Source organism: Notamacropus eugenii, chromosome 1 (assembly GCF_028372415.1).
Source record: "Notamacropus eugenii isolate mMacEug1 chromosome 1, mMacEug1.pri_v2, whole genome shotgun sequence".
NCBI classification, from domain to species: Eukaryota; Metazoa; Chordata; class Mammalia; order Diprotodontia; family Macropodidae; genus Notamacropus; species Notamacropus eugenii.
The window spans coordinates 188,209,086-188,353,264 of NC_092872.1; the positions used below are offsets into that span (position 1 = coordinate 188,209,086).

Consider the following 144,179-nt stretch of genomic DNA (forward strand, 5'->3'; position numbering starts at 1 on the left):
GTGACCAGGTCATTCCACTGCTCAAAACTTTCAATGGTTTGTCAGTGCCTACTCGCCTTAGCGATGCCATTCAAAGTCTTCAAAGTCCACACTTCTTAACCAGGTTTTCAAAGCCTTCAACAATATCTCTCTAACCCACCTCTTCAGCCTTATCCGATGAAAGCAGAAACAGTGTGGTGAAACTGAAATGGCAATGGATTGGGAGTTAAAAGACTTGTGGTCAGTCGATAAGCGCGCTTACTAAGCACCAACTATGTGCCAGGTACTTTGATAAGCATTAGCAATACCAAGAATGACAGAAAATAGTTTTTGCTTCATGAAACTCAAGAGTACAGTGGGGGAGACAACATGTATAGAACTGTATACAGATGAGCTATATACAGGATTAATAGGAGATAATTTACAGAAGAAAGGGTCCAGCATTAAGGGGGATTGGGAAAGGCTTCCTGTAGAAGGTGAGACTTTTAGTTGGTATTTGAAGGAAGTCAGGAGGTAGAAATGAGAACAATATTCCAGGCATGGGAGATACCCAGAGAAAATTTCCAGAGCTGAGAGAGATGGAGTGTCTTATTCATGGGACCACAAGGAGCATAGGGTCACTAGATAGAAAAGTATGTGTCATTGAGTAGGAGTAAGAAGCCTGGAAAGAGAAAGATGGGGGACAGGTTAAAAGAGGACTTGAATGCCAGGCAGAGGACTTCATATTTGATTCTAGAGGTGATAGGGATCTATTAGAGTTTATTGACTGGGGGAGGGGGTTAACCTGGTCAGATATGAACTTTAAGAAGATCCCTTCGACAGATGAGTGGTGGATAGACTGGAGTGGGGAGGGATTGTGTTAGGGAGACCAACCAACAGGTTAGTGCAATAGCTCAGGTGAGAAGCAATGACAATAGGCATCATAGTGGTGGCCATGTTAGAGGAGAGATGTTACAGAGGTGAAATAAACAGGTATTAGCAACAAAGATGAGAAAAAGTGAGGGGTCAAGGATGATACCCAGGTTGCAAACCAGGTAGCTGGTAGTATCATGGTACCCAGGACAGTAATAGGGTGGTTAGGAATACGGGATGGTTTATGAGGAAGCATAATGAATTCCATTTTGGACATGTTGAATTTAAGATGTCCACAGAACATCCATTTTGAGATGTTCAATAGACATTTGGAGATTCAAGACTGAGAGTCAGCAGAGAACTCAGGACTAGATATGTAGATTTGAGAATAACTGACATAGAGGCGATAAAGGATCACCAAGGAAAATAATATAGAAGAAGAAAAAGAAGGTGACCTGCATGTAGATTCAGCAAAGAAGACTCAGAAGGAGCAGTTAGATAGGCAAAGAACTAGGAGACAGTAATGTCAAGAAGACCTAGAGAGTATAAGAAAAGAAGGGTGATTATTAGTACCAAAGACTACAGAGAGGTCAAGAAGGATGAGGATTGAGAAAAGGCCACTGGATGTGGCATTTAAAGGATCTTTAGTAAGTCTGGCTGAATGATGAGGCAGAAGAGTTACGAAGAGTTACAAAGAGACTAAGAAAGGAAGAGGAGACACCTGTTGTCGATGGCCTTCTCAAAAAATTCCAACCCTTTCTGGGTCCATTACAGCCTGTGAAACCTTTAGAAAAGTCATTTAACTTTGCTAGCCAGGGGTAGACCACTTGTCATCCCCAAATACATCGTCATCCTCAAAGGCCACTCTACCTTTGCTCATACTGCTCCTTGTTCCTGGAATGCCCATCATTCCAATTCAAGAACCTTCTCAATGGGGCTCCATCTCATGGAGTATGTTGTGGGGGGGAGGGGGAGGCTTAGCCAGACCAGAGTGGGCTGAGGAAGTGTCATCAGCCATTAGTTACCATAAACATATTCCTCATCACATTTCTACTGGTGGTATCTTTCATCTGTGGAATCTCAGAGCCTTGGACAAGTGGTAATTAATTTTCACAAGTCCTGGTTCATGGGGAGGATCTGAAAATGATTCCCAGGGGCCAGAAGTGAATTCTCCTTTGACCTGATCCTCGCCCCCTCTTCCATGATAATAGCTCCCTGGTTCCTTGCCCTTGTTTTCTTCTCCTGTAAGCTAGGGGGGACAGATGGGTAGTCACCTTCTAAGAATTCTTTATCTGACTTTTTCTTCCAGATAGCTAGGAATTCTGCTTCTCCTCCTTCTCAGCAACCCCCCCCCCCCCCCCCCATGATCATCATGTGTTGTGAAGAATGACTAACCCTCATCGGGAGCAGGGTGGGAGCACTTCCTGTCTCCTCACGCAGACTGGGGCCAAACACCTAGTTAGTTGACTCAGCAGGAACCACACAGCTCCCAAAATACAGCTCTCCTGGCCAGCCCTGCATTCCCTTCTCCTATTCTCACAACTTCTCCCAGAGGATTCCTTAGGAGCCCAGCAGGGCAGCCCTCCCCCATCCTCCAACTCAATAACCCCAGATTGGTCACCTCCCTGCCCCTAGAAGGGTTACTCAACCTGTGGTTTATGGATGTTGCTCAGGTTTGAGGGTGACTGGGGGAAGGGTCAGAAGTAGGTTTTGAATGATCCCTAGGTTTTCAGCTACCCACTGCCAGGTTTAAGTGGGAGGAGGGGCACTTGGGGGAAGGCATCATCCTCTGCTGGTGAAATCTGCCAGGAAGAGAGAGAGAGAGAGAGAATGCTGCTCAGGAAATCCACCTCTGCTTCCTCTCTCAGGCCCCAGCTGTTGGGGCATTCTTAGCCCCCTCCCCTGACCTCCCACTTCCTTTTTCCTGGGAAGGAACTTTCTTTCTCAGAATGATTTTTGGAGGGGTTGCCCTTGTAGGTGACCAGACTCCAAGGGAACAAGATAGTGTCCAGGTGTTCTTGGACATTCATACTTTGAGCAGGAAGGAAGGGGAACTGTCTCTGCCCCTCTCATTCTCATATGCCTTTCTATTATTCCTCCTTTTCCTCTCTCCTTACCCCCCTCCTTCCCTCATGTCCCTTCTTTCTTCTCCTTCTTCACTTCTTCGACCTCCTTCCTCCCATAGACCTTCTCATGTCCTTAGTCCTTCCCCTCTTTTTCTCTTCCCAGAGCCTCCACTTCCCACTAGTGGGTAGATGAAATTCCAACCAGTCTCCTTGACTCTTTGCACTGAAGTAAGTAAGGATTGGTTCCAGGAAGCAAGGATGACCTGAGATTCTCTGTGATTTCCTGTCAACAGGCTATCCCTCAGTGTCCTGGATGAGTGACATGCCATGCCCTGTGACTAGGATGATTTGGGACTTCCTGGGCAGTACCCACAACAATGGGGGTGGTGAGGCTTTAGTAGGAGCAATAATTCATATTTTGGCCAGGATGATTTTGATCACTTGGCCAAGGCCTGGGCTCCTCCCAGAGCCAGGAGCCCTAGTGGAACTGCCCCAGCTGCATTCCAAGTGGCAGCCTTTGTGCAATGGGTTTCCAGGGTGAGAGAGGGTTGGGTCCCAAAAGGGGAGGCTCCAATAGGCCCCCTGGGAGTCCTGTTCTTCCTGGCAGGATAGGCAGCAGCAGCAAGCTAAGCTGCCCTGGTCATTTTGTTCCTGGCTTCCCCAGGGATCTAGGTGGCAGCCCCCTGAAACCCTTCCTCAGCCCCTGGAGGGGGGACTTGTTGGACTTGTTACAAGTCCAACCTTTGAGAATCTGACTGGAACATAGCTGAGGGAGGGGAGAAGCAAGGTTGGAGGGATAACATGGAAATAAAATTGTTCCTCAACAATCCCCCCACTTCCCCACCCGTCCCCCATTCCGCCCCAACTCCACCTACACACTCTGTACTTGGTTACTTTCAAAAAACATTTGCCAAGGCCAAGGGCCTGCCATGGTGAAACTGTGTTAGGTGCAGGTAATACAGAGGGCCTAAGACTGAGTTCTTGCCCTCAGGTAACTTAAATTGAGTAGGGGAGCTAAGACACCAACAGGCCTGTCCAAGACAAAACGTGATAAATGCTGAAGGAGGGGCATAGTAAGGCTCAATGGTTGTACCTGGAAAGGGGAGGTCACTTCCCCTTCCTCAGAGAAGGTTTTATGGAAGAGGCAGCATTTGAGTAGGATTTTGAAGATAGGATACTGGGAAGATTTCAATAGAAGGGGGAGAGAGGTGGGGGTGTGGAGATAGTACAGGATTTCTTAGACATCATAAATTGTTCCATGAAATGTCATACTCCAAATCCACCTCTTTCCAGCTGTATGATTTTGATTGTCACTTTTCTTTGAGTCTCAGTTTCCCCATCTGTAAAAGGTTTCTTCCTTTGTAAAAAAAGGCTTAACACTTGTGCTGCTTGCCTCTCAGAATTGTGAACAAAGAGCTTGATACACTGAAGTCCCATATAAATATGAACTATTATTGCGGTTTGGGATTGGACTTTTGATTTTCTAATAATATATAAATATCATGTTTATATATTTATAATAATATATAATAAAAGGAACTCTGGATGATGAAGCTCCCTTTGTCAACACAGAGCCATACCTGCACTGCAACTTAGTGTTGTCTGTAAAACTGAGAGGGGAAAGGACATATCCAGGGTGACACAGCCAAACTGGGTCAGAGGTGAAACTTGAATCCAGGTCTTCTAAACTCCGAGAGGCTGGCTCTCTATCTATTATGCCAAGCTGCTCCTTTGGCAGGCAGTCTTTTAAAATATGCATTGCTATATGGTATTTATATTTTATTCTGAACTTAAACACCAAATAAAACTAGCTTTTCCACACACATTTTAGAACAGAAGGAGAGGATTGCACATGAAGCTTTTCTTTGTAATAAATTCATCTTGTAACTTTCAAAGCTGTCCTACTTGTCTGATCCTTTATGTCCTTCCTTCTCTTTTGCTTTCCTCTGCTCTCCCCCCTTACCAAAACAAGTTTCTTGGACAAGTCCCCCCTCTATTTGTAACTGATTCTTTTCCTCTGTAAAATGAAGGTTCTAAAACCCCACTCCCTCAGCTCTGGGCACTGCCCAGAACTTGGATGCTATCTAAGATCTCTTCAGTTTTAACATTCTAATATTGTGATGTCAGGTAACTTGTGTAAGTCACAGCTTGGCTATAATCCTTTGGACAGACAACTGGAGGTGGTCTTGTTTTGTCTGTGATATGCTCTCCAAGGGATATCATTGATACAAGGTGGAAATAATTTGGAAAAGCCCCTCTTCCTAGAAGCACTGTTTCCAAAGGTAAACACCACTCTCCAGGGTTGTCTTGATGTAAAAGCAGGGTTCTTTACCTGTGCAGCATTTTTGCTTAGGACTTCCCCATCTGGCTACCTCCTTTCCAGAATTTTTAGCTAGCCCATATTTTTATGGAATGGGAGTGTGTGTGTGTGTGTGTGTGTGTGTGTGTGTGTGTGTGTGTGTGTGTGTGTGTGTGTAGGGGGCAGTGTCGATTAAGGGCACTGAATACCTAAAGAGGGAAAAAAGGGAAATTGAGAAGGGAAGGTATGTAGTACTCAGTACTCCAAGCTCTTGGATGACTTCACAGTTTGGCCAAGGGCCTGCTCCCTCTTCTAGTTTTTCTTAGCAGCTGATTTCCAGCGTACTGCTTCTTCCCTTTATGCTGACCTTTGGCCATCTAAACCAGGCTACTTACTGACTTATCCCATTCCACCCCTTTCTATCCCCTAACAATGTCTGTCTGGTTGCCATGGGCACAACTTCTGATGACCTTGGCCTCCCATGGGTTCCTTGCTGAATAAGGATACTATCATTAGGAAACCTTTGCTTGTAATAGTCTCACACCCACATCATTGTATATATTAGGGAGAACAGAGACAAAGAGTTAGGGAAGAGCAATCCGAGAAGGCTGTATTCAGCAGGTGATGCCTTCAAAGAAGAAGATTTCAACAGGCTGAAATAAGGATGAGGCATGGTCTGCTTATGTTCATACAGGATGAAATCCAGGAACAGTTAGTGGTTCAGTGTGGCTGGAACATAGAGTACATAAGTGTATGGAGGGGAGTGATGTAAAGTATGGCTGGGATCAGATTTTGGAGTCTTTTATATGTTAAGATAAGGAGTTTGGTGACCAGCCATGACTCTAGGAGGCTGAAATCAACTGTAACAGAGAGGTGAGGGAGCCAAGGTACAGAATGAGATGTATAGTGTTGACTATGGTCACTGTGGGAGTTTGTTTGATTTGGCTATGCATATTTTTGTAAGATTTTTTTTTCCGTTGGAGAAAAGGGTAGGGAAGTGAGAGGAGGAGAATTTTTTTGTTGTTAATTGAAACAAATACTTGAAAAGCAGATGTCTGTTGACTTATAAAATAGTCTATAAGGATTTTAAATTTTATTGGCAATAAGGGACAAAAGAAAGTTTTGTTTTGTTTTGTTTTGTTAGGGAGAGTGAAATATGTACATCTTTACCTTTGGAAGATTAGTTTAGCAGCTGTGTGAAGAGTGACTAGGCAGAAGGAAAAGACTGGAAGCAGTGAGATCAAGTAGGGGCAGTTAAAACAGTCCCCATGATGTGCGCCATGATGTGGGAGGTAGTCCAGTGAGTACAGAGGAGAATGTGAGACACATTATGGAGGTAGAATCAGCAGAACTTGGCAACTGATTGAATATAGTGATGGGTGAACGAGGACATAGCTCAGAATTGTCCCAATAGTATATTTCTGTTGTATGGATGCAGTGAAATATATAAGAATACAAACTATGTAATTATGGAACATTATGGAACATGGAATAGTGGAGTGATTATATCCAGGTGAATGGTGAATTAAAAATTATTAAACACTATGTACCAAACACTGTGTTACATGTAGGGGATACAAAAACAAAAATTCAGAAGGTCCCTATCCTCCAAAAGCTTATATTCTAATGAGAGGAGACTACATATATAGAGGAACATTGGTCAAGAAGGTATATTTTGGTTTGGAAAGTAACCGGTTGTTGAATCCATCCATGGCATAGACTGATGTAGTTTTTTTTAGGATCCAAAATGGCAGTATTGATTATGATTATGGAGCTGATGTCTGGAGCTACATAGAGGTGGGGAGGGGAAGGATAGCTAGTGAGAAGTTGGTCAGAAGGCAGGAAAAGAGTTTGAGAGGAAGAGTTGAGACCTGCAAGGACTTAGGTCTTTGGTCGTGTGACCAATCATTAGCTGCAATAAATAGTTAGGAATAAACCACCAAAGGTTTTCTGGACATGAATTTTCATGGAAGGTAGGTAGCAGGTTTTAAAGAGTAGATATGGCAAAGAGGTGAAGGGAAACTGAGACCCCCAAAGGCCCATTCTTTATGTTGTGCTAGCAAAGTCACTGAACTAAGAGGTCATTTGAGGTTTAATCATGAGGAGTCCACTGATTAACTAGTCTTGGACACAGTTCCCTCTGGACACTTCTATGTTCCCATCCTTTTTTGACATTCAAGTATTTAAAGTATCAGAGGGATGCAATCCCAGCTTATAACAATAGCTCACTTTTATATGGCACTCTATAAATCACTTTCCTTACAAAATTCTAATTACCCTTATTTCAGAGATGAAGAACTTAGGGCCCAAAGGAGTCATGTCATTTAGTCAAGCTCCCACTGGCTAGTGCCACACACACACACACAAAATCTGAGACATAAATACAATGTTTCTGAATTGTTGTATTCTACTACGTAATCTGTTGGAAGCTGGTGGTATAAAAGGTATAGTCGTTTGCCTCACTGAAGGATTCAGAGCTACCTACTCCCTGAAATGTTCCAGGATACAAGGAGCAGAAATCTCTGACTTCCTCCTAACCGGTCCAGTGTCTGACGAAGTTTCAGTCTGTGTCTCCCACCCACACCTCCCAATGGCTCATTATGCCAGCTTTCTCACACTTGTGTCAACACTTCCCATGGAAGGGTCCCACCATCTGAATCACTGAGAACACTTCCTGTTGCTTCTTGGAGCTTTCCCTAGGGAGATCACCCTGCAGAAAGTTCCTTCTGCATTCTCTGGGTTTAGGCATAAAGGCAAAAATGTACATGTCTCTTTGGAGGCATAAGAACTGCTTCCTCATTTTCTCTACCCCTTCATCTTTCTCCCTTGACCCCAACATATTCCAAAGTGGGGAAGAACATGGACAAATGAGGATATATATTCCCACAGATAGTGGGTAGGGAAGCTAGGAATCAGATTGAGATGCCAACTGCCAGATTATCTCCATTTTATAGATGAGGGAGCTAGGGTTCAGAGCATTCTCTTTTTATCAAATCTGATGGCACTATGAATGTTAAATCTCTTCATTTCACAGATGAGGAAACTGAAGCCAAAAGAACTTAAGTGACTTGTTCAAGGTCATACAGATAATAGCTGATTCAAATGATGGCTCCCAGTCCAATGCTTTTTCCATTACATTATTCCACCTGTGGTCCAGAGGGAGGAAGTAGGACCAAGAGGGGAAAGTCATAGGAAGATGGATTTTGATTCAATATATTTCCCAACAATTAGAGCTTTTGAAAATAGACTGTATTGCTTCAAAAGGCACTAATCTCTCCATTGTTAAAGTCAAGTAGAGGCCGAAGGATCACTTGTCAGAGACTAGAAAGTATTCCTGTTTAAGTGGAGGTTAGAATAAGTGATTCCTGAAGTCGCTTCAAACTCTGCTACTTGCTAATTACATCTATGAGCTTTTCGGACATCCTCCCCACCAACCGTCTTAGGTGGGGGCCAGCCAGATGACTTTCATATATTCCCCAGCTCCAGGAGGTAGTCTTGCAGTGTAGTCTCCAGCAAAAGGGGAGGGGACAGCAAGTGAGTGACAAGAGAATACATGAAAAAAGATGGAAACACCCAAGATATTACAAGAAAAGCTCTTAATAAAATCTCAGAACTGTGACAGATAAACCAACAAAGAGGAACCTAAAAACAGAAGGAAGAATGCCTAAGACTGCAATTAAAATCCGGACCTATTTTAGGAGTTTCATTTTAGTATAAAGGAAAGTGAACTAATGACCCATGATGAAAAACAGAATCCTCTGGAGAGCACAGAACAACAAAAAAAATCTAGAATAGTTCAAAATAGAACTGAAATTCATGAAAGAAGAAATTAGGAATGACTAAAGGCCAGAAGCTAGAGCTCTCAACTACAAAATTTGGAACTCAACTTTAGAACTTTTACCTTCAGACCAAGATGAAGCATCAGAGTAGGGCCTTAGAGGAGGCAGAAAAGTTTGAGAAATACTACCTTACTTCTCTATCTAATGAAATCATTGGTCCAGTTCCTATCTCTTGTCAGTAACTTTTTATCCTGAGAATTGTACCATGGTTTCTGTGGAAATGAAGAGGAAAATCAAGAAATTTTATCAATGGTGCTAAAATCTTTACAAAAGATAATGGATTCCCTCCTTGTAATTATTCTCCTAGAATTTAAAGGGTCCCCTAGCTAGAATTGAAACCTCTCGGGAGCAGGAACTGATATTCCAAGTGCCATAACATTATGTTTTGTATAAATAATATTTCCGTGGCCCAAAGGAGCTTTCCTGATGGGGTTATGATACAACAAAGGTTATGTAAGCATTTGGGACTATTTTTCACAACAAAATCATCATTATAATAATGATGATTCTTTTACACTACAAAGAAGTTCTCTCAACTCATATAATACTACTGCCCTAGTTCAGGTCATCGTTAGCCGCACCAAAATTAATCTCCTAATTAATCTCCCTAACAATATTTTCCTCCTTCTAATACATCATTCACAAAGAGAGTGTTCCAAAAGTCTTAGTGCAGTTTCAGGCTATTTGGGATATCCTGTATTTGCCAGGGTCAGTTCAGCAATAGCACCAATTTCACATGGTTCTTGTGAGGATACAATGGGAAGATATATGTAAAACACTTTACAAATCTTAAAGTACTATGTAAGTGCTTCCTGTCATTGCTACTATTATGAGGGTGCAGATCTGGCTGTGCCATGCATTTCTTGGGCCAAACATCTTTAGGGAATCCCAGTTGCCTCTAGGAGAAAACACAAACCCGTTAGGCTGGCATTTAAGGAAACCCTTCCCCAGCCTGATTCAATTTACATTTTCAACTTGTTTTTCTCATTATTCACTCCCCTTCATGGACTCTCTGTCTTCCATTGGGTTCTGCCATCTGCAGCCTCCCTTAAGGGATCAAAGAGCTTTTATTAAGCATTTACGATATACTTGGCACTGCTAGGTGCAGGAAATCCAGTGACAAAAGTCAAACCATGCCTGCCTTCCAGGAGCTTACAGGAAGGGCCAAGGAATAGAGGGAGAGGTAACACAGCATGATGAACATTTATAGAAATATATACATAACAAGCAGAAAATGAATACAAAATAATTTGGGGAAAGGAGTGAATTAGCAGTTATGGTGACCAGGAAAGACTTCATGGAGAAAGTGGCATTTTGGAAAGCAAGCATTCCAAGAAGTGGAGGTGAGGAGGGAATGCATTCCAAAGGGCAAAGGCAGAGAGAGAGGTAAATAGTCCTGAGTATGTGCCTGTATGTAGAACATTGAATAGGTCATTGTGTCTGGATTATAATGTGAAAAGAGTATTGTAAAATGTAAAAAGACTTGGAAAAGTGGGAAGGGGCTAGGTTGTGAAGAAATTTAAATATCAAATAGTGGAGTTTATATTTGATCTGAGAGGCAATAAGGGGCCACAGGAGTTTTTGAACAGGTAAATAACATGGTCAGATCCAGGCTTTAGGAAAATTACTTTAGGTAGCTATTCGGAGAGGTGGCTCAGTGGATAGAATGCTGGACCTGGAGTCATGAAGATCTGAGTTCAGATTTGACCTCAGGTACTCACTATTGTGTGACCTTGGGCAAGTCATGTAACCTCTGTTTGCCTTAATCTCCTGGAGAAGGAAATAGCAAACTACTCTAGTACTTTTGCTAAGAAAACCACATATGGGGGTCACCATGACTCCAAGACAACTGAATGACTGAACAACAACAAGCTATATGGAAGATTGGCTAAAGTGGAGACAGGCTTGAGACTGAGCTAGCATGGTGGTTGTGTGAGAGGAGAGGAGGGGAAGGAATAAAAGGTAGAGATTTTGTAAAAATGGGTAAGATTTGGTAATTGGCTGTATATGGAGAGTGAGTGAAAATAAGGGGTAGATGATGCTGAAGAGATAAATCTGGGTGACTGGAGGGGTGATAGTACCCTCAACAGTAACAGAAGTTTGCAAAAGGGGTAGGAAGAGAATGAAGGGGAGTTAAGGGAAGAAAGAAAATAAATTCTGTTTTAGACTGTCATTCCATATCTAAAGTGCTCTCTCTCTTTTCATTCCCATCCTTCAGAATACTTATTCAAGGTTCAATTTATATTTTTAATTTAAAAAATTTATTTTTGTGTTTATTATCTCTCCCTCTCACTGCCCCCTCAATAGAACAATTAAAAAAAAATTCACCATAAATATGCACAACCTAGCAAAATAGATTCCCACATTGGCCATGTCCAAATATGTATGTCTCATTGACTGGAGGTGGGTAGTGTGAGTCATTTTTGGTCTTCTGGACTCATCATTTATCATTGCATTAATCATAGTTCTAAAGTCTTTCAAAGTTGTTTTTCTCTATATTGCTAATGCGTAAGTTGTTCTTTTAGTGCTACTCATTTCACTCTGAATCAGATCACAGAGGTCTTCCCAGTTTCATCTGAAAAGTTCATTCTGTCATTTTTAATGGCATGATAATCTTCCATTGAAAACATTTACCACAATTTGTTTAGCCATTCTCTAATAGGTGGGTATCCCCTTAGTTTCTAGGTTTTTACTACTATGAAAAGGGCTTCTACAAATGTTTTTGTACATAAAAGTCCTTTTCTTCTTTCTTTGATCTCTTTGGAGTGCAGCCCTAGTAATGGTATAGCTAGACCAAAGAGTATTCACAGGTTAATAACTTTTTAAAGCATAATTCCAAATTGCTTTTCAGAATGACTGGACTAATTCACCGCTCCATTAACAATGCATTAGTATATTTGTTTTCCCACAGTCCCTTCAATATTTCCCTCTTTTGCCATCTTTGGTAACCTGATGGTTGTGAGGTTGAATCTCAGAGCTGTTTTAATTTCTTTAATTGTTAGTGATTTGGTGCCTTTTTTCACATGGTTATTGATAACTTAGATTTCTTCTTTTGAAAACTGCTTATTCATATCCATTGACCATTTATCTTGTGGAGAATGGCTCTTAGTCTTATACATTTGAATTCATTCACCTTTATAAGAAAAAACTTTGTAAAAGTTTTTTCCCCAGTTTCCTGCATTCTTTCTAATGCTAAATGCATTAGCTTTATTTGTGCGAAAGTTTTCCTACTTCATATAATCAAAGTTGTGTATCTTATTTTCAGCTATCCTCCATTGCTTGTTCAGCGGACTAAGTGGACCAGTATTTACTAAGCACCTCCCTTGTGCCAGGCAATGTGTTAAGTAAGCACTTCTAAAGATCTAAAGAAAGGTACAACACAGTCTTTGCCTGGAGGAGCTGTCAGTATAAGGGGAGATGACATGCAGATGACGATATTCAAACGAAATGCAGAGAGGATAAACTGGAGATCCCTTTAAGGGGAAAGCGCTAGCATGAGGAAGAATGGGAAAGGCCTCTTGCAGAAGGTGGAAGTTCAGCTGGGCCCTACAGGAAGTCAGGGAAGTCAGGAGACTGAGATAAGGAGGGAGAGAATAACAGACATGAGGAACAGCTGAAGCAGACTAGGAGCTTGAAAAAGGGAAAAGGTGAGGTTAGGATTTTTAAAAATCATAATTTATTGTTTTTCAGTCAACACAAATCTGCCTTTCTCACCCCCCACCCCCACTGAATACCATCCCAATACAGGTGAGTTGCTAGATGTTCCTCATATATGACATTTCATCTCTCAAGCCTGTACCTTTGCATGAATTCCCCCATCCCTTCTCATCTCCACTTAAAATACATTCCCTTCTCTTGAAATTGAAAATAAAAGATACAAACATGTACAGACAAAACAAAACAAATTTCCACCATGGCCATCTCTGAAAAAAATACATGCCTCATTCTGTGCTCTGAGGCCTTATAGGTAACATTTGTCATTATTAGTCTCTGTAATTGTGGTTGGTCATAACACTGATTAGAGTTCCCAATTCTTCCCAAGTTGTGTGTTCTCATCATGTTGTCATCACTGTATAGATTGTTCTCTTGGCTCTACTTCATACAAGCCTTTCTAGGCTTCTCTGAAACCATTCCCTTTATCATTTCTTACAGCAAAGTAGTATTCTATTACACTTCTATACCACAACTTGCTCAGTCTTTCCCCAATTGATGGACATCCTTTCAGATTCCCATTCTTTGCTACCTCAAAAAGAGCTGTAAATACTTTTGAACATCCTTAGAGATGGTTTTTGTTGAAAATTAATCCCTTCCTTAATCTACCCTCCTTCTCTTTCACTTCTATTTCCCTGTTGTGTGAAGTATTTCTGTACCCAACTCCGTGTGTGTGTGTGTTAATGCTAATAATAACAAGGCAATACTATTGTACTATAAGAAATGATGAAGGATATAGTTTCAGAGAAACCTAAAAAGACTTGTATGAAGTGATGCAGAATGAAGTGAATTGTAAAGACAAATAACTTTGAAAAATAATCCCAGACCTGGGATTTTATTGGTATGGGGAATGCTTGGTGAAGAAACATTATCTACCCATTTAGAGTCTTCAGGATGGCTAGGTAGTGTAGTGGATAGTGCTGGGCCTGGAGTCAGAAAGACTCATCTTCCTGAGTTCTAATCTAGCCTCAGACATTTACAAGCTGTGTGATCCTGGGCAAATCACTTAACTCTATTTGCCTCAGTTTCCTTATCTGTAAAATGTGCTGGAGAAGGAAATGGCAAACCATTCCAGTATCTTTGCCAAGAATACTCCAAATGGGGTCATGAAGACTTGAGCGTGACTGAAATGATTGGTCAACCACAACAACAATTTATAGTCTGAGAGAGTGGCCTAGAGCAGAGGTGTCAAACAATGGCTAAAGGCAGCACAAATCATGTTAAAGTGCAATTGGGGAATGTTCAACAAAATAAAAATATAGTAGAACATATATCATGGGATAAAAAATAATAAAATTAAATATAAATATAATAGAATGATATCATGTTAATAAGTGTTTTTCTAAGTCAACATGGCTAGAGGAATCCTTATGTTCTTTTTTTTTAAAATAGCCTCTGTTTCTATTTAAGTTTGACCTCCCTGGTCTAGAGAGGTCACATAACCAATACATGCCAGAGGGAGGATTTCAGCTCAGGCCTTCTTGACCCCAAGGTCAAATATCTGTTTGCAGTACCAGTCTGCCTCCTAATAATAATTTGCTTTACCTAGTACTTTGCATTTGATTCTCAGGTAAATACTGGACTCATTCCATTACAGCCAACTCCAACGCAATTGACCTCCTAGCAGTTCTTCAAACATGCTCGTCTCTGTATAAGATCTGTGCCTTTGTGTAAGAGTTCGCCCATCCATATCCCTTCTCATCTTCATTGGAATACATTCCCTTCCCTTCTCTACCCCTCAGAAGTCCTGGCTTCCTTCAAAGCACATAGGAGTAGAGGAGAAGGGGCTTTCTTGAGCATGGTCCCCTCAGTTATTAGCACCCTTTCCCTCTTGAATATTCTTTTGTATACACTTGGTATTTAGTTACTTTTGTAACTCTGGTATCTCTATCCCACACTCCAATGTAAATTCCTCAAGGGTAAGCCCTATTTGTTTTTATGGTCTTTGGATAAGCACTGGCTAGCACTGTACGCAGTGGGTACTTCATGGATGTTTGTTGAATTGATACAGATAGAAAACGGTATTACAAAGTGATTTGTTGCTCAAGGTCACATAGCTAGTAGTTGGCCAGTCTGGGACTTTGTCTACCTTTGGACCCCAAGTCTAATACTGTTTTCACTATGCCATGTTGCCTTGTTTTAACTTCGGCCCAGAGTAGGAAGAAGCTTAGTAAATACTTGAATCAGTGTGGAAAGAATAAACTCTCCGGTCCCTGCAGGCTGGCAATGTCATCTCTGTATGCTTATTATAACAAAATTTCAAAATATATAACAAAGTCAATTATTACTCAATGTAAGGTCTGCATCTATATTTACTACATGATTTAAGTGGCTGGGTCTGCACTGAGCAGAAAGGAAAAATTCCCCACCTGTAGAGAATATAAAATTATCATAGATCTTTGAAACAGAAGGAACATTACATGGCTTAACCCATGGGAAGCCCCTGCCTACACTGGCTGTGCCCCCACCTTCAGGTTTGATATTATCACAGTGAGCACTTAATTAAATGTTTGTTGAGTGAATGAATGAATCCTCAATTAGATTTTTAACTAAAACAAAAGAATGTCAGTCCAATTTGGTTTTAGTTTTCTCATTTCAGTAAATGGACTCAAATGTCATTCCAAGATCACTAGCTGGGCATAGAGATGGTGTCTAGCAGTGTAAATTAGACTCTAATGACCAGGGATAGGTAACTAACTCCAGGGAAGTGTCAATTGCCAAGTAAATAACATCTTTCTCATTCCCTTTCATATGTCTCTTCCCTATAATGTTAGCACTATTTATAGTGGCTACACTGGGAATTTGGGTCCCCAAGCAAAGATTTTTAAGAAAGAGTTCCTGTACCCTTTGTTATTCACAAACTGAAATAACATATAATGGAAGAGCTCTAAATTTGGCATCAGAAGACCAGAATTTAAATTCCATCTACTCTTTACTTATTTGGGACAAGTCATTTAACCTTGCTCTTCTCATCTGTAAAATTACCCTTTAAATTACCCTCTTCACCCATAAATTTATCTCTGAGGTCCTTTGTAGCTTTAAAAAACTTCTTTGATCCAATGTTAACCTATGTGGTCTGTGTTACTGTCAAGGTTCCTCCACACAGTGTTAGATTCACAATAAGCCCTAAATAAATACTGACTGATTGATCAATACCAGGACCACTGAGATGATGTCTACTACCCAGGGGATGAGGAGAAAAAAGAGGCAGCTAGAGGTTTGCTTTGGCTGTAGCTCATTCTCCATCTTTACTTCTTCAGAAAGCAGGATGCCACAGAAAGATGGTAGCTCTGCTGAGGATCAGACAGACAACTCCAAGAAAATCTTTGCCATATTCATGAAAATAAACAGAAAGCATCAGTGTACACCAGGGCCAGCTCTACCCTAATATGGAATTATAGATTTTGAGCTAGAAGGGACCCTCTACCTTAGTCTAATCTCCTTGTTTTACAGATGAAGAAACTGAGGCCCAGGGGTTGTGGTTTGTCCAAAGTCACACAAATATAGTAAGTGGTGGAGCAGGGATCCGTAGGTTCATGAACAGGGGACAATGGAAGCCATGACATAGTAGAAAGACCACTAAATTGGGAGTCAGAAAACGTGGGTTCAGGGTTCTTTCCACTGTGACATATACTCACTGGGAGCTTTAATGCTAATAAGGGAGAGCCTGACAAATTATTTTTCTTCCTTCTAGGAATATTTCTGTCACAAAAAGTAGGATCAATCAAGGTTCTCCCTAGATTTGGTCAAGAAATCCTAAGACATTCTTTCTTATTCAGTTCTCTTTTGTCAGTATTACTTATCACTTAGCAAATGTTTCTGTCCTTAAAATACTAACTCATGAAGGATAGACCTAATTAATTAGACTGCAGTTTATCCTACATGAGTTATATATTATTATATATAATAACATTTATAGGTAATACATACTACTTATAGAAGATAATCAGAAGATACTCTAGTACTGTCAGCCATATTTATAAATCATCCCTTAAAGTGGGTTATTTCTTGGGGATATTTCCACAGATGAATAACTTCATAATATAGAAAAATGAGTATGCTCTGGATTTTTAGCTCTGGCTCTGCTGATAACGTGCTGGATGAACCTAGGCAAGCTGGTTCCTCTTCAATGGCCTCAGGTTTCTCATCTGATGTGAAATGAAAAGGTTGGAAAAGATGATCATTAAGTTCCTTCCAGCTCTAAAAGTCTGTGCTTTCATGATTCATCCATTTTTTTTGGTGAAATCTTATTAACTTAAGTCTCACAGGATGTTATTTTCTGAACTTGTCCGTAAATTCTGGAGCTATGCTTTATCTGGGTCATCTACATCACTGAGTTCTGTGATCTGGCTCTATTTAAACTGATGACATAGAGTTGGATAAGTATGACTTTGAGCAAGTCACCTTCCTTCTCTGGGTCTCAATTCCCTTATCTGTACAAGGAGGAGGTTGAATTAGGTGGTCACTAAGGTTCCTTCTATCTCCAACATTTTACAAGTCTGAAAATTTGAGACTAGGAAGGGCTAAAACCACAGGACTATAGACTGAGATTGAGAAGGGACATTGGAAGTTCAACTTCTTCATTGTCCAGATGAGAAAACTGAGGCTTAGAGACCTTAAATGACTTGCCTAAGATCACATCAGGAGTGAATGCCTTGGCTAGAATTTGAACCCAGGGACTCTGATGCCTGCACTTTGGTTGGGGGTCATGACTGATCTTCCCACTACACCAATAGCAATTGTTAATTTCCCCTCTGGTTATATTTTTGATTCTCCATTCAAGTTATGCATCACTGACCTCTTCGAGGAAGACATGAGAATCACTTGTCCAAGGATATATGGGCAGGCACCCAAGTTCTCTGACTTCAAATTTAATGGTCTTTCTACTATGTCCTGGTCTCCATTGTCCTCTGTTTATGAGAATCATTTTTATGCTAACCTGAAGAAAGGGTAGAGTGTACATAAGGAATAGCTGGCTATATCTGGCATTTTATTGGCAGTTTCTATTTATACCCAACTGACTATTCAATGTGGAGACTAATCTATAGTATTTCAAATTTGCTATTAATGTAGCATGCATCACTACCATATTATGGAGTCAGCTAACCAGTGGCACAGTGGATAGAGTGCTAGACTTGGAGTGAGGAAGATCTGAATTCAAATCCTCTCTCAGATGTTCACTAGCCATATGACTAGAAATGTGCTGGGAAATATTATAACAGCCAGCTCTCTGGAAAAATTTAATGACCCAAACTACAAATCAGCTGTTGCCAGTTTCTGAGGTGTAAATGATTATTGTGAAAATTTAAAAATCAGTCTCTTGAGGTGGCTTGAGATGATTCCAGTACACCCTGTGTTTGGTCCTGGGTAAGTCATCTGCCCTATTGGCTTCAGTTCCCTCATCTTGTAATATGGAGACAACCTCATGGGGTTGTTGTGAGAATCAAATCAGATAATACATGTAAAGTACTTTGCAAACCTTAAAAGAGGTACATAAAAGTCAACTCTTATCATTACAATATTTGTATTGTAGCTTCATAGATTACAAAAGTCTTGGTCTACATGAGTTTAGAGATTAAGTCTTCTAGGATAACTTAATCCAGTTCCTTCATTTCACACTTGAGCACACTGAAGCCCAGAGAGGATAAGCGACTCAACCAAAGTGCAGCTACTTAAAGAAAGAAACAAAGGGTTTTGACAGCCAGCCTTCAGTAAACATTTGCTAAGTGCCTACTATTGTTCAAGGCTCTGAACTAGGGCATACAAAAATGAACGGGAACCAGATACCCATTCTCAAGGCACTGAAAATTTCATAGGGAAGCTATGAAAGTATTTGTATACAAATACTTATAGTAGGGTCCTAGAGCCAGCTTTCTCACCAATTAATTATGTGACCTTGAGCAAGTACCTTCTCCATTCTGAACCTCAGTTTACTTCTCATTAAATGGTGGGGGAGGAGGAGTCAGAATAGACATTCTCTCCATTTGGGGTGTGTTGTTCTGCTTCTTTGATTCTTTATAGTTCATTAGCCCTTCAGTTAGTACCTCTGCTTCAAGGACCCATAATAAGTGCTTGCTGACCTCCCTGTAGTGGTAAGGAAGAGCCACTCTGGTCCAGTGGTTGAAAGGCTGTTCTTGATTATTTATAGATTTTAATTATTTAATACTCCATCCTCCTCCCAAAAACCCACCACATAGTTATCAATCTACATTTATATATTCCTATTTTGAGCTGAACTAGATGGCTTTTTGGGTTTTCTTCTTTCTGTTTAGGTTCTAAAGGTTGTTGTCAGCAATATACTCTTTTTGAGTGATTCTCCAAGTATATTTCCCCATCATTGATCTTCAGGGATTAGTGTTGTTTAGTTTCATTTTTCCCATTAGGTCTTTTCAATGAGATTTATTGCTTTTAAAACATCCAGTTTGTTATTTAAAGTTTGAGTAAATTCTCTTTTTAACCTAGTATAATTTCTTAGTAGATATGGATTGTGATTTTACACATAACAGATGTTTATTAAACACTTTCATTTATTGACACCCCCTCCCAAGAATATAAGCTCCTTGAAGGCAGGGCTGATTTACTTCTTCTCTTTGTACCCCTCTCTCCCATTGCTTACTACACTGCCTTGTGCATAGAAAGGACCTTACAACTATTTGTTGAATTGGCAAATTGGATCTTCCTCTTGCCCTCCAGTTTCTCATCTTGTTGAGATGACTGCTGGATGTCTATCAGATATCCTCTGGCATTTCAAACTCTACATGACAAATATGGAATTTATTATCTACCTCTTTAAAATTATCCCTCCTTCAAACTTCCCCATTTCTGTTGAAGGTACTACCATCTTCTCAGTCAACCAGATTCGCAACCTCAACCTCAGTGTCATCCTGAATTGTTCCCTCTCTCTCATCCCACCACATCCAATCAGTCACCAAGCCATCTGGATTCTCCCTCCACAACCTCTCTTGCCAATCATACTTCTCCCCTCCACTCACTCAACAGCTAACCTAGTTCAAGCTCTATCATTTTACCTATTGGATTAGCTCCTACTTGTTTCCCCCCATAACTTCCTTCATTCTACATTCAGCTGCCAAAATGATCTTGCTCAAAAATGAGTACTGTGCCAAGAAATACTTCGTGTCCTCCAAAAGGTCATAGTGTGGTAGGTGTTAATGCTAAGATGATGCCAATTGAGAATTCGGTTGTACTCCCCTAGAATCAGTGCTCAGGAGATGTTTAGGGGAGGTCGAAGTTTGGATCCTGCTTTGGTGGCACTGATTTTGTTCCAACTTCAGCTGTATCCCCAGTTGGTGAAACTGCTCCTCATCTGTTTCTTTTCCTCTTTCTTTCTCCTGCTTCTGCTTTCTCCTTCTGTCTCTACACTCTTCCTTTTTATTTTCTCTTCCTCTTACCTTTCCTTCCTTTACTGTTTCTTCCTTCTACTTTCCCTTCCTTACAAAGGCTAAACTATTACTCTCCCTCCCTTTTCCTTTCCCTCTACTCTCTTCCGTTCCATTTCTGGATTCTGTTACAATCAATGGGCTCTAGTGATCTATGACCTTCACCCAATAATAAAGTCTTATAGGGCAAATGGGACATCAACAACTAGAGCTGTGGCAGACTTAATGGAGGTCAGGTTTAGGCTGCCCTGCAGAATGACTGAAAATGATTTATCAGAGGGGACACATGTATCTCCTGTCATCTTGTTGGAGAAAGCTGCCAGTTAGTTTTCTGACTTTCCTTCTTTGAGTATGTGTGGTGATCAAATAGGTCTAGTTCTATTATTATATATTATATATACATTTTTATATATATTATTATTATATAATGAGGCTTTCTATGACTGACTACCCCCTCCCTTACTAACAAAATATATTTGCAAAGTAACTGTCTTGTGTCTGCCTTTGCCAACCCATAATTGGTTATCTCTATGTGGACAAGAGGTTGGCTTAATTACTTCCAGCTATTCATCACCAACAGCTGTAAAAGGAATATTCACCCAGAGATGGTGACTGGGTGATTGCACTAGGTAAAGAAAATGGAGATCTGATGGACAAATAGGAAAGGCCAAAGCCTCTGACTTTGTGTGATTGTTTACTGGGGCAAATGTCTACAAGATCTTCCTAACAGTTTAACACAAAAAGAAGCATCAGAAGTCCAATGAGACAAATAACAATACTAAATGATTTTGCTTAGCCTTTAAAATTGGTAAATTACGTTATGTACATTATATACTTTGAGCCTCACAACAACCCTGTAAGGTAGATACTACAGACATTCTCATCCTTCTTTCACAATTGAAGGAGGAAGTTAAATTACTTGTCCAAAGTCATATAACCAACTGACATTGGGGCAGGGATTTAAACCCCAAACTGAATTCAAATCCAATCCTCTCTCCACAAATGTCACTTCATGAGAGCATTCCTAACTAAGCTTCTCTACCCTCTCTAGCGGTCTCTTGAATGTTTGGGACTTGAAAAAAACATAAAACTTCAAGTTAGAAAGTTTTCCTTTATACTGAGATGAAAACTGCTTTCCTATAACTACAACCCATTGATCACAGTCCTGTCCTTTGACAGAATACAATAATAACAGGTTATTATTACCCCCATTTTACAGATGAGGAAACTAAGGAACAGAGAAAATGATGTGTCTGAGGTCACATACAGCTATGAAATAGAAAAGCCAAGATGTGAACCCGGGCTTGTTTCCCTCTCCCATAGCTGCCTCATACAGGAGTCCACTATCAGGAGATTGCTGTGCTCAGTAAAACAAGTAGAATTCTGCTAGTAGTCTGGAGGGAGCCGGTAACCCGTGTGGCTTCAGGGTTCGGGGGTGGGGCCTACTGAAAGCAAAACAAAGGTCCATGAAAAACCTGGTCTCCGGGCCTTCTTGGAACAATTCCACCACCTGCTGGTCAGAACGTTGCTCCTGCAGGCCACCCTCTGCCTAAGGACAGAAGAGAGGGAAAAAAATAATTATTTGCAATCATTTATGGCTTTGAGGTTTACCAAGAGCTTTTATTACAAGGTAGGCTATACAAGTACTCTTATTTCCAGATAATATGGGTCTAGCGGCAAACACCAGGTTTTTAGTCTTATTAGCTGTGACCTTGGGCAAAATCACCTCACTTCAAAAACTGAACTTCAATTTCCTTCTCTGCAAAACAATAATAAAAATTCTTGTACTGCCTGACCCTCAGGGTTGTTGTTAAAGCATTATGTTAATGCAAGCTATCATTATTACTATTATCAAATTCTTGCCTTAAATTCTGGAAGTCCACAGACAATAAACTGATTGAAAAAAATGGACTGAACAAAATATTTTAAAAGAAAATATTGTTTCCTTCATATTGAGGAACTGTTTATAGAATAAATTGAATAAATTCAATGACTCAGTCCATCCCAAATGTGGTAAAACCCAATTTGGATGACTCATTATTACACGGCTTTGGATATAGTTTGGATTAAATTATATTACCTGAAACAAAACTCTCAGGGACGGAAGGGAGCTCAGAGGCCATCCAGTCTATGTTCCTTTTCCATGCAGGAAGTCCCCTCTCCACATCCTCAACAAGCATGCTTAAACTTTACTTGAACATCTCCAAGAATAGGGGCTCACTACCTGTTGAAGAATACTGTTCCATCACACACACACACACACACACATATATGTATACACACATATACATACATACATATATATATTTAAAATTGATGCTTTTTGTCTTTTGGAGGGAAAATTCCTTGTATAAAGCAAAGGAAAACAATTAAGTTCAAACATTCAACAGTTATGTCATCTGACAACATATACAACTGTTCTGCTAGCCCCCTAAACTTTGCCTTGAGAAGGGAGATAGATTTAATTACCTCTTTTCCAGACTTGTCCTCAGTTTTTCAGTTACCCAGAATTTTCCTTGCTTTCAGTGATATTTTAACATACATTGTTGCAATAATAACAATACTTGCTAGTACCTTAAGGTTATATGATACTTTAGGTATTCTGTTGTATTTCACACAATATATGTTTTAAGGCACTTTAAAGTTTGCAAAGCACTTTACATAGGTTATCCCATAACAACCCTGGGAGGTAGGTATGGTTATCCATTCTATAGTGAAGGAAATATCCTGAGAGGTTACATGGGACTCTTGCACAGAGTCACACAGTTACTACACTTCTGAGTTTAGGGCTGCACTGAGGTCTTCCTGACTCCAAGGTCAGGACTCTAGACACTGCCCAACTTAGTGTCGTGGTGTATTTTGTTCTCTTGTTTTTAAAAACTCATCACAATCTTCACTGGTTCGTACAAACTTTCCCATATTTCTCTGAATTACTTTTATAATTTCTTACTGTAAAATAATATGCAATTACATCTATATGCCTGTAGTTTTTTCAGGTACTCTTTAATCAAGGAGTACTCACTGTTTCTAGTTCTTTGCTACCACAAAGAGTACTATCTTTATGAATATTTTGGTATATAGGGTATTACAAAATTTTTAGTGCAGTGGAATCCTGCGTAAAGGACCTTGGTTTTTGCCTTTGGTTTTCTTGGGATATGGTTCAATAGGAGTTGCTATCCAAAAGTGTCCCATAGACTTGCAGTTTTAACCAACAGTCCATGAGTATGCCTCTCTTCCCACAGCCCCTCTATCAGCAATTGTTCTAACTTTTCAGCATCCTTTCCAAGTTGCAAGCTGTAGGTAAGGTATAACCTTAGAGCAGTTCTAATCTGCATTTCTCTTACTATGGAACATGTTTTCATACAGTCACAGTTTTGCCTTCAATCTTTCTGAGAATCAGGGTCTTTTCCAGTGAATCCCATCTTCTTATAATGTGACCAAAGTATTTAAGTTTCAGGTTCAGAATTTGACCTTTCAATGAATAGCCCGGATTAATTTAAGTATTGACTGATTTGACCTCTTTGCTGTTCAAGGGACTCTCAAAAGTATTCTCTAATACAATTCAAAAGCACTGATTCTGTTCAGCTTTCCTTATAGCCCAACTCTCACAGATACACGTTGCTACTGGATTTTAGTTTTTTGATGTTTAGCTTCAAGTCAGCTTTTACATGCTCCTCTTTCACCCTTTCACTCTTTTATCAAGAGATTTCTTAACTCCTCTTCACTTTCTGCCATCAAAGTGGTATTGTCTGCATACCTGAGATTGTTGATATTTCTCCTGGCAACCTTAATTCCATCTTTTGATTCATCTGGCCTGATATTTCACGCGATATACTCTGGATATAAGTTAAATAAATAAGGTGACACTATACAGCCTTGTTATCCTCGTTTTCCCATCTTAAACCAATCAGTTATTCCATGTTTGATTCTAACTATACCAGTTCTTTAGGACACAAGGAAGATGATCTGATACCCCCACCTCTTTGAGGACTGGTCATCAATTCTCCCTTGGAGGTGGATAGAATTTCTCATCATAAGTCCTTCCTAGTTGTCTTAGATCATTGTATTGCTTAGAATAGTGAAGTCATTCATCATATAATTGTTGATTATATCATATAATATTGTTGTCACTCTGTGCAATGCTCTCCTGGTTCTGCTCACTTCACTTTGCATTAGTTCATGTCTTTCCAGCTTTTTCCTGAAAGTATCCTGCTCATAATTTCTTATAGCACGACAGTATTCCATTGCAATCAGACTACAGCTTGTTCAGCCACTCCCCAACTGATGAGCATCCCCTAAATTTCTAAATCTTTGCCACCACAAAAAGACCTGCTATAAATATTTTTGTATATGTATGTCCTTCTCCTTTTTGAAATCTCATTGAAACACAGACCTAGTAATGATATTGCTGAATCAAAGAGTATACACAGTTTTATAGTTATTTGGGCATAGTTCCAAATTGTTATCCAGAATTGCTGTCTCCAGAATGGTTGGATCAGTTCACAACTCTACCAACAGTGCATTAGGGTTTCCCACATCTCATACAATTTGTTGTCTTTTCTGTCATCTTATTGGCTAAGAATTTTCCTCCTAGTCAAGTTGTCTCTCATTATCTGCTATTAAAAATGAGATGTCCTTTTATATTCAGGTTCCACCTATATGTGATACATGGGGCATGATAATGCTCCAGACAATTTCTGCCAGATTGCTTTTTTCTTTCCCCAGAAGATAAGAAAGAACTTTTCAGAGAATGCCCTTCAATTAATTATTTGTTTTGGGGGGCTTATCAAACACTGGGTTATTTTCAGTTGCTTTTGTTTCTTATTAATAAATCTGTATCACTGATCTACTTTTCTATTTTTTAACTACTCTATTCTATTTTTTAAAAGAATTATAATTATTGGAAAATTATTCCTTAAATTGATTTAAAGTCTACTTAAAGTTCCATGCTTTGTTCCTAGTTCTGTCCTCTAGGACCAAGTAGATACACCTAGTCCTTCTTCCATATGACAACTCTTCAAATATTTGAGGGCGGATAAACATCTCTCCCTGGGCCTCACTGTTTTTGTATCTTTTCCTCAACATGACCTCCAATCCCTCCATTCCCAAGTCTTCCTTTTCACCTATTCCCTTACCCTCCCCTCCAAATATCTCTCCTTTATCCTCTCCTCCCTCCCTATTCCCTTAGAATTTTCTTTTTAAATTTAAAAGATTTTTATATTTTTCTAGATGTATATGCATTTTCCCCTTTTAAACCCATTCCCAATGAAAGTAGGTAGAAAAGTTCATAAATGCAGAACAGCCAAACAATGTTGGAGGATAACACACAGTGAACTGGGGTATCTGGCTTGAGGTGTGTGTGTGTGGGCATATTGTTAAAATGGTGTAATTTTGTCAATAAGCAAATTTGAAATTCACCTTATGTTCAGATTATTCCCTAATATTTCACTCATGCTGGAACAAATTTGCAGTTTCAAATCAAGTGTTATAGCAGTTTCAAACTGTTTTCCAGAAAGGTTGGACCAGCTCACAGGCAGATCAACAGCGCATTAATGGACCTGTTCTCTCACAGTCCCCTCAGCAGTCATTACACTTTTTTGTCAACCTTGTTCTTCTGATGGGTGTGAGGTGGGACCTGAGAGTTGTTTTACTTTTTTGTATTACTCTAAATGCTGATTTTATAGCATTTTAATAATGATTTATATTTTTCATATATCTATTGATAGTTTGCATTTCTTCCTCTTAAAATAGTCTATTCATAGCCTTTGACTATATATCAGTTGGGAAATGACTCATTATTATAAATTTGAATCTGTTTTCTATGTATGTTAGAAATGAAACTTTTATCAGAGGAACTGGATGCAAATTATTTTCCCATTTACTTGCCTCCCTTTTAATTTTAACTGCATTAGTTTTGTTCATGCAAAACCTCTTTAATTTTAGGTAATGAAAATAGTACATTTTACTTTCTGTGTCCTCTGTCTCTTGTTTAGTCATAAACTCTTCCCCATGCATATATCTGAAAGATAATTTCTTCCTTGCTTCTCCAATCTGTTTATGATGTCACCATTTATGTCTAAGTCTTGCTGTATATAGGGTAGGAAATGCTTGTCTGCACCTAGCTTCTGCCAGACTCTTTTTTCTTTAGTTGTCTCACCAGTTTTTGTCCAATAGTGAGTTCTTGCCCCAACAGCTGGGATCTGTAGAATGATCACACACTAAACTACTATGTTCCTTTACTTTTTTATATTGCAGACCTAATCCACTGACCAACCTGTTTCTGACAATACCTACAACACAATTCTGATGATTTCTGCTTTACGGTACGGTTTGAGATCTTACTGCTCGGTCTCCTTATTTCCCCCTTTTCATTATTTCCTTTGAGATTCTTGATCTTTTGTTCCTCCAGATGAATTTTGTTTTTTTATAGCCCTATAAAGAATTCTTTGGGTAATTTTATTAGTATGGCACTGAATAAGTAAACTAATTTAGGTATTATTGTCATTTTTATTACATTGGCTTGGCCTGCCTATGAGCATTGACTATTTCTCTTTTTCTTAATATTTTAATATATCTAGATTCATCCTCACTTGTGCAGTGTCTAATAATTTTGTTTATATGGTTCCTGTATAAACTTAACAATTTTTTATACTTTTTGTTTTTTTGGGGGGGAGGAGAGGCAATCAGGGTTAAGTGATTTGCCCAAGGTCACACAACTAGTGTCAAGTATCTGTGGTAGGATTTGAATGTAGGTCTTCCTGACTCCAGGGCCAGTGCTCAACGCACTGCCCCACCTAGCTGTCCCTTATATAAATTGATATATACATACATGCATATATATACACACATACATACATGTATACATATGTACATAAACACATACTTTCCCTAAGAGATTCTATTCCTAATGTTTTTGTTTGTGCATATCTCTTTTTTTCCTAACTCCTCTATTTTATGTCTACCTGCTACCTTGCCCTCCTGTAACTTAGCCTACCCCCATTCAAGCAATCCGTCCCTTATCCTTCCATTCCCTTAAATCTAAACATCCTTCCATATGCCCCCTTTAACCTTTTCCCTCACCCTCCCCTCTAAATATCCCTCCTTTATCCTCTCCCCCTCCTTATCCCCTTAGAATTTTATTTCTTTTTAAATTTAGACTTTTATACTCTTCTAGAAGTATACATATATTTTCCCCTCTTAAACACATTTCTGATGAAAACAGGTTTTCAGGACTAACAGACCTCCCCCCCCCCATCTATTTCCTCTGTATTGGTTCTTCCTCTTGCACCTCATTTATATAATTACTGTTTAGCTGTTCCTGAACAGTTTTATTTTTAAGTCATATCATACTCTGGTCTACCTAGTTACTAATAACAATCTTAGACATAGATTTCACATTTTCCATACTTAAAAGGTATTCTATCCTTATTTAGTCCCTTTTACTTGATCATTGGTATCTACCTTATATTTCTCTTGTATGCCAAATCTTTTATTGAGTTCAGGTTTTTTTTTTTTAATAGTTGATCAAATGTTCATTTTTTTCATTTAAAATTATGCTTAGCTTTGCTGGACATGATATTTTCAGCTGGAGACCCACTTCTTTTGCTCTTCGATATGTAGTGTTCTAATGCCTGTGATCACAAGACCAGTACTAGGTCTTGTGTGATTCTAATTGTGGTACCATCATATGTAAATTATTTTTTTCTTGTTGTTCATAATATTTTGTCCTTGATCTGGGGGTTTGGGAATTTATCATATTCCTGTGAGTTTTCCTTATAAGATCTCTTTCAGGTGGTGATCAGTGGATTTTTTCTATTTCTACTTTCCCCTCTTGTTCTAATGCTTCTGGGCAATTTTCTTTAATTATTTCTTGTATTATTGTATCAAGATTCTTTTTTTGATCAGAACTTTCAGGTAGTCCAATTATTTTTATTTTCTCTTCTTGACTGTTTTTTAGATCCATTTTTTAATGGGATGTTTCCAGGAAAAGGTGAAAGGAGACAGGACAAGCAGGAGGAAAGATAGGATAGAGGGAAATACACAGTAATCATAACTGTGAATGTGAATAGGATGAAATCTCTCATCAAAAAAATGGACAGCAGAGGGGATCAAAAACCATAGTCGTATAGTATGTTGTTTACAAGAAATACACTTGAAACAGAGAGGTATGCACAGAGTAAAGGTAAGGGACTGGAGCAGAATCTGTTATGCTTCAGCTAAAGTTAAAAAAGAAAAAAGCAAGGTTAGCAATCCTGATCTCAGACAAAGCAAAAGAAAAAATAGACCTAAATAAAAGAGATAAAGAAAGAAATTACATCTTGCTAAAAGGTATGATAGATAATGAAATAATAATACCAATACTAACCATATGTGCACCAAGTGATATAGCAACCAAATTCTTAAAGGATTAATTGTGAGTTACAGGTTCATGACCAAACAAAAGACAGAGATCATTATGATCTGTAAAATGAATAATTTTGATTATATTAAATTTAAAGTTTTTGTACAAACAAAACCAATGCAACCAAGAATAAAAGGAAAGCAGAAAGCTGGGAAACAATCTTTATAGCAAGTATCTCTGATAAAGGCCTCACTTCTCAAGTACATAGAGAGCTGAGTCAAATTTATAAGGATACAAGCCATTCCCCAGTTGATAAATGGTCAAAGGAAACAGGCAATTTCCAGAGGAAGAAATTAAAGCTATCTATAGTCATATGAAAAAATGCTGTAAATCACTTTTGATTGGAGAAATGCAAATAAAAACAACTCTTAGGTACCACCTCACACCTATCACGTTGGCTAATATGAAAGAAAGGGAAAATGTTGGAGAGTATGTGGGAAAATTGAGACATTAATGCATTGTTGGTGGAATTGTGAACTGATCCAATCATTCTGGAGAGCAATTTGGAACTATTCCCAAAGGGAAACCAAACTTTCATCCAGTAATACCACTCTTAGATCTGTATTCCAAAGAGATCATAAAAAGTGGAAAAGGCCCTACATGTGCAAAAATATTTATAGTAGCCCTTTTTGTGGTGGCAAAATATTGAAAATTGAGGGAATGCCCATTAATTGGGGAAGGGTTGAACAAGCTGTAGTATATGAATGTTGTGCAGTAAGAAATGAACAGGCAGATTTCAGAAAAACCTGGAAAGACTTGTACAAACTGATGCAAAGTGAAATGAGCCGAACCATGAAAACACTGTACACACTATCAGCAACATTGTGTGATGATCGACTATGAATGACTGTTCTTCTCACCCACACAATGATCCAAGACAAGTACAAAGGACTCACAAAGGAAAATGCTATCCACATCCACATAAAGAACTGATGGACTCTGAATGCAGATCAAAGCATACTTTTTTCACTTTATTTTTCTTTCTGTTTTTTCCCTTTTGATTTGTTTCTTCTTTCACAACTCTGACTAATATGGAAATATGTTTTATGTGACAGTACATGCATAACCTACATCAAATTGCCTACAATTTTTGGAAGAGGGGAGGGGAGGAAAGAAGAGGGGGGAGAAAAAAACTTCTTACTCAAAATCTTGTAAAAATGAATGCTAAAAATTGTCTTGACATGTAATTGGGGAAAATATTATTAAAAATAAAAAATTAAAATGAATGTTAAAAATTATTTTACATGTAATCAGAAAAAATAAAATACTATATAAAAGAATAAAAGGTTATAAGAGCAAGGGGACAACATACCAAACTTTTTTGGGAATCAGCCAAAGAAGTACTTCAGGAAAATGTATCTCTCTAAACACTTACATCATTAAAAGAGAGAAAGAGCAGATCAACAAATTGGTCATGCAACAACAACAAAAACCCTAGAGAACCAACAAGGTTTGAACTCCCAATTAAACAGCAAAACAAAAATCCTAAAAATCTAAGAAGAAATTAATAAAATTGACAATTTAAGAAAATCAATAAGTAAAACTGAATTTAAGGTTTTTGTTTAAAAAAGCATTAGTTTATTTGCTTTTTTCAAAGAAAAAAATGAAATCAAAATATCACAAATGAAAAAAGTGAATGCAAAACCAACAGATATAATTGGGTAAAATAAAACAAATTTCAAGAGCTGTTTTGCTCTTAATAGTAAAATTTGACAATTAAAATGAAAATGGACAAATATTTGCAAAAATATAAAATGCCCAGATTAGCAGAACAGGAAGCAGGGGAACTAGCCCAGTCTTAGAAAAATTAATTGAACAAGCTATAAATGAATTCCCAAATTAAAAAAAAAAAAGGACCAGAGGGATTTACAAGTGAATTCCCTCATTTAAAGAATAATTAATTCCAATGTTTCATGAACCGTTTGAAAAAAATAGAAAAATAAAGGGTCCTACCATATTCCTTCTAAAATACAAATACGGGCTTGATAACTAAATCAGGAAAAGTCAAAATGGGGGCGAGGGGAAATAACATATTAGAAAGGAGACTACACCAACATCACAGTAGCTGGATTTATGCCATGAATACAGATATGTTTCAATATTAGGAAAACTATAAACATAATTGCTCATATTAATAGCAAGAACAACAAAAATCATGCTATTATATCAATCGATCAATATTACAGGATACAGGTCCAAAGAAAGAGCTTTGCCCCTCACCTCAAAAGAATTTGGGTCCCATTTGGTTGCTATACCATTTGGTGCATATATGTTTAGTACTGGTATTATTACTTGATTATCTATCATAGCTTTTAGCAAGATGTAGTTTCTTTCTTTATCTCTTTTATTTAGGTTTATTTTTTCTTTTGCTGTGTCTGAGATCAGGATTGCTAACCCTGCTTTTTTTTGAACTTCAGCTGGAGCATAATAGAATTCTGCTCCAGTCCCTTACCTTTACTCTGTGTGTATCTCTCTGTTTCAAGTGTGTTTCTTGTAAACAACATATTTGTTGGACTATGGTTTTTGATCCCCTCTGCTGTCTATTTTTTTTAATGAGAGATTTCATCCCATTCACATTCAGTTATGATTACTGTGTATTTCCCTCCATCCTATCTTTCCTCCTGTTTGTCCTTTCTCCTTTCACCTTTTCCTTCCTCTTCTGTCAATTCCCCCCTACCCCCCACCCAAACCCACTACCTTAACTTTTCTCCCTTCCTACTTTATTGTGTACATTATTCCCTCTTTGAGCCAATAACGGTGAGTGTAAAGTTCAAGTGATGATCATTTGTCCACCTTCCCATCTTTCCTTCCATTGTAACACATCTTTCATTCCTCTTTGTGTGAAATAACTTACCTCATTCTACCTCTTTCTTCCTTCTGCACCCAGTGTACTCGTCTTTCTCATCCTTTTTAAAAAATTAATTTATTTTTAGTTTTCAACATTCACTTCCACAAGATTTTGAGTTCCAAATTTTCTTCTCATCTCTCCCCTCCACTCACCCCAAGACAGTATACACCCTGAATACCCTTTCCCCTAACCTGCCCTCCCTTCTATCATACCCCTCCCTTTTCTTATTCCCTTCCCCTCTATTTTCTTATAGGGCAAGATACATTTCTATACCCCATTGCCTGTATGTCTTATTTCTCAGTTGCATGTAAAAAAAATTTTTAATATTCATTTTTAAAGCGGAGTTCCAACTTTTCTCCCTTACTCTCTCCCTACCCATCCTCACTGAGAAGGCAAACAATTTGATATAGGTTATGCATATGTAATCATACAAAACACTTCCATAACAGTCATGTTGTGAAAGACGAATTATATTTCTCTCTATCCTATCCTGGCCCCCATTTATTCTATTCTCTTTTGACCTGTCCCTCCTAAAAAGTGTTTACTTCTAATTACCCCCTTCTCCTATTTGCCCTTCCTTCTATCACCCCCACCCCCTGCTTATTTCCTTGCCCCCTATTTTCTTTTCTTTTTCTTTTTTTTTAACACTTTTTTTATTTTGTAATGTTTAACAATCACTGCCATACAATTGCGATTTTATCCCTCCCCACCTACTCCCCACTACCCCCTCCCTCCCCACGACTGCATACAATTCTGTATAGATTCTACATATACTTTCCTATTGAGTATATTTTCACTATAGTCATGCTATGTAGTCAGACTAAGATAAATGAAAGAAATCGTATAACAAATCAGAACATGATACACAAACACATACACATACACAAACATGATCTGCTACAATATGTGAGTGACTTCCATATTTCTCTCTCTGAGTGTGGCAGGCATTTTGCCTTGAGATCCTCCATTGGGATTTTTTTTTTTTTTTGGTAAGAAGTTCTTGTGTTATTACAAAAATCTAAGTCTACCAGAAAAAACTCTCACACACTGTGGTTGTTGCTGTGCATAAAGTTCTCCTGGTTCTGCTCCTTTCACTCAGCATCAGGTCATACCCCCTATTTTCCTGTAGTGTAAAATAGATTTTCATACCAAATTGAATGTGCATGTTATTCCCTCCTTAAGCCAAATCTGACGAAAGTAAGGTTCACTCTCTCTTACCTCCCCCATCTTCTCCTCCATTGAAAAAGCTTTTTCTTGCCTCTTTTATGTGAGATAATTTACCTCATTCTCCTTCTCCCTTTCTCCTTCTCCCAATATATTCCTCTTACCCCTTAATTTTATTTTTTAGATACTATCCCTTCATATTCAACTCACCCTGTGCCGTGTGTGTGTGTGTGTACATACATAATCCCTCCAACTACTCTAATGCTGAGAAAAGTTTCAAGAGTTATAAATATTATCTTTTCATGTAGGAATGTAAACAGTTCAACTTTAGTAAATCCCTTATGATTTCTCTTTCTTCTTTACCTTTTCATGCTTCTCTTGATTCTTGTGTTTGAAAGTCAAATTTTCTATTCAGCTCTGGCCTTTTCATCAAGGATGCTTGAAAGTCCTCTATTTTATTGAATGACCATTTCCCCCACTGAAGTATTATACTCAGTTTTGCTGGGTAGGTTATTTTTGGTTTTAATCCTACCTCTTTTGATCTCTGGAATATCATATTCCAAGCTCTCTGATCCATTAATGTAGAAGGTGCTAGATCTTTTGTTATCTTGATTATGTTTCCACAATACTTGAATTGTTTCCTTCTGGCTTTCTGCAATATTTTCTCCTTGATTCGGGAGTTCTGGGATTTGGCTACAATATTCCCAGGAGTTTTCCTTTTGGGATCTTTTAGGAGGTGACTGGTGGATTCTTTCAATATCCATTTTACCCTCTGGTTCTAGAATATCAGGGCAATTTTCCTTGATAATTTCTTGAAAGATGATGTCTAGGCTTTTTTTTGATCATGGCTTTCAGGTAGTCTGATAATTTTAAATGGTCTCTCCTGTATCTATTTTCCAAGTCACTTGTTTTTCCAATGAGATATTTTACATTGTCTGCTATTTTTTCATTCCTTTGGTTTTGTTTTATAATTTCTTGATTTTTCATACAGTCATTAGCTTCCATCTGCTCCATTCTAATCTTTAAGGAATTATTTTCTTCAGTGAACTTTTGGATCTCCTTTTTCTCTGGCCAATTCTGCTTTTTAGGGCATTCTTCTCCTCATTGGCTTTTTGGATCTCTTTTGCCATTTGGATTAGTCTATTTTTTAAGGTATTATTTTCTTCAGCATTTTTTTGGTCTACTTTAGCAAGTAGTTGACTCATTTTTCATGATTTTCTTGCATCACTCTCATTTCTCTTCCCAATTTTTGCTCTACTTCTCTTACTTAATTTTCAAAATCCTTTTTGAGCTCTTCCATGGCCTGAGACCAATTTATGTTTCTTGGAGGCTTTGGATGAAGGAGCTTTGACTTTGTTGTCTTCTTCTGTTTGTGTATTTTGGTCTTCCTTTTTGCCAAAGTAAGATTCCATAGTCTGATTCTTTTTCTGGCTTTTGCTCATTTCCCCAGCCATTTATTTGACTTTTGAGCTCTGTCAAGGTAGTTCTCTGCTTCCAGTGGGGGTAGAAAGGTGTACTGGGCTGCTTGATCTCCCCACAATCTGTGGGCCTAGAGCTCCAGAAATAGGAGTTATTGAGGCAGCTGTATGGGCTCTTCTACCTGCTTTGACACCCTGGGGCTGGAACTGGACCACTCTAGTCTCTCACATAGGTCTGACAGGTTTTTTCCACTAACCTTCCAATTTGTCCTCAGTTTTTTTGGGATTGTGAAGTCTGGAAATTGCCACAGGTGCCAGTGATTTATTCTCTCTCCCCCCCCCCCCCCCCCCCAGGCCTGCTCAGATCCCATCTGTGCAGTGTGGCTGAACTGTGCTCTGTTCCCAGCCTGGTATGATAAACACTTCCTGACAACCTTCCAGGTTGTCTTGGGCTGGAATCTTGCTTCACTCCATCATTCTGTGGGTTCTGCAGCTCCAGAATTCATTTAGTCATTTCTTACAGGTATTTGACTTGGTTTGAGGGGAGAGCTACAGCAAGTCCCTGCTTTTACTCTGCCATCTTGGCTCTGCCCCCTCTCATCCCTTATTTTTTATGTCATTCCCTCAAATTCAACTTTTACTCATACCTTCTATGTGTATTTCTTCTAGCTATATTATTAGTGGTACAATTTTTAAGAATTACAAATATCATCTTCCTATGTAGGGATGTTAACAATTCAGCTCCAGTGGATCCCTTATATTTTCTTTTTCCCTTTTTGGCTTTTTTTTGGGTCTTGATATTGGAGATCCAATTCTTTGTTTCTCCTTATGAAAGCTTGAAATTCTTTTATTTCATTGAATGACCATTTTTTTTTCACTTGAAATATGCTTAATTTTACCAGGTAGGCTGTAGTCCTAGCTCCTTTGCCTTCTAGTATATCATGTTCCATGACCTCTGATCTTTTAATGTTGCAGCTGCTAAGTCCTGTGTAATCCTGATTATGGCTCCCTGATATTTGAATTGTTTTTTCCTAGCCACTTACAGTATTTTTGCCTTGACATGATCTGTAATTTGGCCATAATATTCCTTGGAGTTTTTATTTTGGGATCTCTTTTCCAGGTGATTGGTGGATTCCTTCAATGTTTATTTTGCCATCTGGTTCCAGGATATCTGGGCAGTTTTCTTCAATAATTTTTTGAAGGCTGCTGCTTAGGTCCTCATTTTGATTGTGACTTTCAGGTAATCCAATTATTCTGAAATTCTCTGTCCTGGATCTAGTTTCCAGATCAGTTGTTTTTCCAGTGAGGTATTTTATATTATCTTTTTATTTTTTTTCTTTTGAATTTGTTTGATCCTTGATATCTCAGAATCATTACCTTCAACTTGCCCAATTCTAACTTTTAAGGAGTTGTTTTTCCCAGTTAGCTTTTGTACTTCCTTTTCCATTTGACCATTTGTACTTCTTAGGGTGTTGTTTTCTTCAGTGGATTTTTGTATCTCCTTTTCCATTTGGCCAATTTTAGTTTTTAAGCAGCTGTTTTCTTTTTCAAGCTGTTGACTGTTTGTTCTTTTTTTCATAATTCTCTGGCATACTTCTCATTTCTTTTCCCAGTTTTTCTTACACCTCTCTCATATGATTTTTAAGCTCTTTCTTGAGCTTTTCTGTGAATTCTTTTTGGGCTTGAGACTTCTCGTTCTCCTTTGGGGTTTTGCCTACAAGTGTGTTGACATTGTTGTCCTCTTCTGAGTATGTGCCTTGGTCTTCCCTGTCACCATAGTAGCTATGGTCAGATTCCTTTTTGTTGTTTTTTGCTCTTTTTGGGGGGACAGGGAGAGAGGCTTTTTCCTTCTGATCTCTGCTCCCAGGGTGGAAGAGGTACTGTTTCAGGCTTCTTATGCCAGTGGTTGCAGACCCTGGCTGTTTACCTGGTGCTACACTGAAGTTGCCCTGAGGTCCAATAGGGACCCTCATGTCTGGTGTTCAAGAAGTGGGATAAGGGGGTGCCTGGTGCTGCTGGAGGCCAGTTCAGCTGGTGCTGAGCTAGGGTTGTAGTGGTAGTGTCTGGCCTGTGCTGAGGCCAGTAGGGTTTTTCTGCATTTCCTTGGGGCTACAATGAAGCACTTGGTGGTCTGGCCTCTGGAGCTTGCATGTTTGCCTGAAGGCTGGTGGGGGCCTGGTGCTGACTGCTGCCTGTTTGCTTAGGCACTGGTAGGGTTGATGTCTGTTTGCCTGGGGCTGTGCTGAAGCATGTGAAGGTCTAGCCACTGGAAGATCTTTGCCTGGGGCTACACTGATATATCAGGCAGTTCTTCAAGCTGGAGTCTGCTGGTTCCCCTAGCTATGCTAAGGTCCATGGGATCCTGGGTGTTGGCATTTGCCTATCCCACCACATTGGGGTCCAGGATTTCCTGCTGATTTGCTGAAGTGGAACTTTCTGCTGGCTTGCTGGAGCACTTCCTGTCTTGGACTGAACTCTCCTTTTACCTGAGACGGTCCTCTCTTGCCTATCTTCCAATTTTCTTGGCCTAAAGGATTGTGTTTCACTCTTACCTTTTTGCTGGTTCTGCTATTCTAGGATTTGTTTGGGAGCTCTATTTTATGGTTTTTTGGAAGTGAATATGTGAGAGTTGCAGTGATTTACTACTTACTCTGCCATCTTGGCTCTCAGAAGTCATTCTCAACATTCATTTTTTAAAGAAAATTTTGAGTTGTAAATTTTCTCCTTCCCTCCCACATCTCTCTCCTCCCTAAGACAGTAAGCAATTTGATACAGGTTGTATATGTGCAATCATGTAAAATATATTTCCATATTAGTCATGTTGTATAAGAAACAGAACAAAAAGGGAAAAAAAAACCTACCACAAAATAAAGTAAAAATAGTATGTTTCAATCTGCATTCAGATTTCATCAGTTCTTTCTCTGGATGTGGCTAGCATTTTCCATTGTGAGTCTTTTGGAATTGTCTCAGCTCATTGTATTGCTGAGAAGAGCAAAGTAATTCACAGTTAATCACCATACTGCTAACTATTCATTGCTGTTAATTATGTGCAATGTTCTCCTGCTTCTGCTCACTCCATTTTGCATCAGTTCATGTTAAGTTCAGGTTTTTCTGAGAGTATCCTGTCTTTTCTGATCTACTTCTTTTTAAAATTATGTATTTTTAGTTTTCAACATTCACTTTTTATAAGATTTTGAGTTCTAAATTCTCTCCTCCTCCCTTCCTTTCCCTCTCCCCTCCCCAAGGTGGTATGCAATCTCACATAGATGTACAATCATATTAAACATATTTCCACATTAGTCATGTTGTAAAGAAGAGTCAGAACTCAAGGGAAAAGCCATGAGAAAGAAAAAAAAGAGAAAATATGCTTCAATCTGTATTCAGACTCCATAGTTCTTTTTCTGGATGTGGATAGCATTTTTCATCATGAGTCTTTTGGAACTGTCTTTGTTGCATTGCTGAGAAGAGCTAAGTCTATCAAAATTGGTTATTGAACAATGTTGCTGTTATTGTGTACAATGTTCTCCTGGTTTTGCTCACTTCACTTTGCATTGATTCATGTAAGTCTTTCCAGATTTTTCTGAAATTTGCCTGCTCATCATTTCTTATAGAACAATAGTATTCCATTACATTCATATACCACAACTTGTTCAGTACTTCCCAGTTGATGAACATTCCCTCAATTTCCAATATTTTGCCACCACAAAAAGGGCTACTATAAATATTTTTGCTCATGTAGGGTCTTCTCCACTTTTTATGATCTCTTTGGGATACAGACCTAAGAGTGGTATTGCTGGATGAAAGGGTATATACAGTTTGGTTTCCCTTTGAGCATAGTTCCAAATTCGGACAGTTCACAACTCTACCAACATTGCATTAGGTTTCCAATTTTCCCACATCCCCTCCAACATTTATCATTTTCTTTTCTTTTTTTTGTCATATTAATCTATAGGTGAGAAGTGGTACCTCAGAGCTGTTTAATATGCATTTCTCTAATCAACAGTGACTTACAGCACCAAATAATTTTTAATCTTTGTTTCAAAAGCCCTTTATTGGACATAATTTTTATTGCATTGTGATTGGTAAAAGATATATTTAATATTTCTACTTTCCTATATTTATTTGTGAGATCTGTATGCCTTAATAAATTATCACTCATACACAACTGAGAAATATATGCACACATGTGTTTACAGACACATATTCTAAAATTATACAGTCCATTTCTTTTTTGCTTATTATTTGGTTAGATTTATCTAGCTCTAAGAGGGCTAAATTGAGGTCCCCTGCTATTAAGAGTTTCTTTCTCCCTGTAACTCATTTAACTTTTCCTTTAAGAATTTAATTTCTTATGACATTTGGAACATATATATTTAAGATTGATTTTAACTCAGTTTATGTTATGTTTCAGCAAAATGTTTACTTTTGCTGTTGCTTTATCTGAGACCATAATTGCTACCTGTGAATTTTTTACTTCCACTAAAGTGTAACAGATTTTGTTTCAGCCACTTATTTTAACTGTGTGCATCTTTCTGTTTCAAGTGTTTCCTGTAAATATACTATTGTTAGATTCTGCTTTTTAATCCATTCTGGTAAACTATTTCATGGATGAATTCATCCTATTCAAATTCACACTTATGACTATTAATTGTGTATTTCCTTCTGTCATATTCTTTTCTTTTACTTCTCTTTATTGCTCATCCTAAGAGTTTGTTTTAAGACTAATCTCTCACTTAATACTCTCTTCCTCTTATTCTTATTTCCCTCTCATTGAATGAAATGTATTTCTGTACCTGTCTGTGTTTATTCTTCTCTTCTTTTTGACAAGTTCACATGAGTAAGGTTCAAATGTCAGCTGATCCCCCTGCCCTTTCTTCCTCATCGGTATAGTCTCTTGCTTGAGTACTCTAATTATGTGACATCATTTCCCTATTCTTCCTCTCCCCAAATGTATTTCTCTACTCCTCCATTTCCATTCTTCTTTTAAAATTATCAAAATATAACAGAACCACTCCCAGGTCCTCTGTCTAATTAGATTCCCTCTGTGACTCTGGGAGAAGATAAAGTTCTGAGGGGATACGTGTATCTCCTCATATTAAAAAGGAAATAGCTTATCCTTTTTTTTAGTCATTTGTGATTGCTTGCTCCCGTTTACCTTTTTATGCTTCTCTTCATGCCTGTGTTTGAATTTTAAACTTTCTATTCAGCTCTGGTCTTTTTATTAGGAATGCTTGTAAGTCCTTGACTTTAATAAGATCCATTTTCACCTCAATAAAATTATATTCAGTTTTTCTGGATAGCTTATTCTTGGTTGTCAGCTTAGATCTTCTGCATTCTGGTATGTTATTCTATGCTCTCTGACCCTTCCAGATGGCTGCTAAATCTTTTGTGTTCCTACTGCTTCTTTATACTTGAATTCTTCCTTTCTGGCTTCTTGTAGTATTTTCGCTTTGACCTGGAAGTTCTGGATGTTGGCTATACTATTCCTCAGGATTTTCATTTTGGGATTTCTTTCTGGAGGAGATTGATGAATTCTACATCTTTGCTCTCTAGTTCTAAGAGATCTGAACATTTTTGGTATTTGTTGAAATATAATGTGTAGCTCATTTTCTTTTCTTTCCTTTTTTAAAAAGTCATTATCTTTCGGGTAGTTCAGTGATTCTTAAATGAACTCTCTCCAATCTGTTTTTCAGGTCAGTTGTTTTTGCTATGAGATAGCTTACATTTCCTTTGTTTTTTTAAATTTTAACATTTCTTGTTTTATATAGTAATTAGTATATAGTAATTACATAGTAATTTGGTCAATACTAATTTTGGGGTAATTTATTTTCTCTCTTGGTTAAAGTTTTATAGTTCTTATTCCAAGCTGTTAATTCTCTTTCCAAATCTTTCTTCTACAGCTCTTATTTTGTTTCCCCTTTCTTCCCTCCAGAACTCTCATTTTTTTTAAAGATAATGTTTGTGTGCTTTTTTAAAAAAAACAACAAAACTTTTGTTTCATCTCTTCCAGGAATTCTGACTGGACTTGTGTCCAAGCTGTGCTTTTCTTTGAGGTTCTGCCTGTAGATATTGTCAAGTCATGCTTTTCTTTTGGATTTCTGCCTTGGGCATCCCTGTCATGGCAATAGCTCTTTAGTGGGATTCTTTTTTGGTTTGCTCACTTGTCCAGCATACTTCTTGATTCTGTGTGACTTTATGTTAGGGCAGGACTCTGTACATTTATGGGGCAAATGTCTGGGTGAACTTTCATCCTCTTGGATTTGTTTCTTTCTTGGGATACTGAGTGTTATGTTATTCCAGGATCTCAAGGACAGTTCAGATGGGGGATTTATAAACTTTCAGTGTCCCCAAAGTGATGACATCTGAGACAAAGTCTGGTCATTACACTTCTAGTCTGAACTCAACAACTTTCTGACCCAGAATTGAGTTTGAACAACTTCTGTGGGCCTATGCCTAGTTGGAAGTTCCATAAGACTGCTACTGGATTCAGCCACTATGAGCCTTCTGGGATTCACTGTAAGTTTAGAGCACAGGAACTTCAGGTTTCTGACATTTCTTTCCTAGTTATTCTATTGCAGCACTCAGATTAGGCTAGAAACTGGAACTGAGACCTCAGTTTGCTCCTACGGTCAGAGCTACTCAGCTGCTGTTTGCTTATGAACTTGTTTCTTTCTCAGCACATAGTCTAGGGCAGGGATGGGGAATCTGCAGCCTTGAGGTCACCTGGTCTTCTAGGTCCTCAAGTGTGGCCCTTTGACTGAAACAAAACTTCACAGAACAAATCCTTTTATTAAGGGGATTTGGATTCAAAGGACAGCACTTGAGAATCTAGAGGGCCATATGTGGCCTCAAGGCCGCAGGTTCCCTATCCCTGGTCTAGGGTCTGTAACAGTTTCCTATGCTAGAATATCACCTCTGGGAAAAGGTGCCTTCCTCAGTCTATCCTTGAATCTTTGACCAAACCAGGGTAATGACTGATAGAGTTGCAAGCTGGTACCTGTTTCCATACCCTGCATGAAACTGCTATCAGTCTGGGACCTCATCTTGCTTAGAGTTCTGACTAAGTCAGCCAAAAAGAAATTACTTAAGCATCCACTATGTGATAAGCTCTGTGTATGTATATGTGTGTGTAAGACAACCTGATAACAACCATGTACTAACAAGGTATATACAAAATAAATTGGATGTAATCAAGAGAGGTAAGGCACCAGAATATCTTCCTTAGAATTAAAAGAAATTACTTACGCACCTACTATGTGACAAGGTGGGTATGTGTGTGAGAGACAACATGAAAACAACCATATACTAAGAAGGCATATACAGAATAAATTGGACATAACCCACAGAGGTGAGGCACCAGAATTAAGGGAGATTTTTGTAGGACTTGCACGCCACATTTGAATTCAGATTTTCCTGACTGGAGGCTGAGCACTCTATCCACTGAGCCATCTAGCAGCTATGTGTGTAGGTGACTTTTTGATTTACATGTTCAGTCTTTCTCCAAGCACCAGTCCCTCCTATCCCTTTATCCTAACTCGACATTTCCCACTAGATGTCTCATAGGCATTTCAAATGAAATATGTCCAAAACAGAATGCATTATCTTTTCCCCAAAACCTGCTCTTCTTCCTAACAACCTATTTCTGTCAAGGTTACCACTATCCTTCCATCAGGTTTGCCTCAAAGTTGTCCTTGACACTTTACTCTCCCCTTCAGTGTACATATTCAATCAGACGCAAAGTGTTGGCAGTTCTCACTCTGCAATCTCTCTCACATTTGTCCCCTTCTCTCTACTTAAATGGCAACAACCCTAGTTCAGTCCCTTATCACTTCTTGCCCGGATGATTGCAAAAGCAGTTTATTCAGTTGTTTGACTTCAAGTCTCTCCTCTTTCTATTCCACAATGTGTCGCTGTGTCACTCCCATGCTCAAAAAGCTCCAGTGGCTCTTTATTCCAGGTAGGATAAAATATAACATCCTCTGGCATTTAAAGCTCTTCACAGTCTGGCTCCAACCATGTAGCAATGTGCTTAATAAATACTTGCTGATTAATTCTGTAATGTCATATAGGTAAAAGAAAACCAGGGTGTTTTAAGCTATAGATGAAAGAGTACTTTGGACATTCTCAAAGAAACAGCTTTTAAAAATGAGTGCTTAACTTCATTCCTTTCTTTATAAGAGGAATGGGTGACTATGGGTATGGAACACTGCATACATTATCAGATTTTTTCAGTGTGTTGGTTGATTTTTCTGGACTAGTTATTGGTATCCTCTTTTTTATTCTTTGTTAGAGAGAATGGATGGGGGTGGGAAAACATAAAAACAGCAACAAACATTTTTGAAAGTCTAAGCTTATATATTTATGGAAAAAATTTGTGTAGTATGCACTTTAAGCACAGCTTTTCAATTTGTGATTGCTTCAATGATAAGGGAAACAATGACGAAAAATGAAAAACTAATGTCAAAAGCTTTGGGAGACAAAATGTTAAATAGTTCAAAGAAAAATTATCTGTAGGTATGTCAGTGACCATAACAGCAAAACGGAAGCAGTCTAGGGCAAGGATTCTGGCTTACTGGGTAACCTAGGGCAAACTGCCTAATTTATCTAAGCCTCAGCTTACTCAACCTTTCAAATGACAATAAAAATACATTTTTGTCTATTTTATGGAATTGTTGAGAAGATCAAATGAAGGAATGTAATTTGATTCGGAAGCATTTATAAAGGCTCTATGTGCCAGGCACAGTATGGGAGGCTGGAGAGACAAAGACAGAAACAAAACAGCCCCTGACCTTAAGAAACTTACATGGTACAGGGAGGCTACATGTACATAGATAAGTAAATAATGAGTATATATACAGTAAATATGAACTAATTTGGGGGGATGAGGAGGTGGTAGAAATACTAACAAATGGAGGATCAGTAAAGGCCTTTTGTAGGAGGGAGGACAGGCAGAGGCTTGAAAGGAGATAAAGATTCCAAGAAGCAGAGGTGAGAAGGAAGTGAATTCTAGTCAGGAGACTCACAGCATCTCCACAGGCATGTAGGTGGGAGATGGAACAGCCAGCACTGGGAATGGCAAATGGGCTCATTTGGTTGGAGAGTAGAGTATATGAAGGGCAGTAAAGTGAAATCAGCTCAGAAAGAGAAGTTGGAGCCAGATCATGAAAGGTTTTCAGTGCCAGATAGGAGTTTATATTTTATTCTCCAGTCAATTGGGAGTCCCTGAAGATTCTTGAGGAGAGTCGGTCAGACTTGTGCTTTAGGAATATTAACTTGGAAACTACATAGAGCATGAAAAAAGGCATAAATGAAAAGAATGAAAAAAAAAAGAGTACTTATCATGTGCCAAGCATTAGGGGAACAAAGACAAAAGTGAAGACAATTCCTACCTTCAAGGAGCTCACATTCTAATTGAGGACTGGTGGTCAGAGATATTTTGCATAGGAACATTACAGGGATTGTGAACAGTTATAAATAGATTAGCCTAACCTTTATAAAACAATGGCAACATTGCTTTGATTATGGTTCTAAAACTGGACAACAGAATTGGAGGGAAAGGTGGCTAAGAAGGAGCTGGTCAGAGGATAAAATAAAGTACGGCCAGAGATATCCTGATATAGTGGGCCACATGTGAGGTACTCAGGATGGTGGGAGCACTAGTGCTAACAGGGTCAAGTCTTCCCTGTCACAGGAGTAAACCAACTGGGTCTCAAAGTGGCTGGATAGATAGGAGAAAACTTGAGACTGGGAGACCAGTCAGGAGACCATTTTAATATTCAGGGAAGAGGAAATGAGGGTGAAACACAAAACACTCACAAGCATGCACTGACAGAATTCAATAATTCAGCTTATAGCTATTATTATGCTCTCTTGAGAGATCAAATCAGTTGGGATTCCATAATGTAAATTCATAATGGACCCAATGAGCATGGTTGTATGCTAGCAGTATTAGGCAGCTCTGTTCTGGGGCAAAATGGACAAAGGATATGAACAGGCAGTTTTCAGAGGAAGAAATTAAAGCTATTTATAGTCATATGAAAAAATGCTCTAAGTCACTATTGATTAGAGAGATGAAAATCAAAACAATATCACACCTACCAGGTTGGCTAATATGATAAATCAGGAAGATGGCAAATGTTAGAGAAGATGTGGGAGAGTTGAAACACTAATTCATTGTTGGTGGAGCTGTAAGCTAATCCAACCATTCTGGAGAGTAATTTGGAACTATGCCCAAAGGGCTACAAAAATGTGCATACTCTTTGACCCAGCAATATCACTTCTAGGGCTGTATTACAAAGAGATAATGAAAATGGGAAAGTGTCCCATGTGTACAAAAATATTTATAGCAGCTCTCTTTGTTGTGGCCAAGAACTTGAAATCAAGGGAATGCCCATCACCTGGGAAATGGCTGAACAAGTTGAGGTATATGAATGCAATGGAAATACTATTGTGCTATAAAAAAATGACAAACAGTTGAACTTCAGAAAAACCTGGAAAGACTTATATGAACCGTTGCTGAGTGAAATGAACAGAACCAGGAGAACATTATACATAGTAACAGAAACAGCATGCGACGACCGTTTCTGATAGACTTCGCCCTTCACAGCAATGCAAGGACCTAGAACATTCCCAAAGGTCTCTTGATGCAAAATGCCATCTATATCCAGAGAAAGAACTATGGAATCAGAATGCAGAATGAAGTAGACTATTTTCTCTTGTGTTTTGTTTTGTTTGGTTTTTCTCACGGTTTCTCCCGCTTGTTTAATTCTTCTATGCAACATGACTAATGTGAAAATGTGTTTAATAAGAATGTATATGTAGAACCCATATAAGATTGCATGCCATCTTGGGGAGGGAGAGGAAGAAAACTGAAAACTTATGGAAGTGATTGTTAAACTGAAAACAAATTAATTTAAAAAAAAGAAAAAATAGTATGCATTGAAAACCCCTCAAATTGGTTCCCCTGCCTTTGACTTGTACATGCTAGTGCACATCTAAGTCAAACTTCTAATTTTGTAGTCAAGCAACCAGGAAGAGAAATCAGACCCAGAGCTTTTAATTCCCTAAACCAATCAGTACCTTTTGAGGAAAAACTAGCATAATTTGAATGGAGTGTTGTAAGATTTTGCTTCCACCAACACATATAAGTTCATGGTCTTCCCTGAAGGTTGCTCCTTGGATATACTGGTTCCCTCAAATGCTAGTACTCTCTCCTATTATACTTGCCACTCTCTGAGGTACAATATTTCCTTTGTGGGGAATATTCATACATACATATATACACGTATATATGTAAATATATGTAAGTTTACACAACACACATACACACATATGAAAATAAAAATATACATGTGTATGTATTTTTTTCTCGTCCTTATAAAGCTCAGAAATTAAATGGGAAGGCAGTACACAAGGTAATTAATATTTATTCTTTTAATCATTTTTCAATCATCCTGACAAGTACCACCAGAGCCTTCAAAGGCCTTTGCTGGGGGCTACTTCACTGCCACCTCAATTCATGCTCCACTAGAATGACTCCACTCTAATGCCTGCTCTCTTGATTGGTGAGGAGTTCCAATTGTGCTGCTCAATGCCCTCAGAGCTTAACACTCACTGGACAGCTCCTCCTCCCCTTGTAAGGCCTTGCCTGTGTTTTCTTTCTCTTCCCTGCTCCCCTTAATGTTGTGATTTTCCCATCAGAATGTGAGTGCCTTAAAAGCAGGGACAGGCTTCTTTTTCTCCCTTGTATTTGTATAACCAGTATTTAGCATGTTGCCTGGTACATAATAAGCTTAATAAGTGCCTTATCTATCTGCTATGAGATTTACAAAGACAAATAAGATGCAGTTTGTGCCATCCAGGAACTTACTCCATCAAGCAAGCTAAGATAAGTGAGGCAGCATGGTGTAAAAAGAGCAGTGAGGGTGGGCAAAGCTAGCTTTTACTAGCTATGTAATCTTAAATAAATCACTTCACTTCTCTGGGTGTCATTTTTCTTACCCATCAAATCAGGATAAACCAAGTTTGTAAGCATATAATGAGATAGGAGGCAGTTAGGTGGCCCAGTGGAAATGATGGGGAACAAGTTCTGGGAACCCCCAGAGTTACATCTTCCCCACTCAATCCGGTGTTGGCCTGAGGTCACAAGCCTTTCATGATCTGCTTGTCCAAGCCTCTGGCTGCTCCCCAGCCTTGACCTCTGGATTACCCCGGCCTACTTTCTACTCTAGACCTCCTCACTGCCTCCAGCTGTTTCCCACCCTTGATCACAATCAAACTCTCTTGGTTCTGACCTCCAGTCACCCCAATCCCACCAAGATCCTCCTCCAGACCCTCCCTAATCCCCTCCTCCCATCACCCCAGACTACTAGACCACCCCCAGACTTCTCCCACAGTCTTTCCGTATATAAGATCCTTCTTGTCTCCATGAAGGTGCTCAGATTCTCTCTGGCCCCTTGTCTATACAAGCTTCACAAATGGTGAGGCTTCTTAAGAGTCAACCCAGCAGGGCGGATCTTTAAAATAAATTGTTTCTTCAGAATAAGAGCCTGAGTCCAACTCATTCTGGCAGGACCCTGGGTGCACTTATCTTGGGGTCCCAAACACCCTAAACCTCAACATAGGGTTCCCTGACCTCAACAGAAACAGGAAGACCCAAGGTCAAGTGTGGCCTCGGACCCTGGGCAAGTCACATAACCTCTTTCTGCCTTCAGTCCGGTCTCTTTGCCATGGGCAGGATGGTCCAGCAGTCACAGGAGCGGGGCATGGCTGAACAAGGGAACAAGGAGATCTCACAGGTAGAGGGGTTTCTGCAAGAAGGGATGACCGGGATGGGGTCCCTGGCAGCTGCACACAGCAGGGGTTTCACAGATGCTTCTCCTTCAGAGGCGTTCCCACGAGGCCCGTAAAGAGGACAACGGGTGGGTGAGATGTCAATTTCTCACCCCCCCCACCCCTCCTCCGCGTCAGCCGCACGCGACGATCTCTGGGAAACCAAGGCCGCGCACGTGCTCCCAGGCAAAATTCTCCCCCAAAGTGGCGGAAGCGGAACGTCCGTTAGGCGGCATAAATGCGGGCTGGCAGTCTGTCCGGCGCGCCAGGGAATGAGGCCCGCGGCGCCCAAGCCTTGGCATCTCCAAAAGTAAACAGCGACGCGCCACCGCGCCGAAGTTCCACCTTGGCGTCTCTTCTTAACCGCCCCCCTCAAACCACGTGGTACAGAGCCTGGCTCATCTTCGCGGTCCCCTCCCCTCGCGGTTTGAAGACGCTTGCCTTTAGCGCCGAACCTTTCCCCTCTCGTGGTCGCTACCACTGGCTTCCGCCCTAGAGGGGGGACACGGACCAGCCCAAGCATGTCCGGGAGGAAAGTCGAGAGCCTATTCTCGAAGCCAGGGAGGCTGCGTCCAAGACACAAATACGACTTTGCCACGCAGAGTCCGACCGGAGCTGGTCACGAGTGGGGAAAGGCAGCGAAGTGTCCCGGAGCACCCGCTCCTCCCTGCTCGTGCGGCGACGATGGTTTGATCCAGACGGGGACACCGCCTCCTCAGAGGCCGCCATTTTGTTTGGCCGGGGAAAGGATCGGGGTCGTGGGGGAGGGGTCGTAGACTCAGCTCACCTGACTGGCGGAGGAGCAGCTGCGGGTCCCGGGAGGGTCTTTCTCCCGGGCCGGGGGCGAGGAATCATGTATATAAAACAGGTGAGTCCGGTGCCGCGCCGTCTCAGAGGATTTAAGACAGCCTCCGTTTCCCGCCTCCCCTACCCCCCCCGCCCCCCCCCCCCCCCCCCCCAGCGCTTCGGAGCCCGCTCCCATCCCCCGCGCGGCCGCGGTGGGAGGAGAGGGGAGGCGTCGTTCCCTCTGCCTCCCGCACCTTCGGCCCTGGTCCTTCCCCAAGGTCCTAGGCCGCCCTAAGGGTCCCGGCGGCGGGAGGGGGAGGGGAGAGGGCCGCGGAGGCGGGCGGGGGGCGGGGGGTGGAGCGGGCCCTTGCTCCTCGGCAGACAGACCTGCCCCCGGGGGCGCGGAGGGGCGCGCGTGGGGGGCGTCTGCCCTGCAGGCCGCACTTGACTTTGCCTGTTCCTAACCGTAATAACGAGAGGCGCGGTGCTGCGCGGCCTCCTCCCATCCTCCTCTCCCCCTCCCCTGTGGTGGCTCTAAATGGAGGCTGGTGAAGGTTGTCCGAGCTGCGCCCCAGGCCTGCCCCGTGCTTGGTACGGCCCTGGGTGGAAAACCCAAGTGTCCCCCGCCCCCCTTTATTCGGGTATTCTTTAGGCCTGTAATTCTCTTCTAACTCATCCCTTCCTCCTGGCCTTTCTGGCGCCCAAGCCCCAAACAATCCCCCTTGATTCTGGTGCCTCACCTCTGTGGGTTTTGTCCAGTTCATTCTGTATGTGCCTTGTTAGTAGGTGGTTTTCACGTAGTCTCTCTCACACACACACCTTGTCACATAGTAGGTGCTTAAATAAATCCTTTTTGAAATACTCTCAATCACTATTGATTAGAGAGATGCAAATCAGAACCACTTGGAAGTACCACATCACACCTATCAGACTGGCTAACGTGACAGAACAGGAAGATGACAAATGCTGGAGAAGATGTGGGAGAGTTGGAACACTAATTCATTGTTGGTGGAGCTGTGAGCTGATCCAACCATTCTGGAGAGCAATGTGGAGCTATGCCCACAGAGCTACAAAAATGTGCATATCCTTTGACGCAGCAATATCGCCTCTAGGGCTATGTCCCAAAGAGATCATAAAAATGGGAACAGGTCCCACATGTACAAAAATATTTATAGCAGCTCTTTTTGTGGTGGCCAAGAACTGAAAATTGAGGGGATGCTTATCAATTGGGGAATGGCTGAATAAGTAGTTGTGGTAGGGATGTAATGGAATACTATTGTGCTGTAAGACATGATGAGCAGGTAGACTTCAGAGAGGCCTGGAAGGACCTATATGAACTGATGCTGAGTGAAAAGAGCAGAACCAGGAGAACTTTGTACACAGTATGAGGAATTTTTCTGGTAGATTTAGTCCTTCACAGGACAAGGACCTAAAATATTATCAATGGGCTCTTGAGGCAAAATGCCTTCCACATCCAGAGAAAGAACTATGGAATTGGATTGCAGAATGAAGCAGACCATTTCCTCTTGTATTATGTTTTGTTTTGGTGGTTTCTCACATTCATTTTAATTCTATGCAGTATGACTAAGATGGAAATGTATTTAATAGGAATGTATGCATAGAACCTATATAAGGTTGCATGCTGACTCAGGGATGGAGGGGAAAAAAATCTAAGATATATGAAAGTGATTGTAGAAAACTGAAAACAAATTAATGAAAATAAAATAAAGTTAGAAGCAACTTCATTAAAACAAAGGAAATCCTTTTTGGCTGACATAGCCAGAGCTCTACTTAAGGAAGATATTCTGGATAGAGAAAAACACTCTGACCTACCTATTCTTCAGTAGGGAGGAGAGATAATGAAACGTGAATTGCTGTGTTATGTGTTCCTTTTTAAAAACTTTGTTTTTTATATATTTTAATATTTGTATTATGTATTTAATATTTTATATTATTTAACTTTTTTAATGGACCAAAATCCTTCTCTCACCTTCCCCATTGTAAAAGAAAGAAAAATGAGACCTTTGATGGAAAAAAAATTCCCAAAATGACTGTCCAGAAAATGCTTCATTCTTTATTCTAAGTTTATCATCTTTCTATCAGATAGCATTTTTCATTATGAATATTCTGGAATCATGTTTGGTCCTTGCATTAATCAGAATCCTTAAGACTTTCAAAATTGTCTTTACAGTGTTACTGTATGTTTTTTTCTGGCTCTGTTGATTTCACTCTTGATCAGCATCAGTTCATACATGTCTTTACAGCTTACTCTGAAAATGTCTTTGGTCACTTTTTACATCACTGTTGTAGATGTTCCACAGAACCTCATCCTGTGCTTCCTCTTCTCTCCCTATGTACTTCACTGGGTGATCTCATCAGCTCCCATGGATTTAGTTATCTTTGTTGATAAGTCTCAAATCTACCTCTTCTGCCCTTACCTCTCTGCTGAAATCTGGAACTAGTTGTCCAGTAGGTATCTTAAACTCAGTATATTTAAAACTGAACTCATTCTGTTTCCCCCTAAACCACACATTTTCATGTTACTATCTAGGGTACCTGTCTAGAGAGGGTGCCATCCTCTTAGGCCCCTCCACCCCTACCCCATGCTCACAACCTGGGTGTCTTCCTCCACTTTTCACCTCATGTAGCCAATCTGTTGCCAAGGCCTGTCAGTGCCACCTTTGCAACATATCATTAATATATCTCCTCATACTGCCACTACCCTGGTGCAAGTCCTCATTACCTCATGCTTGGACAATTGAAATAGCTTGCTGGTGGGTTTATCGCCAAGACCTGTCAATTTCACCTTTACAGCATATCTCAGATATATCCTCCTCTTTCCTCTGATACTACCATCACCACTACCACTACAGGCCCTCATAGCCTGGAGCTTGGGCTATTGCAGTAGCCTGTTGGTGGGTCTGCCAGCCTCAAGTCTCTTCCCACTTCAATCTGTCCTCCATTTGGAAGCCAGTGATTTTCCTAAAACAAAATTCCTACCAGCTTCCCCAATCAGTAAACTTCAGTGGCTCCCTGTCACCTCCAAGATCAAATACAAAATCCTCTAATTTGTTAAGAGCCTATAATAACCTAGCAAGTACATTCCATATACCCACTCTCCCTTTCCAGTCTTCTTATACTTTACTCCCAGCTATGAACTTTTTGATTCAGTGACACTGGTCCCACAAACAAGACACTCCCATCTCTCTGCTCTAGGCAACTTTTTCTGGCTGTCCCCCATTCCTGGAACACTCTCCCTTCTCATCCATCTCTGCCTACTAGTTTCCTTCAGGTCCCAAACATCTTCTGTAGGAAACCTTTCCCAACCTCTTAGTGCTAGTGTTTTCCTTTTAATTATTTCCCATTTATCCTTCACATAGTTGTTTGTACTTATTTGTTTTCCTGTTACCTCCCTCTTTAGATTGTGAGCTCCAGGGCAGGGACTGTCTTTTTTGTTGCCTGGTTTAGCACAGTGCCTGGCACTTAGTAGGTACTTAATGTTTATTGACCAACTGTTTTATGCCTTCCTTAAAGATCTTTGGGGTCAGATTTCTTAATTTCAAAGTCTTGTTAGGTTTTTAAAGTTAAGTTGTTTTAATTTTATAGTCTGATAAACCAAGATGGGAAGGTAAACACTATCATTTCTCAGCTAGTGTGGCAGCATCTGGGAATCCAGATGTAAAAATGCAGAATTGTCTTTGACTCTAGCGCAGGAGGTGCTGCCTTGTTTGTAGTGAGACTATTTCAGTCTACTCTGTATATTTTTCCTTGAATGACAATTTTATTCTATTGCCCCTAGAGAGTATATAATAGGCTTAAAATTATCTTGGAAAAATTTTAAAAGGTGTTTCCTGGATGCTATTCTAATGTACATAAATTACTTTGAAACATTAATATTTTAAAATTTCTTATTAGAAATTAGTAATTAGAAAATTAAAAAATTAGAAAAAATAGTCTTAAAAATTCACTGTGGTGAATTTCTGTAATGGGACTTAAGCTATACAATTTGTCCATTATCTCCAGAGAGTCTGTATGCTTCTAAATGTGATCCCATACTCCACTAAAGACCTGCACTGAAACTTCATAATGGCATGATGTAGAGCCCGAGTTTTCAGAGACCCACGTTGTGCCAGTGAAACAAAAGCTTTGATAGCTTTTTGCCAAACTGATAAGATTTTCTGAATACAGCTCTACCATGCACCATGATCTAGCAAATTTTGGAGAGGCTCATCATTTTCAGGGCACTATGTTATTTATCTTCTTGTGATGACAATTTGCTTAGTAACAGAGAGGCGAGACCTTATGAATCAAGTCCCCAAGCTTATTGAATCATAGATTGCTGAGGAATTTAAAAGTATAGCCAATGAAGTATGTGACTGAACTTCAGTACAAAAATGAGAATGAAAATATAATGCAGTGAAAATAAGTACCAGATTGTCTTGTAAAATACACAGTATTTAAAATATGTTGGTAGTTCTTGATACTAGATGTATCTAGTAGGGGATGAAAGGTAATAATAAATAAAACAAAATTTATATCCTTATCTAAGAGATTTTTTTTATTCTCTAAACACTAGCTTGACTGGCCCCTCAATTAGGTACATTCAGTTACTGTCAGTGGCTACTAAGATGATTTTTAGGAGAGTTGAGGAAAGTGTAACAGTTTATAAATCTAATTGTATGGTCAGGGAATTTAATGAGTTTCTATGAATTGGGGAAGTAAGTTAGTATTCTTCACATAATAGGCTAGGACAGAGATTCTTACCTGAGGTCCTTTTACCTGAGGACATGAACTTTTTAAAAGTATATTTTGATAAGAGTATTTAAGCATAATTGATTTCCTTTATAAGCCTATGTGTTTTAATTTTATGCATTCAAAAACATTTTGAGAAGGAAATCCTGAAGAAGGTAAAAACCCTTGCACTAAGGCAAAGGGCAGCTTCTCTGTAGTTTTTCCTTTGGCTTTAAAAGGATCACACAGCCAGAGATGCACCAGTAGTAACTATATTCTCTAGTCCAGAGGTGTCAAAAATAAGGTTTGTACCACCCCTCCACCCCCAATCCCAACATTCCAGAGTGTGGCCTGAACTAGATTAAAATATAATTGGGAGCTGTTTAACAAAATAAATAAAAACACTGCACGTTGGAAAACATTACATTTTAAAACTAAGTGAACATGTAGAGTCTAAGGATCTTATATATAGCTTGATTAGCCCCTGTTTTTACCTGAGTTTGATATCACTGCTGTAGCAAACTCAGAAAAATATAAAATGGTGCTTTTTCTTGCCTTACAAAATAGATCATCCTAATTGAAAATTGGGTTTATAAATAGAGAAAAGATTGATTATTTTTGTTGGTTCTTTTCAGGATACCAATAAAATATAGAAACTTAGATTTTATACTTTTCTAGGCCTACCTAAATGATTTTTTTTGGCCTAGAGCTATGACTTCATCAGTGTAGGGGACTTTCACTTTAACTTTTAGTCTTACAGAATTGCCTGAAGGCACCAAGAGGGTGTGACTGACTGGAGGATGTCTTGTCCTAGATGGGACTTGAACTCTGAAACCTCTTTGATTTATTCTGTTCATTATACCTTGCTGCCTCTCTCATTCATTACAAGTAAGCACTTTAAAAATGTAGGAATCTCCCTGTTGGAGGTTCAATTCAGTCTGTTTTATTGAATTTGGGGATTGTTTTTAGACAGATGATTATTGCACTGTTGGATTACTGTACAGTGGGTAAGTCTGTGCAGTGTGATTTACCTTACTTGAATTGCTTTAGACAGCATTTTATTTGTGATCTTAAAAAGTTTAGTAAGTACTTTTAAACCACTACTTTCTAATATAGATAGTTGAACATTGAAAGTTCTTTTCTGCTCAACCTCCCCACCCCCCCACTACCAAAGCAAAGTGTTAGTAAGACAGGCAACAATAGAATGTTTTCTTCATAAGCCCTGTGAACTCAAAATACACATGTATGAAAAATGAATGTGCAGAAGGAGTATGCATAGAAGAGCGTCCACATTCCATTTTATTTGGTTGAAAACTGGGAAATAAGGAAAAGAAAATGTTAAAATCTTGACAGTGGGTAATGGTTCTTAAAATTCAAATGGATGTTTATAATACATTTTAAATATAATTTTTTTATCAGGTTATTATCCAGGGTTTTCGAAGTTATAGAGATCAGACAATTGTAGATCCATTCAGTTCAAAACACAATGTAATAGGTAAGTGCCTGTTGTCTGACTGAAGCATGTGTATATTTTATAATCTACAATTTAGTTCTTTTTCACCTTGTATTTAGATAAGAAATTAGAAAGAAAGGAAATAGAAAAATTTTATAAAAATCTCAAAAATGACAGTATTGAAATTAGTTTTAAAAAAAACTAAACCTCAACCAGAATTGCTTAGGACATTGAAAGTCTATCACTTGAGGCTGGGACATCAGATTCCTTTTGGGGGGAAAACAACTATATCCGTATTTACTGAGTCCATTCAAAATGCTTCTGAATTCTTTACACATTTTAACTATGACTACCCATTTTGTACACCTGAAACACTTTGGATAAAGGACTTCATAATCTCAGATTAATCATGCCATTTAGCTAACTTTGAGTAAGCCTTTGATCCATTTAAAATAACCTTTAACTGAAATGTGTGTTAAGATTAAATGTGACCTTGGTCAATTTATTATATTCTACTTTTAATATAACTTAGTCACTGTGGGTTAATTAAATCATTCAACATACATAAATTGGCTTATCCTCACATTTTTTCTTTTAGTGTACAATTTTTAATGTTAATGGCCATTTCCAGTTGCACAATATAGCCAAGAAAAAATGACTCATTCTGTTTCTGGTGCCTCTGAATTTTTAAAAGACAGATTTAACTCTGTATTGTTCTTGTTAAAAAAAAGGACATTCATATTGATGAATAAGTAGCAAATGCTAAATTTTAAGAAAAGGACACACATAAGATACATATTTTTTCTTTTTTCCACATGAATTCGTATACCCCAATGTAGAACTGCTTGCAGTCTTCTCAGAAACAAGAAGAAAACAGTTTAATTTGTTTTAAACTATTTTTTAATGCATCAAGTAGTTTGTATGCGTTTATTACTTTGTTTTTATTTTGCACATAGGTGTTTTTAGAAATAGGGAAATCTAGTCAAGAACTAACATATACTTTATAATATAGTCATACATTCTTTATATTTATAACTTCCATGTTATATATGATTGTAATGATTGAATCTTGGTTGTTTTAAGAATATAATTTGGCAAGTGTCCTTTTAAGTATAAAAATATATTGTGAGTATTCGTTTATGTTGCTAAATTACATTTGGATGTCCAACAAAATAATCAATCTTTTGCCAACTAATAAAACATCTTGTTACTACTTGAATCAAACTAATTAGTCTCACATAATAAACTTTTTATGCAATAATGCTTGTAGGTGAAGTTTTTAAAATGCTGTTCATTTGTAAATATTGAATGCATTATAGTTTTGACTGTAGTTACCATGTAATTTATTTTAAAAACATTTATTCTTTAAGGTTCACACAGTGGTTTAAAGTTATAGATACTTACTTTTGCTTTATTCTGTCATAATTTGGCCAGAATTTTGAAACATTAACCAGATTTGTTTGTAGCTTCATATTATTGTGTTTAAATGCAAGTCAGTTTTGAGATGTGTATTTTGACTTTGTTAAATCAGTGTTGATTGGTTCTCAAAAGGTAGGATTATCAGTAATGCTTTGTAATTATGCCTTTTGTGGTTATGCTCAGCCTTTTAATTAGTACTCAATTAAAATTTAGATCATTTATAACTTCACAAGTTATGAAAATTGAGAAATTAGGTGGCATATGTGTATTAAAAGATCTGAAATTTTATGAACCAATTCATTATGAATGCCAGCTCATAATTTTAAGTTTTTGCTTAGATTATTGAGCCAAGAGCAAAGACTAACATTGAAGCACATTTATTTTTTAAACTCAGATTGAAGGTCATAAAATGTTATTTGCTCATGGCAGGTGACATAGGCAAATCTTTTTGTCTTATTTGTTGTTTTCATTTTATTTATTTACATGTGCACTTTTTTTTGACTATTAAAATTTGTTTTGAATAGAAGATTAGAAAACTTATGTAAAAATCTTTAAATATTTTTACCATAGAGTTATATTTGCTTTGGACTTACTCATATGTTTAAAATTTTTACTTTTCAAAATTATAGTGGGCAGAAATGGATCCGGGAAAAGTAATTTTTTCTATGGTAGGTATCAGTCTTTTTTTTTTTTTTGTATAGATGTCTTTCAGACAATGTAATGCAATTCATTTACTATTATTTTTAGGCTATGTTTATAAGATAGCTAAAAATGCTTTCTGTAATTAAGTAAATAGTACCTTCATTTGGGTTTTTCTTGTTAGGTTCTTATCCTGGGGTCTGTGAACTTATTTTTCATTATAATTGGTTTCCTTTGTAATCTTATGTATTTTATTCATTTAAAAATATTATTCTGAGAAGAAGTCTATAGTTTTTATCAGATTGTCAAAGGGATTCATGATACAAAAAAGACTAACAGCTCCTTGTGTCAGATTCATCAACAGGACCCTTTTTGGATTTAATGTCTTATGTTTCACTGGGACAGTTCTGATGTTCTAGTTAAATATCTGAGTTCAGATCCTACCTCCAACACTTGCTGAATGGTGACCATGGAAGCCTCTTTGAGCCTGTTTTCTCAGCTGTAAAAATGGAGATAACACCTATTGTACTCCTTGTGCCAATTTGTAGAACTCAAATGAACTAATGTGTGTAAAGCATTTTGCAAATTTTAAAATGCTTTTTGAAACCAGTTATCAGTTATTTCTAGAAAATTGGTTTAAATACTTTGGGCAAAACAACATATTATTCTTTTGAAAATGATAAATGCAGCTTTAAAGTTCTCATTTTAAGGAAATTGAATTATAATACACTGTCATATTTTAACAAATCCTTCAGGAACATAGGTTATTTTAATAAATTTATCCTCAACTTTGGGGGGGGGGTGTGGATTGAGAAGAAGGAAAATTCTGGCTGTCTCATTCTTAAAGAATGACAGTTTTTGAAAAGGAGGTGACAGTATTGCTTTCTCAGATTTATTCCTCTCACAGGATAACTAGAACTTAACTGGCCTCATAAACTGGGAATGGGTGAATTGCTGCCTGGACTAAATATCTCCATTAATCAAAAGGGGACTCTGATACTATTCCCAGGGCACACAGTAAAGTCAAAGAGCCCCATCTTGCCCTATTGCAAGAAGTTTGATGACCGGGAAACTTGGAATGGGAAACTTGGAATGGGTTCCTATAACTAATAGTATTTCTCTCTGTTGTAATGAAGTATCTGATCACCGAGTATGTTTATTTTTACTATTCTACTTCATACCCAATTTGATTATGTTAAAAGGAACTGTGATGCAAGACAATTTATTAATGAAATGTCTTTGAGCTTCAGTTCAATGTATCTTAAATATGAGATTGAAAGCTACTTGGCATGACTTGATCAAGAAATAGTTCTTTATCCTTTGGATGAACTATTTCTATACTGTAGTATTTAATTTATTTTTAAATATTAAATTGAACTTTCCAGTAAACATTCTTCCTTCCTCTAATGAGTGTTTTTTCATGTTTCTTATAACTGATGGATCTGATAATAAAGGACACAATTTTTTATATTTCTTGTGCACATGCAAACATGTGATTCATGTGTTATTTTTATTTTCTACATCTTGAGAAGTTGTGCCCTAGTAAATAATGAGAGGCAGCATGGGACATTGGAAAGGGCTTTGATCTGGAGTCAGAAGACCTACTTCAGATTCTAATTCTGTCTTTGTGACCTGGGGCTAGTCGCCTTACCCCTCTCTTGGCCTCTTTCCATAAAAGTGAGAGGGGTGGACTAGATGACTTTTGAGATCCTTTTTAGTTCTATCTGTGATCCATTGTGCAGTTATTTTTCAAAAAATCAAGTAAGACAGACACTGTTCTCTCTTTTTAAAAAATTACTATGCTAATGATCGTGTTTATGTGCTTATTATAGCTATTCAGTTTGTACTCAGTGATGAATTTAGTCATCTTCGTCCAGAACAGAGATTGGCTTTGTTACATGTAAGTAAGACTATTTAATTTTTTAAATATATTAGATATGTTTTAAACAATCACCTATTCCTAGTGCATAAAAATCTTTAGTAAGCTACCATAGTTGTTTCAGTTAATATTGCTATATTATATTACTCTGCAGTTTAGTTTACTTTATGGAAGTATCAGGACTTATTTGAATATAATGTTTGGAAGAAATTTGGGTCTAGCTCCTAAATGCTTGTTATAAGAGAAATGTTTCCTTATCTTTACATTAAGGAGGAGGCCCAATAAGGGACTAAAAAGCAGGAGGACAGGTTTGCTGAAGAATAGATGGAAGAGTTTGGAATTAGGGAGCAGGGTTGCTGAGAATCAGAACCAGAATCCAGAGTTATGTGAAGAGCTCAGGGACATCAGCTGGAAACGAGGCAACACCTTGCTAGTCGTACTTGTGTTTCCAGTTGGACTTTTTAGCCATGCGTTTATTCAGTTCCATAAGTAGTTATTTTCCAGTATGAAGGACAAGGGGACATGTGTAATCTTTGTAGTACTAAAAATTGTTGGAATTACATGCCATATTTAGATAATTATACAATATAACAGAGTTCAGTAAGTTTTTAAAGTACCTGCTATATCCTAGGACCTTTGCTAAGCCCTGGTTTCAAAATTAGGATATCAAAAAGTTCTGTTATTTCTATACATTTTCCCCTAAATAATAATGCCCCCTACTGTTAGGAAGTTGTTTTTGTCTAATCATTACATTTACATTTACTTTTTCAGTTTAAGCCCATTTAATCTTTTACTCTTTTTTTTTCTGCTCAAGACTTGGTTTTCCTGTCTTGTCCAGGCTAGAAGGGTAGGGGCTACTCCCATACCTTCTCCTGTTCCAGTTAGCCCAAAAGCTTTGACATCCACCATATCCAGTCTAAATTCTAGTTCATACCTTCTTAGGCAACCTGGTGCCCTCCATGTATTTGAGAGCTGTGTGTAGTCCTGTTACCATGCTTGTAAGAATGTAAAGTGATTTGATGAAACTTCATTTTCGCAGTCTCTTGGTTGCTGTTCAATACCCTTTATGAAAGGTCTATGATAGAAGAAAACAAAAATGATATAAGAAAACATTACATTTATTGTTTTCCTTCATTTTAGGAAGGCACCGGACCTCGAGTCATATCTGCTTTTGTCGAGATCATTTTTGATAATTCAGACAACAGATTACCAGTGAGTTGTTTATTAAATTTTTTTCAGTAATTATAACCAAAGATATCATAAACTTTTAAAATGTCTATAAGTTTAAATGACTTTTTTAAGCAACACATTCAATGGAACTGCTTCCTTTCATCTTCCAATTTTGTCTTTCTAAAGTACCTTCTAGGAAAAAATTAAGTGTTAAAGTTCAAGTGATTTATATTATGTGAAGAAATATGTTAAGAAATAGGACCAAGCAGGATAATAGTTAAGTGCTGGGGATACAAATATGAAAAACAAAGATAGTCTCTACCCTCAAGGAACTTACAGCCTAATGGAGGGGAAGACAGTCCACAAAAGGAAACTGAAAATGATAAGGTCAGGGGTGGTAAAAGAAGGTCCCAACTCAAGCATGTGATGGTGATGTCAGAGAAGTCCCAAAGTAGTACAGCCAGGTAAGAAATGAGATATTTGATAAAGCCTGTATATATTCACTTACATATATCAAATTTAAAGTAAATATAGTAAGTAAATATAGTAACTCCACTTGGGTACTTTAAAATGAATGCAGTGAGCTAAACTTAAATGGTTACATGTTTGTTTTTGGTTTTATTAGATCGATAAAGAGGAAGTTTCACTTCGTAGAGTCATTGGTGCCAAAAAAGACCAGTATTTTTTAGATAAGAAAATGGTAACGTAAGTAGTTTCCTTTTTCTTCTTTAGCCAATAAAATCAATGACAAAGAAAAATATTTTTTTCTACAAGTGTTAGTATGCCTACGTAATGTTTTTAAATTAGTATTTGTCTATTTCCTAAAGATACAAGTTTTTAAACATTCTTAAAATATAATGATAAAATTTAGTCTTTGATGAACAATCAACTGTTTGTTTTCCTTTAAGTTATTAAGTAACTGGGCTAGTCAGTAGTTTATACTTAAGAGGTGAAAATTTTGTGATTATTCAGTATGAAAATATATCTATTTAATGTTTATTGACAGGAAAAATGATGTGATGAATCTACTTGAGAGTGCTGGATTTTCTCGAAGTAATCCTTATTACATTGTCAAACAAGGAAAGGTAAAAAGTAGCTGCATATATCGACACTTGAATAAATTTAGTTATTGAGACTAATGTTTTCTTAAAACCAAATAAATTTTGTTGATGATTCTTGTTTTTACATCACCTTTCCTTCTGGGTATCCCTTTTTCTTCCTTACCAAATAGTCCTCTTTTATAACAAAGAAAGGTAGTTAAGCAAAACCACCAACACAAAGTTGTTGGTCCATAATTCCCACCTCCACTCTTTCTACTGAAAAGAAGGGAGGTGCTTCCTCTTTTATTCCCCTGTGCCAAGATCTGTCATATTTCCTCAGGGTCTAGCTTCATTTTAGTATTCTTTTTGTTTTCATTATGTTATTACTTCATTTTCATTATTGTAGTAATTGTATATATTTTTCTGAGTTTATTTACTTTGCCTTTTCAATTCATACTAGACTTCCCATGTTTTTCTGAATTCCTTGCATTTGTCACTCTTTACAACAAAGTAATATTTCATATTTATATACTACTATTGAGCTATTTTCTGATCATTGGGCACCTAATTTATTTTTCTTTTTTTTTCTGCTATGAAAGGGCATAAGAGCCTGTTGCTTAAAGTTTTAATTTAAACAAATCTTATTTTCCTCTTAGGTTTAGAAAGACCTTAAATGATTCAGTTTTGACTACTTTGACTACTACTACTTTTTTATTACTGTTATTGAAATTTTTGCTTTGGGTATTGTAAATACTAAACATATTTCTTGGTTAGAAAAGTGTGTTTCAGCAAATTTTATCAGTGACTGACTTTTGTAAAATTTGACATACCTTTTATACCTGGAAAAAATATGACTTTTGTAAGGCAATATGATCATATTACCTTTGAAACGTAATAGCATGTTAAGATTGTAGCAGCAATATCTTTGTATGCACAATTAAGGGAAAACTAATATTCTGATAAATTAAAAATATTACTGTCAGAATACCACAAAATTAAAATGATGAGAAAGAAAATGAACTTTAGTACCAGGAATTTGTTTTAGTTATCTTACATTCTTTTGTAAAGGCAGCAGTCCTTACTGTCTTGACAAGTGTTTCACCAACCCCTAACACTTAGTGCCCATGGTAATTCTTCATTCTTCTTCATGAAAGTTACTATAGAAGCTACAACTGTTCTGGTGGCTCAGTTAATTCCCCAATACAGGAAGCCGTTGATTTTCTGTATCCTGTTGAGGATACTAGAAGCAAGATATTTACTGGTAAGATAATATTGATCCCCCAAATACAATCATTTACAGGAGTCCTTTTCTCAAAGCAAGGTTGTGAATACTTTAATTCCAAATTTGGTGTTTTAAGTTCATTTCTCTTGATGTATATGTATTTCAGATATTAGATTGCAGATATTAAAATGTTGAATTCATGGTTTATTAAAACAGTTTTGAAAGAAGATATCAAGTATTTGAAAATTTCTAACAGTTTAATCAAGATTGAACTTTCTGTTTAATTTTTGTTCTTGAATAAACTTAGTGAAAGAACAATATATGTAGTCATTTATTTAACTTTTTTAGATTAATCAGATGGCCACGGCACCTGACTCTCAAAGACTAAAGCTATTGAGAGAAGTAGCTGGTACTCGAGTATATGATGAACGTAAAGAAGAAAGCATTTCTTTAATGAAAGAAACAGGTAAAATTACTCTTTGGATTTTAGTTTATTCTTTTTAGTTTTAAAGAGTAATTCCTAATGTCAAAGGTGTATGAAGTTTGATAGTACATTTGTGGAGAAATAATCAAGTTGAAATAATTTGAAGTCTAATTGTTTCCTGTAACATTTACTTTTTGATTGAAATACAGTGATGTTAAGGGTTGCTTCATTTCATTGATTGTGTGTCTCAGTTTACTTTTATGATATTGAGGATTTCATTATTAGTGAGCACAACAGTTAACTAAAGGAACACAGGAATTTAAGTAAGATACTAAGTTTCAGTTTCTTGTGTATGTTGGGGCTTGGAGAGGAATGGTACGTTAGGATTCTTTTAGGAAGTTGGTAAAATTCTAAGATTCAGCTTGGTAGTTTTCTAAGTGAAATTTCTTTCTTAGTATTTGAGGATTAAATCACACATGCAGAATATTGTTCATTGCCTTAACAAAAGAATAGTGTAAAAAATGTACAATTTTACAACTGTCCACCATTAGGTTATTCTTCTAGTAGTTGACAAGTTGTATAGCTCAATATTATATTTTTACTACTGTGTAAGATGTATAGATCATTGTTATCAAAAGAACTAAGCTTGTAGAACCTCATAGGCCCAAGAGTAAAGAACATTGTCAATGTTAGAAATATTGTAGCGTGGGCAGTTTGGCTATGATGTTTTAGAAGGTTTATATTTTAAGAATATTTGTATATTATGGAAGAAATATTTAAAGCTTCATTAAATGATTTTTATTCCTAGTTATTAGATTAAAGAAAACAGCTTCACTACAGATACCAAGAAAAGAACGCTCATTTTCTAATCTACAAAGAAGCAAAATTTTTAATATGAGAAAAATTTAAAAATGCAAGTAAAATAATATTGTTACTTCCCAGTAGAAAAGGTTTTAATGAAAAAAGCATTTAAGTTTATCAGCTGTGAGACTGAAGTAGCTCACATTTGTACTAGGTGAGTGCCCCACTTTTGGTGATAGGAGAAGAAGGGGAACGCCTGTACACCAGCCCTTCTTCATGTTCTACAACATTTGACAGATGTTCGCTGTTTTTTAAATGCCACTCTTTGTATACAACTCGGTGTAAATTAATCCTTACTCCATAGTATGTCAAAATATTTTGTTTAGCCATTGCTCAGATGAAGTATTTTACATAAGCTAAATAATTTGCATTTCTGTTAAGAGGGAAAAACGTTTTGTTAACAACAACAAAAGAAGGGGGGACTTCTGTGTTTACAATTTCAGCAAGAACTTGATCCTTGAAAGAATCTCTACTGTGAAAACCAAAGATCCATTGAGAGGCTGTAGATTTATTATCAAGTCCATTCTGACATACAGTGCATTATTATGTAATGAATATAGGTTAACAAATTATTAGATGCATCAAACAGCTACATTTCTACTTAAGGATACTGTATTGTTTACAAATCTGAAAAATGAGTTAGTGTTTTTATATTTGCTACTATCAGAAATTGAAATCTTCTTAAAGGTAAAGGTCTTTAGAACAGTTTATTGCTGAATGTTTAAAGCATAATAATGTGCTTTAGTTAAAGTGGATATTTTGACCACTCTTGAACTGAGCTAGAATAGCACTTGAAAAATAAGGTTTTAAGTAAATTTGTTACTTTTAGAGGTTAATTGTAATAGAATATGCAGTAATCATTCTAGCACTAAATACATTTTCCATAGACATGCTGTTTTTATTTCTTAGTTGTGTTTTTGTCCATAGACCATCAGTGTCTTATGTGGTGATTTTGTCAACTCTAACAGAATTGAAAAATACCAGATCATGACATCTGTGCTGTATACAAATTGTAAACTCAGTTGTGATATACTTCTATAGCTTCCATAATTTAGCACTTACTCAGTAGCTCAATATGGTATGTTGGTGTTTTTTGTATGAGAAGAGACACTGTTAACAGGAGAGAAAGCTTCACATGAAGCTTACAACTGAGTTATTCACCACATGTGGTTAATTAAGGATCCAGCATCAATATTTCTAGGTATTGGAATGTTCTTTGGTCCCTTTTAAAATAATGATTCTACCTGCCATGGTTTGTTAAAGCTGGATAGCCTCATTTAAAATTTTTGTGATACTTAATGTAAAATGAATGTCCTTTACTTGTAAAATTCAATTCAATTCATGGCATCTTTGAAAAGTACGCTTCGTTATGTAAAATTGTGTTTTTATCCTTTTTCCTCAAAGAGGGCAAACGGGAAAAAATCAATGAGTTGTTAAAATATATTGAAGAGAGATTACATACTCTAGAGGAGGAAAAAGAAGAGCTTGCACAATATCAAAAATGGGATAAAATGAGGCGAGCCCTGGAATACACCATTTATAATCAAGAGCTTAATGAAACTCGTGCCAAACTTGATGAGGTAAAAAAATTGGCTATCTTTGCCTCTTAAGATGTAATTCTTTTAATTTTTAGATAAACCTGTACCTTTTAACTACTTTTTCTTTAAAAAAGAAGTTTAGCTTTTCTATTTTAAATGTGTCCACCAGAAAATATTTTTCTTTCACTTAATTAAAAGAAAAATGTCAGATATTTTGAAATCCAAACTAAAATGAACCCTGAGTACTTAGGTGGTTATCATATATTTGCTTTGCCTTTTTGAGTATATTGAGGAACTATTTCAGAAGATAGTGTCTTCTAAAGATAGAATAGTCCTTTTTAATTTTAATGAAGGGATTTTACTCCCATTCTAGAGACATTTTGATCAGTTCTGATAATGAATTATTTAAGATGCAGTTTTATTTTGATTATTTCATAAATCTAGATTACTTAATTTGGAAACTCAAAAAGCTGGTTATATTTAGCCACTTCTTCCCCTTCCATGGATGACCACCATTAGGCACAAATATGTGTGTGTGAGTATGCCTGTGTGTATGTGTTTGTGTGCGCACACACAGGTACACTCATGTTGGTGGGTATAATTATTCTATACATACTTCTATTCATCAGGTCTTTCTCTGGATACAGATAGAGTCTTTTTTCATATGTCCTTTATAGTTAATTTGGTAATGTCTTTTGTTTACAGCTGTCTGCTAAACGAGAGACAAGTGGAGAAAAATCCAGACAATTAAGAGATGCTCAACAGGATGCTAGAGATAAGATGGAGGTAAGATTATAGTAGGTTGGTCATTTTGGTTGATAAAGAGCCTTCTGTTCTTGAGTAGGGAAAGAAAATCACTATGTCCTTAATAGCTATCTGGATGTATACTTGAGCCACAGGTAGTTAGACATTTATTTAGCACTTATTATTTATTAAGCACTTAGTATGTACCCATCATAAAGTTAAGCACTGGGGATGCAAAGAAAGGGAAAAACAGTCTCTGCTCTCAGGTAATTCACATTCTCATGGGTGAGACATCTTGAAAACATCTGTGTACAAATGAGTTACACAGGGCAAGTTGGAGGTGTTCTCAGAGGAAAGGCACTAGCATTGTGGGGGATTACTAAAGTCTTCTTGCAGAAAATGGAATTTTAGCTGGAACTGTAAGGAAGTCGAGGAAGCCAAAATATGGAGATGAAGGAGAAGAGAATTCCAGGGGGACAGCTAAAGCAAACCAAAAATTAGGAGGAAAAAAGTGAGGATCTAGGAGGAAGGGCATTCCAGGCATGGGGATCAGACAGTAAAAATGCATAGAATAGGAAAATGAAGTGTCTTGTACCAGGAACAGCAAGAAGGCCAGAATCACTGGATCCCGGAGTACGTAGATAGGAACAGAATATAAGAAGACTGGAAAGTTAGGGCTTTAAAAGTCAAACAAAGGATTTTTTATTTGATCCTGAGGTAATAGGAAACTATTGGAGTTTACCGAGTGGGGTAGAAGGATTAGACCTAATACTGTAGAAAGATCAGTTTGATAGCTGAGTGGAGAATGGCCTGGAGTGGGGAGAGACTTCAAGCAGGGAGCCCAAACAGCACACTGTTTCAGTAGTCTTAAGTGTGAGGTGAAGACAACCTTTATTGGGGTAGTAACAGTGTCAGGAAAGAAGGGGGTATATATGACAGGTGTTATGAAGGTGAAATTAGCAGGTCGTGGCCACATATTATATACTTGGGGGAATGAGAGAGAGTTGAGTCAAAGATGACACCTAGGTTTAGAGCCTGGATGAGTGATTGGGAGGATGATGGTACTCTGGATAGTAGTAGGGAAATAAGGAAGAGGGGAGAATTTAAGGGGAAAGAGTATAGGTTAAGTTTTGGACATGTTAAATATAAGATGTCTACATGATATCCATTTTGAGATGTACAATAGGCATTTGGGAGATGTGAGCCTGGAGTTCTGCAGAGAAGTTAGGGCTAGACAAATGGATCTGAGAATCATCAGCATAGAATAATAATTGAATCAGTGAGAGCTGATGAGATTACTAAGTGGAATAATATAGAGCAGCTATGGCTAGAGGCTTTTACATTTCCTTAGTATAGAAGAGCGACCAGGGCAGACCATTGCAGGATATCCATGTTTACTGAACTTAAATGAAGACCCAGAAAAGGAAACTGTAAAGGTACAGTCAAGTGGTAGGAGAATCAGGCTATATTAATGTGATGAAATACTAGAAACAAGAGTATTAAGAAGAAGATATTCAACAGTGTCAGAGTTTACAGAGAAGTCAAGAAATATGAGGACTGAGGAAAGGCCAGTAGATTTGGCAATTAATAAAGATCATTAGTGACTAACAATTAGTGAAAGCAATTTCAGTTGAATGATGAAGTTGAAAACCTAACTCCAAGAGGAGAGCAAAGGAAATAGAGGTATTGATTGTAGAGAAGCTTTTCAAGAATTTTAACCTCAGAAAGGGAGGAGAGATAAAGGTTAGTGGGGATGGATAGGTCAAGTAAAACTTTAAGGATGGGGAAGACAAGGGCTTTCTTTTGTTTTTTTCCCCAAATCTATTCATTTATTTGTTACCAGTTTTCAACATTCACTTCTATAAATTCCAAATTTTCTCCCCCTTTCCTCCCTAAAATGGCATGCTATCTTATATGGGTTCTACACATGCATTCCTATATAACACATTTTCACATTAGTCATATTGCATAGAAGAATTGAAATGAATGGAAGAAACCATGAGAAAAACAAAACATAACAAAGGAGAAAATAGTCTTCATTCTGCATTCTAATTTCATAGTTTTTTCTCTGGATGTGGATGACATTTTGCATCAAGAGTCCTTTGGAAATGTTTTAAGTCCTTGATTTACTGTGGACTAAATCTATCAGAAACAGTCTTCACACTCTGTGGCTGTTACTGTGTACAATGTTCTCCTAGATCTGCTTACTTCACTCAGCATCAGTTCATATAAGTCTTTCCAGGTTTTTCTGAAGTCCACTTGTTTGTTATTTCTTATAGCACAATAGTATTCCATTATACTTATACACCACAGCTTGTTCAGCCATTCCCCAATTAGTGGGCATTCCCTCAATTTCCAGTTCTTGGCCACCACAGAAAGAGCTGCTATAAATATTTTTGTACATGTGAGTCCTTTTCCAATTTTTATAATCTCTTTGGGATATAGCCCTAGAAGTGGTATTGCTGCTGGGTCAAGCACATTTTTATAGCCCTTTAGGCATAGTTTCAAATGGCTCTCCAGAATGGTTGGATCAACTCACAGTGTTCCAGCTTTCCCACATCTTCTCCAACATTTATCATTTTCTTCTTTTGTCAAAGACACAGGCATTTTCATAGGCATTAAGAAAGCAACCAGCAGACAGGGAAAGAGTGAAGATGTGATAGAATGGAGATGACAGAGGGGACAGCTTGCTGGAGAAGACAGGATGGATTGGGATCACATATGTGTAGAGGGTTGTTTGCTTTGGCCAGGAAAAGGGCCTCCTCTTCACGTGAGACAGGGATGAAGGAGGAAGTAGTTACAGAAGGCATTTCAGGGCTGTGCAGTGAGGAGGAAGAGAGAAGAGGGAGTTTTTAGTGAATGACCTCAGTTTTTTCAGTAAAATATAGGGTAAGGTGCTTAGTCAAGAAGGAGGAGCACTATGACTGGTTTGATGAACAGTAAAAAGTTTTGGAAAAACCACTCTGGTTGACTGATAGGCAGTGAAGTGTAGAACTGTCTTGCCATAGAGAGGATCCAATTGAGATTATGTAGCACAAATTTATAATGGATTCCAGTCAGCACAGCTTTATGATTTTCTATAGCTTTGTTTAGCCACATATGAGTAGGAGTAAAGGCAACAGATGGTAGGAGGGATCCAAGGCTGAGGGTCATAGCAGGGCAAGGAGGAGGGTAAGGGACTCTAGAGAAGGGGGCAGTGTAGAATTGAACTATTTCACCAAAGAATCAGATAGGGAAGGAGCTACTACAGATGAAAGATTGTGGTTAGAGAGGGAGAGTGAGAGCAGGTAGGAGTTACTACATTTTGGATGTAGGATGGGAAAGAGTAATATTTTGTTTATTTATGACTTAAACCCTGCTCCATTTTCATTGAGTTTTAAGCAGTTTAAAGGTTGGGAGAATACCGAAAGGTAGTAAGAAGGATGGAGACACAGGACAGGGAAGAGATTAGTGACATACCATAGTTCATATTAGATTTGCCTTCTGATTGTTAAGAACTAGCACACTGTAGTGGAAAAGAGGACTTGGTTTTAGAATTAATTGACCTACATACAGATCTTGGCTCTGTTATCTTCAGAAAGGAAACTAGAGTTGGAATCAGGAACAAATTGAAAATTAATACTTAAGTTTTGTGCTTAATTGCTCAGTAAAAGGTCAAGTTACTTAACCTCTCAAAGACTTGGTTTCTTTATATATAAATTAGGGACTTGGACTTTATGACTCTGTGTTCTCTCTTTTAAATCTGTGGTCCTATGACATTCAGCTAATTTCTTTTAAACTCATTTTTTTAATATAGGATATTGAACGACAAGTTCGAGAATTGAAAACAAAAATTTCAGCAATGAAAGAAGAAAAAGAACAGCTTAGTGCTGAACGACAGGAACAAATTAAACAGAGGACTAAATTGGAGCTTAAAGCTAAAGATTTACAAGATGAATTAGCAGGCAACAGTGAACAAAGGGTAAGCTGAAATTAAAAAAAATGAATACATAAATTAAAATGGTTGGGCAAATTATTGCCAAAAAAATTCACGTCTGGTTTTTTCCAGTAAGTTGCCACATCAAAATGACCTCAGTTCAGATAGGTGCTTAATGTTTGTTGAATCAGTTAGGAAATTAAGAAGATGGCTTTTTTTGTGGCTTACATTGCTTCTTGAAAAGTAGTTTTTATCATATTTTGAGTATATCCCACCTTTGTATTAGTGTGATAAAAATAACTAAAATAATTCTCATGTTATTTTCCTCCTTCATTTTCAGAAACGTCTGTTAAAAGAAAGGCAGAAGCTTCTTGAGAAAATAGAGGAAAAGCAAAAAGAACTTGCAGAAACTGAACCTAAATTCAACAGTGTAAAAGAAAAGGAAGAGCGAGGAATTGCTAGGTCTGCGATTATTTTTCTGATACAAGTGTTAGGTTCAGAGGCCATACTCAGAAAAGATAATTTTTAATTATTCCATTAGAATTAATAGTATAGTATGTTTATTTACTTTTCTAAATATATTCTAAATATAAATAAATAATTGGTATAATTATGAAGTAGTAAGGTTGATTAAACTTGTAGTTAGTGCTTTAAAAATGTTAAAGTGCTATATAATTGTGAGCTACATATTTACTTCACAGTTATACAATGTATCATTGTGTTGCTAGAAAAACAGCATTGTAATAAAAAACAATTTAGAACTGTTTCCTTTTGTAGAAGTGAGAAGGTTGAACTTAACCTTCTAATTGAAATCTGTTACACATTCTTGTGCAGATTTATTGTACTGTTACATGATTTTGGTTTGCATCTCAACCCTACTACTTGCTCCCTGTATGACAACTCATTAAAGCTCTCTGAGCCATATCCAAAATGAGGAGGCTGTCCTAGATAGTCTATAAATTGCTATGATTCTGTGAAAATTTATTGGGCTTTCATTTGAGGACCAGCTGAATTTGAAGAGAGGCAGATCACTAGGTGATGATCACAGGGTGGTAAATTTGAAGGCCATAGAATTAAGCAGTGTCCTGTATATACACTTGTATACATCTCATTATACATATACATGTACACACACGTTCATAATTCAGCAGTTAGTTTCTTTTGTTATCCTATGTATTTTATTGTATGAATATTTAAAACATTCTGAGAATGAGTCCATAAGTTTCACCAGATTGCCAAAAGAGTTCATAATACAAAAGATTAACCACCCCTCCCCTAGGAGATCCCTAGTCCTAACTTGTTCCTCTCCTTTTCCCTTACCTCCTTTGTCCCCTTATGATCTTCCATACGTTTTTGAATTAGCCCAAACCTGGAGTATCCTTTTTTGCTTTTGCTACGATTGCAATCTGAATTCTAGTTTATGCAGTTTACTAGTCATGGAAGGAAGGGACCACAGCTTATCTATATTTATGTCTTTGCTAGCATAGTGTGGTATATACATAACTGCCTAATAAATAAATGTTCACTGAATTAATGAAGATGCCATAAAAAATTCTGCTTTTCTATTTGTTGAATTATATTTTCAATAATCCTACACGTACTCTTTACATCATCTTGTCCATAGAGGTTTCCAGATTATTGTCGCTTTGGTAAATATGACTTTCAGTTATGCATTTTAGTTTTAAGATTTGAGAAGTTTAAATCTTATTTTAAAATCTTTTCAAAAAATAAATTTTGATTATCTTTTGTTTTTATGTCACCCACATTTTCCATTGTGTCTTTTTTGCTTGACCCCTCATAAAGAGCCCTCCCTTACAATGAAGTAAAAAAAGTTCAACAAAATCAACCAATATATTGAAATAATCTGATTACATGCAGTGTACTACACCTATAATCTATGTCCTCCATGAAGCAGAGGGAAATAACCTTCTCATGTATTTTTTGGGGAACAAATTGGCTGTTATAATTTTGCAGTAGTCAGTTTCTATTGTTTTGATTCTCCTTTCATTTACATTCTTAAAATCTCTCTGTATGCTGTTTAACTTTCAGTTTTTTAATATTAAATAATCTTTTTATTTTTTTGATCTATTTTGACATTCACCAATCATGAATAGATTGGCACAAGCTACCCAAGAAAGAACAGACCTTTATGCAAAACAAGGTCGAGGAAGCCAGTTCACATCCAAAGAAGAAAGAGATAAATGGATTAAAAAGGAGCTAAAGTCTTTAGATCAAGCTATTAATGACAAAAAGCGACAGATTGCTGCTATACACAAGGACTTGGAAGATACTGAAGCTAATAAAGAAAAAAATTTGGAGCAGTACAATGTAAGAAGTTTTGATTGTTTTTAATTCTATTTTAGTTCTGGGGTAGTTATATTTAAAAAGTATTAAATAGAAATCTTTCTTTGAAGTTTTATTTTTTGAACTTATTAACCTAAATAGTCTAGTCCTCTGAGATAGTATGAATAATTACCATACAGCAGAAAATGAAAAAAAAAGTGATTTTAATGTGTAGCTTGGGTAATCCTTAGTTCATTTCTATTTCTTTTTCCATGGGTAATGTTCTCTTTTATAACTCTTAAGAATGGAATCATACTAAATAAAATAGGTCCATGAAGACATCAAAAATCATAAAATGTTGAAAAAATACTGTCTTCACTACATACGTTTTTATGGACCCTGAAGTTACCTCATCTGATTACAGTCTATTGTCATTTCACCTCTCCCTCTACTTTGCCACCCCAAACCCGCTTCTTTACCCTCACCATGATTTCCATCTAGCTGTCCTTCAGTTCTTTCCCAGGCTGTTATTCCTACATTGACTCCATTCTTCTCCCTTCCCTACTTGATCTCTTGGTGAACTAATTCAGTTCTACACTATCCCCTTCTCCAGAGTCCCTTGCCTTTTTGCTAGTCTTGCTCTGTCAAGCCCTTCAGCCAGTGGATTCTGTCTGTTCCCACTGTCTGTTCATTCCTACTCGTGTGGCTGAACAAATCTATAAGAAATCATCAAACTGTGCTGATGAGATCCACTATAAATTTTGTGTTACCTAATTTCAACTGGGTCCTTACCGTGGCAAAGCAGTCCCAGGGCCAGAGTCCAAATTCTGATGAGCAAGGATTGAGGGTGATGGCCGGGGATAATTTTTCATTGACCTAAATAGAATGTATGATATTTGTATTTCTCCTTGGCCAGTTGATGGTGGTTTATGCTCAAAGTGTAAGCTCATCGATCTCCTTACAGGGAGAAAGCACAGGGACATGAACACTTCTGCACTGTGTATGTTATCAGATTGTAGGAATATTGTTAAAATGGAAAACTTAGCTCAATGCAGTTCAGAAATCCTGAGCTCAAGATTCCCTTCAGCCTCAGTGAACCCAGTATCAAGTATGCATTACCATGCCTAGCTAGAAAGTGATTTTTTAAAAACTTGTGCTATTCATATAATATTTAGTATGATAGTATTTAATATTTGTTAATTTGTAGTACAAGATGCAAGAGGATTTTAGTATGCTGCAAACTTAATATGGTACTCTGCTGTTAAATGGCACCCAAACTAATACAATCTTGGATTTCATTGCAAGGCATGGTATGCCCAGGGTTAGGTGACAGGCTTATTCTATTGTATGATAATCAAACCATGTCTGGAGGGAGGACATTGGTAGACTAGAGAGCATACAGAAGAATACAGCAAGCATGAAGGGCCTAAAAGGCCTAAAAAAGTCCATGCCATATCAGAAAGGGTTAAAGGAACTGGGGTTACTTACCCTAGAGAAAAAAAAAATTAAAAGTGAGGATAGAACCCATCTAAGTATTTGAAAAGTTTTCATATGGAGTAGTGAATAGATTTATTCTCCTTGTCTTTAGAGGGCATATCTAGAAGCAATGAGTAGAAACTTACCATGGTAAACTTAGGCTTGATATAAAGAAAAACAACTGAAAAATTAGAGCTATTCCAAAGTGGAATGGTCTAACTTGGAAGGTGAAGTGAATTCTCTCAACCTTAAGTCTTTAAGGAAGAGATTGATAAGCATTGGTTTAGTATTAAATTAAGACATTCCCCCAAAAAATAAATAAATAAGACATTCCACAAGCATTTATTAAATGCCACTTTATATCAATTACTGTGCTAAATGCTAGGGATGAGCAAAACAGAATAGCTCTTCCCCTCAAGAAACTTACATTCTTGTTCTAAAAGGAATTCTTAAGTGTGAGTTGAACCAGATTGCCTTTGAAGTCTTTTTGATAAAGTAGGTGTCCACATGAATGATTCTTTCAAGAAGCCAATTATCATTTCCAGGCAGTGAAAAGTAAGTATTCTTATCTTAACTGTGTTAGATATCAGGAGGGATTTTGGGTATATTTGTCAGTTAGCACTGGTTTGCAATTAGCTTAGAGACCATCCCTGAGAAAATATACATCTTTTTCTTCTAAGGCTCTAAAGTTTTTTTCTGTTTCTCTTGGTTGTACTACAAATATTAAGGGACATACCTCTTTTTTCCCCTTATGGTGGGGGAGAACTATTGCACATAGTATTCTTGATGTCCAAAGAAACCTGTACCTACATTTGTCACCTCACACCTATCAGGTAGACTAGAATGACAGAAGTGGGAACTGATAAGTGTTGGAAGGGGATGTGGGAAAATAGGTCTAGTAGTGTACTGTTGTCCATGGAGCTGAAGACTAGTTCAACCATTCTGGAGAATAATTTGGAACTATGCCCAAAAGGCTACAAAACTGGTGAATACCCTTTAGGACTCAGAAATACCACTCCTAGGTCTGTACCCTAAGGAGATCTAAGAAAAAGAGAAGGACTCATGTACCAGAAAATATGTATAGCAGCTCTTTTTGTGATGAGTAAGAACTAAGAGTATGCCCTTCATTTGGGGAATAGCAGAACAAGTAATAAAATACGAAAATACAAATGTGATGGATTACTGTTTTGCTTTAACAAATGAAGGGCTTGGTTTCAGAAATCCCTCGGAAGGCTTATAATTCCAAGATAATTCCAAGTGAAGTGAACAGAATCAGAAGAACAATCTACATAGTAACAGTAATATTATTAAAGACTTAGTAACTCTGATTAACACAATGATCTACCACAAATCCAAATAATTGATATAAAATGCTACCCACTTTTAGGTGAAGAACTGACTCAGAGCAAACTGGAGGATATTTTTTTCCTTTATTTATCTTGCCTTTTTTTTTTTTTTAACGGCTAAATGCAGAAATATATTGTACATGACTTCATATGTATAATGGGTATTGGTTGGTTTGTTTTTTTGGCCTTCTCCATTGGTGGGGGAGGGATGTAGAGAGGATAGAATTTGGAACTGAAAATAAAAATAAAATTTTAAAAAATTCTTTGAGAATCGTTTTTAAAAAAGAAATGAGAGTTGGATCTTCTAGTGAATTTAATTTTATTTAGAGACCATTGCTTTCCAGGGCTGAGTTGATTTCATGTTTGTGTTTTCTTTTCAGAGGTGATGTTATTAATAATGAATTGCTTAATTATAAAGTTTACAGTGACAATCTGCTGCTGAAGATAGTTCCTGAATAAAAAACATTAAAATAGAAGCTTTATTTAGAATAATGTTAAATGATTTTTATTTCCTTTAGAAACTGGATCAGGATCTTAATGAAGTGAAGGCTCGAGTTGAAGAACTGGATAGAAAATATTATGAAGTAAAGAACAAGAAAGATGAATTACAGAGTGAAAGAAAGTTAGTAATGTTTTAATTTTCATGTGTGAATTTATTGTTTTCTTATGTCTTAAAGTATTGTCACATCTATGACCATTATTTTTCAAATGTAATTTCTTTATTTTGTTTTAAAAGGTTTCTACTCATTGTCTTCATTTAATTGAAAGAAATCTGTTTTTATTTATAGTTACTTATGGAGAGAGGAAAATGCAGAACAACAAGCACTTGCTGCCAAACGAGAAGATCTTGAAAAGAAGCAGCAACTTCTTAGAGCAGCAACAGGAAAGGTGGGCAATATACTTTTCATTAAACTGAACTGAAGACTGTTGCCAGTATTTCACTGAAAATCTACCTTGCCGCAAGGAGAATTTGTGCTGAGGGATCATTGGTGTCAGGTAGTAAACAGCACACGTGGCAAATCACTTAATAAACACCGGATGACAGATACCTTGTGACTGTCAGTAAAATAACTATATCATCTGTAGGAACCATTACTAGTATTAAGGTTATTTTATGCTTTAATATTTTAAATAGTACTATAAAAGTCTATGTAATTTAGTTTTGTTCTTACTGATGAAAATATTATTGGAGGTAATGTTTTAAACTTCCTATGTATTTTTCTTTTTTAAACAGGCCATTTTAAATGGCATAGACAGCATAAACAAAGTTTTGGATCATTTTCGTCGAAAAGGCATAAATCAGCACGTGCAAAATGGCTATCATGGTATTGTGATGAATAACTTTGAGTGTGAACCAGCTTTCTACACATGCGTTGAAGTCACTGCTGGAAACAGGTGAAGTAGAGTCCTTAGCATTCAGGTTCAGAATGAGAGTAAGAGCAAAAAAAAAAAAAAGTGACAGTTTTTTGTTTCATGAGAATAATATGAGTATTTGAGGTTAATCTTCTCTCCAGTTTTACATTCAGCTTTGCAATGAAAGATGCCAAAAGTAACTTCTAATTCTAAAAGCCAGGGTTCTCATCTTATTTTGCCTTGCTTTCCTGGGTATTTCCTCTTAGGCATGTGTTGATGCAATTTTCTTTGTCATTTGAATTTTCTGGTATTTAATGCTCTAGTATAGTCAAGAGTATGATGTTTTGTGACATGGAAGGGACCCTGTTTTCAATAGTTACGCAGCATGTAAGTGTTAAGTTCTGTGCTTGCTAAGCTAGAGATTGACTTTTGAGAATGGCCCCAGCTGTGCCAATATGATAAAAGGGACAGTACTACTGAAATTATTAGATTAAGTGCCATACCATCCAGCTCCCAAAGAAGGATTTTATAGAACTAGAAAAAAAATAACATTTTTCTGGAGGAGGAGAAGATTGAGAATCTTAAAGAAAATGATGAAAAACAGGTGAGAAGGGTGGAGGAATGGGACTTAGCAATACCATATTTCAAACTAATGTACAAAGTAGTAATCATCAGAACTATTTAGTATTGCTTTAAAAATAGAAAAGTTAATCAGTGAAATCATAGATAACTGAAGACCTGGAATAGCAGCTTTGTTTTGGATAAATCTTAAGCGTTCAGGTAGGCTCAGGACTTAATATAATATTCAACATAAACCTCTGGGAAAATTGAGAGTCAGAAATTAATCTTACATCAACTCCATACTGTATATTGCAATGATCTCCAAATGGATACTTGATCTAGATTTAAAAAAATCATAGGGGGAGGACAAGAGATAGAGAAGATCATAGGAGACAAAATAGTCTAGATTTTATGAAATTGGAAATGTTTTTGCTCTAACAAAATCTAATTAGAATTAGGAGAGAAACTGGGAGAATGAATCTTTGCGGCAAATTTCTCTGATAAAAGTTTTGATATCTAAGATAATGTAAGAAATTGATAAAAAATGCACACGTATATGAACCATTCCCCTGTAGATAAAGGGTCACAGGATATGAACAGGCAGTTTTTAAAATAAGAAAAATAAGCTGTCAGCAACCATATAAAAAAATGCTCAAGATCACTAATAACTAGAGAATTGCAAATTAAAATTACCCTGATGTTCTACCTCATAACCATCAGATGGACAAAAATGAATTTTGAAGTGATAGTGGAAGTTATTGGTGGGGACGTGGGAGACTAGGCACACTAATGGACTGTTGTCACAGCTGTGACTTGAATTGACCCTTTTTGAAAGCAGTTTGGCATTGAATCCCAGAAGTCACCAAATTGTATATGTCCTTGACTAAGTACCTATTTGCATGTAATATTCCTATCACACTTATCAGAGCAAAGAAATGAAAATAAAGCAGATGCTCATCATTCGAAAAATATCTAAACCAGTGTGGCATAGAGTGCAATAGAATATTGTACCATAAGAAATGGTGAATGGGGATAGATTCATTGAAATGTGGGAGGTGACTTGTATGAATTGAGAAAGTAAAATGAACAGAACTAGATGAACAACTTACATAATGATTATGATAAAGGAAAACAACTTTAGAAGATTGAAGAACTTTAATCAATTCATTGATTATTCTAAAAAGACTGAAGATGAGTCATGGTTCTAACCACTAGGCAAAGAGTTGGTAGACTAGAGGTACAGAATGAGGCATACAGTTTTTGTTGTTTGCTTGTTTCAGTCATGGCCAACTCTTCGTGACAGCATTTGAGGTTTCTTGGCAAAGATCCTAGAGTGATTTGCTATTTCTTTTTTCAACTCATTTTAGAGATGAGACAACTAAGAGGAACAGGATTAAATGACTTGCTCAGGGTCGTACATCTAGGAGGCCGGATTTTCACCTTGTTCTTCCTGACTCCAAGCCTGGGGCAGTTTATCACTGTGCCACTTAGCTGCCCTTTAGGTTTTAGACACACTCATTGTATACATTTGGTTTTTTGTTTGCTTGGTTTTTTTCCAAGGGGAATGAAGAAAAGTGGAAGCCATAGTGATAATGATTTTTTTTTTTAAAGATCCCTGATGAAACATTTAAAAAACAGAGTAGAAGTTCAAAAGAATATGGAGAGGCAGGACAGTATTGGAAATACCAAGTTAAATTTAATGTGTACCTTTTTTTTAAGACTACGTAATAGATATCCTTGGTTTCAAATATAGTCCTTGTTTTCCGTTCTTTGTATGAGCAAATGTTCAGGTTCATGCTTATCAAATTCTTAATAATTGAAAATAAGATTAAAAAGAACAAAAGAGTTGGCTCAGCAAAGAACCATATGACTGTCATCCAAGAATCAGCTGAGGCTTATCACCAAAAGGTTGATCACTTGGTAAAATTGGTAAAATTTTTTGATCATAATGGTTCACAAAGGTAATCTACTTGTGTAGAGGGGCTGTGATGTGTTTCACTGAAGGGAGTATGGATTATTTTGTTTCTAAATCTCACTTTTAAAATTCTGAACTTAAAAATGAATGTTTCCCTACACAGTAAAAAAAAAGGATTGCATTTGAAACTGAATCTATTTACAGCTTGAAGTTTTAAATTTAGCACAGTAGTTCCAATACTATCCAGTATGTTAGTGTACCTTTTTGAACCTCCTACTTTTTTCTGTTACTATCTTAATTTTTCATTGACACTTTTTTTGCATCATTATCTTTATCTCCTTTACAAATCTTCCCACCCAAAATAAAAGAATTTCTTTGTAACAAATACAGTAAAATAAAAGAAACTCATTGGTCTTATATAGAAGCACATCTCTTTCACCTTTAGCCTTCTATCTCTTAATAAGATGGGAAGAATGTTTCATTAATTCATTAATGCTTCATTAGTGCTTGCATTAGGTAAGTCTTCTGGCTCTATTCGCTTTACTCTTCATCAGTTGATATAAGTCTTCCCAGGTTTCACTGAAATCCCTCCCTTCTATTCATTACTTCTTATAGTATAACAATATTCTATTATACTTATGTACAAAAATTTATTAGCCTTTTCTCAGTTCTTGCACCTCTCACTTTTTTTCCAGTTCTTTATTACAACAAAAAGTGCTACTGTCAATATTTTTGTATGACTGGTTATTTTCTCTCTTTGGAGCATAAGCTTAATACTCTTATCTTTGGGTCAGTGGGTTTGCATAGTTTAGGTGACTTTTTGAATAAAATTGCAAATTGTTTTCTGGAATGATTGATTCTAATCTATCAGCAGCAGATAAGTGTGCTTATTTTCTCACAGACCATCAAATAATTGTTATTTTCCTCTTTTTGCCATCCATAATCTTATGGATATGAGTTGGATCCAAGACTTGTTTTAATTTTCGCACTATTTTTAATGACTTGGAACATTTTTCATATGATGGCTGACAACTTTAATTTCTTTTGAAAACTACCTGAACACATCCTTTGACCTCTTGTCTATGGGTGAATGACTTTTGTTCTTCTGTGTTTATATCAGTTCCTTATATATTTTCGATTATCAGGTATTTATCAGAAATTTGATGCAAAAATATTTTCCCCAGGCAACTATTCATCTTCTAATTCTGACAGCACTGTTTTCATTTCTGCAAAAACCTTTCACTTTTATGTAAACAAAATTGTTTTATCTCCTATGATTTCCGCCATCCCTTATTTGGTCTAGAACTTTGACCTGATCCACAGTTATTGAAAAGTTTTTCTTTTCCTTAAAAGATCAATTTTTAAAGTATTTTTTAGTAAGTTATTTTAAAATAACCAGGTTATTTGTACGGGGGAAAAGATTTAGCTGGCTTATGGAATTATAGGAAAAAAACATTGGATTTGGAATCAGAAGACCAGAGTTTGAGTCCCAGCTCTGTCATTTAACTGCTTTGTGATCCTGGACAAATTGCTGTGCCGCAGTTTAATTATCTGTGAAAATGAGAAATAAAATTTAGTCAGTATTGGTTTAAGGCAGAATTCTTTGTAAACCTTGAAGTAGTATGTGTGTTATTACTATATTTGCACATCACTAAAATTTAAGCAGAAAGACTATAAATATTGTATTATTTACATTTAGGTTATTTTATCATATTGTGGATTCAGATGAAGTCAGTACTAAGATTTTAATGGAGTTTAATAAAATGAACCTTCCAGGAGAAGTAACTTTTCTGCCTCTCAACAAGTTGGATGTCAGAGATACAGCCTATCCAGAAACCAATGTAAGTCAGTATTTTGGGGTATGTAAATGTGGAGTTAGGTGTAGAGGAGGGACACTGGGGAATGTATGTATGAATGTATGTTTGCTTTTATTTCTTTCTCTGCAAGCTTTTTAGGCATTCTAATTTATAAATGAAGTATAAAGTAATTTTCATTTACCATTACCTGAAAGAAATAATCTCTAAAAGGTATATTCTCATTGCCAGCTATGTATATTTTTAAAAGTTACTTGCCAGTGCTACCTATATTATTTATAAAGGAATAGAGGTGATTTAGTTACTTCCTTGGGTCCCAGTATATTCCTTATTGCATATCTTATTTAGTAGTGTATTGGCAACTGTTATTGTATAGTCTTTATAACACAGAGCATTTGTGAAATGTCTAATTTAGAATAGTAAAAGTTTTATAAATTATAGTTATCCCTTTCTTATTTTCTTCCTATTTCCACTAATCACATGCTTATGAACATTTGGTGGTGAAAATCAACATATTCTTTAACATTTTTTTGGTGGGCAGAAATGAAATACTCTACCTGAAAAAAAATTATAACTGAGGTTGTACTTTTTTATAAGGGCTAGTATTATTCTAAAATTTGAAGTCTGCTCTTATGATTTTTAAATTTACTTTGAGGTAAGGTTCATTTCAGTAGAAGATTAATGATTGGGATATATGAGAACAACCGTTATTTCCGATTAATGATTGGGATATATGAGAATAACCGTTATTTCCTTTTTCATAAAATCAGAAATCTTTGAAAATTTTTACAGTGTAATCATCACTTTTTTGTGTATGGTACAGTGGAAAGAGTTGGATTTGAATTATTCCTCCCCCCTTCACTCCTACTTTGAATGAAACAGAAAAGAAATTACAAAGCTATGTGGATTGGGTTCACTGCATTACCCGCATCACATAGTCTCCACTGGTCTCTCACTGCAACAAGACACTCTTCTTTTCAAGTAAAAATTTTGTTTCAATTAAGTGTTTATTTTATCTCCTCACCTTTCCATTTTCTCAAGAAGGGAAAAAAGAAAAACCAAATCCTCATAGCAATTATAGTCAAGCAAGACAAATTTCCACATTGACTGTCCAGAAATATGTCTCATACATCTTGAGTCTGTTACCTACATATCAGAGGATGGGTAGCATTCTTCCTTATGGGTTCCCTGGACTTGTCACTGCATACACAAATCAGAGTTCTTAGCATTTTTAAGTCTTTTAACATCATTTATTTTTATTCTATGAAATGATCCCTTGGTTCTGCTCATTTCACTGTGTCAGTTCTTATAGTATTTCACAAGATTCTCTGAAACTATTTCCTTTTTCGTTGCATACAGCCTATTCTATTTCATTTGTATGCCATATTTTCTTTTTTTTAAAATTAATTTGTTTTCAGTTTTCAACAATCACTTCCATAAGTTTAAAATTTTCTCCCTTTCCCTCCCCCCTTCTTCCTCCCTCCTTCCCTGAGACAGCATGCAATCTTATATGGTTCTACACGTTTTAAACACATTTACACGTTAGTCATATTGCGTAGAAGAATTAAAATGAATGGGAGAAGCTATGAGAAAAACCAAATCAAAACATAACACAAGAGAAAATAGTCTGCTTCATTCTGCAATCCAATTCCGTAGTTCTTTCTCTGGATGTGGATGGCATTTTGCATCAGTAGTCCTTTGGGAATGTTTTAGGTCCTTGCATTGCTGTGAAGGGATAAGTTTATCAAATAGTCCTCACACACGGTGACTGTTACTATATATAATGTTCTCCTGGTTCTGCTCATTTCAATCAGCAGCAGTTCATATAAATCTTTCCAGGTTTTTCTGAAGCCCAGCTGTTCATCATTTCTTATAATACAATGGTATTCCTTTACATTCATATATCACAACTTGTGGAGCTATTTCCCACTTGATGAGCATCCCCTTGATTTCCATTCTCGGCCATCACAAAGAGAGCTACTACAAATAGTTTTGTACATGTTGAACCTTTTCACATTTTTATGATCTCTTTGGGACATAGCCCTGGAAGCGATATTGCTGGGTCAAAGTATACACATTTTTGTAGCCATTTGTTGTATATCATATTTTCTTCCCCAAATGATGGATACTCCTTGGTTTATAGTTCTTTGCTATTACAAAAATAGCAGCTATAGCTATTTTGTATATATAGAATATTTTCCTTTTTGATTTCATTGAAGTATAAGCTTACTGGTATCAATCAGTTAGTATACCCAGCAGTTAGATAGGTATAGATTAGTAACTTTTGGGGGCATATTCTAAATTGCTTTGTAGAAGGGCTAAACCACTTCACATCTCCATCAACAGTATGTTAATATGCCTGTTTTCCCATCTCCCAGAGGCAGCTATACTTTCCTACTCATACATTCCTACTCATATTCCTCTCATGTAACATGCCATCTCCTGATTCTGTGCCTTTGTACTGTCTGTCCGCCATTCTCTGTCTCCTAGCTTTCTTGGTTTCCTTCAAAGTTCAGTTCAAGTCTCACCTTGTACAAACTGCATTTTCTGTTTCCCCCTGCTTCTAGTGTCTTCTCACTGAGATTATCTTTCTTTATGCATTATATTTCTCTTTTATATGCATGTTGTTTGTGGTCTCCTCCCATTATAATGTTAGCATCTTGAGTGCGGGGACTGTGATTTTCTCTAGTATCCCTAATTTGGCACATTGTCTGTCATATAGTAAGTGTTTAATAAGTGCCTATCAGAGGACCTGATTTCATAGCTCAGCTAAGTTGTTGGGCAAGTAACACCTCTGGCATTCAGTTTCCTCATCTTTAAAGTGAAGGGATTTATTTAACTAGATGGCCTTTAAGGTCCTTTCTAAGTCTTAAGTTTTTCATACTATTTCATGATGTTGGAAAGTTACCTAAAAGACTGTGATTTGTATTTCTGTCAACATTCATTGGTTAACTTTGATTTGATGAAAGTAATATATGTCTTGCTGTATGGTAACATGACTTTCCTTTTCAGGATGCTATTCCAATGATCAGTAAACTAAGATACAATCCAAGATTTGACAAAGCTTTCAAACATGTGTTTGGAAAGACACTGATTTGTCGGAGCATGGAAGTTTCTACACAGTTGGCCCGTGCCTTTACTATGGACTGTATTACTTTGGAAGGTTTGAAGTCAATGTTATATTCAGTAGTCTTAATTTTTTGGAATTACATCTTAATTTACTTTTTGGTGGATATACTGATATTAAGATGTCACAGTTTATTAAAATTAGGGCTATGAATTTCAAGAGTGTTTAAAAGTTTGTGTTCTTTAGAAAGTACTGCTTAGTCATTAAAAAGTACTGTGTTATGCTTTCTATTCTCTTTTGGTAAGAAAGCAAAAATTTTAAAGTTTTTTTATTGATATCTTGGTATTTACATCTTCTAAATTTTGTCATCCATTTCCCTATTCCTAGTTTAGTACAGTGGGAAGATCATTGGAAACCATGGTCATGTCCTTCCAGCTCTCACCATGGACAAGCCATTTACCTTTCCAGGCCTTTGTTTTCTCATCTGTGAAATAGGTGATTCGTCTAGAAAGCATAATAAAATGGCTTCAAGATTAGCATCTCTAATTTCAGCCCCAAAGTTATACAGTTGTGAATATCACTTTAAAATCTAGTTCAATTATTACAAAAAAAGGAGTTTCTTTGGTAAACACTATATGAATATATATGCATACAGAATCACTATTTTTATATTTTTTTCTTCATAGGCGATCAAGTCAGCCATCGAGGTGCTCTAACTGGAGGATATTATGATACCAGAAAGTCTCGACTTGAATTGCAGAAAGATGTTCGAAAGGCTGAAGAAGAACTAGGTGAACTTGAAGCCAAACTCAATGAAAATCTGCGTAGAAATATTGAAAATATCCTTTTAGAGAATGGAATAAGTTTTTTGCCTCTTTTATTATGTTGTGTAATTTTGTTCTTAACTAGTAGAAGATTAATATTTTACTCCTTATTTAAATTTACACACATTTATCATCTCATAAGCTTACTTAACATTAACCTGTAGTTTGAAGGAGCAAAAAGGAAATTGTTTTCATTCTGTTTTTATGGTTAGCTGTTAGGTTTTTTCCTATCTAATACCAGCATTCATTGCTAACAGTTAGCGCTTTCCTTGGTCTCTCCTTTAAAAAAAATTATTTAAAGCTCAGAGACTTTTTAATTTTTTTTTTAAATTCCAGATTCTCTCACTCCACAACTCAATACGAAGGTGGGGGAAAACAACTATTACATATATGTATAGTCAGATTTCCATATTAGCTATGCTCCTTCTCTCCCCTCCCCCCCCAAAAAGCAAGAAAGAGTAAAAATGTGTTTTAGTCTGCACTGAGTCCATCAGTTTTTTGTCTGGAGATGGATAGCATACTTTATCATGAATCCTTTGGAATCATCACTTTGTTGATCAGAGCCACTAAGCTCTCAAAGTTGATTATTTTTACCTTGCTTTTACTATATAGACTTTTCTCCTGATTCTGCATGAGTTCATATATGTCTTCCCAAGGTTTTTGATACCATCTCCTTCATAATTTTTTACCTGTTTTTAGCAGCAGCTTTCAGAGGAGATACAGGCTGAGAGAATGAGTGAGAATATAAAACTTAAGGGATGATTTTTTTTTTAAGCTGACAAAAGGAAATACTGTTTATATCAGCGGAGTTTACTGTTAATATTTACGGACGACACTACTTACATACCTTGGTCGGCTGTGAACTGTATACAAGCCAACTTAGACGTATGTGGTATGATCCCTATGAGTAATGCCTAAAGGTACCATTTTTAATTGTTGCCTGCTTTTTTGATATTGCTGTAATCCTCTTATTGGAACTCAGAGGCCTGGCAGTTATGAAGGAGTCCCATGATATGTCATGTATTGTCCTAATTTAGTGACCTGTCTTAATTTAACTAGGCTCAGGGTGAGTGGTAGGACTGTATCACCTGAACAATTTTAGGAAAGTGCCATTTAACTTCTTGGGATTCAGATAATCAGTTCTGAACATGTTGGTACTGTTTGTCATGGCTCTGTGGGATCCTAGTTGTCCAGCCTGCAGCCCCTAATCTTTCTTTTCTCCCATTTCAGTGATGGGAATATAGTTGCATTTCTCACTTCTAGTAAAATGAAGTAGAGATTTGAGGTAGTTTCTCTTTAAGTAAATACTGTATGTATTAAAATAGTTTCCATACCTCCTTTTGTTGATAAGCATTACTGGAACTAAAACTGTAATCTTTCATTATTAAGTTCTGCTAGGGTTTGTTTTATTCTATGGCCATACTAAATAAAAAGTACCTAAAAATTTCAATTTTTGAAATATACCACTTCCTTTTAAAATTTATCCTTCTGTTTTCCATTTCAGAATTCTTTTTTTTTGTTACTATAGTGATGATTTATTTTAAAAGCATGAACAAAATTATAATAGCTTATGATTTTATTTGGGGTAGAAAATCAATATGGGCACTGATTTTTAATTGTATGAAGTTAATATTTAACTTATTTGAAAATTGGAATATTTGGTTCTCAGTATTTTGACATCTCTGCAATTTCACAACTTCAAAGATTACTGATAGTGGTTCAAGGAAAACATCTGCAAATTTTTTCAATACTGGAATGTAATGTCTGGGTCAGGTGACTTGAACTCATTTATAGCAACCAATCCAGAAGCATTTATTGATCTCTGTTATGTGGTAGGCACTATGCAAGATGCTGGGCATGCAAAGATAAGACTTCGTGGTGGAGAGGCCCTAATAGATAGGGGCATCAAGAAAGACGGCAGAGTAGAAAGACACACACTCTAGCTCTTCCCCCACAGCCCATAAAATATCTGTAAAGAAAGACTCTCAACAAATTCTAGAGCAGCAGAAGCCTCAGAACGATGGAGTGGAGGAGATTTCCAACCCAGGGTGACCTGAAAGGCCAACTGAAAAGGTCTGTCGTGATGGATGCGGAGTCGAGCACAGCCTTGGCCACATGTTGCCAAGAGGAGTAGGGCTGGAGCAGGCCTTGGGGGCGGAATCCCCAGCAGCAGCGGAGTTTTGCAGATCCCTCAACCCATGCACAGCTTCAAAGATCAGTGATAAAGCTTTTTCACCACCTTGACACAGGAGCAGGGTCCTCTCCTAGCCTTGACCCCAGGCGGCAGTGGCTGCAGTGGCCACGGCAGGCAGCAGCCAACCTCCATTGTTGAAGCACTCAGCTTAAAGCCCCTGGGGGAATTGAGCTGCTGATCTGAGTCTTAGCCATGAGCCAGGCCAGGGAGTAAACTCTTCTCCCTTGGTTGTGCCACCTTGGTGGAGCTGGGGACTATACGTTGCTCTTGACAAAGGACCCAAAAATCAAGTAACTGGTTGGGAAAATGCCCCAAAAAGGGAAAAAAAAATAAGACTATAGAAGGTTACTTTCTTGGTGAATAGGTATTCTCTCCCATCCTTTCAGCTGAGGAAGAACAATGCTTACCATCAGGGAAAGACATAAAAGTCAAGGCTTCTGCATCCAAAACCTCCAAAATAAATATGCAGTGGTCCCAGGCCATGGAAGAGCTCAAAAAGAATTTTGAAAATCAAATAAGAGGTGGAGGAAAAGTTGGGAAGAGAAATGAGAGAGATGCAAGAAAATCATGAAAAGCAAGTCAACAGCTTGCTAAAGGAGACCCAAAAAAAATGCTTAAGAAAATAACACCTTTAAAAATAGACTAATTCAATTGGCAAAAGAGGTCCAAAAAGTCTCCAATTGAGGAGAACGATGCTTTCAAAAGCAGAATTAGCCAAATGGAAAAGGAGGTTCAAAAGCTCACTGAAGAAAATAGTTTTCAAAATTAGAATAGAACAGATAGAAGCTAATGACTTTATGAGAAACCAAGAAATTACAAAACAAAACCAAAAGAATGGAAAAAATGGAAGATAATGTGAAACATCTCATTGGAAAAACAACTGACCTGGAAAATAGATCCGGGAGAGACAATTTAAAAATTGTGGGACTACCTGAAAGCCATGATCAAAAAAAGAGCCTAGACATGATCATTCATGAAATTATCAAGGAAAGCTGCCCTGATATTCTAGAACCAGAGGACAAAATAAATATTGAAAGAATCCACAGATCACTTCCTGAAAGAGATCCAAAATAAGGAATATTGTAGCCAAATTCCAGAGTTCCCAGGTCAAGGAGGAAATATTGCAAGCAGCTAGAAAGAAACAATTCAAGTATTGTGGAAATACAATCAGGATAACAAAAGATCTAGCAGCTTCTACATTACGGAATTGAAGGGCTTGGAATATGATAATCCAGAAGTCAAAGGAACTAGGACTAAAACCAAGAATCCAGCTACCCAGCAAAACTAAGTATAATATTTCAGGGGAAAAATTGGTCATTCAATGAAATTGAGGATTTTCAAGCATTCTTGATGAAAAGACCAGAGCTGAAAAGAATATTTGACTTTCAAACACAAGAATCAAGAGAAACATGAAAAGGTAAGCAGCAAAGAGAAATCATAAGGGACTTACTAAATTCCTACATGAAAAGATAATGTTTGTAACTCTTGAAACTTTTCTCAGTATCTGGGTAGTTGGAGGGATTATGCACACACACACACACACACACACACACACACATATTTATGTGTATATATATATATAGAGAGAGAGAGAGAGACAGACAGACAGACAGAGACAGAGCACAGGGTGAGTTGAATAGGAAGGGATCATATCTGAAAAAATAAAATTAAGGGGTGAGAGGAATACATTGGGAAGAGAAAGGGACAAATGGAATGGGGCAAATTATCTCTCATAGAAAAGGCAAGAAAAAGCTTTTCCAATGGAGGGGGAAAGGGGAGAGATGAGAAGGAAAAAGTGAAGCTTACTCTCCTCACATTTGGCTCAAGGAGGGAATAGCATGCACCCTCAATTTGGTATGAAAATCTATCTTATGATACAGGAAAGTAGGGGAGAAGGGGATAAGCAGGGTGGGGGGATAATGGAAGGGAGGGCAAATGGGAGGAGGAAGCAATTAGAAGTAAACACTCTTAGGGAGGGACAAGGTCAAAAGAGAATAGAAGAAATGGGGGGCAGGATAGGATGGAGAGAAATATAATCTTACACATCATGACTATTATGGAAGTCATTTGCAAAACTACACATATATAGCCTATATTGAATTGCTTGCCTTCTCAGTGGGGATGGGTGGGGAGGGAGGAAGGAAGGGAAGTTAGGAACAAATGTTGAGAACTGTTCTTGCATGCAACTGTAAAATAAGAAGTACAGGTAATGGGGTGTAGAAATTTATCTTGCCCTACGGGACGAGAGAGAAGATGGGGATAAGGGAAGGGAGAGGTGTTAGAAGGGAGGGCACATTGGTGGAAGGGGCAATCAGAATACAAGGCGTTTTGGAGTGGGAGGAGGGAAGAGAAGGGAAGAAAATTTGGAACTCAAGATTTTGTGGAAATGAATGTTGAAAAGTTAAATAAAGTGTAAAGCCTGCTGAAATTTGAAGGAAACTAGGAATTCTGAAAGAGGAGTTAGGAGGAAATGTGTTCCAGGGTTAGGGGATAGCTACCACAAAAGGGTTGGAGATGAGAAGGTATGTCATGCTTGTATGAGGGAACTTTTAGAGATCTTATCATTTGTGTTCTGATTTACTTCCCTTTGAATTATTTTTGTTTTCACTGTTTTCATTCTGAAGCTAACATGCCCCTTCCACCAATGTGCCCTCCCTTCTAACACCTCTCCCTTCCCTTATCCCCATCTTCTCTCTTGTCCCGTAGGGCAAGATAAATTTCTACACCCCATTACCTGTACTTCTTATTTTACAGTTGCATGCAAGAACAGTTCTCAACATTTGTTCCTAACTTCCCTTCCTTCCTCCCTCCCCACCCATCCCCACTGAGAAGGCAAGCAATTCAATATAGGCTATATATGTGTAGTTTTGCAAATGACTTCCATAATAGTCATGATGTGTAAGATTATATTTCTCTCCATCCTATCCTGCCCCCCATTTCTTCTATTCTCTTTTGACCTTGTCCCTCCCTAAGAGTGTTTACTTCTAATTGCTTCCTCCTCCCATTTGCCCTCCCTTCCATTATCCCCCCACCCTGCTTATCCCCTTCTCCCCTACTTTCCTGTATCATAAGATAGATTTTCATACCAAATTGAGGGTGCATGCTATTCCTCCTTAACACAGAGGACAGAAATAGACTAGGAATTGCCTTGTTGTACTTATGTTATCAGATAACCTTGCATCATCACTTCCAAGCAGTGAATCTCTTCTCTTCATGGGCTTACATTGATGATACCACTGTTGAGATCCTCTTTTTTTTTCAAGTCATCCTAAGATACCCGTGTTATCTTAAGTGAGTGAATTATGGCTTTAACAGATACAAATAATGTAGAAAATAGAAGATTATCGCCACACCGTCAGAGCACACGCTGACCATGATAGCAGAGTCTGTGACTGATATTTCAGGTGCTGTTGCAACTGCTGACAAAGGAAGATTTCAGGAAGAATTAGTGACTGTTGTGAGGATGAATCATTCTAATCTAGGATTTTGTATGAGTAAATACACTCATATGCCATGGGAATCTGTTGTGTAAAGCTTTTTAATGTGATACCAGGCACAAGTATTGAGCTCATACGTTTAGTTTATGAATTGGGTTATGATTAAAAGGTAAACATACACAATGAAATTGAATGTGTTTTGGTTCTATTAAGCACTACTCAAACATGGATTAAGAATGCCAGATTATGTTGGACTCAGATTAAATTTAATAGAATTGAAAAAAACAGTAAGAGGATGAGAAAACAAAGTATTGACAACATAAAAATGGTGGACACAGTACTTTATTAGAAGAGGTATGAGTACCTTTTGAGATTTTTTTTCATGCCGTTATTGCTGAAATACTTCATACATTTAGGTTATAATAACATAGAAATTACTTAAATGTTTTTCTTAAGTTGTAGATACTTTTAAAACATAGTCTTTTCCCTGTGAATCCTGCCATTTTCTATAAAACTACCCTGTAACTGTAGCAAAAGAATTAAATAGTAAAAGAAATCAGCACATTGGCAGCGTCTAACAGCGCCTCTCTGATCAGAAGCAGTGATCATTAATATGTGTCCTGTATTTAATTTAGCATTGCGAAGTTCCATAGAGTTTGTGAAGACTGCTTTGATACATGATATTTAATGGTAAAAAGTATTTAGAGGGGACACGATAGGAGATGGAAAAATAATCTTGTATTTAAAACTGCACAGAATTTTCCTTAGCCCATTGTATGGATTAATAATGAAATTGATCAGCTAATGAATCAAATGCAACAAATTGAAACCCAGCAGAGGAAATTCAAAGCATCTCGAGATAGTATTTTATCAGAGATGAAGATGTTGAAAGAGAAGAGACAGCAATCTGAAAAAACCTTTATGCCAAAGGTATGTAGGAGTTCTTAATTCCTCTCTCTTGATTATTACTAGAGAATCTTATTAATAACCTGAAATTAGAGAATTACTGTCTTAATTTTAACAGTGGCATCCTAGAATTTGGTATTTTAAATACATTTACTATAGTTTGTTTTCTCTGGCTTTATTTGCTATAAATACATGTAGGCTAAAACTTGAGGAATATTTACATTAGTAATAACTCAATCTATCACATAGCAACGTAGCTTGCAAAGCTTAGAGGCAAGTTTACATGCCATGGAATCGACAAGAGAATCTCTGAAAGCAGAACTGGGAACAGATTTACTCTCTCAACTCAGCCTGGAAGATCAGAGACGAGTAGATGATTTGAATGATGAAATTCGGCTGCTACAGCAAGTAAGGATGGCTTTCTAAATAATCTTAGAAATTACTGTTGTGATTTTTAAATAACAATATTAGCTAACGTTTATATAGTGCCTACTGTGTGACTGACACTGTGCTAATTACTTTACTAATATTATTTCATTTGATACTCAACAACCTTGGAAAGTAGATGTTATTATCCCCATTTTTACAGATGAGGAAGCAGAGGCAGAGGGTAAATGACTTGCCCAGGATCACCTAGATAATAAGTATCTGAGGCTATATTTAAACTTAAATCCTCATGACTCCAGGCCCAGCACTCTACTATGCCACCTAACAGCCCCATACACTGAAAAAGAATGCTTAAAGGTTACAGTAGTTATTTTTTTCAGTGAATATAAATGTCATACTGACATGTTGTTTAATTTCTATCTGGGAAACATATCAATAGCAAGAAGTAATATCATTTTAAAAGCTTGCTTTGCAAATGTTACCATAGCTTGATTCCAGATGTTTTAGGATTGGCACAAGAAATTTTAGGGGTGTTTTGATTGATTTTAGGTGCATTTTTACTATAGCTATTTACATCCACACATATGTTTGGCCATGTATACATTCATAGCAGCACTTTTTTGATTAAGTATGTTTTGATGGCATATGATATTAAAGGAAAATGTGATAACAATTAGTTCAGGGGGGAACAGTGGAGAAAAACAAGAACTATATATCTTTTAGAGTTTGAATCAATATTATAAGGAATAATAACCACTCATGGGACAACGTGCATGTTAGAGAGATTATCTTATTGTATCTCAAAATGTAAATTGTTAATTCTCCATTGACCTGTGATGGTAGCTAATATTAGTCTGTGGATCACTATTAGAAAAACCCTACTTTAGTGTAATGAAATTTTTCTTTTTATATTTATGACTTACTTTTCTTTTTCCTTAATTCTAGGAAAACAGACAGCTCTTAAATGAAAGGATTAAATTGGAAGGCATAATAACTCGAGTAGAGACCTATCTCAATGAAAATCTGAGAAAACGCTTAGACCAAGTAGAACAGGTAAAGTTATTCTTCCTTTATGTGTTCCTTTGATTACTGTCTCTTGCTGCTTATGGCAGTTGAGTTTTCTAAGTAGTGGAAGGTGGATTGTGGACCTAATTTTTTTCCCCAAGAAAGTTCTCAGTAGTTAGGCTGGTGGTTTATATATTGGGCATTTAGATATTTTATCAGTGTTTGACATACACCGAAACACATCAGCCCAGCAATGAGAATTCTGGAGGTCTCAAGTATATTCTGAACACCCTGTTCCTCTAACATGTAAAAACGCCTGTTATATACACAGCATTGAGGAGATAAAGACAAAATGAAACATAGTTCCTGCCCTCAAGGTGATTATATACTTCTGGAATAGAAATCCCCTTCCCCTTCTGATATTTTTAATATCATTTATTGATATCTTTTGTATTGGCATATGTCCCTTGCTTCTTCTCTCAACCCAGAGAGCATTCCTTATAACAAAGAATAAAAAAGGAAAGAGGGAAGAAAAATTAGTTCAGCAAAACTAACCAGCGAATCACATGAGACTGACAGTATAGACAGTATTTTGTGCACACAATCCCCAGCCTCTGTAAAGAAAAAACAATTGCATTTTCATGTCTCTAAGCTTGATCTGTTTTAAAGCCTTCTAATGAGAATTATACCTTACTGCTTTATGAGTTTAAATACTTGGCACATTTTGTACTGCAGGAACTTAATGAACTGAGAGAAACTGAAGGCGGTACTGTTCTCACTGCTACCACATCAGAACTTGAAGCCATCAACAAACGTGTAAAAGATACTATGGCACGATCAGATGGTTAGTTTCTTATTTCTAAAACTATCTTACAATATTTTCTTAAATTTAAAAGACACTCTTAACACTTTGGTTAAAGGAGAAATCTTACAAATCATTAGAAATCCAAAGGGACAAAGAAAAGTGTATACTAATTCATTTTGTGTATTCTCTGTCCTTATAAATCATTTGTAGTGGGTGAAGTCTAGGTTTATTATAAACAGTAGATCCCAGCTGTTTGAAAAGTTTGTCACTAATACTTTAATGAAAATAAATTGTTTAATTTATCTGAAAGAGTGCAATGACTAAATAAAAAGTTTGTGTCATACCTTCAAATTTTAGAGTGTAAATTCACATGATCAGTTTTTTAAATTTGTGTAAGAAAATTCAAGAAATTCCAAGATGTTTCAGTGTTTTATTTGTTAAATGTTATCCTACTTAATTCATTCTTTCACGTGGTTCTTAAATTTTCATAATTTCTTTTCTGTGTACACCAAACAAAACAAAACCATGACAGTTTACCAAATTGCCAGAACCAAAGCTTTAATCCAGGATGATTTAAAGTGTGCACCAAATTCTGATTTTTATCCCATACTTTTACTCAGATCTGGACAATTCCATTGACAAAACAGAGGTTGCAATTAAAGATCTTCAGAAGAGCATGGAGCGCTGGAAAACTATGGAAAAAGAGCACATGGATGCTATAAACCATGATACAAAGGAGCTTGAAAAGATGACAAACCGGCAAGGCATGCTTTTGAAGAAAAAAGAAGAATGTATGAAGAAAATCCGAGAGCTTGGGTCACTCCCCCAAGAGGCATTTGAAAAATACCAAACTTTAAGTCTCAAACAGGTTAGTTTTCAGTTGGAAACCTAATAGTGGATTTTACTGTATATGTCAGAATTTTACTTAGAATTGAGGTGTAATTTTACATTTTTTTCTCTTGCAGTTGTTTCGCAAACTTGAACAATGCAACACAGAACTAAAGAAATATAGTCATGTCAATAAAAAAGCCTTAGATCAGTTTGTAAATTTTTCTGAGCAGAAAGAGAAATTAATTAAGAGACAGGAAGAGTTGGATAGGGGCTACAAATCAATCATGGAGCTGATGAATGTCCTTGAACTCCGGAAATATGAGGCTATTCAGTTAACTTTCAAACAGGTACGGTTTAATCATTTTGAGCCCCGTTGTGTGTATTTTGTTTGTGTTGTCATGCTTTCTTTCCCAAGCTGCAGAGTGAACCTAACAAAGAAGCAAAATGAATTGTTTCCTCACATCTAGCAAATTTTCATTAAGCCTTTTGAAAGAATAATACTATCCACATCCTCAAATCACTGTTCTGTTTCCATATTTACATATGAACGTTACTTTCAGTTTGTCATCATTCATATTCATATCTGTCCTAATTTGTCATGATGCAATGCAAGGGAAAGTCCACCTAATACTGAAATAGCTTTTAATTATATCTTTTGATTTTAAGTAACAGTTGCTACCTTAACAGGATTTATACAAAGGAATTTATATGATGGTTTTTATTTTTTTTATCCAAGGTATCAAAGAACTTCAGTGAAGTGTTTCAGAAATTGGTACCTGGTGGCAAAGCTACCTTGGTGATGAAGAAAGGTGATGTAGAAGGTAGTCAATCTCAAGATGAAGGAGAAGGAAGTACTGAAAGTGACAGAGGTTCTGGCTCACAAAGCAGTGTCCCATCAGTTGACCAGTTCACTGGAGTAGGCATAAGGGTAAAATATCTTTTTAAATTCAGTTGTTTTAAATGTGTTATAGAAAAACTTAATTGCTCAAGTTGAGTAGTATCTGAACTATTTAAATTAGTCCTTATGGATGTAAATACTTTAAACCCTTTTGAAGGACTTCATGGCGGTTGGTTTTGGTTCAACAGCTATAAGATAAAAACTAATTATTTAATATTTTCATAGGTATCATTTACAGGAAAACAAGGTGAAATGCGGGAAATGCAGCAGCTTTCAGGTGGACAGAAATCTTTGGTGGCTCTTGCACTAATTTTTGCAATTCAGAAATGTGACCCAGCTCCTTTTTACTTGTTTGATGAGATTGACCAGGCTTTGGATGCTCAGCACAGAAAAGCTGTATCAGGTAAAGCTTTTAATTTGTGCTTTTTTCATATCTAGCAGAACCTGATAAAATATAATATCAATCCTCTACAGAATTACAGAGTTATAGTTCTTTCACAGTAGTTTCTTTTTAATGATAAGTAATGCTTTTAATACCAGTATGACAATCTGGTTTTACGTAGTTGAGTGCAGTAAGCTAGAAATAGAACTCCCATCTCCAGAGGCTTGGTCTGGTCTTCTGATCTAGATTATAAGCCTGCCTTAATTTCACACAGAAGCTTTTTATAAGTTAAAGCTCTGTTGTATTTCTCTGAGTAGCCAAGTAATGAAAGAGAATTGTGTATACCATTGTTATGACGTGTAATGTAAACTAATTTTAATTTTGTGATAAGACCTGAACAAAGGTAATCTTCATCTTCTTTAAAGAATTCTAGCTCTTTTACAGTATAAAATAATATCAAATGTTTAAGAGTTTATTTTGTCTGAGAGGTGTGTGTTTGCGAAAGTGAGAGACAGTATTTGAATTAGCCTCTTGCTGATAGAAATGTATTTCTAAATGTTAAAAAAATGAATTAAACATTCCATAATTACAAGGTTTTTCTTCAGAAAATTATTCTTAGGACGAAGTCATCTTTGTAGGACCAACAACTAATCATAGATATGCTTGTTACGAATTGTATGTTTGAGGTGTGACTGCTGTTCCGTTAAGTTCTCGCTTTTAATGAGATGTGCTTTTTGTGAATTACACTTGATTTTGCAGACATGATTATGGAACTTGCTGTCCATGCTCAGTTTATCACAACTACATTTAGGCCTGAACTACTCGAGTCAGCTGATAAGTTCTATGGTGTAAAGTTCAGAAATAAGGTAATTCCACTCTCCTCTATGAAATATTGTTTTTTTTACTTCCTGGTCATTTGTCTTGGTTTCTGTTTTTTTGCTATTTAAGTCATGAAATAAAGTCAACATAGTTAATGCTGAGATAATTATATCATGTGATGTTAGTTTTAGTAAGCTTTTTCTTTGAGACATCCCTAAAGAAGTTTCAGTTTCTGTGGCACTTATCCATATTCAATAGTCATTTATCTATTGATCACGTTTTATGTGCCATACGTTGTTCTTATACTTATTGGGGTTAGGAAAGCATTCTGCAGCTTTAGCTTTTTTTTTTTTTTTTTTAGTGCAGTTACTCTTCTTTTGTAGTCTCCTATTTTCTCCTCTGATTTCCTGTGTTCTCTGAAACACTGAATTAATGAACATTTATTATGTATCTACTATATGATAGACACTAGGAATACAAAAGTAAGAAATGGTATACACCTTTGCCCTAAAGGAATTTACAATCTATTTTTAATACCAGGCAAAACAGGCACATGATTCACTTATACATATATTGTACTGCACATATAAAATTTATATTAACATGTTAATGTAGATCTTACATATGTGTATATATTTTATATATAAAATAATTATATAAAAATTATTTAGTTGTGTTACTCAGTATTACATTTTAATATTCACAAAACAAACCAAGGGGGACCACTCTTAGAATTATCTGATCCTAGCATGTGCAATAAGTTTGAGATATTTAAAGCTATATGAGAGATGATTTAGAACTTATTTTTCTTATCATTATATAAAGCAAATACCATTGTAAATAATAATTGGTTAGTGTCAGTTTTACTAAAATTTTCCACAACAGTTTATGAAAACTTAATATGCATTCATTTATACAAGGTATTAGAATTACGGAGGATAATATTGAAATTGCTTAGTGTTGTATGACTTACTTTGGGAGATTATGCTTTAATGTATATTGTTCCATCAGGTTAGTCACATTGACGTGATCACAGCAGAGATGGCCAAAGACTTTGTGGAAGATGATACCACTCATGGTTAATTTGGGAACTATCGGCAGCTTGTTTGGAAGATGTGTATAGTATGAAACCTCAACTGAGGAACTGTAAATTTCAAACTAAATATTTGGTCAATGTTAAAAATAGTTTCTGAGCTTATATTTTAACTAAGGAGGCCCAAGGATTCTTAGTTTTGGATGACCTTGTGTATTCATTTTATGTTTCTGTTGCTGTATTCTTTTATAAAATATCTGTTTATGTACCTTTATACTTGTAGTTTAAGAACTTTTCCTCTCCAATCTTTTTGTAAAGTGTCCCTTTGCTGTTTTAAATCTTTTTGAGACATACTTGATAGCTTTCCCTAATTATAATTTTATCCATTGTACTGTCTCATCCTTTTAAAAAATATATAGCTTCAATTAAATGATTTTATGGCTGTAACTTAGTAGAGGGGTGTGTGTTTTCATTTACATTTGGAGTGGTTAATTTGAACTTTTAATAGTTAACGTCTTAATTTTGCTCTGTTCCATGCTAGGTATTTAAAATGGAGTTTGACTTCATAGAAAGGAATATTATTCCTCAAATGGCAAAGTCCAGTATTCTCTTCATTTAACTCAGTGTATCTTGGCCCCTAAAAATTTTCAGTTAGGTAGGATTTAAATTATTTAAAGGAATTAATTGTATTTTAGGAGTAACTTTTTGTCCAACAAATTTTAGAGGTTAATAAATAACAGTGAATATAAGAAATTGACCTATGATCCTGCCTTCTTATGTATAGCAGTAAATTAATTAGAAACTGTTCCTTAAGTTGCTCAGCCTTTCCTTTCTTCATCTTGGGAACATAGCTGGTTGATGACTAAGGGGGAATATTACTAAAAAGAACAGTAGCAAATCAGGAGACTAGGATTATATTCCTGGGTGTGTTATCAAAATTGACTTTGTAATCTTGGGCAAGTAAGTGAATCTTATACCATAAACCTAATTTCCTTTTATATTATATAAAGATAATAACACTTGTCCTACTTATTTCAAAGGGTTGCCATGAGGGTAAAATGAGATTCTTTTAAAATTGCCTTACAAACGATTTTTATTTTTTGTTATTTGACAGACACCAGTTAGCACAAATCCTTCCATAAGCAAAGAACAGAAAAAGGGTTACATTTGATGTCATCAATCTCTTAAAAATAGCTTCCTTCTAAAATAAGCTTATATTATGTAAATTGTCTTTCTTATTTGTCCCCTTCCTTCAGTCTGTTTTTTAAAAACATGTTTTAGTGAGCCACTTTTCTTCTTTTTGTCTCTCAGTTACTGCCCTCTCCCCATTGTTCACACATTAAAAAAAAAAAAGCACACTCTTGTGACTGATAAGCATAGTTAAACGAAACAAATTCACATGTTGGCCATGTCTGAAATTGTATTATTGTTTTGCATCTCAAGCTCACCTAATTTCTGTTAGAAATTGTTAGTCATTTCATTGATCAAAAAAATTCTTAAGTTTTCCAAAATTGTGGGGGTTTTTTAGTGTTGGAGTCACTGTATAAATTAGTTAACTGGTTCTGCTCATTTCATTCTGCATCAGTTCATACAAGTCTTCCAAGGCTGGGATTTCTTTAATGTGCAGTAATTCTCAATTGCATTCATATACCATAATTTGTACAGGTATTCCGTTATTGATTTGTGTACCCTTTTATTTTTTAATTTTTTTGCTAAAAACAAAAATGAACTTCTATAAATATTTTTGTACATAGGGTCCTTTCCCTTTGTCTTTGACGTCTTCACTGACATTTTAAATGTAAATGCAAGACAAATGTAATATTTTATTGAAGTTAAAAAGTTGTTAATGTAAAATTTTGACTCTCTGGCCTAATATTAATATTGTAAGCTTTTATTTGATGGACAGATATTTGAATGAAGACTGTTAGAGGGAAGTTTCATTGAGATGCCAAAACTTCCATCCTATTGATATTAGTATTGCCTAATCTTAGATTTGCTCAGTTTCCATGAAATATGTGCTAGAGCTTTTCTCTAAAGCCCTCCTTAATGTATGGTATTAAATATATGGTATTGAGAGGTCCACTTGGGACTTCTTCATTTCAAGGGTGTTTATATAGACTGTTAACTCACAGCATATATGCTAGGAAAAAGTACATAGTTAAATGCATATTCTTTCTGCTTACGTGCCATAAATCTGTTTACCTTGAGTGGATTGTGCCTTTTGTAAAATTTGGCCTGGGAAGGATAGAACAAAATAGGATAATAGGAAATGTAATACTCAAGAAAAATAAGATGATAATAAGGGCATCTAGCTGCTTTTGAGTTACTTTTGTGGAATCTGTGTCACTTAGCCCAGATGAATCATATCTTAGAACCCTAAGTAAACAGAAAGACAGCTTGGCGTAATGGATAAAGCACTAAACTTGGAAGTCAGGCATATATAAGTTCAGATTCCTCCTCAGAGACTTAATAGCTCTGACCAAGGGCTAGTCACCTTTCTAAGAATAAGTTTTGCAATAGTAGTAGTATTTTCAGTGCAAGACACACCAAAATACAGGTCTTTGACATATTGACTGGAAGAAGTGGTAAGTTTGATTTCTGAGCTTCTGTGATCTTTGAAAGATCAGGAAGAATAGGAGAAATGCTATAGGATTAGAGAGGGTCAAATGTTTAGTAGAAAGAATGGCTAACATTCCTTAACATTGATTTTGGCAACATTCTAAATCATTACTTAAAGGGGTGATTAAGGGATTTAAGAACTGGTCATGGTGGACTGATCCTGTTTCCTTTTTTGATGGTTACTAGGCTAAAAGATTAGAAGAATGTTACTGACAAAATTTACTTGTATTTTATTAAAGTATTTGAAAAAAGTCTTGTGAAGGGAGAGGTATAACACCATATGATAGTACAGTAAGATGGATTTGGGACTCAAAGAATAAAGAATAATCATTAATCATTGTCACCATTGGAGATTTATGGTAGAGTGGTCTCAGAGCTATCCTTGACCTTCTGTTTTAACATGTTGATCAATGACTTGGAAGAAAGCATGATTCCCAAATTTCAGGATGAAATAAAGCTAATATGGCAGATGACAGGAATCCAAGAAGGTAATTGAAATACTGGTTGACTCTTTTGGTTCATCTGGATAGACCATCATATCAACAAAAAAGAATAATTTTATTTTCTCTTTGTCTATATATATTACCTCAAATTTTTTTTTTTTTTGGTCTTAGAATTTCTAGCATTATGTTAAATAGTGCATAATGTGCATAATCACCTTAAATAGGTGATAATGTATGGCCTTGTTTTACTCTTGATCCAACTGGAAAAGATCTTCTAACCTTTTGCCATTTCATAAAATGTTGGCTCTTAGTTTTAGGTAGCTACTACTTGTCATATTTATTAAATAAAGATACCATTGTTACTATACATCCTAGTGTTTTAAATAGAGGTACTGAATTTTTGTCAAAAATCTTTTTCAACATCTATTGATAAAAGTCATTTAAAAAATTTTACTGTTAATTATATTGTCTATTTTGTTTATAGTTTTCCTTTTGTTTAACCAAGTCTGCATTCCTAGTATAAATCCAACAGTCATAGTGTATAATCGATTTTTAATATGTTGTAGCCCCTTTGCTGATATTTTAATTTTTTTGCCTGCTCTTTAGGGATATTGCTTTATAGTTTTCTTTATGTTTTGTTTCTCCCAGGTTTACATGTCAAGACCCTATTCATATTAGAGTTTGGAAGGATACTTTTTTTTTTAATTTAACAGCTTGGAATTAATTATTCTTTCATGTTTGATAGAATTGTAAAATCCAGGTGATCTTTTTTCTTTGGGAGTTCATTTGTGGTTTGTTCAACTTCTTTTATTGATATTGTGTTATTTAATTTAACATTTCTTTAAAAGTGGCTGTTTTAATTTTTTTGACAATTGAGCAAAATTTTTTCTGATATGCTTAGTTCATCTTAAGTTATGAATTCTTTTTCATTTTTTCATATGAACAATTTTGCTTTCCTTTTTAAGTTGGTTAACTTTTTTTAAAAAAGTAACTCCTTGTTTTATCAGTTCTATATGTTTTTTCCTTTCAAATCACTTAATCACTTTAACCCTCAGTTTCCTCACCTGTAAAATGAACAAGATGGTCTTTAAGGTTCCTGTTAGCTCTAAATCTGTGATCTTATGCTCTTAAGAGGCCCCTTAGTGGGTAGGATTCATTAATTTCATAAAAACGATATTAATTTGAAAAAGAGGTCAAATTGTGGAAAATGTATTTTTGTCAGTTTCTCTTTAGTTCTGTTCTCAAACCTGGCATTGTACCATTTCCTAAGTTAGATTAAGATAGCTAGCATTTATGTAGCATTTTTGTGAAGTGTTTTACAAATGTCTAATTTTTATCTTCACCACACCGCTGGTGGGTGTTGTTACTAATCCCATTTTATAGATGAGGAAACTGAAGTAGACAGGTTAGATTATTTACGCAGGATCGCACAATTGAGGAGTATCAGAAACCAGCTTTGAGCTAGACTTAACTTTCTCTAAGTCTATCAGGATTGTAAAGTTAGAGTTAGGTATAGGCTAGAAATTTTTAAAACTAGAAAGAGACTTAGAAATCATCTAGTCCAAAAACTCATTGTAAGGATAAGGAATGAAGCTTGGAGAGAATTAATTTGCTCATGCCTTGCGGGTAGTTATTTGCAGAAAGTCATTAGAATCTTGGTCTCATGACTTCAATCTAGCGATCTTTTCACCAAACGAACTACCTTTGATCTCCACATTTAATCAGCTGGAAAATAAGGCAGCCTTGAAACCTTAGCGTTTTGTTCCTAAGTCTCTAGGTGGGAAAACAGAAAACAAAATGTTTCAGGTACGTCAGCACTACCTGTTTTCTTTTTCTGTGTCCACTCTCCAATCCATACCTGCATTTATTTTGGGTACACTCTTGCATCAGTTTGTCTTCCTTAAAATGTCCTAGGAGGATTCGATGACTTCTGGCTGCCAGTCATCTTCAAAGATGATGCCAATGTTGTTCCATAAATCTACCACCATATGGCACCCAGTCTGCCCTTCCTAGTGACAGAGAGTCTCCTGGGTGTAAGAGTTCTTGTGGCAGCCAACAACTGCATAGGACTCTTAGGGCAGAGAAGAGATCAGGTTTGCAACGAGATCAGGGATAAATTTATTCTCTTCAGTCATCACATTGGAGGGCACATGCCCATTCCAAAGAGAGCATTTGAAAATTGTCTTTTATGGATTCTATGCAGTTCACTGTCATCTTTGGTTTTAATACCTTACGTGGACTCCTTTTAATAAACATGCTAAATCCAAACAACTTGACCTTAAGGATTAAGCTTGAGGATTTCAGCTTCTCTAGTACTGGTTGTTTCTCCTTCATTTAACTCTAAAGTTTACAAGAAGTTGATGTCCTTGTTATAGTGTTAAAGGCTCTTACATATGAACTGGTGGGGCAGAGGGATTAAGAATGTGAAAAGTCAGCCATCTGGAAGGGACCTTAAAGGCCATCTCTAGTCCAAAGTCCTTATTTTACTGATAAAACAACCAGCTCAGAGAGACTACGTGCCCTTGGTTGCAAAGGTATCAGTAGCAGAGTTGGGATTTAAATGTAATAATAGATGAATATTAAATACTTACTATTTGCTAGACATGTTAAGCACGGGCCATGCAAAGAAAGGCATAAGGCAGCCCCTGCCTTTGAGGAGCTCACAATCTAATGGAGGAGGGCACCATATAAAAAGTTGAAGAGGGGATGGGGGATACTCAGCTCGGGAGCATGATAAAAGTACTGCAGCCAAGATGGCAAATAATCTGAGGAGGAAGTTAGTTGACTTCATATTGCAAGATGGGTTTCTGGAGATTGTGAAGTCCAGGAGAGCATCCAGGTGGGAAATGATGGGTCCTCTTGACCAGATAGCAGCACTCTATTGTGCTGTGGTACTGAAGATTTGGGGGCAGGAAAATCAGGACTATTCATGAACAATAATAAGATTATATCAGGAGTGGTATGACATTGAAGAGGGGAAGAGATGTTATAAAATGAGTTGTACAAGGTAATCTCTGAGAGTCTTTTCAGGTCTAAATCTGAATAAACCAAAGACAGCACAGGCCTGAACTAGAATGTTCACAGAGTAAGCAGAAAGGGGCAGACACAGAACCAACAGGAATTGCTAACTGATTGAATATGGAGGATTGAAAGAGGAAAGAGCTGAAGATGAGTCAAACCTGAGTGGGAGAACAGGGAAGTTTGGAAGAACAAGCTGGGTTTTTTGGGGGGAGGGGGAGGGAGATACTGAACAGCAGCATACAAGTAGAAGAAATCATGTTAACAGAAGCCCAGAGAGTAAAGAGCATTGAATAAGGACAGGATGACAAGCTGGCTCGAGGGCTTCGGCAAGAACTGAGAACTAAGAGGAGTCTTAGATTTGGTCATGAATAGAAGAAGCATGATTGGCCCATTGTGTCCTGCGCTGGTCAGAGTGTATCTGGAGCGAGCACTCAGCCTGAAGTTAGGGACAACTGGATTCCAACTCTGCCTCAGACGTTAAGTGTGTGACCCTAATAATATTAGGATCTACCTCGAGATTGTTGGGAAATCAAATGAGAATTTAAAACATAAGCCTGAATAAATATAAAACACTGTTGTAAACTGAATTAGAGCTTTTAACAAAGTTCTTAGTGCCACATTTTATGGAGGGCTCAGAACCATGTTGTATGAGGACTGGTTGGAGATACTAGTAATGTTTACCCTGAAGACAAGAAGACTGGAGAGGTTTGATACCTTTTGGAAGTGCCATCACACAGAAGAAAAATGGTTTTGCTGGGTTTGTAAACAGTAAGCATAAGTTACATGATGCAGAATCCACTGGCTAAGGATTCCAACTGTTAGTCTTGAAACACGGTGATTCCATTGTTTTTCCTGATCTGTTCCCATCTTTGTTGTCCTTCCGATTCATTTATGAAAATTTGGAATAATCTGATTTATCTGAGGATACGCCAAGCTTCCCACAGACTCATTTCCCCTTCAGCGTTCTCTGCTGTTGATGAGAATGTTGCCCATCATCTTCCCCCTTCTCAGCAAGGTTTTGAAAATCAGTTTATTTTCTGGCACAATGTGCTGCTATTAATTAATATGCCTCTCCATTTTGCAAAGATATCAGATGTTTGGTGGCAGAGATTGTATCTTAAGAGTGTTTTGACCACCTTGTGGCTATTATACATTACCATGAAATTTTTTGTTTTTAATTAAATGTATGTACTGTCACACTTGTCTTTTTTCTGATATCTTAGAAAATAAACATCTCCTGCATTATCTCACCCTTTAGAAACAAAGCTTGTGAACTGATTTTTAAGCATCCATTTTACTTAATAGAGATAAAAAGTTTAATCTTAGGATTATATTTGTCTTCCCCTTTGCCTTGTTTTATATTTTTAGCCGGTCACTAATACTGTTGAGTCTTTCACCATTGTGTCCCTCAAATTTTTTCTCTTCTCTCTACCTTTATCATTATGCTTCTTCAGCCCCTCATTGCGACTGGAGGGTCATGATCGGAAATGTGCAGCTTCTTGCTAGTGTGGCCTTATCATTTTTATTCCAAATCGTCCTGTACTGAGTTACTTGTGTAATCTTCCTTAAACATCATGGTTATTATTTCCTCCCTCACCACCTTTGCCTGCTGAATTCTTTACCTATTCTTCACTTGTTCGCTGTGAGTTAAAATGCATGAAAATAATTTTGTTTTATCTTCACATCCATTATTTCTCCCTGGGGTCAATAAAATGGGTTACAGGCTTTGGAAGGAAGTAGACAGCTTGTAGGTCACAGTATTCCTCTGACACGGAGATAAATGTGCATTTTTGGAATTATTGAAAGCACTGCACAATTTCCCAATGGTAATTAGATCAATAAATATTAAGTGCCTACTGTGGGCCTGGCACTGTGCTAAAACCTGGGGATTACCCCTACCCAAAAAGGCAAAAGACAGCCCCTGCCCTCAAGAAGCTTATAATCTAATCCCCCTATCTGTCCTCATATTAGTCAGTTCTTGAGAGAGTTACGGACCTTCAGAATATGTAAGACCTGGAAGGAATCAAGTCGTCCAGGCTCTGTGTTTTATAATGAGGAAACAAACCCTATAGCGTTGAAATGAATGGCCCAGGGCCACATAGTAAGAAGCCAAGATTTGAACACACATGTTCTTAAATACAAATTCATAGACAATTTTCTCTATGATTCTGAATTTAAGCTTACTTGAAGTCAGAAACCTTGGAAAATATATTTGCTTCGGCATTTTCTGAGATAATTAACTATGTTTAGGTTAATTTATACAATAGCAGGTAGGTACTCTGAGAGGAGGCCTGATACTTGCACATCACTATTCCGTGTAATCCAAACCACATTTATCCGATGACCTACCTGGAGTTCAAAGGAGCCTCCCGTCTAGCTACCTCCTTCTACAAATGAGGAAACTCGGACCTAGAAAAGTTAAGTGACTCACTCAGTGATACATAGTTAAGTGTGAAATTCAGGATTGATTTCACTCCAACTTTAATGATCTTCCATTGTACCACACTGCCTCTTATGATATTCAGAGAAGGCTTTCTTCTGGAAATTGGAAAAGTCTATAAAGGAAGAAGGTGGCATGAATGATGTAAATAAGGTACAATTTAACTTTTTTTTTCCCCAGTGCTCCTTGACTCCCTGGGTCATATGAGCATGTAATGCTTGAGATCTCTAATCCTTGATCATTGTGAGTTAAAATGCATGAAAATAATTTTGTTTTATCTTCACATTCATTAATTCTCCCTGGGGTCAATAAAATGGGTCACAGGCTTTAGAAGGAAGGAGACAGCTTGTAGATCATAGTATTCCACTCAGATGGAGATAAATTTGCATTTTTAATTAACACTGTATCAAAAAAGTTTTATCATGCCAATGGGATGATTTATCAAGAGCTTTCCTTTGCATGGTGGTGCAGGATTCCTTTGCTCTGAACCTCTCATCAGTCTTGGTATGATAAGCATATTATTTTATTTTTAAAAAATTTATTTTTAGTTTTCAGCATTCACTTTTATAAGATTTTGAGCTCTAAACTTTTCCATCTCTCTCCCTCCTTCCCCAGATGGCATGCAGTCTGATGTAGGCTATGCATGTCCCATATGATCAGCATTTTAAAATGACAAATAAGCTTTTGTGATACATGAAAAAAGAATATACAAAGTTGCACTCAAATATAATTGAAACAGTTCTCACAATTGCCACTTCCAGAGTAAGAATGGTTACGATGAGCATTAAAACAGTTATCCCTTCCATGTATGTGCCAGACAAGCATATGCTGTGAGGAGACTCAAGTTTTTATTTTAGTCTTTAGGTCAACATCAGAGAATAATAGTTTGAGGTTACTGAACTTTAGAAAGCGTTACTAAACCAATTGAGATTTCATGGAAAAAACCGATTTTGAAGTACAATTTTTAAATTTCAGGATACATTTGCTAGTTTTTAAATGCACTTTTTCCTTCTAGTTTTTTTCTCATTTCCTTTGGTGGTGGTCAGTAGCTTTTGAGCACTTTAAATATACTAAGTGCTGTGTGTAACATAGTTCTTGCCTTCAACTAGCATACACTATAATGTAGGATGCGCAAATTTGCAGTATCTACCCCAAATATTCACACAATCTGTGCCCAACCTGTGGTAGTGCATTCTGAGTTTGTATTGGTCTGATCAGCCACAGTTGGACACATGGAAACTTCACTTTATCATGGCGATGTCATTTTGGTACACTTCGAATATGAAGGACAACAACCAACCAGCCAACTATATAAAATTTTAAAGATATATAAAAATCTTCCAAAAATATATTTGTATGATAAAATTTTGAAAGTATGAAAGTAACAGTATGGGTCTCAAACCCATAGATATTTTGACCTCAAAATTCATTGCTCATTCAACCAATAACCATCTCTTGTGTTTTATATAAGGTGTGAGGATTGCATTTCATTTACTAGTTGTTCAATTATTTTTTAGTTGGGTCTGACTCTCCATGACCCCATTTGGGGTTTTCTTGGCAAAGATGTTGGAGTGATTTGCCATTTCCTTCTCCAGCCCATTTTACAGAGGAAGGAATCACGGTTAAGTGGTTTGTCCAGAGTCACAATATCTGAAGCCAGATTGGAATTTGGGAAAATGAGTCCTTCTGATTCCAGGCCTGGCTCTCTTTCCATTGTGTCACCTACCTGCCCCATTTCCTATTATTGTAGGTTTAAAAAATGTCATTTATATAGCATTTTGTTAAAGTATAAAGTTCATAGAGAAGCTTTACACAACTTCATCCAATGATCATCTAACCCTTGAGATGAACTATAACATCATAGAATTAGAACTGGTAAAGATATTAGAAGTAATGTAGTCCAATCCCTAATTTTACAGGGAAGCAAACTGAAGTCCAGAGAGGTTAAGTAAGTTGCCCAAGGTCATACAGCTGGGAAGTGACATAGCAGATCAGCACCCTTCCCACCTGTAATATAAGCAGAATTATCTGCTGTCTGAGGCTCAAAGATGTAAATGTTGTGCCCGAAGTCCCTCACTTTAACAATGGAAAAGCAGGTTCTCAAAACTAGGTTTTCTGGTTCCAAAAATCAAACTTTTGTAGTGTGCTTAGCACAGTTGTATATATGCCTTGGTAGGCAGTGATATGAACCTTTGATCTCATCCCTTCTCCTGTTCTCCAGCATATTGTTCACCCCTTCATTCTCCACCACTTTCTTTAATCTTCATTCTCTCCCTATTTGTTAATTTTCTGAAACCTAAAAAAAAATGTCCACCTTTACTCCAGTCTTAAAAGCAAACAACAAACCTTCACTGGAGCCTACAATCAATGGTAGCTATCCCATATCTATCTATCCTCCTCTCAGCTTGGAAAAATGCCTCCTTCACTTCCTCTCCTCTCACTCTCTTCTTAATCCTCTGCAGACTGGTTTCCGACTTCACTTAACTGATGCTCTTTGCAACATAATTGATGATCCCTTCATTGTCAAATCGAAAGGCAATTTTCTTAGCCTTTTGGACCTCTCTATGGCATTTGGCCAACTTCTCTTCTTGGATGCTCTCTCCTATTTAGGTTTTTGTGACACAAATCTCCTTCCGTTCTCCACTTAGTTGTCTAATTGCAACTGTTCAATCTTTGCTGAATTTTCATTTTTTTCATGCCCACTGACTGTGGATGGTATTTCTCCTCTCCCTTTACCCACTCTTCTCAGTCTTCTCATTTCTATGTTCCCCTAATTGGCAACTTCATCATCTCCCCTGGATTCAGTTATCAACTCTTTGACAGTGATTTCTAGATCTATATAATAAACCCTACTCTCTCACCTGAGAAATGCAATCTTGCATGGCCAATTGCCTATTGGATATTTATGATTGGATGCTCAATTAACATATCAAACAACTTATTCAAAACAGCTCATCTTTCTTCCCAAATATTTTCCCCTACAATCTTTCCTCTTATTTTTGGATACCACCATCCTTCTTGTACCTTATGTTAATAATTTCAATGTCATCCTCAACTCCTAAGCCTCACCCCACGTTTTGTTGTTGCCAAATCTTGTCATTTATAACTTTACAACATATGTGTGTGTGTATATGTAGTTATCCCTTCTACTTCACAAGAATTTAGGGACACGGTACCCCCATGATGTGGAAAATGTGTATGAATTTTTTTAGCCTTCCATAACCAGAGAAGTCTGAATTATTATGATATTAAAAGATAAAATATGTTGATATTATACAATATCATACATATATTTTATGCATTTCTGAGTTTCTAAACTTTTTGTGTCATTTGCTTTGTGTGTTATCCATGGTTTCCACAAAAAATACCCCCAAAATTCCCATTTAATTTCTTATGCCAACACATGATATATTGAATTCATGATGGGGAAAGTTGTGATGTGTGTATATATACATATGTGTACATATATATATGTGTGTGTATGCATGCATGTATATATGTATGTGTACACACACACATCACATCACATCACAACTTTCCCCATCATGTTTTTTCCTGGAGAGCTGGTTGTTAAACATTTACCCACACAACCCTGACAAGGAACCCGCATAGATTCACTAAGAATAAGTTGCAACTTCATTTCCTTCTTTGGCAGATTACTAGACTGGTAGCTAGGTGGTGTGGTGGATAGAGTGTTGAACCCAAAGTCAGGAAGACTCATCTTCCTGAGTTCAAATGGCCCCAGACACTTACTAGCTGTGTGACTCTGGGCAAGTCACTTCCTTATCTGTAAAATGAGCTGGAAAAGGAAATGGCAAACCATGCCAAAGATATTGCCAAGAAAACTTCAAATGGAGAGTCCCAAATGACTGAATAACAAATAAGGAGGACAATGTTGACATGGTCTCTGAATTATAGAAAGACTTGGCAAAGACTTTAATGATATCTTTGTGGACAAGATGAAGAAATTTTGTTTGAATGGCAGCTGAGTTGAATGGATTTATAATCAGTGGAGTGACCTTACTCAAAAATGTTGATTAATAGATCAGTACCAGTATGGAAGGAGAGTCCAGTGACATTTTGCAAGTCTCTGTACTTGTCCTTCTCATGGCATTGTAGAATTTTAAATCTGTAAAAGACTTTAAAAGCTACTTCAATTATAATTTTATATATGCATGTGTATATAAAATATACTATTATGAATAATAGTAGTATAATATAATATTTTATGTATATAAAATAATCTTCAATTATGGGTAAGTTGAGGTCCCACAGTTGGCCCAGGGTGACACAACTATTTAGTACCAGGGCAGGGACCAGAGCCAAGGTATGTCCTTCCAATAGGACATCACCTCATCCCTAGGTCCCTTTTAACCTTTTTTGCCTTTGCAGTTTAGAGACTCTAAGACAGCTGTCTCCAAACTTTACATAGCAACATCCTTCTGTGACAGAAAAGGTTGGAATTTCTTGCACAAAGTTTTTAAAAACATCATATGATTGATGATATTATTCTTTGCAATTTTTCAATTACTTATAAAGTTTTACAATTTTATGTTTGTAATAGCTTCAAAACAAACCCAATTTCACACAAAGAAAATGTTCATAAAATTTACGTATATTATATTATAAAGATTTTTTAATATCTGTTTTACAAACTAGAGAACTTTTTATTTCAATCTAATATTACAGACAAGCTATCATTGTTCTTGTTCAGATGGAATGAAATGAAATGTATCATATTTGTCCATGGCAAGTGAGTTCTGTATCACTTGTATTTAGGAATATCCCGGTCTTTAAAAGGTAGCTAGGTAGCACAGTAGATAATGTGCTGGACCTGGAGTCAGGAAGACTAATCCTCAGGCACTTTCTAGTTTGTGTGACCCTGGGCAAGTCCTTTAACTACCTCAGTTTCCTCATTTGTAAAATGGGCTAGAGAAGGAAATGCAAATCACTCTAGTATCTTTGCCAAGAAAACCCCAAATGAAGTCACAAAGTGTAGGACATGACTGAATGACTACAGGAACAAGGTCTTCAAAATGAAAATTGTTCTTGTTGTCACAACAAATGATTAATAAGCTGGTTTTCACTTTCTTCTAGTTTATTTGAAGGGTAAATATTTTTAAAATTGGGAAATGTAAAAAATATTTTGTAAATTTATCAATTGAAACTATAATTTATTTATAAATGAAATGATCTTTCTAAGAATATGGATTTCCTAGGAGTATGAGCACTTTGAATTGAGTTAGGTACTCAGCTTTTAAAAAATATCCATCAAATGCACAAGTGTTCTGAAGCATTATTTTTAATAAAACAAACTACTCTATTTTGATTATTATTGTTAGAAAAATGGCAGTTCCTTCTTTTAGCTCAAAAGGCTTCTAAGTACTTTGGCTCAAGAAAGGCAGTGTGTTTCACAAATATACAGAAGTTCTATTCCTTATTGTCATACAATTTTGTAAAGAGTTTTTTCTAATATGTTATTCTTCATAAAGTTGATTACTCTGGTAACAATTTAAAAAAGATGCATATCCTCATTGATAAATCTTGATACAAGGGATTGATTGTCTGAAGAATGTTATGTGTCCAAATTATAGGAAGTTACACATTTTCAACTAGTGTTTACATATCAGAACTTCATCCTGATACTGACTGTGCTCTGCAAGTGAATTGATCAATTCTCCATCACTATCATTTTCATTTTCAAGAATCCATCAATTATATTGAAAATTTCTCTCAAGGTGGCATCACCATCGATAGGTTTGCAAAGTAATAAATTTTCCCTAACTGCAATTTCAACATTTTCAGCTACACTTAATGATTCATCCACCTCCAAATCAAAATAGGAATGTTTTATTTTCTAAATTTATTTTTCTCAAATATCATAAGATGTGGAGAATTCTTCTTTCTATTGTATTATCTATAAGCAGAAACCATTTGAAACTTCTTTGTAAGTGATTCACCAAGCATTGTTTTAATTGTATCAATAACTGCAGACATCACCATTTCATCAAATGATATCTTCCACATTTTACAATTGATAAGCAATCTTATTCACAATGCAAGCAGTCCTTTTGATTTTCCATAGAGGAATTTTTTTAAAAAAAGTTTAGTTTTGCTTATTGAAAGCATATAATTTTCTCTAGAAAAATTCTTTTATTTTGCCAACACTACTAGAAAAATAAAATAATTTCACTCATAAAGAAATTATTGTTTTAGTTAATAAGTTTACAAATTTTTTTTATGATTTCCACCTTTAAAATATTGTACTTTCAAGATATTTCAATTTGTTAGCTTTTATGTCATCTACAATAAAACAAACCCAGTGGTATTTCTTTTTATCAGTAATAAACCTCATTGACAAATGTGGTGGTTTGTGTTTTCTGGGTTTGAAATTTTTACTATTTGCTTTTGTATTTCTGCTGCATAAATTCAGTTGATTCTCTCTTCAAAATATGTATTTGTCCATTATGAAGTGGCATTATTTCACTTAAAAACAGAAAAAATGTAAGATAATTAAACTTAATTGTTTATTTAAATTTTAATTAACTTGAAATTTTTAGATAATTATGACTTTTCAGGTTATTTTTAAAAATTACAGGGTTTTTTTTTTTTGTAAATCAGCTTATTGCACTATGCTTATCAAAATGGATCACTTTGAGAAATATAACATCTAGTATGGTATTTTTTAACTTTTACATGAAGATCACATCCAAATTCAGCAAGCATAGAGCAATACATTCATGTTATAAGCCTGAACTAGTGCATAGTGATATTAGCAGATCATATCCATAATAGTATTCAATTTCAAATTTGACTTTATTTACACATTGTACTACCTTATATTTACTATTAGTTGTAACAAATTCACCATATTAATTTCATTTTTGTTGAGTAATTTTTTTCCATAAAAAAGGATTATTCAAATATAAGTATACTCAAATATTCAATGTTTTTGGTCAATATTTTACCTTCCTCATGTTCCCCATATCAAGCAGGTCTCCACCCTAACCCTTTCCCCAAATTATAAATAATGAGTTACTTGTAGGACTACCATGAAAATATTTTGTTGGATTCATAAATAATGGGGCAGTGAGGTGGCTCACTGGATAGAGTGCTGGACCTACAGTCAGGAAGATTCGTCTTCCTGAGTTCAAACCTGTCCCCGGATACATGCTAGCTTTGTGACCCTGGGCAAGCCACTTAACCCTGGTTGCCTCAGTTTCCTCTTCTGTAAAATGAGCTGCAGAAGGAAATGGCAAACGGCTTTGCCAAGAACACTCCAAGCTGGGTCATGAAAAGTTAGATACTACTAAAGTGACTGAACAACAACAAATTCATAAGTATTAATAATAGTTCACATTTTATAGTGCTTTAGAAAGCACTTTGCTCACAACAACCCTCTGAGGTTTGTACAAATAGTCTTATTTTACCGGTGAGGAAATGAAAATTCAGAGAAGTTGAGCAGTTTAGTTAGACCATGGCTAACAATAGTCAAAACTGGCATATATGCCTGTGTGCACACTTGCCACTAAACTATAAGAATGAAAGAACTCAGTGTTGTAGAAAGGCGGGAGTCAGATCTAGATCTGGCTTTTAATATCAGCTCGCACACTAATTCACTGTGTGACCTTGGGGGAGTCAAGTGCCCTTTCAGAACCTCAATAAAATAACCAGATCGAGTAGGTGATGTCTAAGGATCTTTTAAAGTAAGAGAATGTGAATCAGTGGGGTGTAGTGGAAAGGGTGCTAGCTTTGGCCTTGGGGTGAAGAAACCTGGCTTCAAATGTTTCCTTATCTGTAAAGTGAGGCTGATAATGTGTTCAATGCCTTCGTCACAGTGCATTTATTGAATTTTAATGATATTCACAATCACATAAAAGAGTTCAGCCTAACGATAAAAATAGAAATAGGTTTAATATTTGTTCTATAAATTCTGTTTCTCTTTTCTCTTAGACAGAGCAATGGTTGTCTGGCCACAAGAGGGTGCTCATTACCCACGTCTATCTGGTTACTAATATTAAGTTTTGAGGGATTTTTTTTTCTTTTTTAACTGAGACTGCCTCTAAGTAATGTCTTATTCTAGAATGTCAGAGCTAGAAGGGACAGATCATTCGGTTCCACCCTTTCTTTGGCATCTGTACAGCTTTGATAGTAAATTATCTATTGTACTGAAAATCTATCCCCCTGTAAATTTTACCCATTGCCTCTAGTAATGCCTTCTGGGGCCAAGCAGAGCAAAGCTAATTCTTTGCCACCTGACAGCCCTTCTAGGATTTGCAAACAACTGTATATTTTCCTCCTCGGTCTTCTCATATCCAGGCTTTCAACCATTCCTTATTTCTTCAACCTATCACAATTTTTACATTGTTTCCGTTGACTTTTTGACGTGTTCCAGCTTGTCCTCCTTCCTAAAATGTGGTATCCAGGGCTGAACACCAAATCCCAGATCATCAGATGTGGATAGATTACAGCAGGACTTTCAACCTTTATTCTGGATACCATCCACTTATTAATGCAGCTAGATTCCCATTAGCGTTTTTTATCTGCCACTTCCAATTGTGGACTCACACTGAGTTTTCAGTCCACTAAATCTCCCAGAGTTTTTTTTCCCCTCCATGTGAACTACCTTTAATTATATGTTCCTCATCTGATACTTACATAGTTGATTTAAAACAAACAGTCTTCACTGGATCTGTGATCTTATTAATGTGGCTATCCTTTCCACTTGGGCAGATGACAAACCATCACTGCTTTCTCATTGCATACAACTTTTAATTTCTTGCAGGGGTGCACTCAATGTGCTGTGCCTTCCAGTAGATCTGTAAATATGATGTATGTACCAGGACAGCACAAGGTTTAGACATCTGTTATTCTTCCTTCTGGCAGGGTCCTATATCTCGTTGATATATTTTCCACTGTTTCTGGGCACAATTTGTTGTTAGTAATATGATACAGCCTATGTATATCCCCAGGCATCTCTCTAATACTCTTGGTAACCCATAATATCAATTCTTTGTCACATTATGTATTTCAAAATTCCTAGGCATTTAGCATCACTGGAAGATTTTTAAAGACTGTTCAAAAGAAAGCTAATGGTTATTACAAATGCTATGCAATTTTTCAGAATCTATCTTGTTCTCTTATTTGCATGTTTCATTCTGAGCTCAGTTCATCATCTCTCTGTGATCTCCACCCAAGATACGTGTAATACTGTTAGACTGAAAAATAAGCATTTTTCATCCACTTTGTTTTTCTATTTTTATTGTTAGGCTGAACTCTTTTATGTGATTGTGAATCTCATTTAAAAGATTTAATCTGCAGTGGATTTCACATTTATCCCTAGATACCTTACGTATATAGTAGGTGCTAACTAACACTTGTTGAATTGAATTCAGTCCATGGTTCCTTCCATTTGTTAAGATCTTTATGGATTTCTTTTCTGTCATTTAATGTTCTACTTTTTCCTCATAGCTTCATGTCACTAAAAATTTAATGAGTATGCTATCTATGTCATAAATCATTGCTAAAAAATGCTCCACAGGGCAGGGTCACTAAGAAGATCCTCAGACCCTCCATTAATAAGTTCTATGTAGTTTGGCATTTACCTTTTAATCATGATTTCTGGAGTCCAGAATCAACCGGCTCCTACCCCAACTGTACTATTAATTCACATTTCTCCTTACAATCCAAAACACCATTATAGGAGATTTTGTCCAATATCCTTCTGAAATTTAGGCATACTATTTAGGCATACTATACTTCCTGATATATTAGTCTAATAACTCTGTCAGAAAAAGGAAGTGAGACTTACACTTAAAGAACAAGTTCCCAGTGATCTTCGTTTTTCTTTCTAAGTGCTCACAGATTATCCCTTTAATCATATATCCCAATAATAAACAAATAAATAGAGAAATATATAAGTAAATTAAAAAGTAAGTAAATAAATGTATAGATATTGTGCAAGGAATTGCCACCAAGCTTACAAGCATATAATTTGAAAAGCTTACTTTCTTTTCCTTTTGAAATGTGAGATAATGTTTGTATACCTCCAGTTTTGTAGCATTTTTCCATTTTCTATGATTCCTCAAAGTAGTAGTTTAGCAATCACAACCAGAAAATGCTTTAGTGCCCCAGGAAGTCATTCATTCATTCATTCATGTTTACTTTGGATGCTTTAAGGGCAACTGTAGGATCTCTTACCATCTCTAAATATTTTGGGTTTCAGTTCCTGTTAAATATTTTTTTTGCATCATCCTTAGTTGTCTGAAGAGTGCTATACTTAGTAGAGGGAACAGAAATGAAATAAGTTACATAGTTGTGGGGCTTTCAACAGCTATCCTTTCTAACAGGAAAGAAGGAAACAAGCATTTCTTAAGGGCTTACTGTGTGCCAGGCACTGTGCAAAACATTTGACAAATGCTATCTTATTTGACCCTTGCAACAACCCTGGGACCCCATTATTATCCCCATTTTATAAGTGAAGAAACAGGCAGATAGAGGTTAAGGGACTTGCCCAGGGCCACACAGATCTGAGGCCAGATTTGAACTTGTGTCTTCCTGACTTAAGATCCAGTGTTCTATCCATTGCAGCACCTTTCTCTTTCCCCTCACATAATAACTTAAAAGTCTTTCCTATTGTCCTTACCAGTTATGACAAACAGTTCTTTCTCTGAGGGAAGGTATTTTTCCTCTATTTCCTTGTATCCCCTAGTAGGAACTTAATAAATGTCTGTTGAATTGAGTTGGGCAAGGATGGAGGAAGCTAACAAGATCTGGGAAGGATATATTTGCCTGGATCTTACAAATTAAATTTAAAAAAGGAAACAAGAAAACTCCACCTATCTCTATGTGCCAAGATAGATACCTTACAGAGTATTTATGGTTAGAAGACCAAGATTAGTATTAGAGATTCCCAGCAATAAATTGGAGAAAAAATCCAAGAAATATTCATAGGATGATAGATCATAGATTTAAGAGATGGAAGACAGCCCAGAGACATTCTAGTCTAACTTTGTCACTTTATGGATGAGAAAACTGAGACCCAGAAAGATTGAAGTGACTTAGCCAAGGTCATACCAGTAGTACTTAGCAGAACTGGAATCTATAAAACAACAAAAAATAAAAATAAAAACTATAGATGTCTATAAATAAGTGCATAAAGTAAGGGTAATAGAACAAACTAGAGATCCTAACATAAGGAGTCAAATTTTATCACATAGCTAATATTGGCACGTGTGAGACCCTATACTGAAATATGGCTCTGGAGTGTTATACCTTATATCAAAAAGGCCTAGAATAGACAAAAAGGGTAGTAGAGTAGCATTTTACATTAAGGAAAAAATAATTACATGAGGAAATTCTGGGATTAGATGTGCCAAGTGATAGTACTTGGGTGAACGTTGGTGGAGACAAAAGCACAAGCTATATTTTCATTGATATGTACTAGAGATCACCTGCACATAGAGGAGATTGGAAAGAGGAAGTAGATAAGGAATTCAGCAAAGTGATGATAAAGCTAGTAGGGAAGCATGATATAGTAGTGACAGGAGGCTTTAATTATCCGAATATTTGCTGGAGCCTTTTTGCTGTCAAAAGCAAATAGCTAATAATTTTTTCCCCTCCTTTAGTGATCCCTCAAAAGATAGAAAAATAGCCAATTGTGGTGGGACCAACAGAACTTTAGCTGCTACAGTGTTTTTCATAATGTGTGGTTTAATCATGCGCCATCTATACGGATGTGTTTGTTAATTAGAATTTTTGTAATTGTAAGTTCTAACCTAAGAGAAACAATATTGTTTGCTAGATCAATGTATGTGTAGCTATATTGCTTAATAAAAAGATGGGGCAGGAGGATGGTACAGTGGATAGAGTGCTGGGTCTTAAGTCAGGAAGACATCTTTGTGAGTTTAAATCTGGTCTCAGATACTTACTAGTTGTGTGACCCTGAGCAAGTCACTTAACCTTGTTTGCCTCAGTTTCTTCATCTGTAAAATGAGCTGGAGAAGGAAATGGCAAAGTATCTTTGCCAAGAAAATTCCAAATGGGGTCATGAAAAGTTGAACACTAAATAACAGCAATAAGAGAGCATTCTAAAGGTTTGCAAAGCACTTTATATATATATATATGTATATATAGATATATACATATATATGTATATATATATGATCTCATCTCAAGAACTTGGTCAGGTGCTGTAATAATAATAATCCTCATTTTAAGGAAGAGGAAACAGGTCGAGCAAGGTTAAGTGACTTGCCTGGGTATATACAGAGAAGTATCTGAGGACAAATTCAAATTTAGTTCTTCCTGACCTTGAGCCCAGTACTTTCTGCCACCTAGTTGCCGAAATTAATCTAGTAGATTGAGGTTTTTTTTCTCCTGGATGTTAGAATCTATGTGAAGCTCCCTCCATCAAAATGTAGGTCATATTTCATATGTAGAATCCAAGGGGAAATCTGGACTCCTCAAAGCAAAAGCTCCCTTGATCTCCCTTGATGAGTAAGCCTCAAGCAAGTTGTTGACAAACAACATTAACAATTCTTTATGACACTTTTAGTGTTTTCCCTAGTTGTTTATTTGATTTCAATATTTTGCTTCACCAAACTGCAGGGAATATCTCTCACTATTTCCAAAACTGAGATAATGCTCAGCTCAGCCCAAGTGAAGTAGTTTTTTTTTTTTTGGTAGCACACTCACTTTTAGTGAAAACAATTTTCTCCCATCCAAAGCAAAGATAAGAAGGATGAGTCCTCTAATCCCACTCAACCAATCACTGTCCTAAAATCCCTAGGAACTAGAAAAAAATGAAAACATCTCTAATCTAATGTTATGGGCCCTTCTTGTATAAGAAGGGAAAGCTGGGGGGTGGGGTGGGAAAGTAGAAGTAGAGGGTGAATTGTCTTCTCCTCCTTCCTATCTTGACCAGATAATTGGGAGAAAGCCATCTCTCATCCTGTGACATTCCTCAGGAACCCTGAGTATTACCATATATCCTTTCCTCCTTAGCTACTTAGAGAATTACTGTCCTTTTCTGTCTGTCACCCTCTTTTCTCCCTCTGACCTGAGACTGCAGACCTCTTCTATAGAGGATCCTATCTTAGCTCCACTTATCCTGAGATCTTTAATGGCTGTGAAGTATATGCTGCAATAAACCTTTAAGGTCCTTCCATTTTATGAGTATGGCCCATTTACTTCTCCCATGGCTATGACCATTTACCACAAAATCACTCATTTAGAGAATAATTGTCTCTAAATGTTGGAAGAAATGTGAATAGGAGAATCTGATCAATTTTCCACTTTGATTATTTTCTGCAAAGCCCTAAAGTACATCTGACTCATTTGGAAAAAGGAATAAGATCTAGACACCAATACAATGCCCAAATCTGACAGTATAAGCAACATTCTATTTTTATATTCCATGAAACTATGCCAAGAACTGGTAGATATGTTCCATTATCTGTTCTCTTGAACTAAACTTAGTTATTTTAAAAAGGCATGTACAATGGAGGGATACAATGAAGGATAACTGGGGGAAAATTAAAAAGTGTGATATGATTCTGTAAGGATATGTGGATGGATGGGTGGATGAATAGATAAACAGATAGATAAATAAAGGCATTTACTAAGCACTTGCTATGTATCAGGTGCTGTGGTATATGCTGGGAAGACAAATGCAAGTAAGCAAGATAGACCGTGCTCCAAAGGAACTTAAATTCTAATGGGGGAAGATGATATTTAAAGGGGAGCTGGAGAAAAGGGAGTGGAGTTTAGAGTTAACCCCATGGGAGCAAGTTGTGGAGGTAGCAGGGAAGTGGGATGGAGGTCTGGTTCCAGACAAGATAAGAGAGCTTACTTAGAGCCCTGCCGCACAGAGGCGATGTTACAGGGAGATGATAATGGCCGAAATGGAGGCAGCTTGATGAGGAAATGACTGGAAAGAAGAGGGGCAGGAGCTCTGGTTATCTGCCATTTAAGGAGTCCTCTAGCTTTTCAAAATGAAATAGTTGGCCCCATTCACGTCTTTAAACTGTTTGAACATTTTCATCTTTTTGAGGCAGGCTCAGGCTCAAGATGCTTGGGAGCCATTTAAAACTTTTCTTTCACTTGAGTTCTATCTTCCACCCAAAGAGCTTAATCCCTAAGGTGTAGGAACGCTATACTCTCCCTTCCACACTGAGCCTCCGAAGCTCACTTTTGTCTGAGTTAGGGTAACTCTTTCCATGGATCTTCTCTTCTCTTTTCCAAGGTCCTCCCACTGACATGCCATTGAGACTTGGGTTTCTGAGGGATTTTTTTCACTCCTTTCCCCCTTTGATCTTCCTATTGACCTTTCTCTGGGCTGTGGCATGCACTACTGCATCCACTTGCAGTAGCCCACTACTGCAAGAAAGCCCTGGAACTAAGAAGCGGAGGCAGGGCAAAGTGGGTCTCCCTATAGGCTGTGGCTCTTCAGTGAGGGGGGTAGCTCTGTTGCAGTGGTGAAGATTTGTGTGTGTGTGGAGTGGAAGAAGGTGTAGGTGAACAAATAGTTAGTTCTAGGGTTGTGTGGGCATTTGGGTGGGTATATGAGTAAATAACTGTGGATAAATTTCAGCATGGGGGTATATATAGTTGCGAATGGACATCAGTATATTGAAATGAGTGGTGGGGGTAGAAATAGTTATAACTCTAGATCATGGTGTGGGTAGAGGTGGGTAGTTGTGGGTATAGGTAAATTTGAGGCTATAAGTTATATGAGGTTGTGAGGGTTTGTGGTTGTATATGTAAGTCACTCTGTGTGTAGGTTGGTGTGTGGGTAACTTCCTGGACTAGCAGGTGCCAGAGCCAGTCCTCCCCCCTCCCCTGCCCTGCTGTATTCCATATCCAAACAAATACCAACTGGGAGATTCCACACATCCCGACTTGACTGCTCTCATTCTTGCCCCCTTTTAGAGTAGGGTTAAGTTGCTGAAGCTGGTCTCTGGAATGAGCTCGGAGACATGAAGGAAGTAGGGATGACTGCAGCTGGCAGCCTCTTGGACAAGTTTGTAATCAAACTGAAGGGGCAAGAGTGTGTGGACTTTGACATCTGGCCTGTTGGGATGTAGTCTATAGAAGGGGGGAAGGGGAGGACTGGATGGACCTGGGTGTTTGTAATAGGATAGGAGGCCTTTCCCTATCAGCTCTTAGGCCAGTATGACTGGGATGCCAACAGCTGGTGGGGTTGGGGGTGGGATGAGGGGGAGAGCCTATTCTCCAATTCTTGAGTTTTGTTGCAATCTGCTGTCCTCATTCATATGGCTCTGAAGGGGTCTTCTAAGGGGCTGCTTACGCTAGAGAGCAATATGGGAGCCAGCCTGCAGGATCCAGATACAGGTGGTGAACACAAAAAGCAGCAGATCCAGAGAGAGGCAAGAGAACTGGACTGGCATTTAGAAGATCTGGTTTGAATCCTCATAAAACAAGGGGCTGGTATTAAACAATTTCTTAGGTCACTTCCACACCTAAAATTCTAACATATTTGGCAATTCTAAAATATGTAGACTAGGGGGTCATCCCCCACTATAAGCGTCTCATAGGGTTGAGGACTGGAAGGAACTTTAAACATCATTTAGACCAATCCCCTCATCATAAAGATGAAGAAACTTCAGCCCACGAAAGCAAAATGAATTAGTTAAAGCCGGTTTGAATGACAGAATCAAAGTTTGAAACCAGATTCTCTGACTTCAAATCCAGGATTCTGCCTGCTGTATTATACAGATTGTCAAGTTTGGCAGCATGGTGCCATAGAAAATGATGATTCTAGGGTAAAAAAAACTTGAGTTCAAATTTAATTTGGGTTACTTAACTTAAACTTTTGTGACTATTGAGCAAATCATTTCCTCTCTCTGGATCTCAGTTTTGCTTCTCTGTAAAATGAAAAGGTTTTAGGTTAGAGGTTCTTAATCTTTTCCTGTATCATGTACCCATTTGACGGTTTGCCTATGGACCCCTTTTCAGAATAAAGTTTAAAATTCATAAAATAAAATACAACAGTTTATAAAGGAAATCAATTATATTAAAACATAGTTATAAAAATATTTTAAAAATTAAACTCATGGATCCTAGTTAAGAATCCCTGAAGTGATCTCTAAGGTTACTTAACTACTTTAAATCTGATGAAACATCTATGGCAAATGGCAAATTTGTGCATTTACCAAGACATTAGGGCCTTGCTAATTGGGGCATCTTGCCATCTGTCCTGAAACTGGGTGCTTTCCCCAGCATTAACAGCAATCCTCACCTTCAGTTTTGAGCCTGGCCCTGGGTTAGAGCTGTCTGAACTGAAGACCAATTCGATCAGTACCTCAGCCCTCTGTACTTAGCCTGTTCCAGACTCCACAGCTTGTTTTTAATTCCACTCAGTCATCCACTGGGAATGAAGTTGATGTCATCAGTCCTGCAAGTGTATGGGTCCCTCCAGCCCACATGCCATTTTTTTAACCTCTTGGTCAGGGAACAATAATCAACTGAATATTAAAATTGCTACTGGAAAGGGTGTGAATCTACTCACAATCCCTATAATTGCCTCTAAGTGGTTCCCAAACTTATTTAGCCTACCCCTTTACAAAAATTTACTCAGTGCCCCCTGGAAATCTACTTTCTTTAACCCTTTAATGTTTTTTTAAAAATTGCATCATTCTAAAAAAATTAAAATTTTTAAAAAGATATATCTTAAATGTAATTTATTGTATTTGTGATGTTTTTCCTGCATTGAAATTTTGATGATGCAATATTATGTTCTGTAACTGTATAGTATTGTATTATAAACAAGTCATTACATGCATATGTTCCTGTTGATGCATGCTGGACTTCTGGACAATTAGAGACTTACTGGCCTGCCAACACTTGCACATTAAGACCTGTTGGTGGACTTGATCAGTGCTTCTTAATGACTTGCGTCTTGTGTGTTTATTTGGAAAATAATGTAATAGCTACAATTTTAACTCTGTTACACAATAGATGAAATGTATGATCAGTTTTTCAAAAATTTCTTCTCTTCTTTCCTTAAGCTTCCACTGCCCCTTATTTTTATTTAATGGCCCCCAGTTGTACCAGAGGCTACTACCACCACTGAATCATTGGGGGTACCATCACCCACTTTGGGAACTTATGCTAGGCAAAGTTCCCTTCTCTGTCTGTTGGCCCCTCCCCCATTGGTATTGCATCCCCCTCAGAGAATGCAGTATCATAAGATCATAGATTTAGACTGGAAGGGACCTCAGAGGCCAACTAGTCGAATCTCCTCCTCCAGGGCAGGAGCTTTTTGCTTGGTATCTCTAGCTCCTAGCAAAATGGGATCACAGAAAGTTGGCAATGACTGAACAGAACCATGACATCTTCTGCATACATAATGATAGACTTAGAGTCAGGAAGACCTGAGTTCAAATCCTGTTTCAGACACTCATTAGCTGAGTGTCTGGGCAAGTCATTTAACCTCTGTGCCTTAGTTTCCTCATCTATAAAATGTGATGATAACCATAGCACCTACTAAGGATTATTGTGAGGATCAAAAGAGTTAACATCTGTTTGTTGTTGTTCATTCTCCCTTCTTAAGGAGGACCAATCACATATTAGGAGGAGGATGTCTTGATTTGCAAGTGAATTTGGATTTAAATGAGGCAAGGCTGTGCGTAGTCATCAGCCTCAGACATTCATCCAGAGTCTTTGGAGTCCCAGTGGCAAGACATAGGTCAGGATAACTGGAGATGGCCCAATGCAATGGGTGATGAGTTTTTTTTTAAAGCAAAGGTCTCTCCCAGATCTCAGTTTGTCTGAGGCAACGCTCATTCAGTGATTAAAGGCAAAAAGATGACCTCGTTTGCCTTCACAAAAGAATCAGCGTTAACACCTGTAAATCACTTGGGAAACAACTGGCTAACTATGGTGAGATGTTTGCATGTTGTCTCTGTGAGCTTCTTGAGGGCAGGGACACTTCGTTCCCAGCACTTAGCATTGTGCCTGGAACATAATAAGTGCTTCATAAATGTTGCCCACCTGACTGGTCTGGGGTTTACCTTATTTAAGGAAAACTTGAAATATGAACATTTAGATTTGCCAAGTTGATAAGTTAGGAGAATAATATCTGCTTTACAAGAAAATCTGACATGGGATTTCTTTACCGAGGCAATTTAAAATACAATTCTATTGCCCTAAATGCAATTTATAGACAGCTTTTAATGAAAATGTCTACTCTACAAAGTGAGGACTGAGAACCAGTTCTCTAGTGGTTACCTCTGAATCAGTATCTAAGACTGCAGTAGTGCATCACCTGGAAGATTGACTTGGGTTCGAAGGAAACTAACCCCTTTTTTCCCTGACAGTCTTTGCAGGTTTGTGATCTCCTGGAGAGAAACGAACCATATCTTCTCATAGTCCATCTGGGCTGCTTCTGCAAACTAGGGAATTGATGAGTGGGGCGACTGGAATCTGGGGTCAAATCATATGGAAAATTGGTTGTATCCGTCATAGGGAAGAGGGAGCTTGAGCAAGATACGTATCAGGGAGAGAATATTGCCAATTTTAAGTAAGAACAAATTTAACACATACTGAGGGAATACTTTCAAACAATACCTATTGAATTCTTATCTTTTTCTTTAAAAATTTTTAGATTGATAACTTTTTTTAAACATTGCATAAATTTCCCTTCATATCCCTTTCTTTACCCCTCCCAGAGAAACATCCCATTCTTAATTTTTAATCCATTCCAATAGTTTCTGATTATCTTTTAAAGCAGAAATTCTTAATCTGGGTTCCATGGATACCTTAGGTTTCAGGTGGTTCATGATTTTTTTTTTTAAAAATGTATTTAAATAGAATTTTGTTTCCTTTGAAATCCTATGTATTGTATTTTATTCACTTAAAACATGATCTTGATCATGGGCTCATCCATAGGATTCATCAGTTAACGGGGTCTATGACACAAAAGAAGGTTAAGAACTTCTGCTTTAAAGTCTTACAAAAATGCTTTTTTCTTTAGGAAGCCTTCTCTGATTAGCTTTTCCTTTCCACCTACTGATAACTATCTTTCCCTCAGACCTCTCAGAACACTTTGTTATGCACTCTCTCTAATGTACTTTCCAGATCATCTTTTTAATTATGGCTAGCTTGCTGGTGTCTCATTTACCTCCTAAACTTTAAGTCCCATAAGACTGGTTACTAGGCTTTATCTAAATTATGTATGTCCCTCAGGGGCCTAATAGGGTGCTCTCTGTATACAGCAGGCACTTAATTTTTTGTTGTATTTATTATATTGTATTGGAGGATCAGAACACATACGTGTGTATATGTTGGCATAAATATATGTGCATATATATTTATATATGTATATAAGTGTGTATATATATATATATATATATACATATATGTACATGTGTGTTGAGAAAGAGAGAGAGAGAACTGTGCCAAGTCAGGGTCAACAAACCCTGGCAGGTAGACTAGAGCTAGAGGAGATTCTCTTCAGGGGGCCACAGTGTAACAGTACTAATTGATAGTAGACGTCTCTCAGGGCCAACTTATGCACAAGAGGCTGAGACCTTTGGCTGAGCATGACTGGGGGAAGGTAGATGGGGTCGTTTCCTGCCTAAAGCAAAAAGACAGAAAACATCTGAAAAATGACTGACCTTTATGTAATCCTAGGATTTAGGATTAAAGATGCGGACACCTGGAGTCTTTCCAGTTGGGTGCTCCCTTCTCCCACCTTTGAATGCAACTTGAACTGTACAGATTGGGCATCGTTGGTCACCTCATTAGAGTAGGGCAGAGACTATTGACCTTGGAGTCAGGAAGACCTGAGTTTGAATATTTGGACACTCATAAGCTGTGTGACTTTGGGCAAAGCATTTGACCTTCCTCATTCTCAGTTTCCTCACCTACAAAATGGGGATAACCTCAGCACCTACCTCCCAGGGTTGCTATAAGGATCAAATGAGGTAATATTTGTAAAGTGCTTTGCAAATCATAAAGTGGTGAATGCTGTTATTATCAGCTATTGTTATTTTCATTATTTTCAAATTTTTATTGCTGTCTTTTGTTTCTGTTACAATTATTTCCAATGATAACCCCCCTTCTTTTACCCAGTGAGCCTTTTCTTATGAGAAAAAAGCAAAATGATTAAGCAAAGCCAGCAGACAAATCCATCCCATCTGACATTGTACACGACATGCAATACTCATGACTACAAAACAAGGAAATCTTTTTTTGTCTCTTCTCAGAGCCAAGCACAGTCCTTCTAATTATGGAGAATTCAGTTTCATTTTGTTATTGTTTTCATTGATGGTGTTGTAGACGTTGTAGATACTGTTTTCTTGATCCTACTTACTTCATTATGTGTTGATTCTTAAAAGCTTTCCAGTTTGAATTCTTCCCATTTGACATTTGTTATGTACATTCATGTACCAAAAAAAGTGTCCCCCAATTGATAGATTCTCATTTTATTTCTAGTTTTGTGCTACCACAAAAAAGTGCTTCTATGGATATTTAAGTATATATGGATGGGACCTTTCTTTCTGATCTCCTTAGAGTATACATAGCAGTGGGCTGTCTGGGTCAAAGGACTTGGACAGGTCTCATAACTCCAATTTGTTTTTCAGAATGACTGGACCCATGCAAAGCTCCACGGACGTTCTATTTGTGTGCTTGCCTTCCTACAAGGTGAGCACAGTCAAGATGACCTGAACTCCAAGGAATGAATAGTATAGTTTCTTGTCTTCCCTGAGGCCCAGACAGTCATGGAGGCAAATTGGGGCTGTGAGAATGGAGCTGGCTTAGGGCCAGGTCTGTGGAATTTACAGTCATCCTGGGGCCAGTAAATGGTTGGAACAGCTTTTTTATTTTGGGGATAGGATAAACTGGGTCATCTGTATCCAGCTTTCCAATGTCTACCACAAACACACAGACATAGAAGAAGACATACACAGAAACACATAATGATACACTCAGACATACAAAGACGTTGACAGACACATACCCTGATGAGGTATATCAAACTTCTGACTCAAGATCTAGTTTCAGTAATTCAATGAATACTCATTAGGCACCACATCTGTTAAATTCATCCCTTTCTCTCTATTCACATGGCCAGCCTAGTTCAGGTCTTTAACATCTTTTACCTGAGTTATTGCAGTAAGCTCCTAACTGGCCTCCCTGACTCAGGTCTCTCCCCACTCCAATTCATTCTCCACACAGCTGCCAGTGATTTTCCCCAAGTGCAGACTGAGGAGAACCATTCCCCTAGTTCTTGCTCAAAGAGCTCCAAGGGCTTCCCAAATATCTCTAGGGTCAAGTAGAAATTCTCTGTCTGACATTCATAACCTTTCACATTCTGGCTCTGGTATACTTTCCAGTCTCATTATATGATATTTTTCCCCAATTCAGTCAAACTAGACTGATGTTTCTCACCTATGACATTTCATTTTCCTCCAGGGATGCACTCCCTCCTCACCTCCACCCCTTAGAATGCCTAGATTCCTTCAAAGCTCAGCTCAAGTCCATGTCCTGTATGAAGCTTTTCCTGACCTCCCCAAATGTTAGTACCTTCCTGTGTCTGAAATTAACTTATATTTGCTTGCTAAAAATTTATTTCTTTTTTGTGTACTCATTGTCTCTAGAAATAGAATATAAATTCCTTAAGGGCAAGGACCGAATTCCAGCTTTTATATTCATATTCCCAGCATGTAGCACAGTGCTACTACATAGTAGACACTTAGTAAATGTTTACTGTTTGATTGATTGACATCTAGGCATCATGCTACCGTAGATGTTGAAGAGATAATGACAAAAATGGAAAAAAAAAGTTGATGCCTTCAAATAACTTCCAAGGCTAATTCCACTCTGAATATCCCTGCAGGCTGTTCTGAATGTGATCTAGGGTCTTCACTGAGCCTGGGCTCTATCATGTGAGCCTTGGCTCTTGGAATGTGTATTAGAGAATAGAACTGGGTGCTACCCTAAAGGAGATCACATTCTAATAATAGGAAGACAAGGACCTAACTCAACAGAAATAATTTGCACTCAAGTGCTGGGAGGGGCAGGAGATTAATCATTATACTAAAACCATCCATGTGTGCAGAGCTGTAGGGCTGCAAAGCATTTTCATATCAGTTGTTTGATCTGAGTTTTGCAACAACCCTGTCAACTACGGGACTTCTCATTCTTGTCTCTGTATTTTCAGCCCCTAACTTAGCCCCCAGCTAGCAATCAATACAAATTTATGAAGTGCCTAATAGATCAGGCTGGGGATACATGAGACAGAAAAGAAAAGAAAAGAAAAAAGAAAAGAAAGGAAAAAGAAACAGTCTTTGTCTACAAACAGCTTAAATTCTTTTGGGAGAATCAATCATGAGTATTTATTAAACTCTTATTATGTTCAAGGCACTCTGATAAGCATTAGAGTACAAAGTTTCCCCAGTAATAAATTTATTTGGGATAATGTTCTTGGGATACAAGGTTACCCATGGGATACAAAGGAAAAGCAAAAACAAGTGATATAAATACAAAAGCCAATTTAGTTCCTGCCCTCAAGGAGTCTATATTCTAATGGGGAAGACAACATATGTGAATCAGACATAAAAGATAAACACAGAATTTATTGAAGGCAAACTTAATGGGTGTGGTAGTGGAATCTGGGGCTGAGGGGAGTCTAGGAAAGGTTTCCTGATGGAGGGCACACTTAAATGGTATCCTAAAGGAAATCAGGGATTATAAAAGTCAGAGATTGGAAGGAGAGGAAACATCCCGTGCAAAGTTATGGAGATGGGAGATATAGTATTGTGTGTGAGGAGCAGCAAATATAGGTCAGTATGGCTGGATTCTAGGGTAGAGTGCTTGGAGGGTTATAGAATATGTGTGTGTGTGTTCGTCCTTCACTGCCAAAGAAGACCATGCCATCAGAGAAATGATGACATGACTTTCACTTGACTTTGTTTTGAGTGAGGGAGGGCTGTGCAGGTCACCAGCCTCACTTCTTCTCCAGAGCCATCTGAATCCAGTGACCAGATATTCATCAGGATGACTGGAGATGACCCAGGATGAGGCAATTGGGGTTAAGTGACTTGCCCAAGGTCACACAGCTAGTGAGTGTCAAGTGTCTGTGGTGAGATTTGAACTCAGGTCCTCCTGACTCCTGCACTGGTGCTCTATCAGTGGATAGCACCACCTACTGGAAAGATTAGAAGAGGCCAGGTTATGAGGAGCTTTAAATGCCAGGAAAAAGAGTAACATTTGATGCTGGAGGTAAGAGGGAGCTTATTGAATAGGTGTGTGTGAGTGACTTAAGGAAGATCACTTTGCATCTAGAGTGGATGATAGATTGGAACAGGATGACACTTGAAGAAGGGAGACTATTGCAATAATCCAGGTGAGTGGGGATGAGGACCTGAACTAGGATGGAAACTGTGAAAGAGGAGAGAAGTGGATGTATATGAGAGATGTTGTAGAGAAAGAAATTCCAAGATTTGGCAATAGATGGGATATTGGAGGTAAGCCATATAGTCAAGATTCAAAGATGACACCAAAAACACAAACTTGTTTGAATGGAAGAATAGTGGTATCCTGAACAGTCAATAGAGAAATTCAAAAGCGGTGAGGATTTTGGAGAAAAGATAATGAGTTCTATTTTATACATCTTGAGTTTGAGATGTCTATGGGACATCAAGTCTGAAACATCCAGTGGCCAGTAGATGATGAGAAGAATGGAACGCAAGAGAAAGACCAAAGCTAGATAAAGTGATCTGGGAAACACTGGAAGCATTGTGATGATAACTGAATGCATGGGAGCTGATCAGATCACCAAATGAGGTAGTATAGAGGAACAAAAAGAGAGGACCTAGGACAGAGCTTGATGAGATGCTCATAATTAATAGTTGTGATCAATATCACCAAAATAGGCTGAGGGAGCACTCTAATTGAAGGAGAACCAAGAGATAACAGAGTCATGAAGATCCAAGAGAAGAGAGTATGTAGGAGGAGAAGATGGTCTATGCTGCAGAGAAGTTAAAAGAAATGAAGCAGAGCCCATTAGATTTGGAACTTGAGAATATTGGCAACTGCGATTTCAGTTAAATAAAAGCTAGATTACTGAGGATTTAGGAGCAGTAAAAAGAAATGAAAATGGAAGCAGTTATTGTAGATAGCTTGTCCCAAGGAGTTTAGCTTACAAGAAAAGAGATATTATGTGAGAGCTGACAGGCATGATAAGGTCAAATAATTTTTTTTAAAGGATGAAGGAGACATTATCATGTTTGTATGCAGCAGGAAAAGGGCCAGCAGATAGGGAGAGATTGAAGATTATGGAGAAAATGGAAGTTCTAGTAGTAGCAATTTGTGGGAGAAGTTGGGAGGGGATGGGATCAAGGATTGATATAGATATGTTGGCAAGGATAAGGGCTACCTCATCATTAGAGATCAGAGAGAAGGAGGATACTGAGGGGAGAAGATATCAGAAAGATGTGAGATGAGGAAGGAAGAAGAATGAGATCTTAGTTAATGGCCTCAGTTGTTTTCACTTGGAGGGTTTTTTTTTAAAGGTGTGTGTGTGTGTGTGTGTGTGTGTGTGTGTGTGTGTGTGTGTGTGTGTGTGTGTGTGTGTGATGGGAGGGAAGAGACCTGAGCACCTAGCTGAAGGGCAGAAGAGGTGAGAGGGAATGCAGTACTGTAGAGTAAACGTAGTTAACAGGAATAGGTTGTTTTCTTTTTTTGGAATGTGGATTTCCTTCAGAATTCTTAAAGTCAAATATGCATAATGAAAATTTACAAAATTTATATGAAGCGAGAACTCTCTTCTGTCTCCTGATCCTCTTCCTTATTCCTTAAGGTAGGTGATCACCAAGGTTTTTTCCTCTAACTTCTCTTCTTCTTCCATTCTCTCCTTTGGTAAAGTTCCTTTCTAGTACTTCAACTATCACCTCTACACAGGTGACTCCCGCATGCAAAGTACAAGCTCTTATCATTCCACTGAGATCCAAACCCACATCTCTAGCTCGGCACCTCAAAGAAAACTTCCATAGAGGTCAACTAAACCTTCTTTCGCCAGTGCCTGTCTCTATAGCTCATCCATAATTTATAGTCTTAAAGAGTTGTTTGGGGCACTAATAAGGTAAGCAATTTGTCTGTGGTTGCACAGCTCATATGTGTGACAGCAGAACTTGAATCCTCATAGATGGTTGGCTACCCACTCTGCCACTCTCCGCCTCTTATTGTGAGATTAGGGTATTTTAGTTTGTTCTCTGATAGCAGCACTCAGGGTGAGGTGGGACTGGGAGGCAGATAGCAGGTCAGCCTCTTACTCTTGGAAGGGACAGTATGGTTGAGTCTGAGTTGCTCCCTATTTTTCAAATGAGATCATGCACATAAAGTGCTTTATAACCATAGCATGTTGTGCAAATTTGCGTTTGTGCTATCGTCATCCTCACTATCATTATGGGAGAAGTTGATGGCTCTTTGAGTTTTTCTTGGAACACCACCCTCGCCCTAACAAATGTTTGTGGGAGGCTGGAATGCAACCCATATCTGTTTCCTAAGCTGTTGAAAGTCAGTGCAGTTATTCATCATTGAGCAGAGGCTGGGGGACCACCTGTCAGGGATGCTGAAGGGGAGATTCCTGCTGTGAGTGGGAGTTTGGATTAGTTGACCTCTGTGGTTTCTCTCAACTCCAAAATTCTATGATTCTGTATTTCAGTGATTCTACAAGTATCCAGTGATGAAAGTTAAGGAAAGTGTATATGCTCCTAAGGTGCTGTGAGTTGTATAGACACCCTGGGATTTGGGGAGGCACGAGGCAGGCACAAGTCCAAGTGCTTTTAACCCCAGGAGCTCAATAATTGGCCCCAGATTAGCTCATCCCTTCCTTCCCTCCAAACCTTGAAGCAGAAATTCTTCCCAAAGCCAAAACGAATTATATTGATACTTTTATTGGGGTCATGGAGAAAGTAAACATCTGTTTGGCAGGAGACTGAAATTATCAGACTTTTCTAATTCCTCTTTTGAGAGTTGGATGAGCCTGGGGAAGGCTCTAGAGAACCTTCACTGATCAGCAGCAAAATTTGTATTAGCTCTGCCACAAATCCCGGAGGTTATCGGCCTCCACCACAGATAATCTAGACATCGTTGTAGGTCGGGGAATAGGTAGGCTGAGAGTTAGTGCTGGTTTTCTCTTTTCATCCTCCTGAGCCTTCCTTCACTCTCTTGGATTGTTGTTGTCTCACGTTGGCAGGAAAGAGACAAATAGTGACATTGAGGTGACTAAGATGAGAACTGACTCCTGGTCATGAGAAGGGGACTCTTAGAAGTACAAAATTCTAATTAGACTTTTAGAGCTGGAAGACTTTAAATCTCGTCTAGCTCCATTTCCTTTTTTTAAAATCTCTAAACTACTTAGTACTTACTGTGTATACATTTTGTTTCTAAGGCTAATACTTACGCAGTACTTAATATGTGCCAGGCACTGTGCTAATCACTTTCCAATTATTATCTCATTTGATCCTCACAACAACCCCGAGAGGATGGTAATTGTTATTCTCATTTCACATATGAAGAAACTGAAACAAACAGAGATTAAGTGACTCACTCAGGCTAGTAAGTATGTGAGACTGGATTTGAACTCAGATCTTCCTAACTCTGGAACAGGGTAATATATAGGTAATAAATAGGGTAATGCTTACAGTACTCCCTCTGGCACCCTTTCTTCACGTGTGTCCTTTGGGAGAATCCACCTCATTAGACAACAGCCTCTAGGGTTAGGGTTCTTAAGTTTGGGTTTTTTGTGTATGTCTCTCCCCCAAATATAAGCTTCCTCAGGGCAGGAACTGTTTAATTTTTATCTTTGTATCTCTAGTGCTTAGCTCTGTGTCTGGTATGTATAGTAGCAAATGCTTGTTGAGTTACATTTTACGTTTAAGGAAACTGAGAGTGAGAGAAAGAGAGAGACTGGCCCAAGATTACACAGCTAGTGAGTGGTAAAGTTGAGACAGAACTGGGTCAGTTCATAATAGTTAGCATTTATATAGGTTTGAAAAGTTCTTTACAGATGTTACATCATTTGATCCTAAAAAAACCCTATGAGGAAAATACTATTATTTTTGCAGATGAAGGTGCTGAGGCTCAGAATAGTTAAGTGACTTGCCCAGAGTCACAGAGCTAATAATGTTTGAGGTCAAATTTCATTTTCAGTTTTTTTTCCATTGTGTCTAACTCTTTGTGACCCCATCTGGGATTTTCTTGGCAAAGATACTGGAGTGGTTTGCCATTTTCTTCTCCAGCTCATTTCACAGATGAGGAAAGTAAGGCAAACAAGGTTAAGTGACTTACCCAGGGTCACTCAGCTAGTAAAAATGTCTGAGGCTAGATTTGAACTCTGGTCTTCCTGACTCCAGTTCTGGTGCTGTATGCACTGTACCATGTAACTACTCAAGCCTAACACTCTGATCACTGGGACGCTTAACTTGAGGCTCCTTGCTCTGTACAAGAGCAAGCATAGAAGAAAATGTATACCAATTAAATACATATAAAATAATATGTAATTGTGTGCCAGGCCTAGAGGCCTGAGGGCTACCCGAGTCTTCTTACCTCACCTCTCGAGGTCTTCAGTTGGCCAAACCGGATGCTCGTATGAGAGAAAGGACGTTCCAGAGTCGAACAAGGGTTGAGCTTTATTTCAGGGTCTAGTTACAAGTGCAGGAGAATTCTTCCTTAGGAGCGAGCGAAGAATCTCCCAAGGAGGCAAAGATCTTACAATAAGAGATTGGAAGTAGAAGTATAAGTGGGGAGAGAGGGGGAGGGGAGAGAGGGGAGAGGAAAAGCGGAGCCTTCTGTCCTGTCCGCTCCGCGCCCCTCCGCCCAAGAGAACTTTCAGGCTTTCCTGATCCTACTTAAACTCACCAACAGCATAGTTTGCATCTGAATACCGTGCTGTTAGATAACAATAGTGTGCCCAGATCCGGGACAATCTCGAGGGTGGGGAGAGCTCTCTCCCATCACGTTTCTCACGGGAAGAGGAGGAAATACACGAGATAGCTCGGTTCACCTCGATTCCCAGTCGTTTCCTGGGGGGTCTCGTGAGAACTCTAAGATTTAGAAGTTCCCACCTTTACCCGCCCGAGACTGTCCACATGGAATTGAGCTTCCAACCCTAGCAATTGTGGGAAACAAGGAAAGAGTTCTGTTTCCACAGGGGAAAAACTTCCAGCTTTGAGTGGTGATAGTTAATCAGACTTGTGACCTAGCATGGTCAGATTAAAGGTCAGAAACTTGTGTGCAGGCTTGATGAGCTGTTTCAGGGATAACCTACAAGAGAGGAGACCATGAAGTCACGTGACCAATGGATAGTATGCAGGAAGTCCAAAATTCAAAACAGTATAAAAGGGCTTGCATTGGTCTGAACAAATTGTAGTCTTCCTGCAGCCCTTCTTGGGAGCTATCTGTGGGGAAATGAATATAGAAAGCATTCCCTTCTCCTGAAGAGGGGTGGAGTTAGCTTTCACCAAAGTGTTCAATTCCTCTGAACTCTGCTGTAATAATTTTTCCTTGATAACTTTTTGTGTGTCAAGCGTGTTTCTAAGAATGATAAACACATATATAATGATATATAATCAATAAATAGGGTAACGCTTACAGTACTCCCTCTGGCACCCTTTCTTCACATGTGTCCTTTGGGAGAATCCACCTCATTAGACAATAGCCTCTAAGATTAGGGTTCTTAAGTTTGGGGTTTTTTTTGTCACAGACTCCTTTGGCAGTTTGATGAAGCCTGGGGACCCCTTCTCAGAATTATGCTTTTAAATACATAGGACTACAAGGGAAAACAATTATATTGAAAAAGCTATCTATTTCTCTAACATATCTATATAATCTATATCCATATCTATATCTAATCTATCTATATCAATACCAAGTTCACAGACTCCAGGTTAAGAACTTGCTTTAGGGCATTCCAACTATTATGGTCTATCCAACATGGCATCTCTTTGCAAGAGAATGATGCATGGGGCTTTAATTGGTTCTAAAGAGCTGCCATGTTGGCTTTTGCTTATTACAAGATAATTCAGCCAATGGAATGAGAAGCATGTCTTCCTGAGTAGCTCAGTTTCTGTTCTTGAAAACAACACCAGGGAAAGTGTTACAGGGTAACAGTTTCCTCACACCCCAGCCTCAGTTTGATTTAATTTCCCCAAATATCCCTGAGACACTGGTTGAGTGGCAGTTACCTGAGCTTGAAACCCTAATACAATATGAGCTTGAATGAGAAATGAACTGTGGAGTTGCCCAATGCTCTGGGTTATGCTGCCACCATCCAATGCCCCCCTACCACCACCCACAATCACCATCCAAAATAAAACCTAAGAAGGAGCTCAGAAGATCACAATTCAGATATGCCAAAGCAACAGACAGAATCTGATCTTACAATTTAGGGTCATAGCTTTAGAGCCAAGAGAGACCTTAGAGGCCAGCTAGTTTGACCCTCTCATTTTACAAATGACCCAGAAAAATTAAATGATTTGCCCAAGGTGACACAGATAGTAAACATCAGAAGTCTACTCTGAGTCTTAGCTGAGCAGAGGTTAGCCAGCTGGCAGCAATGAAATTATTCAGGCAGCCCAGGGTGGTGATTCTAGAGATATAGAGGGAAGAGAAAGGGCAGAGGGCATAAAAGCATTTATTAAGTGCTTATTTTGTGTCAGGAGGCAGCTAAGTGGTGCAGTGGATAGGGCACCAGTGCAAGAGTCAGGAGGACCTGGGTTCAAATCTCACCTCAGATACTTGACACTCACTAACTGTGTGACCTTGGGCAAGTCACTTAACCCCAATTGCCTCCTCCTGGGTCATCTCCAGTCATCCTGATGAATATCTGGTCACTGGATTCAGATGGCTCTGGAGGAGAAGTGAGGCCGGTGACCTGCATAGCGCTCCCTCGCTCAAAACAAAGTCAAGTGCAAATCATGTCATTATTTCTCCAATGGCATGGTCTTCTTCAGCAATGAAGGATGAACACACAAATTTATGTCAGACATTGTACTAAGAATTTTACAAATATTATTTTATTTGATCTTCACATCAACCCTGGAAGGAAGGTGCTACTATTATCCCCATTTTACAATGGAAGAAACTGAGGCAAACAACAGTGTGGGTTAGAATTACCCAGGTGTAGTATCAGAGATAGCAAATTCTGTCTCTGAAGCACTACCTTTGTGAGCGACCCTGGGCACTTTTCCGAATTCAGTTTCCTTGTAAGTAAAATGAAAAGATTGGATTACAGGGCTTCTAAGAACCTTTCCATCTCTAAATCTATGATCCTATATTTTCTCATAAAATAGTCCTTTAAGTGCATTTATTATAAATTTTCTAAATCTTCTCTTTTCTAAACACCCTCCATTCCTTTAACTAATATCTGTATGGTATGTCTACAAAAATCAACAAGACTATAAGCTTTGTCTAGCAGCTAGATGGTTCAAGTGGATAGAGCAGTGGGCTTGGAGTCAGGAACATTCTGAGTTCAAATTCAGCCTCAGACACTGTGTGACTTTGAACAAATCTTTTCCTGTCTACCTTATTTTTTTTAACTGTAAAATGGGGATGATAATAGTACCTACCTCCTAAGGTTGTTTTGAGGAGCAAACAAGATAGTATTTGTAAATTGCTTTCTATGAACGTGATTATTATATCCTCCACACAGTATACGACACATAGTAGGTGCTTAGCAAACATTTGTTGATTACAATCTTCAATTAGAGGAATACCAAATTTTATATAGGCTGAAACTCTTAATGTGCAGTACTTTTTGATCAGTGTCCTGTTGCCGGCAGAGACCTCGGATTATGACTATCACTTCTTGCCCACCTTAGCTTCTGGAACAAAGAGAAAGAATGCAACAGCTGGTCCCAGTCAAGAGAAATATCTGCCTGTCATTTTGTCCTGGAACCTCTCTTGTGTGTCTTGAGCCCTCAGCTCTAGTTTCTGGTGGTTAGGAGTTGTGAAATCCCTCTCTACATCATTTCCTTGACTTCTCTCTCATCACTTCCCTTTGTCCACTCATCTCTCCATCCCTGTAAGACAGACAAAGCCCTGTTGCTTTGGAAGGAAGGAAAAGAGGCCAAAGTGTGAGAGAGTCATATAGTCCTGGATGCACAATATTAGATGGTTGAAATTAAAGGACATAATCCCTCCTTCTTGCTAACAACTGACAATATATTTATTTTAGATACAAAATAAATACATAAAATTTAAAAATGGGAGGAAGGGTCATTTGGTGGAAAAAATGCTATATTTGGAGGCAAATACATGAGTTGGAACCCCAACTCTGTACTTGTTACTTGAAAAACTTCAGGAACTTGGACCTCAGTTTCCTTATCTCTAAAATGAAATGGCTTCTAAAAGTCCCTTACAGCTCCAAAGCTATGAACCTGTCATCTTAGACGATGTCTAATATTCTATGGTATTTTGAACTATAAAGGAAAGTGATTTGGGATAATTATCTCTAAAATCTCTCCAACTTTAAACCACTAGAATTTCTGACTTCCTCCAGTTCCTATAATAGATAAGAAATAGAGGCAGGAATAAAGTCCAGGTCTCCTGACTTCCAGTCTTTTTCAGCACACTGCTTGTGTTTTAGTATTTTAAATATATTCTTTAGCAATATGCAGGTCATAGCTTCTTCTGTGGAAATGAGTTGATGGCACGGGACCATAAACAGAAAAATGAAACCAATGAGGTTGCTTCTGCTGAGCAGCATGAATGAAACCCTGAGTAAACAGGTGCAAAAGTGGCCACTAAACTGTAAAAACAAAGAACCACTCATCCCACTGAGCCCCACTGGGCAAATCTACAAGCCAGAGTGGGAAGTTGCAGAGAAGGCTCGATGTCTGGATAAACATGGTAGTAATCACAGCTGATCCAAAGCAGACTGGGTTGCTTGGAAGACAGTAGGGTCTCCATCACTGGAAGGCTTCAGGCAGAGGTTGGAACACCGTTGATTGAAGACTTTATAGACACACATATTGAACTCAATGACTTTTAGGTCCCTTCTGATTCTGTTTCTGTGATATATGTCACTATTAACATTTGATCTCCGTAGTACTACTATCTGTGTTTTCATAATAAAAACTAGCATTTCAATAGCACTTTGAGTTTTCCAGCTCTGGTCTTTTCATCAAGAAAATTTGAAAATCCTCTATTTCATTGAAAGACCATTTTTTCTCCTGAAGTATTATACTCAGTTTTGCTGGGTAGGTGATTCTTGGTTTTAGTCCTAGTTCCTTTGACTTCTGGAATATCCTATTCCATTCCCTTCGATCCCTTAATGTAGAGGGTGCTAGATCTTGTGTTATCCTGATTGTATTTCCACAATACTTGAATTGTTTCTTTCTAGCTGCTTGCAATATTTTCTCTTTCACCTGGGAATTCTGGAATTTGGCCACAATGTTCCTAGGAGTTTCTCTTTTTGGATCTCTTTCATGCGGTGTTCTGCAGATTCCTTGAATATTTATTTTGCCCTCTGGTTCTAGAATCTCAGGGCAGTTTTCCTTGATAATTTCATGGAAGATGATGTCTAGGCTCTTCTTTTGATCATGGTTTTCAGGTAGTCCCAGAATTTTTACATTGTCTCTCCTGATTCTATTTTCCAGGTCAGTTGTTTTTCCAATAAGATATTTCACAGTATCTTCCATTTTTCGAATCTTCACGCTATGTTCTGTGATATCTGTCTTTCTCATAAAGTCCTTAGCGTCCATCTGTACCATTCCAGTTTTGAAAGATCTATTTTCTTCAGTGAGCTTTTGAATCTCCTTTTCCATTTGGCTAATTCTGTTTTTGAAAGCCTTCTTCTCCCCATTGGCCTTTTGAACCTCTTTTGCCAATTGAGTTAGGCTAGTTTTCAAGGTGTTAATTTCTTCAACATTTTTTTGGTTCTCCTTTAGCAGGGAGCTGATCTGCTTTTCATGCTTCTCTTTCATCCCTCTCATTTCTCTTCCCAGTTTTTCCTCCACCTCTCTAACTTGATTTTCAAAATTCTTTTTGAGCTCTTCCATGGCCTGAGCCCATTGGGTGGGCTGGGACACAGAATCCTTGATTTTTGTGTCTTTGCCTGATGGTAAGCATTGTTCTTCCTCGTCAGAAAGGAAGGGAAGAAGTGTCTTTTCTCCGAGAAAGTACCCTTCAATAGTTTTATTTCTTTTTCCTTTTCTGGGCATTCTCCCCAGCCAGTGGCTTGACCTCTGAATATTCTCCTCACACCCACCTCGCCTCCTGGTCCTCCCAGCCAGCATTTGGGGACTGAGATTCAAATGCTGCTTCCCGCCTTAGGGCTTTTGGCGGGGGCAGGGCTGCTATTCAGTGTGAGAATTAAGTTCTGATGGTCAGGTCGGGGCAGGGCCGCCTCTCAGGCACCGTTCCCTCGGGGGGTTTATGCACAGACCTTCCACAATGTATCCAGGCTCCCGCCCGCTTGGGGAGCCCCCGTCTGTAGCCGCCTCTCAGCTTCTATCTCCCGGGGGGGCCCGAGCCATGGGGGCACCCCACTCCCCTCTCGACCCGCCAAAGAGACTCTCTCACCAACCCCGTCACCTGTGGGTGGAGGGGCTTGTGCCACCACTGGAGATCCCGTCTCTGAAGCCTGCTCGGATCTGTACCTCTCGGAGCCGCGGCCGCCGCAGGTCTGGGCTGGGCTCCGCGTCTGCAGCGCGATGGACCTTTTGTGAGAGGTTTGCAGTTCCCTCTGTGGGTGAAGGGACCCGCGTGGCCGCAGGAGATCCCGTCCCTGTAGCCCACTCGGATCTTTTCCTCACGGTGTCACGGCCGCTGCAGGGCTGCACTCAGCTCCCAGTCCCGGCGCCCAGTCCGCAGCGTGAAGGACCCCCCGCGAGAGGTTTGCAGGTCTCTCTGGAACAGAAATCTCCCTCGCTCCAATATTCCGTGACCTCTGGGTGCAGAATTCGCCGTAAGTTACTCCCCTCTAGCCGTTCTGTGGGTTGTGGGTTCGGAGCTATGTGTATGTGCGTCTTTCTACTCCGCCATCTTGGCTCCGCCCCAGCACTTTGAGTTTTGCAAAGTGTTTTAAAATATTATTTCCTTTGACCTTCATAGTACTCTGGAACTATTATTATCCTCATTTCACAAATGAGGAACCTAAGACAAAAAAGTGACTTGCCCAGGGTCACATAGTAGATGTCTCAGGCAGGACTTCAATTAAGGTATTCCGTATTCCAAGTCTCGGACTATATCCACTGTGCCACGTGGTTGGAGAGGGAAAACGCCAAAGACAGCTTACGTTCACCAATTCTAGAGCCAATAAATTATTTTATTTCTTACAAGGAAGGGCTCATTTGGGGTGTGTGTGTGTGTGTGTGTGTATGCGCGCGCGTGCACATGCGTGTGTGTGTATTTCAAGAGAGTAACTATAATTTTTTTTAATGACAATTTTTTTAAAAAAAGACATTCATACATTGTCTGTAAGGTGGAGGGGGGAGGGAAAGAAAATAAATGTTTGCTAACTGAAAAAAAATTTACTTAAATAACAAGAAAATATTTTGGAATCCAAAAGCATAACCAACCATTATCCATTATGGCTTTGATCTGCACCCGCCCCTAGAGCAACTTTTCTAGACTTGAATCACCCAGGAATCACTAAGGCTTCTACCTGGGAGTCAGTCTTTCACAAGACACCTTCTTTGGATTTATTTGCTTCATGTTATAGGACATAGCACTTACATCACGTTCAGCTTTCAAGGCCCTAGGCTGTCTGTGGCATTTGAGTCTGTGGAGTCCTAGCCCCTGCTGGTGACAGCTCTGAGAGAATAAAAAGTCTTGAGCTGGGAGTGAAAGCTCGAGACAGTCTTCCCTTGCCATATCTTTTTACATTCCTAGGTCTTGATGTCATTTTCCTCAGCCACTTTGGGCCGCTGATCCAGGATTAGCTCCTGCTTCCTTTTCCTTCCAAGCCGACTTATTTTGTGAGTCTCCTCTTACCTGGAGCCAGTCTCCAGCTGTTTTTCCCAGCCCCTCTGCAGCTCTGGGCATGCGTATCTCACTATGGCCTGCCCATCATGTTGACAAGACGTTACCTACTTTATTTAATCTCCAACCTCGTTCAATGCCTGTCTTACTTCCTGTATATCTTTCATGAATAGATATGCCAGGAATCAACTGACAAACATTTATTAAGACACTACTATGGGCCAAGTACCATATTAAGGATAAAAATACAAAAGGGATGCAGTCTCTGCCTTCGGGGGACTTATCTTCTACTGGGAGGCAGGGCAGATATATAAACTATCCAGAGATAAATAAATGTAGGATATATGCAAGATAAATACAGAGCAATTTGATGGTGGTGTCAACAACTGGGAACCATCAGCAAAGAACTTTTGAAAGATTTGACATTTGAACTGAGCCACAAAAAGAGCTAGTTTGGAGGGTTTTCTCCTATTGTTATTTCTCTCCTACGAGTGTCTTTTCAACTCAGTTTTTATAAGATCAAAGGGATAATTAATAATGAATAATACTTTTTTTCAATTTATTGAATCCCGATGGCACCACTCTAAGGAGGGATAGCATTCTTACACCAATTCTCCAAGTGATAAAATGAGGTAGAGATAGAAATAATGAGAAGCAGTGATGACTTGCAGGTTAGAAAGGTAACAGAAGGCTTGGAGGAGGAGGTAGGGCTTCACCTGGGCTTTGAAGGATGATTTGGGTAAGACTGGGCCAGGTGAAAGGGACGTAGAAAGGCATTGTGTGTGGGGGAAATGTTTGTTGAATTGAACTGTTGAGTTGAATGCCAATATGCTTCCTGCTCTGTTCTTGGTTTCTGTCTCTCCTCTCTTTTCCTGACTCTAGCTTATACTTCTTTTTGTTTTTAATTTGTGAAACCATGAATTTTTATTATATAAGGCTTGCTTTTTTCTTTAAAGTATATAGCACTTGTTAAACAAAATGACTGGCTGTGATCTCTCCATTTCTGATGGAGGCACTGTTGTCCTTCTGGTCAATGTAGGTTTGAAGCCTGTGACTCACCCTCAGCTTCTCAGCCTCTCTAACTTCCTCTATCCAGTCAGTTGCTAAGTCTAGTCAGTTTTACTTCTGTAGCACCTCTCAGATCCATTCCCTCCCCTGCTCCCAAGACTACCACCTTTGGTCAGACCCTCATCACCTCTTGCCTGGACCTTTGCAATGGCCTCGTCCGTCCCCTTGCCTAGAGTCTCCCCCTTTTCCAATCCCTCCTCTGCACAATTGACAAAGTGATTTTCCTGAAGCACAGTATACCTGCCACCCTACTGCTCAGCAGGGTACAGTAGCTGCTTACCTACCTCTAGGATTAAATATGCACTTTTCTCTTTGGCATTTTAAAGCCCTTTGCTTAGCTGGTACCAGGCCACCTTTCCAGGAATATTGAACATCATAACTCTATAATCTAAGCAAACTGATCTCCTTGTGCTCCATCTTTTGTCGCATTCAGTGCCTTTGCATAGAATATCTGCCTGCTTGGAATGCACTCTCTTTTTACCTCTGCCTTTTAAAATTCTTAGTGTACTTCAAGACTATATGAGGCCTCTTTTAATCTTTTAATTCCTTGACTGCTACAGCTTTCCCCTCAAAATTAAATTATTTCATCTATGCTTATATATGTACATTTTGCTTCCCCTGATAGAATGTAAACTGCTTGAAGGCAGGGAGAATGTTTTGTTTTGTTTCTACTTTTGATCCTTGGCACCTAAGACTGTGCCAGGCACTTAATCTGTTTAATCAATATTTGTCGATTGAATGATTCTTGGAAAAGCATTGCCTAGGAAAAAGCATGCACAGTTAGGACTATTCAAATAGCTCAGCTCTACTTCTGATGGATGACTAGGACTTAGCATCTGGATTCTCCCAGCTTTCCTTTGCTGACTCAAATTCCTTTGTCTGGCTGGCTCCAATCCCTCTCAGATCAAGGAAATCAAATCCTCCATCTACTCCTTTCCCCTCAACCTCTTTGCTCTGTAAGAAATTTAAGAACAGAGCCACTGACTGTTTCTTATGGCCTCCTGAAGAGTTTTCACACAGAATTTCACACAGGGAGAGCAAAGCAGGCATGTGTTGAAATATTGTTCATGGCACTCCTACTGGGAGGCCTTTCTTTGAGGATCTGATAGTGCTCATTCTCATTTAAGATATTATAAGTGAAATTCCTCATGGAAACATTCCACAACGGAGGGGGGAAGATCCCAAAATCTTTTGTTCTGGGCTCATGCCCTTATTAGCCACTCAGTCAAAGAGGGATTTTCAGGGGATGTTTACTATTCTGTAAAGACAAAATCATGGGTGGGTTGGCTGAGGATAGTTGTCATTCTTTCCCCTTTTTCTGTATTTCTATTAGATGGTTATTGTACCAAGTCAGCTAGCTGTTCCGTCCTTATCAGGCCCCTTTCAGGTGTGGGGCAGGAGACCAACATCAGGGCTCAGGGTGCCCCTCCCACTCTTGGAAAGACTCCATCTCTGAAAAGATGGGGGTCAGGGAGGACACCAGGGTGTGACGTGCTCAGGATGACCAATGTTACAAATGCCAGTTCATAGCTAGCTTTGTGCCCACCCCATGAGGTCAGCACAGTCTGTGACCGTTCCCAGCGTCATGCTGGCACAGACAGGACATGCTCTGGTATTGCCTTCCATAATAGTCACCTGATCCTTGAGTCGGTGGGCAAACTTAGCCTGAGATTATATTTCCCTGACTGGCCTGACAGACAGCCTGGGTGATAAAAGGAGGAGGGAGAAAAAGGTCGAGATAGAGTTGGGAGAGATTGAATAAAGGAACCCATTTGCCTCTGAGAAATGCTGTTATGCTTGGCTGGGGCATTGCAGTCTCAAGGGTAGTAATTCCTCCAAATGACAGTGGCATTCTAGAGGGATTAAGTGCATCGTTTGGAAGCTGTCTCCCCACAGGGGGTGATGGGCTGCATGGGACTGAAATTATGTCATTAACCAAGCATGCATCATTTTTCCACCATGCACGTCCCCCCTTGCACACTCTCACTTGCCTAAAGAGAATACGCTAGTGGGATCATCTCCAACTATTTCTATCACCCTATGTCGTGCATTGCCATTCTAGAGACAGTGAGTGATGTCACTGTTCACAGGAAACATTAGAGTCATTCTCAAGATCCTTCAGATCCCTGGTCAAAACTCACCCGTTCCAGGAAGCTTTCCTTGGTTAGCCTTGCCCCACTCCAAGCTCTCTTTAATTCTACATACCCTCCTCAACTGAGTTGGCATTGTTTTATTCATTAGCAATGTCTCCTATCCCCTTTCAGAATGGGAATAAACCAATTAAACATTTAAAGATAGATATTTGTAATGGAAGTAGAGAGCTAATTTTGGGTACCTAATCAATAAATGCTGTTATGGTGATAGCGCTAAGTAATGACTCAATTGTGGGTATGTGAATTTATATACACACACACACACACACACACACACATACACTATATTTTGATAGAATTAGTTTTTCATGTGTTTTATTTTATGCATTTAGAAGCAATATTCCGTTACAGGCTAAATGAGACATTGATGCAAAAATGTTAAGAACTACTGGGTTAATTCTGGAGAACAATTTGGAACTATGCCCAAAGGGCTACAAAAATGTGTATACCCTTTGACCCAGCAATATCGCTACTAGGACTGTATCCCCAAGAGATCATAAAAATGGGAAAGGGTCCCACATGTACAAAAATATTTATAGCAGCACTTTTTGTAGTTGCCAAAAACTGGAAGTCAAGGGGATGTCCATCAATTGGGGAATGGCTGAATAAATTATGGTATATGAATGTAATGGAGTACTATTGTGCCATAAGAAATGATGAACAAGAAAATTTCAGAGAGGCCTGGAAGGACTTATATGACCTGATGCTGAGTGAAAGGAGCAGAAGCAGGAGAACTTTGTGCACAGCAATGACCACAGTGTACGAGAGTTTTTTCTGGTAGACTTGGAATTTCGTAATAATGCAAGAACTTCTTAAAAAAAAAAAATCCCAATGGCGGTTCTCAAGGCAAAATGCCTTCCACACTCAGAGAAAGAAATATGGAAGTCATTCGCAAAATGTAGCAATCATGTTTGTGTATGTGTATGTTTTTGTGTATCATGTTTTGATTTGTTATATGATTTCTTTCATTTATTTTAGTCTGACTACATAGCATGACTATAGTGAAAATATACTCAATAGGAAAGTATATGTAGAACCTATACAGAATTGTATGCAGTCGTGGGGAGGGAGGGCGGTAGTGGGGGATAGGTGTGGGGGGGATAAAATCTCAATTGTATGGCAGTGATTGTTAAACATTAAAAAATAAAAAAATAAAAAAGAACTACTGGGTTAAGGTGTTATCAGTGAAGCAAAGGGCTAACACTATAGTGCAGGGAGCAGAATTACTGGCCAAGATATGAGCATGAAATAGATAACTAGTTGAAAGACAAAGTGGTCTCTTAAATTTTTTATCAAATTACTTAATTTATTTTTTTTTCTCCTTTTTTTGGAGCAGACCTGTGATTTCATTGGTGGATGCAACTTCAACTGAGGAAACTCTCTCTTAGCAATGGAAATAAGCACCTGTTTGGCAACTGATAAGCTGTGTAGGGGCAGTAAAAGGTTAAGTTATTGGCCAAGGCTAGACAGCCAGTGTGTGTTAGGGGCAATACTTGAACCTGGGTCTTCCTGACTC

At 37.6% G+C, this 144,179-nt stretch overlaps 1 protein-coding gene across 2 annotated transcripts; it reads left to right on the plus strand.

The window, feature by feature from the left end:
- The first annotated feature begins 47,041 nt into the window (after positions 1 to 47,041).
- Positions 47,042 to 96,414, plus strand: SMC3 (structural maintenance of chromosomes 3). Of its 2 annotated transcripts, none has more exons than XM_072622147.1 (29): positions 47,042 to 47,673; positions 53,742 to 53,817; positions 55,824 to 55,862; positions 57,666 to 57,733; positions 58,853 to 58,924; positions 59,508 to 59,587; positions 59,889 to 59,967; positions 61,493 to 61,610; positions 63,834 to 64,009; positions 64,673 to 64,753; positions 68,508 to 68,672; positions 68,968 to 69,089; positions 70,742 to 70,955; positions 74,251 to 74,354; positions 74,521 to 74,620; positions 74,967 to 75,127; positions 79,261 to 79,402; positions 82,388 to 82,538; positions 83,129 to 83,281; positions 89,676 to 89,827; positions 90,053 to 90,211; positions 91,136 to 91,243; positions 91,931 to 92,039; positions 92,621 to 92,868; positions 92,966 to 93,178; positions 93,568 to 93,759; positions 93,955 to 94,132; positions 94,871 to 94,977; positions 95,942 to 96,414. In XM_072622147.1, exons 1-29 carry the CDS (start codon positions 47,659 to 47,661, stop codon positions 96,011 to 96,013), a joined length of 3,654 nt encoding a protein of 1,217 aa, XP_072478248.1. In that variant the 5' UTR covers positions 47,042 to 47,658; the 3' UTR covers positions 96,014 to 96,414. The 2 variants fall into 2 exon arrangements, with proteins under 2 accessions (XP_072478248.1, XP_072478252.1); XM_072622151.1 differs by lacking the exon at positions 47,042 to 47,673 and adding an exon at positions 52,091 to 53,210.
- The last annotated feature ends 47,765 nt before the right edge of the window (positions 96,415 to 144,179 follow it).

Coding starts and splice junctions, on each gene's coding strand:
- SMC3 (XM_072622147.1), top strand. Junction 64,010..64,672: donor CTCGTGCCAAACTTGATGAG/GTAAAAAAATTG, acceptor TTTTGTTTACAG/CTGTCTGCTAAACGAGAGAC. Junction 74,621..74,966: donor TTAGAGCAGCAACAGGAAAG/GTGGGCAATATA, acceptor TTTTTTAAACAG/GCCATTTTAAATGGCATAGA.